This window comes from Melopsittacus undulatus, chromosome Z (assembly GCF_012275295.1).
Source record: "Melopsittacus undulatus isolate bMelUnd1 chromosome Z, bMelUnd1.mat.Z, whole genome shotgun sequence".
NCBI lineage: Eukaryota > Metazoa > Chordata > Aves > Psittaciformes > Psittaculidae > Melopsittacus > Melopsittacus undulatus.
In genome coordinates this window covers 76,069,203-76,213,381 of record NC_047557.1, presented here as the reverse complement: position 1 = coordinate 76,213,381, position 144,179 = coordinate 76,069,203, and the positions used below count along the sequence as shown (strand labels likewise).

The 144,179-nt window shown below is 39.7% G+C and overlaps 2 protein-coding genes and 1 long non-coding RNA gene across 4 annotated transcripts; 1 reads left to right on the top strand and 2 right to left on the bottom strand.

The window, feature by feature from the left end:
• The first annotated feature begins 32,413 nt into the window (after positions 1-32,413).
• On the top strand, positions 32,414-52,667 carry CCNH (cyclin H). 2 transcript variants are annotated; one of them, XM_031046193.1, is made up of 9 exons: positions 32,414-32,555; positions 32,701-32,823; positions 35,089-35,162; positions 35,430-35,640; positions 35,946-36,109; positions 38,467-38,537; positions 40,482-40,593; positions 41,177-41,237; positions 52,497-52,667. In XM_031046193.1, exons 1-9 carry the CDS (start codon positions 32,439-32,441, stop codon positions 52,554-52,556), a joined length of 993 nt encoding a protein of 330 aa, XP_030902053.1. In that variant the 5' UTR covers positions 32,414-32,438; the 3' UTR covers positions 52,557-52,667. The 2 variants fall into 2 exon arrangements, with proteins under 2 accessions (XP_030902053.1, XP_030902052.1); XM_031046192.2 differs by lacking the exon at positions 52,497-52,667 and adding an exon at positions 41,816-42,828.
• LOC115946002 (uncharacterized) lies at positions 41,687-49,452 on the bottom strand. Its single transcript, XR_004080163.2, has 2 exons — positions 48,550-49,452; positions 41,687-43,343 (listed from the first exon to the last, which is right to left on the bottom strand). It is a non-coding gene; the product is annotated as an uncharacterized lncRNA (long non-coding RNA).
• A 2,908-nt stretch (positions 52,668-55,575) lies between the features above and the next one.
• RASA1 (RAS p21 protein activator 1) lies at positions 55,576-110,347 on the bottom strand. The gene is made up of 25 exons (XM_031046197.2): positions 109,878-110,347; positions 95,002-95,151; positions 92,169-92,304; positions 91,247-91,317; positions 89,289-89,406; positions 88,268-88,299; positions 86,630-86,682; positions 85,997-86,147; positions 79,777-79,855; positions 76,231-76,351; positions 74,506-74,662; positions 72,123-72,210; positions 69,404-69,481; positions 67,958-68,115; positions 67,595-67,671; positions 66,747-66,919; positions 66,376-66,535; positions 66,058-66,200; positions 65,234-65,349; positions 65,027-65,113; positions 62,349-62,416; positions 60,312-60,400; positions 58,694-58,771; positions 57,250-57,384; positions 55,576-56,453 (listed from the first exon to the last, which is right to left on the bottom strand). The coding sequence occupies exons 1-25, from the start codon at positions 110,330-110,332 to the stop codon at positions 56,370-56,372; spliced, it is 3,057 nt and encodes a 1,018-aa protein (XP_030902057.2). The 5' UTR covers positions 110,333-110,347; the 3' UTR covers positions 55,576-56,369.
• Positions 110,348-144,179: the final 33,832 nt, after the last annotated feature.

Below are 144,179 nucleotides of genomic sequence, written 5' to 3'. Positions count from 1 at the left end.
GAATGATGCAGATTACTCAAAGTTTCACCGTGATAGGTCCTGGCCAAAGAGGGGAAATGTGCATGTTTATGAGGAAATAGTCTTCTGTAGATGAATAGATTTTTAAACCAAAAAGAACTCACTTATCATTATCTCTTTATGGGAAATTATATTCAGATCAAGTACATGTTTATGCAGTAAACCACAGGGAGCAGACAGAAAACTCACTTAGCTTGGCTGTTTCAGTCATGAAATGGGTCAAGGTAAGCTTCAGCAAATGTAGCTGGGACATAAGATCTTGAGCATTATGGATCAATATATTCCTGGATACCCCTATGTTGTGCCTTTGCTAGCATGTTTGGTTCCATTTTTGAACTTATATTAGCATAACTGAATTAGCACCGACTACAGCTTCAGCTTTGTTTTGATGCACTGCATAAATTTGAAACCAGTAAGGTCAGGCTCCACCATGAAAAGTGTTTGTCACCTCCTCATATTGGCACAAAGACAGATGAAAACTATGGGGGTGGCTGGGACAAATCTAGCTCATCCATATCAGGAGCTAAAATAGATATAAGCTTTCTCTTGTGATGAAGCCCAAAGGCTGTCAGAAGCCCACTTCAGCAGCATGCGAAACCAGATCCAAAGAAGCAGTTTGAAATATGTAACAGATATGTGCAGGCAGTCTTCATGCAGTCATCCTCCTGGTTTGTCTACTAGGACAATTAAATCCCTGTATCTCTAAATCTGATGTACAGATGTTATATAAGATTTGGAGAGTCTAAACAAAATAAACAGTTCTCCAATAAATCAACGCACATTTGCATGTTGTAGATACCCAGTCTTCTGTTGGCTCTCTGAATGGATTTATGCTTCACATACAAATGTTAACTGAGAAAAAAAGAACTAAAAAAGAGAAATAATGCAAATCTAGATTATACTTTACTGGATGTACCAGCTGTGGGATTGCTCTGTTAAGTTCAGCCTAAAAAAATGGGAGGTTTTGGATTTGAGAATCCATCCAAAACTTCATTCTAAAGCACCTGTAGCGTGTGTCAGGAAATCATTGATATTTGAATGAAAACACATCATCTCTCACTAGGAATACACATGGCAATGATGAACCAATCAAGAAATGCAGGCTCCTATATAAGGGCTCTGAAGGAATCTTCAAAGCATAGCTTGTTTACAGAGGCACATCCAGAGAAAGATCCCCAGAATGCTATTTTTTTCCACTCACTAAAATCTCCTTTACAACTAAATAAGATGTTCCAAGATGAAAATCTTCTGTGAAAAGAGGAAAAGTTGGAACCTCAGAAGGCTGAGGCAACTGGGGGTTAATTGAATTAACTTGGGAATTTTAATTGGATGTTGAAGATTAGATATTAGGAAAAAACCTCTTCCCTGTGAGGGTGCTGAGGCCCTGGCACAGGTTGCCAAGAGAAGCTGTGGCTGCCCCATTCCTGGCAGTGCTCAAGGCCAGGCTGGACAGGGCTTAAAGCAACCTGGTCTAGTGGAAGGTGTCCCTGCTTGCAGCAGGGGGTTGGAACTGGATGAGCTTTAAGGTCCCTTCCAACCCAAAACAGTCTGGGATTCCATGATACTTGAATGCAGATATTACTCATCCATTTAGGATTTGCTTAGCAAGACAAGGAGAGCAAGGAGATGCTATAAAAGGTGGGAGAGGGGAAGTTCTAGAATGTCTCATCTTTCCAGATGAACGCAACAGTGAATCAGCAGAAAATTTTTGTACCTCTTCAGTAAATCCAAGGGCATATAATCGGAATAGATAAAAACCATATAGTTCCATTAGCATCAGCTTCACGAAGCAAATTTGCAGCAGCTAAAAATCTGTCTCCCAGCATTTTGAAAAAAACCTACCAAAGTTTGATGGCTCTTACAGCACATTGTGGTATATAAAGGTGGGTGATTTTATGGGTGGCATATTTTCTTAAAGCACAGGAAAAAACATATCAGACTCAGTGTTGAAAATTACTGTGAGACCATTGCTGCAGATAGTGAGAAGACTATAATTTGAATTCATAGGAATCATTCTCAAAATATTAAAGTTGTGCTTCATTACCAGTAAGGAAAGGAATCTGATAAAGATAATAATAATAATCAAGATACCTATTCTGCCTAAGCTGCAAGAGATGAAAAGAATTCAGGGAGCAGTAGCTACTGCTCTATAACGAAATTGTGTTCTTCCCCTGCTACTTACCTCAAAACCAAGAAGTACAGGTTAAAAAATGCAGGGAAATAGATAATAGAGCATCGGGGTGGCCAAACATCTTCATCTGCTCTGACACCCCAGAATCTTTCATTAAGATTTACATCATGATGCTGACCTATATGGCAAAGCAATTTTTTCACAGCAGAAAAAAGAAGTGAGCGCTATCCAGCTGGATCAGGTAACCTTTCTTGTGCTCACAGCAAGTAATGGAGTCTTCCTTGTGTGAACAGGACTGACCAATGGACATGCTGTCTTCAGCGGTAGAGTATTTTTCATGTGATTTGCTGTGTCGCTGCTTACAGTTGAGCAAGCGGTATCTTGATTTTGCCCATTTCCTGTCATGAAACAAGCAAGGCACAAAAAACCCAACAGTTTTTCAAAACCCTGCTCATAGTGACATCAGTGTTTCAAACTGAACTTTCATTCTTCATCTCAAAAACTGTCATGTAGACTTGAGCAGCTCAGCTCCTAGTTAAAAATGGTAATGAACAATGCCTGAAGCATGACATCAAATCAGAATTTCTTGGATATTTACTTTGCTGAATTTCATCCAGGCAGCCATTTGAATTTATTTAAGGTGCATGAAAGTAATGCACATGTGCACACACACCAGTTTTCTGTAATGACAGTGGCAGTGTTTAATTATAGTGCAATTACAGTGGAATTGTCTAAGGTGAGGCTGGATGGAGCAACCTGGTCTAGTGGAAAGTGCTCCTGCCTATGGCGGGGGGTTGGAACTGAATGAGTTTTAAGGTCCCTTCTGACCCAAACCCTTCTGACCCGGTTCCTGTGATTTCATGATTCTACAGGAAGTCGAACTATCTACAAGAAAAACGAGAGAAAAACTCGTAAATTAAGAACACCACATATCCCTCATGAAGAATTATCATGACAGAAATGGCTGTATGCCAGTAGTGAACCATTAGCAAAATTTACTGAGGACGTCTTAGCACTTCCCAGATCTCTGGTACATTCATGGTAAAAACAGATTCAGGACCGTTGTGATTAGACTTTTGTTATGTGATAGTTGATAGCAGAGTTTTACGGAGTGAGATTGGACTGCTGTTCTCACCAAACCAAAAGGCCTTTCTGAGTGGTTGGTTTTGGAAAAGCATGAGCTTTCCAAGCCTCTGGAAGCTTGTTCTTCTGCACAGAAACTGCTTTCACCCTCGTCCACTGTCCTGCATCCCAACATGACACGACATGAAAAAACACAGAGCTATATTCAGGTCTGTTCCAGACTCAGCAGCCCCAGCACTGATTTTAATGGTGTGAAAACACTTTGACATCAGGTCAATATGCTAACAATGGAAATAATTGAACAGCTGCTGAAATGACATCCAGTGAATAGTCTACTCAGAAAGGAAAGGACTACAATAATCAGAATGTTTGTAATTATAGAAAAAGATGAAAACCTCAGTATCAAGTACAGCAAGAGTAAAAGTGATGAGGATGATGTTATGACCCACTTCTGATGGCAGTGAACTAGCATGCTGAGCACTCCTTAAGTCATTTGGACTAGAAAGTGTTTTGCACCCTACAGTTGCTGAATACTAGCCAAGACAAGAAAAGCTGTTTTTAAAGCAGGAATTGTTGGCTAAGATTGTTGACTGCTACTGTATCATACATTTTTTATGACAAATGAATAATTTTTATTCTCAGCAATCACTGTAAAATAAAGACAACTGCTCTTTATACTAAGGGCATGACCTAAGGACATATTGGTTTCTGCGAGTTTTTGGTGTCTCCATACTTCACCAGTTTGTTTCTTTGATTTCTTGCTGAACATTTTCATCTGCTGCCTAGTCTTCTTCAGTACACAGTACATCAAACATTCATTCCTGCATCTCACTGGTTTGTTTCAGCTCAGCTGCACATTACTATAAACCACAGCAGGTATCTCCCAGCCACACTGGATAACCTGATTGGGTGACCCTTGATAACCTTGATTTGGAAAGTGATTTGGTCAGCCATTTCCATTTCATTGCATAAATAGGATCCAGGTGCCCAAATACCTTTCAGGATTGGAGCTGTGTTTGTACTCAGTTATGCTGGTTTCCAACTTTGAGAAGCATGGCCACAGGCTTAGTGGTGTCTGGTGGCTCCAGCAGAGTTCTTCTATCTTGCACCCTCTCAGGCTTGAGAGCCTCTTAGTCATTTGATGGGCACTGTATATTCCCAAAGAAATTATTATTCAAGTAATGTCTTCAGTTAATCACATAGTATTCTTAATGGAGACAAAGAGCCATCTGCCAGGGCGTCTTGATTAGGATTCCACTGTATTAAATTTACAGTAGCTGTGGGAAGACCAGAGCCAAGCAAAACAAACCAGGTTTTCTTCTTTCTCTTTTTTTTTCCCTCAACATTATTAAATGCACAGGAATTGCCTTCCCTTGCTCCTCAGCCAAGAAAAAAAAAAAAAGACACCAAAACAACCTCAAAATCCACTCAAGTCCCCCAAATCCCACAACTTAACTTTCTATTTTTCCTCCAAGTTTAATCACAAAAAAAAAAAGACCCACCAAAAAAATCTCAAAAGCTGATTTAGTGCCAGGTTCACTAAAAAGAGGGCCTGAGTTTACAAATGCAAGAGAAAGTTATCTGAATTTTTGTTTTGTAAAATAAACAAAGCCAGCTTCACTGGCATGGGATTTCCATCCAGATGTTTGTATGTCTCTTGGAAAAAAGCTTCCCTTCTGTGGTTATCAGCAACATGGAAGGTGCTTTACATTTTAGCAGCTGGGTAAATACTTTTTATGGACTTTTGTGTGTGTGTTTATGACAACATGGGTGGCATCACAGAATCAAAACAAAACCCTGCTCTAGGCTTTTGCAGAGAAATGGAGAAAAACACATCTTTTTAAATATTTTCATGTGTTTATTGGCCATATTTTAGAAATGGTTTTCAAAACAGCAGAAAACAGGAGCACATGCAGAAAACGTACTTGTTTTAAGACAACCACTTGTATTGCAGAGGGGGAGTTCTCAGAAACCGGCCAACCCCACCAGCCTTTATATGGGTTATTTAATCACAGGAAATTGTGGTTTTTTATTTATTCATTCATTTATTTGTCTTGGTCAGGTCAGGAGTAAGAAAAATAAAGTTTGGTCTTGTAACTATCAGGAATAAGTTGTCATGGACTTGAAATACCAACTCCTTCACAAAGTTCAGCTGTCATTGTTAAGAGGAGAAAAGAAAAATATCCCAATATTTTAGCATTGTGTTTTGGTTGCTTAGGTGTGATGTGCTATTGGCAGCTAAAAAGAATTCATTTACAGAATAATTCATGCAAGCAGCAGATGGTGAAATGACAGTATGATCAGCTGTTAAAAATATTACTCTAAGCTAACTATGACAACTTGTACATGACCTAATCATCTACAGTGCCAGTTAAACACTTCTTGAATCCTTTTGCTATAGCACCCCTGGGTAAGGCTGCTAGCAACCCCATAATATTGAAAGCAATCAGAAAAATGTTTTTCAAATAATTTGCAAACACAAAAATTTCTAAACCAAACCTTTGTTTGTGTATCTGGATGAAATCAGAGGATGATTACAGATGTACAGTCAGGCTGGCACACTGACCTACATTTTATTTCAAGAAAAATAATATTTACCTTCATGAACATGCTTGAAGAACTTGGAAAATTACTGTTCAAATCAGCAGCGGCATCAGGACCCCTAACCTTTTTAGTAAACAACGGTTCTTTGGGGAGACATGATGAGAAAAAGTCGATTTTCTTTCCACATAAACATAATGACATGACTAAGATATTGCTAAAATAAAAGTACAACCTTTGTGTATCTCAGTTAATTAACACTGTGCCTTTGTCCTCTAATAAAAATAGGTGTGTATGTTTAAGGTAAGGATAAGCTATATCCTGTAACAGCATCGGCTAGCTCAGATTAAAAAGATGAAGTTATATTTTAGAAGCCACTTCATTCTCATGAAAAAAAAAAACCCTAACATACTATAAATATTATATATTCTAACTTTTGTATTTATCATGATATGTCAAATTCCTCAAGTGTTCCTTAGCATTGCCTTATAACTTTGATAAGGAAACCTTAAGAAATCTGATGGTTCTTTACTTATTTATAGCTTGTGCTCACATTTATGCAAGTAGAGAAAATATCCAGCAGTACCCTTTGAAAAAAAATCACATATGTGACTGAATCTACAAAAGAGCCATCACAGACCAGTTAATGCATTCCTCCCAGGGAGAGAAAAAAAGAAAATCAAGGAGCAACAATAGTGGGAAAAACTTTACAATACAATTGCCTTGAAAAGGCTACAAATATTTCTCACAAAATAAATATTGTCCATTTCTGTCAGCCTTTTCAACCTCTTTTGTGTTCCCAGAAATTGCCAGTAATGAAAACAGAGCAGAGCCAATCAAACTGCTGTATACACTGCTGCACTCTGGGAGCTGGAAGCCCTGAATTTAAAATAAGTCTTCTGCATTATTCATAGACAATGTATGTTTATGTAAATTACCGAAGGCAGAAGTGTATATTAAAGCAGAAAAAGAAGTAAAACAAGTGATATTAAAAACACCCCACTTAAACTACACCTTAGCAGTATATATATATACGTATGTACGTATGTATATATATGTCCCTTTTACACCTAAAAATGAGTGCAATCATGTGTTGTACCATGTATGCAAAACAAGTATACCTCCTGGCTTCTAAGACAGTCATATTTTTCTACATTTATGTTGGAGCAAGTATATAAACACAAAACTAAGTAGGTGAGCCTTTCAGACAGAAAGGCGCTGGGGAGATTTGGTAGTGCTACCTTCTGGGAAGTTATACATTTAAACTACGGGAGAGATATTTGCTGGAGCAGTTCTCACCTGAGAACTTACAAAAATAGAAAAAAAAAATCTTAAACTTACTCTTTCAAACAAACCCACAACATTTCTAGGTCAAGGCTTCTCTTTCCACCCATTTAGACTAGCTACTATAAAGGCACATATACCATCTGCTGAAAACAAGAGTTTTAGAGAAGATTTCACTCATTGCAAACACACAAGCAAGGGTTAAAATGCTAATTTCATTCTAGCATTATAAGTGACAAGAGGAGGTGGAACATTTATGTAAAAGAGTTTTCTACTTTGAGGTCAACTCTGCAGCCCTCTACAGCTGAGTAGCATGCATAGCACAAATACATTGACTATTCTCAGATTCATGTATTTGCATACAAGATTTAGTAACTTCCTTTTAATGTGTTTAAATTTGGCATTTTATTATTTTGAAAATCTCATACTAATATATGCTATGCATTATGTTATGCAATATTAATGAATATGACACAATCTATTACATGAACGTTATACTATAAGAAATCATTCCACTTTTCATTCTTTAAATAGACTGCTGCTTGACCTAAGCTTAAAGCACAACTTATTGAGTGACAATGACTGCATAATTACATATTCACTGTGAGCAGGAAACTGTTTTTCTGTTCTGTATTGCAATTTCCCCGTAATGCAATATAACAAACCCGGCATCTTTCGGAATACTGCAGACTTACAAATTGCATCTCAAATAATCCATGTTCCTTTAAAAACACAGGTATATTCCTGAGTTACCCCACACAGACAAGAGAGGCAGAAGCAGAAGAAACTTAGGTCAAAGTGTCTGATAGAAAAGAAGTGTTTTGAAAGAAATTTTTCCATTCTGCCACAGCACTGATTTTTCATCGGTTAGCACCTGGATTATAACATCAAAATGTCCCAGAAACTCCACTGTTGAGCTGGTTTTAGGGTGTAGAAAATACTGTGGGAGGCAGCTGGACCTAGCAACTACATGGATAAGCAATACTCAGTGTGTAACTGACCTCTGATTCCAAACATCTCTCTCCAGAACACTGGTCTGTACCTTATTTTTCCTACATGCACTTACACGTCAAGTACCTCTCCATCACCATGTTTCTATATGTGTAGTACGTTCATCATTTGGGAATGCTCATAATGGAACACATTGACAAGGATTTGGGTTGTTGTATCTGAGCAATGTTGTCATGAATGTCAAAAATCCCTCAGGGAAAGGAGCTGAGGACCTATACTATTATGTCAACTCTCACCTCTCAGGGCTGTAATAAGAAACACTCAATGCCATAAAGTTTGAGAATAGAGCACTGTAATTAGTTTATGCTGTTAACCCAATGACAAGCAGGATCCATTTGAAAGACTCTTCCAGAAAAGAATGTTTGCACAAAGATGTCTCTGAAAAGACTTTGTGCCTTTCAGAAATGTGTTGTATGAAACAAACTTGGCAATCTTGGACAGCAGTTTGATACAGTTTCATCAAGTGTTTGATACAGGCATCTTACAATTTTTCCGCGATATAGTACTCAATATCTCTGATACTGAGGAATGAAATGGTTGTATCTACTGGCTACATACTTCACCTAATATTTCCTCCATAGATAATATATACACATACACATCAAATCTGTGTATACCAGAATAAATGTGCATTATCAGAAAGATCAACATATTTACCTTTCTGACAATATTGTGACTGTGAAAGGACCAAGTGAGATACAATCCAAGTAAGGAGATAAAACTACCTTATGCCATTTTAGGAAGTAGCATAGATATTTTATCTGCTGAGGCTAAGTTAAGGAAAAGAAATACAGTAAGGAGTTCATTTTGACTAGAGTGTGCATGGATTTTTTGAGAAAAGTTGTCAGTGTAACCCTTAAGAGGTTTAAGAAATCCAGACTGATATCCTAGAGTCTCTCAGTGTGGTATATTTCTCACTCAGGCAATTTAGTTAATGGCCGTGTTTCTTGGAAGTTTCTGAAAATAATCTCTTGAACAGAAAACTTAGCATACTCATTAAGGTCCAAGAAGGGCAGCTCTCAGTCTTCAAACACAGCACCTGTCCTAGCTCTGAATGTCAGCACTATTAAGTACTATGATTTGCCAAATTAGAAAGAGAAGTTCTGTTCTTTCAGAAAGGTCTCAGTGATATCCAACACATAATTCGGGAAGGCTGCAATAGCTGACTAAAAAGCTGAGACAATTAAATTATTGACTTTTAGTACAGAAATACTTTAGCATATATTACGCAATGATCCTTTATGGCAAATTACAGTGAACACACTTCAGAGGCAGACATCCAAAGAATGGTTATCAGAACAAGGCAGACTCTAGGGGTGTGTGGAGCAAAACAATTCTCCAGTAAAATGACCTATACACTCACTAGGGAGTGATGCTATCTAAAAGCATTGGGGCAGGTAATACATGCACAATTTCATACCCTCATTTTCAAAGAGTTTGTAGAAGTACCAATCTTGGAGATTTTATTTTAAACTTCAGTGCAGAATGACTATGGAGTCTCCAATGCTGCTTGTTCAGGTGCTGAGATAGGGTATTTTTAAACTTGTCTGTGGCCTGGTTTCAGCCCTAAACACACAAAAAAGTACATGTACTAGATAATGGGAGAGCACTTGGCAACTGTCACCTAAGACTGGAGAACCCATCCACCTCTGACATATTCTGCATACAGACATAATACAAATTAAGAACAAACCTTGCATTATACCTTGAGCTGTGGTCAGTAAACACTTGGTGAAACAGCAGCTGAAGATCTAGGGCTCGTATTCCAAGTCCTTCCATAAGACTTGGGAGGGTTATATCCAGATGCTGTATCTTAGCCATAGTTGGATGACGCAGGTAGGTCAAACCACATGTGCAATGGTGTTACAGCCATGTATTCCATTTGCTACACAATCATTGACTGAATGAATAGTAAACCAATGGGAAGGCATTTCTTTCTAAACATGGAGAAAGACAGAAATAGCACAAAAATACTAGAAATCATCTGAGCAATTACAGAATATAGTGGGGGTTTTGTTTATGAAAACCTCTCTCTCAAAATGAATAATAAGTTATAATGTAAAAATGGAATCACTGCAAAATGCCGGCAATTATTCTGCAAATTATGCTTCTCGTTGGCATGATGCTGCAGCTGATTTACATACAGCAAAGTTAAGAAATGAAGCAATGTGACACACATGACTTCAGAAACATCAGACATTTATTCCTCCTACAAATTCTACCAGTTTCAACAAATAAATACTGCCACTTATAGATCAAAGGCAGTGTTGCAATTATTATGTTCACTGTATTCTAAACCTACTTGGCTTTCTTTAATGGAATTAGGGCTGGGAACTTCAAGATCACACAACAGTTTCTCAAATAAATCAAAGTAACACCCTTTTATGTTTATTACGGGGAAAAGTCTATATCTTCAATCAGAATGCCAGGATTTTATGGAATGAGAAATCGTGCAGTGGAAGGATAAAACTTGTCAAGAGACTTGATACTCTGGGCAAACAATGCATGCATGAAGCTTATGTTATTATCTGAACAACATTAACACAATAACAGCCTCTGCCTGCACTGAAACACTGTGAAGAAATAATTTCAATGTCTTTATAGAGAAATGCCCTGTTTGAAACTTGCTAGTATTTTTATACAGAATGCTGGCTATTCCAAATCATGTTTTGGTAAAGTGGGGAAGTAACCTTGGATACTTGATGTAACACTGATGCTGTACCAACAATAAAAAACCATAAAATTTACTTCTTAAAATATCAGCAAAACCCCATGGTAGATGCAGGTACTACCCTATGATTGCCCAAGCAGATGAACTAAACAGATGAAATGGCATAATGATTCCGTAGAATATAGAATGATTTGTGTGGAAAGGGACCTTAAAGCCCATCCAGTTCCAACCCCCTGCCACAGGCAGGGACACCTTCCAGTAGACCAGATTGCTCCAAGCCCCATCCAACTGGGCCTTCTACACTGTCAGGGCTGTGTAATGTGTTATTTTGGCACTGGATGCTAGATGATATTTCTTGTTCTGTATTTGATAGCAAATGGGTGGTATCATGACTTCTTAATATTAGACTATTACAAGATAAATTAATAAATTACTTCTAGATATTGCCAGTGCTAAATCTTCCTTATTTCCCAATTGAGCAAGGCAGGTCCCTACTAAATATTCTCACTCTCATAACTTATCAAGAGGCACAAAAGCAGTAAAGGCAGAGGAAGAAAGTGTCTTTTAAGGAGGACAGGCAAACACAGCAAGAATGGCTAAACCCTTCTGGCTGCCACCATCATTGCTGCTGATGATGAAAAAAGTAATATTTAGGCAACAGCTTTTGGCAGGAGCCCAGCAAAATTTAGGGAATACCGTAATTTTAAGCTTGAGGATCCCAAGAGCATTTCATGAGTACATGCCTTTTCTCCAGGATAAACTCAATGTAATTGTGATGACTAAAATTACCAGGTATACTACCTGTTTTGGCAATAAATCTCCCCAGCTCCACATTTCAGGGATTAATGTCAAACACAGAGGTGGAAATGTGCAGCACCTAATGCAGCTGTCTATCAAAGAATGTTATTCCTTACAGTATCTTCTGAATATTACTAATTGATTAACATACACCTAACTCTGCATGAGGAGGGGTGACCAACTACACTTAATTCCTGCCTTTCAACATGTAAAAAGGAAGCCTGTGCTTTCATTCCACATAGTATGTTCTAATCTGGGGATAAACAGTAAAACAGTAGCTACAATAAAAGTGGCATCAAATGCTATAAACACAAACCAGGCAATGTAATTTCTATTCAAAGGGAACTAAGCTTTTCCCTTTCATGTTTTATGGATTTTAAAGAGTACCTTGTTTGTTTTCAAACAGCACCTTAATATAGACGTTACACTGATTAAATATACCAATACTCCTGACTCCAACCACCCCAAATGTGGCACCAGCATGGGCTGGTGAGGGTGAAAGGAAGCCAGAGCATGTTAAATTATGCAGCTGCAAAAAAAAAAAAAAAAAAAAATATGACCACAAAGAGGGTATTTAGTCAAGCTCTGCAGCAGACTGGAGTCAAGCGCCATTAAAGATAGCTTCAGGTCATCCTGGCTGGCTTCAGCTTGATGCTCTGAAACTGTTAAAGCCTTTCATAGGCGCTGTGTCCCATCTGCTAGTCTTGTGTGGATGCGTTGTCCATCCCACACACTCCAAATGTGGCTGGAGACCAATGCAGAAGTCAGCTCAGGATGTAATGCAGCAGACAGGAACTGATGGTAGGTGCTTCTGATGCCTGTTTTCATCCTTCTTGTCTATGGATGAGATAGAGGTGTTCCTGAGATCTCCTCCAGGTGGCACAGGGATAAAATCTGGTGCTCTATAGCAAATATGTAAGGAAATCTATATACTTTGAGGAGTCTGGGATTAACTTCTGCAGTCTGTAGTGTTGTAGAAACACTCCTTTCAGGCATACCTAAACTGAGATCATTGTATTAAAAAGAAGTGTTTGTAGTGTATTTAATTACTGGAACATTCATATCAACAGTTATATCAATCACTTAAAAATACAGAATGATAATATGACAGTAGAAATCACAGCTTTGATATGAAGTAGATTAGTATCAGGTTTCTAGTTTTGTTATACAGAACTTAAATTCCAAGAACTTATGCTTTATTCACAGGACCAGTAAAATATAAATTCCATAATAAACCTCTTGCAAAACACAGCTTTTTAAAATCCTCCATGTGACAGATACCTATATGCTAAGAAACAGATCAGCTCTTTCACATTTTTCTTTTCAGAAGTTCATATAAAAAATGGAAGACAGCAGAATTTTAATCAAATGAGAAAACATGACATTTTCTGAGTATATGTGAATAGGCTCCAATCCATTTTGTAGCATAACTGCCTCCTAGCCTGTTTCTCTAATTTTCAGTAACACACAGTGCCTGGAATCTCCTCAGGTCTCTAGCAGCTCAGATTTCTGCAGCAAGTCCATTTGGGAATATAAATTGCCCCTTTGGGAAAATCTTATCTCACTGCTTTGTGGATGCACTTAAAGCATTGAAACAAGGGCAGAAGACAGAGGGATTACTCAAGGCTACAGAATCACAGAATCATTTAGGTTGGAAAAGACACCTAAGATCATCGAGTCCAATCATAGATCTAACACTGCTAAGGCCATCACTAAATCTAAAATAAAAAGTCTAAAGTGGTTTTCCAAGACAGTAAAAGCAGTACACAGTTTATGAAATTCCAGTGAAGGACAAACTCAGTCATATGCCAATATACCAATAATGGATACTCCACATAACAAATCTCTTCCTAACAGAAAATAAACAAATAATCTATATTTTGCAAGATCATAGAATCATGGAATCATAAAATAGTTAGGGTTGGAAAGGACCTTAAGATCCTCTAGTTCCAATCCCCCTGCCAAGGACAGGGACACCTCACACTAGACCACATTGCTCCGAGCCCTGTCCAACCTGGCCTTGAACACCGCCACAGATGGAGCATTCCCAGCTTTCTTGAGCAACCCATTCCAGTGTCTCACCACCCTCATAGGGAAAGACCTTCTTCCTTATATCCAATCTAAATTTCCCCTGTTTAAGTTTTAACCCATTACCCCTTGTCCTGCCACTACAGTCCCTAATGACCAGTCCCTCCCCAGCATCCCTGTAGGCCCCCTTCAGATACTAGAAGGCTGCTATGAGGTCTCCACGCAGCCTTCTCTTCTCCAGGATGAACAGACCCAACTTTCTCAGCCTGTCTTCATATAGGAGGTGCTCCAGGCCCCTGATCATCCTCGTGGCCCTCCTCTGCACTTGTTCCAACAGTTCCATGTCCTTTTTATGTTGAGGACACCAGAACTGCACACAATACTCCAAGTGAGGTCTCAGGAGAGCAGAGTAGAGGGGCAGGATCACCTCCTTCGACCTGCTGGTCACGCTCCTTTTGATGCAACCCAGGATACAGTTGGCTTTCTGGGCTGTGAGCACACACTGCTGGCTCATGCTAAGTTTCTCACTGACCAACACCCCCAAGTCCTTCTCTGCAGGCCTGCTCTGAATCTCTTCTCTGCCCAACCTGTAGCTGTGCCTGGGACTGCTCCAACCCAGGTGTAGGACCTTGCACTTGGCATGGTTAAACTTCATGAGGTTGGCATCAACCCACCTCACAAGCGTGTCAGGTCCCTCTGGATGGCATTCCTTCCCTCTAGCGTATCAACAGAACCACACAGCTTGGTGTCATCGGCAAACTTGCTGAGGGCACACTCAATCCCACTGTCCACGTCACTGACAAAGATGTTGAACAAGACCGGTCCCAACACCGATCCCTGAGGGACACCACTCGTTACTGGTCTCCAGCCAGACATTGAACCGTTGACCACAAGTCTTTGCGTGCAGCCATGCAGCCAGTTCTTTATCCACTGAGTGGTCCACCTATCAAATTGATGTCTTTCCAATTTAGAGACAAGGATGTTGTGTGGGACAGTGTCGAACACTTGGCACAAGTCCAGGTAGATGACGTCAACTGCTCCACCCCTGTCCATCACTTTTGTAGCCCCATCATAGAAGGCCACCAAATTGGTCAGGCAGGATTTCCCCTTAGTGAAGCCATGCTGGCTGTCACCAAGCACCTTGTTGTTTTTCATGTGCCTTATTGTACCTTCCGGGAGAATCTGCTACAAGATTTTGCCAGGCACAGAGATGATACTGATTGTTCTGTAATTCCCTGGGTCATCCCTTTTCTCCTTTTTGAAAATGGGGGTTATATTTCCCTTTTTCCAGTCGTAGGGAACTTCACCTGACTGCCATGATTTTTCAAATATGATGGAAGATGATATAACTTGATTAAAAGCAGAAACACTCCCCTTCCACAGTTTTAAAACTTTGGTCTCAGCTTTCTAAATTTTTTTTTTGTTTTCAGTCTTCTTTTATAATTAAGACAGATGCTAAATAACTTCCTTTCCAGCTGCCAAAAAATAGTGTGTCTGGTTTTATCATTGAATTATAGAGTGGTTTAAGTTGGACCTCAAAGTGAGGGATTTACAACCCTGGATTTTAGTGATAGTTGTTCCATTGATGCAGTGATGTAACCTTTTTAAGATGATGCCTTCTGAGCAGGGACTGCATTAATTCTGTGTGCCCAGTACCAAGTGTAACAATAGCCCTTGTTAAAAATTATTAGTAACTGTTACTATACATAGTTCAGAGCAATTCTGAATAGCTCACCACCTGTCACTGTTTTTATAGTTTGCTACACTTGAATTATCCTAGTTCAGCACATCGTGTGTGGTGGCATTACTCCAGTGAAACGTGCATTACCGCGGAATAGTAATACATGACTTAGAAACATTACAATACACATTTTTAGTTGCTTAATTCTAATTTTAATCAGCAATTCAAAATTAGCTCTGACAAACAGACAAAACCAAAAATGTAGGAAATACAAGGTTACCCTTATTATACTAAATGACTCTTCTCAGACTAGATTTTATTTGTGCCACTTTGTACGAACAATAAGAAGTAAGAATTTCTACTTTTCTATACCTCCCCTCACCAAAGGATACTTATCCCAGAATATTCATGTAGACAATCAGGGTAAAATTGCATTTAGCCATTTCTACACTTAGCCTATCTAAAGAAATACTACCATGGGTTAGTTCTTAGAAGTTTTTGTCAGATTTTGCTCTTTATCCCTAACATACACCTGTATTTTCTTGTCATTTACATCACTTTCTTTTTTTTTTTCTTATTTAGTGAACACTGACCTATCAGTGTAATTCCTTTCTGTTCTAGTTCTTTACTTATGGTATGGGTGGGCTGAGTTTAAAGTCAACTCTTGAAACATTATTTTTACATGACCTTGGATAAGCCATTCAATGACCAGTTCTTAGTGCTTTAATTCCTATCTAATACTGAAATATGTAATAGATCCGAATTTTATTGAAAAGTTCTGAGGATAATTTCATAAATACTTGTGAGTTTCTCAACTGCTGTTTGATCTCAGTGTCTATAGGGACAGCCACAGCAAATAACAAATCCAATAGCAAATGAAATAGCAAACAACCTGGTAACTTCCTTCTTGACATAATTGTTAGTGATGTCACACACTTCTAAAATAGAAAATTTGTAGAAAAGAAAATTTTAAGAAATTAAAAGGTAGAATGAAAATATTAGAAAAGAACAGAGAAAAGGACGGAAAACAAAAGAGAAAAGGGAAGTGAAGGGAAGGCAAAAAAAGGGGAAGGAAGAGAAGAGAGGGGAGGGGAGGGAAGGAAAAATGTAAGTGGAATATAGGACTAAATGCAATTTTAGATTATCAAGCATATATTACAGTCAATTAACCTTTTTCCTTACCAAATAATTCAAGAAATTTCATTGTATCTCATTTCAGTATGGATCCCAGTGAAGCAAATCTTTCTCAGTAAAGCATCTGATGTGATTTCAAAAGGGAGTTTAAAATGGATGATGATTGATACCAAGAGTCAACAAACAATAGATTAGTAACAAAAGAGTGTCAGACATTTACTAGCAGACTTTCTTAGGACTAATCTTTTCTAATCTTTCCATTAGTGACCTTGTCACAAAAAAATCAGAGTGTGTCAAGCATACTTGTTAAGGACACAGGTTTAAAGTGTGAAGAGAAATATTCACATTGTGTAAGAATCATATTGAATTAATATCCCTTTGCAGACAATGAAGGGAATCAGAAGGAATTTTTTAAAGGATGGTCCAGAGTGGGATTTCACCTTACATGTTCTTTAACACCTCTTGGAAAACACAATTTGTCTGAGAAAATGGATCTTCTTAACCTAGCACCTAAGCTGGGTGATGTGGCATCTTTGAGATTGAAGAAAGTCGGAATATCATAAAGGAATAACCAAGTGACCTAGGGGGAAAGAATAAGAGAGAAAGGATGACATTTTATACCTTGAAATACAAAGTGTTTACATATGTTTAGCTGTTAACCAGATTTCATGCTAGGAACTTTGAGTCCACATTGAAAATGACAAGAGGCAAAGGCAAGAACCAAAAACAGCACTTCAGGCATTGCTTTTCCATAGGATGACTGAGATATAATGAAGCCATGACAAAACAAACAAATAAAAACTAAACCAAAAGAAACTAAACAAAAAGACCAAAAAAAAAAATCCCAACCATCATCAACAACAACAAAAAATATATCAGGAAAACTTCTATGACAGACAGGGAAGAGTTAATGCCATTGCCCACAGCAATAGTAAGATGTTTACCAGGACATACAGTTTTGATCAAAGGAAATTTGGAGTGGACTTATTATGAGCTGAGAAACAGAACGTTTGCCTTACACAACACTAAAAATGCTAAGCCTGACAACCTGTGGTCTAAGGGTGAGGGAGAAGGTGTGATAGCTATTGAACTATGCCATTACAAATCCCAATGTGCTTAACATGGCCATGAATACATGTAAACCAAAAAGTACATTAATGACTTCTAGGACAACATATTCTATAACAACCACATACTCAGAATACTGTGTGCAAACAATGTACCAAGTTTAAGATGCAGAAACTTATGGACAAGCTTTATGAATGGCAACCATATAGTTCCCAGGTTATGGCTCAGGGCTGCAATGAAAACATAAATAAATTTTAGAGATGCATTCTGAAATCACCAGATAAAAGGTGTTGCCTAATGTGCAAAATACACTTAACAGTTAAATATATGAAGTTATAGAATCACAGAATAGTTAGGGTTGGAAAGGACCTTAAGATCATCTAGTTCCAACCCCCCTGCCAAGGGCTAGGGACACCTCACACTAAACCATATCACCCAAGGCTCTGTCCAACCTGGCCAGGAGAATCTGCTCCAAGATTTTTCCAGGCACAGAGGTGAGACTGACTGGTCTGTAATTCCCTGGATCATCCATTTTACCCTTCTTGAAAATGGGAGTTATATTTCCCTTTTTCCAGTCACCAGGAACTTCACCTGACTGCCATGATTTTTCAAATATGATGGCCAGTGGCTTAGCAACTTCATTTGCCAGCTCCTTCGGACCTGCAGATGGGTTTCATCAAGTCCTATGGACTTGTGTACATCAGGTTCTTAAGATGGTGTCAAACTACATCCTCTCTTACCGTGGGCCTAATGTCTCCATTCTCAGTCCCTGCGTTTGCCTTCCAAGACTTCAGTGGTGTGGTCAGAGCATTTCCCAGTGAAAACTGAGGCAAAGAAGTCATTGATAACCTCAGCCTTCTCCAAATCCAGCGTAGCCAGTTCTGATAGCTTCCAGAGAGGGCCCATGTTGTCCCTAGTCTGTCTTTTATTTGCTACAAACCTATAGAATCCCTTCCTGTTATCCTTAACATCCCTAGCCAAGTTTAATTCTAACTGGGCCTTAGCTTTCCTAACCTGGTCCCTAGCTTCACAGACAGCATCCCTGTATTCTTCCCAGGCCACCTGTCCTTGCTTTCACCTTTTATAAGCCTCATTTGTTTTGGTTGGTTTTTTTTTCCTCAGCAGCTCCTTATCCATCCAAGGAGGTCTCCTGACCCTCCTGCTGCACTTCCTTCTAGTTGGGATGCAACACTCTTGAACTTGTAGTAGGTGATCCTTAAATATCAACCAACAGTCTTGGGCCCCCTGCCCTCTAGGGCTATATCCCACGGAACTTTACTAAACAGATTTCTGAAAGAGGCCAAATTCTGCTCTCTTGAAGTCCAGAGCAGTGAGCTTGCTGCACGCTCTTCTCACTGTCTTGAGGATCTCAAATTTGACAATCTCATGATCGCTACAAACAAGGCTGCCCTGGAGCATCACTTTTCCAACGAGCCCTTCCCGGTGTATGAGCACGAGGTCAAGCAGGGCACCTCTCCTTGTCGGGTCCTCTATTACTTGCAGAAAGAAGTTGTCTTCCACACAATTGAGGAACCTCCTGGATTGCTTGTGCCGGGCCGTACCATCCCTCCAACAGATATCAGGGTGGCTAAAGTCTCCCATGAGAACAAGGGCCTGTGAGTTTGAGGCTGTTCCTATCTGTCCGTAGAGTGCTTCATCCACAGAGTCCTCTTGATCAGGCGGTCTGTAACAGATCCCCACAGTAATGTCTCCTGTTGCTATTCTCCCTTTAACCCTCACCCACAAACTCTCTGTTGAGTGCTCACCTGTCCCCAGACAGAGTTCCATACTCTCCAGCCTATCCCTAACATAAATAACAACTCACCCACCCTGTCTGCTGGGCCTGTCTTTTTTAAAGAGCCTGTAACCTTCCATTCCAACACTCCAGTCATAGGAGCCATCCCACCATGTTTCTGTGATACCAATGATATCATATCCCCGTAGACGTGCACCTATATCTAATTCCTCTTTTGTTCCCCATATTACAGGCATTTGTATAGAGACATCCTATTCTTTCTTTCTTTTAAAAAATGCCAGGCAACCTTTACAGCTTTGTTATAAGAGGAAAATGAACACAGGCTAACAATGTAAGAGTCAGGACTGCTGCATGGATGGATACACATGGGTAGTAGAAGTCAAATTAGTTAATGATTTTTGGTAGTCTCTATAATGATATTCCATAGGATCTACATTACAGAATTTGCATTTCTCTACCGTCTATAGCAGCACAAAAAGATGCTTGCCAGGCTACATTTAGACATTTTGTCACTGGGTGCTTTCATTATGCAGTGTACACAAACTGTACAGTACTTTGGCTAATAAAACAACTGCTCTTAATGGGATATTGTGAGCAGTAAATAACAGCTACAAACAGAGAAGATGCTCCTGGTAAGACTAAGTATTTATGTGGCATAATTTTATAGTTACCCTAGATAATGGTCACTGATCCTGTTCTGCTTTCCAATGCTGTTTTAGATCTCTGCAATGGCTGAGCAGCATTTACAAAGAAGAACTGGGGTGGACTGCCTCTCTGGTTTCTTCTCTCTATCCATCTAATCCTTGTTCACTTAGAAAATGGTCACTCAGAAAATACCAAAGTAACTAAACTACTCTAGCTTGACTAGTTTATATAGCTAACAGAAAAGTCCACATATTGCCTTGGTTCCACTTTTGTCACCACCTTGAATTTACATATTTAAAGCAGAAATATGTGAGAGAAGGAAAATAAGTTGGTTGTCATTTCTCTAATTATTGAATTCACTGTGTGATGGGAGTAAAAATAAACTGAAATATATCCCTGGCCACACCCCAGAATAGCCATGCCTTTTCCTTTCTTGAAAAGAACTTCAAGGGGGGTAACATGGAGACCTCCATCTGCTCTGTGCTTGTAATTTCCAGTGGAGTCAATGATTTACAGCTGGTTTAATTGAAGCATAGTACATAACAAGCTGAAAAGTATTTCAGAAAGATGAATCTTGAGGATAACATACAAAAGCACTCAAGAAATAATGGGTTCAGAGGGATTCTCCACTGGTCACCTCTCAAAAGTATTTATTACCTTAAAAGTAATACAGAAAAATTAATTCAACAGGGTTTTATATTTAATTCATTGAAAATAATATACCTATCAGCAGATTGAAAAGATTGTGGTATCTTATGAACGATATGGTTTGTTTTCCTTCAGGGAAAAGAGCAGCACGTTATTATGTGAGCATAAAAAAAGATCTTCAGCTGTGCAAGTTCTGTCATCACCATTTTTCTTTTACCACTTTGCACGAGTACCGCAGCAGATTACACTAGCAGCACTGAGAGTGTCATGTCACTGTAAACAGCTCTACAGAAATTTCCTGTGGTTTCTAGTCTTTGATTCTGTAACATGACTTTTTCTTACCAAAAATGAAGACTGGTTCTGAACCGTAACTGAGATGAAGAACAACCTTCTCTGCCAATTAAGCTACCTCATATAAAGAATGGGTCATATTCCCTACAGTTTTGGAGGTGGCTTCAGTATGATACCTCTAATATTTTTCACCCCAAGAATCCTTTTTATGGATCACAAATCTCTTTCAAGTTACTCTCCGATGAGTCCAGAGCACACAGAGTTTGAAACATGACCACAGTATTCTGATAAATGAGGCTCTTTAGGCACAAAATATGTGTCATGCCAGAAGTGATAAATCTTATCCAGCACTTACTAATGAGATCTGGAAGTGTTTTTGAATGAACAGAAGGAATTTGCCTTTATTGGCATGATACCTGATTTTACTGGTATAAGTTTTCATGTAAATGACACTTTTTCTCTTAAAAACAAGCAGTTACACATTGCATGCTTAGAGTGAATTTATTACTATCTCCTACTATTTCAAAAATCTGTCAGCCCATGTTGTGTAAATTGTTTTGAACCAGAAGACCACAGGCAAGAAGGTCACAGCCTGTGAATACTACCAACATCTCCCTTAGCATTTCAAAGGAATAATTGTACTCAAGTTCAGCTTGTTTATTTACAGGAAAAGATATCATGTTATAAATTTTCCACAGGTAAACTTCAAAAAAATGAAAGTCTCTTATGCCCAGAATATAGCAGAAGTTTTCTTAGATACATTCTTCCTTTTTGTCATACTCATAAAACAACTGCAATTTTACATGCTTTCACTTTAAACTTGTGCATAAGGCATATGTTGATGATGGTCCCAGACATGTCATTTCAAGACTAGTTCAGAATGTGGGGGAGATCACAGGAGTAAATCATCAGCATTGAATTACAATCTGACAGAAGCCAAGCTTTAGTTACATTAGAATATGTATTTTAGGTCTTCATTAAGCATCACAGAAAACTCAAAGCCCAATTTATTGCACAGATTTAAATGACTGACTGTCACCATTGAAAGAAAAGGAGAACAGTAGGCTACATTCTGTTGATTCTCCTCCCCATCCCTCTGGGAGGCGGGGGGAGAAAGTAGGGGAGTGAGTGAGCAGCTATGTGGTTCTGGGTTACCGGCTGGGCTTAAACCACAACACTTCTTTGGGCGCCCAGCATCGGGCACAAAGGGTTGAGATAGCAACAGTTCTGACCAAAGTGTGTGCAACTGTATTTGTGATAAGCATTCATTGTTTTGGATTAATAGTCACTTGTCACACTGCTGATTTATTGGCTCTCAAAGTTGTTGCTCTTGATCTCACAGTTTCAGCCTGTCGTACCTTACTTACAGCCAGTTTTTGCTGTGTTAGTGTTTATCAGCTGGGAGGCTTGGGCTAAGGTTCTTGTTTCGCTGTACTTTAGGGTAATAACTGACTCACTGATTGTGAAACTGATCTGGCTTGCATTCCCAGTGTGGTCATCACCTCTATACTTTGGGAGGTACATAACAGAAGCGTTTAGTAACTACAAATCTTTTTTCCCCTCCTCAGGTGGTCAACCTATGAAGGAGATATTCCCTTACAATCCCAGGCTCCCCCACCAGACTGTTTACAGCATCACTTGAGAGTTCTGAAGGTTTTGAATGGCCTTTGGGTACCCTTGAGACCTGGGTACTGATTGTGATGGGGATCACCATGTTGGCACACATACAGAGTGTGTTTTACCCATGACCATTTCATCTGATCTTGAAAGTTAAGCAGAGTCGGGTTTGGGTCTTGTCTAGGGTTAGATGATGATGAAAGCCATCCGGCTTGCCTTGGACATTGCTGAAGGAGAAAAGTGGCCAGTACTTTATCTCTATACTGACTCACGGATGGTGGCAAATGTGCTGTGGAGGTGGTTGCAGCACTGGAATCAGAGCAACTGGCAACACAGCAGGAAACCCATCTGGGATGCTACACTGTGGCAAGTTATTGCTGCCGGGGTGCAGAACCTGGTGGTGAGAGTATGCCATGTAGATGCTCGTGTACACAAGAGTCAGGCCACTGAGGAACACCAGAACAACCAACAAGTGGATAAAGCTAAGACTGAAGTGGCTCAGATAGACTTAGACTGGCAACATAAGGGTGAATTATTTTTGGCCCACCAGGCCCATGACACCTCAGGCCATCAGGGCAGAGATGCAACATACAGATGGGCTCGTGATCGAGGGGTGGACTTAACAATGAATACTATCACCCAGGTTACTCACAACTATGAAACAAGTGCTGCAATTAAGCAAGCTATACAGTCAAAGCCTCTCTGGTATGGAGGACAATGGCTGAAGTACAAATATGGGGAGGCCTGGCAGATTGATTATATCACACTCCCACCAACCCTCCAAGGCAAACACTATGTGCTTACCATGGTGGAAGCAACCACAGGATGGCTGGAAACATACACTGTGCCCCGTGCCACTGCCCGGAACACTATCCTGGGCCTTGAGAACCAGATTTTGTGGCGACATGGCACCCCAGTGAGAACTGAGTCAGACAATAGGACTCATTTCGAGAACAACCTTACAGACACTTGAGCCAAAGAGCATGGCACTGAGTGGGTATATCACATCCCCTACCATGCACCAGCCTCTGGGAAAATTGAACGGTACAATGGGCTGTTAAAATCTACACTGAGAACAATGGGTGGTGGGACTTTCAAACATTTGGATCCATATTTACCAAAAGCCACGTGGTTGGTCACCACCAGAGGATGTGCCAACAGGGCTGGCCCAGCCCAGTCAGAGCTTTTATATACTGTAGAAGGGATAAAGTTCCTGTGGTGCACATAAAGAATTTTCTGGGGGAGACAGTCTGGGTTATTCCTGCTTCAGATAAAGACAAACGCACTTGTGGGATTGCTTTTGCTCAGGGGCCCAGGCATACTTCATGGGGAATGCAGGAAGATGGGGAAATCCAATGTGTACCTCAAGGGTATTTGATTTTAGGGGAAAACAGCCAATGAACTAAATTGTATGCTGTTGCCTGCTGTGTAGTACTTTTACAGCCCACCAACTAGATGTCTTCAGGTCACCAGTGACTGGCCCTGACTTCCCTCTACCACCATTCCAACAAAGAGTGAACTTGGACGAAGCCAGACAAGCTCAGCAGTGCTCAGATGAGTTCCGCGGTGTCATCAGCAGGCAACAGTCCGACACTGCACACAGTCTCTCCTGCTCTGAAAGACTGTTACAAGAGATGGGGCCCAACATCATGGACTGGATAGACACAGCAGCTTTACAGGGATTGATCTATGGACTAAGGAATGATCTCTCTCTGTGCATGTGTAGATGTATATATATATATATATATATATATATATATATGACACAAGTGATGGTATATTGAAAAATGTGGGATCTGAGCATGACGTGAATGATATGGAATAAAGGGTGGTTACTGTCCTGGGTTCAGCAGTAGCAGTCATTTTTCTCCTCCTTAGTAGCTGGTGCAGTGCTGTGGTTTTGACTTTCAGCCTGGGAATAATGCTGATAATACCAACATTTTTAGTTGTTGCTCAATAATGTTTACTGTGACCAAGGACTTTCTGAATCTCATGCTCTGCCAGGGATGAGGGGAAGCAGAGAGGAAAAAGAGAAAGGACACCTGATCCAGACTACCCAAAGGGGTATTCCATACCACAGCATGTCATGCCCACTTGTCCTGGTTTGAGCAGTAGCAGTAATTTTTCTCCTTCTTGGTAGCTGGTGCAGTGCTGTGTTTTGACTTTCAGGCTGGGAATGGTTGCTGATAGCAAGTATGTTTTGAGTTACTGCTCAAATGTTTGGTTTGTCCAAGGCCTTTTCTGAGCCTCATGCTCTGACAGGGAAGGAGGGAGGCTGGGAGGAAGGAGAGACAGGACACCTGACCCAGGCTAGCCAAAGAGGTATTCCATACCATAGCATGTCATACCCAGGAGGTAACCGGGAGAGACCCGGAAGGGCTGGAGCTCTGGGGGGATGGAGGAGGTATTGGTCGGTGCTCAGTGGGGCAGGGTGGGGTGAATTATGGGCCGGTGGCTGGTGAGGTGTTGTATTCTCTTCACTTGTTATTTGCTTTATCATTATTATTTGTAGTAGTAGTAGCAGTAGTGATTTGTGTTATACCTTAGCTATTAAACTGTTCTTATCTCAACCCGTGGGGGATACATTCTTTGGATTCTCCTTCCTAACTCTCCAGGAGTTGGAGGAGCAAGGGGGGGAGTGAGCGAACGAGCTGTGTGTGGACTTGGTTTTAAACCATGATACCACTATATAAACTGGGGGCAGTTACCCAGAATGGCTAGATCACTGCTCAGGTTGGGCTGGGTATCGGTTGGCGGGTGGTGAGCAGTTGTGTTCTCTTCCCTTGTTATTTCCCTTATCATTACTATTATTGGTGGTAGCAGTAGTGGCTTGTGTTATACCTTAGTTACTGGACTGTTCTTATCTCAAACCATAGGAGTTACATTATTTTGATTATTCTCCACATCCCTCTGGGAGCAAGGAGAGGAAGGGGAGGAGTGAGTGAGTGGCTGTGTGGTTCTGGGTTGTCGGATGGGCTTAAACTATGACATACCTATAAATGAAATATAGGTATAAAAATATGTAAATGAAATATATAAATAAATATATAAATTAAATATGGGGAGTTGGACCTGGATGACCTTTAAGATCTCTATCAACCCAAACCATTCCATGATTCCAAATGTATCATATATTCCAATCATGTGAGATGTTTACATTTCATGATTTTCAAAAATACCAAAGAAATCAAGACTATTGCATTGAAATAACACATGCTGTTGTGCAACGTGAAAAGAAAAAGGTAATTAATCTTAGTAGAAAATTTCTTTTCTAGTGCACATACAAGCTGCTAGCATGTGATCTCAATTACATGGCAACCCGTATAACCATAGAACTGCAAGACTGAAGAAAATTTGGAGAGTGCGTCATGGTCTCCACTGGCCAAGTCAAAATCACCTCTTATTCATGGCATTTTTGACAGACATATCACAAGGTAACGTTTCTACAGCAACTCTATATTTTTGCTAACATCTGAACTATGTTCTCCTTTCTTCTGCATCAGGCCAATGTCCTGTCCTTCGAAGGCATGCAACCTTTGTGGCTCATAAAAGTATTCTTGCCATACTTCTATTTACTTCAGACAACTCCCATCTTTAGAAGACTTTCAGAATTTTTCTTTCAGACTCTTGAAGTGGACCATGACTCTTTATTGGAAGTGCCCTAAATGGGGAAGTGGTCCAGCTTACCTGTGCCAGACAAAACAAAAAAACATTATTAATAATGATGTACCCATCTGCACTTGGTTCATATTCAGCTTTTCCAAGGGACTGCTACCCACCAAGGAATGACTTATATAGATACTTTGCATCTTGATTTGTGTAGCTGATCCCACATAACTATAATTTGCACTTTCCCAAAATTTTCTCAAAATCACTTTAAACCTAATCTTCCCCAGTGCATTTGTAGAGCATCCCGGGTGTATTTTTCTGGAAAAGTAATATTTGGATATGTAGTACATTATCCAGCGGAAACTACTGAAGCATATGAGATGCAGAACAGACTGTTATGGAAGTCCACTTCATCTCACTGATAGGTTATTCCCTTTTTTGATCACAAATCAATATTGTGATAATTGAAACAATTTCATTGTTTCTGGTTTAACAATAAAACTGGACTGAACATAATCAATTCCAACTAGTAAGCTGGCTTTCCCCACATCACAAAGTATTCTTACTCCACCTGTTAGATCAGACATTCAAGAAAAATTGAGACAACTAATTTGACTCTGTCCTTTCTAAATAGATGGAATATGTTAGAAGTTTTGTGAAATAATTCTGAAACTGTTAATTATTTAATCTCAAGGAGAAGAGAAAATACTTCAGAGAATAATGCCCATGGTGATCAGAGTGCCCTCCTAGTAATTTAAGGTCATTCAGACATGTACAGTCACACCCAACTTATCTCTTTCTCCAGAGCCAAAAGAAAATTGCAAGTCCTCTTGGGAACCATTTATATTTTTAAAAACATTTCTTCTCATGAGTCTGTTGAGAAAGACAAGGACTTCTTTCTCCTGAAAAGTTTAGCTTCAGAATTTTTGAGAACAGAGTTAGGCTTGTTCAGCCTCAAGAAGAGAAGACTGCTTAAGGGGAGACCGTAGAGCAGCTCCCAGTGCCTAAAGGGGCTGCAAGAAAGCTGGAAAGGGGCTTTGGACAAGGACCTGTAGGGACAGGACAAGGGGGAATGGCTTTAACCTGACAGAGGGGAGATTGAGATGAGATCTTAGACAGAAGTTCTTCCCTGTTGAGGGTGCTGAGGCCCTGGCACAGTTTGCCCAGAGAAGCTGTGGCTGCCCCATCCCTGGCAGTGTTGAAGCCCAGGCTGGACAGGGCTTGGAGCAACCTGGTCTAGTGGAAGGTGCCCCTGCCCATGGCAGTGGGTTGGAACTGGATGAGCTTTCAGGTCCCTTCCAACCTAAACCAGTCTGGGATTCTATGATTCTATGAATGTATTCTAAAACATCCACTGTAACCTGAGGGTTCTCAAGGCACATCAGGCTCCAGGCTATTGAAACCCTCTTCCCTGCTTGCCCCCAAATCTCTACTCCTGTTCTTCCCCAAAGAGGAGCTTGGCAGCATGAAAGGTGACAGCAAACATGAGACAGCACAGTGAAATTTCAAGATCTACAGATATTTCCACAAGGCAAGTACCTCATCTCTGCAACCCAAGACCTCTTCCAGCATGGAAGTTGCTTTTGGGTATCAAGAAGGAAGATCTATGCCACTTCTTGCAACTTCCTATACTCTCAGGTCAGTGCATATCAGGTCAGGAAATATTGGATGCACAGCTAGCCCTCACAAAATTGCTCACGGATGGGCTTAATAGTGTATTTTGATTAATAGATCAGAACAGTACTTTATATGTGAGGTTTCATATAATCCAATTTCAGTGCATCTATTTCTCAAATTCCTCATTCATTTTCTTTATACCTTTACAATGAAGCTATAAAAGCATTTGCCAGCCTTCATCAGATTCTTTTATAAAACAGTTGTTTTAGGCATTATAGTTTAAGAGGGATCCAGCTCCTTCATTTCAGCATATCCTACAAACACAAAAGAAGAATACATCTTCTTGCCAAATTGAATGCAATAAAGAAGTTAAATGAAAGAAAAAAAAAAAACAGCTAAGCCCATTTATACAACTCTGAATTCTGTGAAGAGCTACTTCTGTTAAGTCCAGCAAAGAACAACTTTCAGAATGCTGAGGTATATAGGAGATGTTTGGCTTGGAACTGCAGATGACATGAAGATCCATTGCTCAGGGTGATATTCTGTCTTCTGGTACTGCAAGACAGCCAAACAGGGAGGACACCCTCAGAAAACATGCTTACGACAAAGATGGAGAACAGAAGAAATTATTTGATCCCTGGTATTTCACAGATGAGCTGCTGGGTGTGAGCAAATCTCTCAATTTCTTGTACCAAATTTTAGAAATCTATTTTTATTTTCTATTACCCTATCTTCATCTTCAGAAGAAAAAGAGACAGGTATCTGATGTCTATATTTCCAATGAAAGAGTGGTGTAGAAAGACAGTCAGCTCAAGTCTTCTCTTCCTTCCAGAAACACCTGTCCCTTAATAAGGATGTGAGAAGGGAGGAAGCAAGCCAAGTAAGCAAGTTACACAACACATTTCCAAAGTAGTAGAGAAAATGGGAATCCTTACTATCCAGTCTTTCAAGTAACTACACAGGACGGGCCAGGTTTTGTCTCTTAGTAAAGGACTGTGGATGAGATAGAAAAACACAAATACAGTAAAATATTTTAAGTTAGAAGTTTATTTTAATTCATTAACACAGCTATGTATGACTGATTAGAAATCATGTAATTCCGACACAACATACAGATGTCTTAGGTAATAAGGAACAATGTAAAAAAGGAGTAAATATCACTAACTATAAAATTCAAACTGTATAAACTGTATGCATTTAAGAAAGGAGTTTTGCTCTTCCTGGGTCACTGTCATGATCTCTGGAAGAGATAATGAATCCTCAACCTTGTTTCTCAGCCCACTGTCTCAACAACATAGTGAAAGCAGTGACTCCTTCATAGGATAAAAACCTTTTCTTATTAATATATTGTGGTCTAAGAGCCATTTGTCTGATGCTTCCAGCTCCTGTATCTTGCTGTGATTCCATCAGCTACTGAAGAATTAAAATCAGATGCATAGTATCCAACTCTGTTATCTGTACCATTTAGCCCAGAGGGCAAAACTTTACACAATGAGTGCAGAAGTAGTTTTGTCTGCTTCCACGTAGCTGTGTTGCCAGAGTAACTACACCCTCTAAAATCCTTGTGTGCAGGACATCTGTCTGGCTTAACACGACCACTGGCTCACTGAGAGACAACTTCACAGCATGGTAGAAGTGTGGGGATAAAGGATGAGGCTGGCATACCACACTTCCGTATATGAGGTACTCACATGTAAAGGCTTTTTAAACTGTCACGGCTAAAAGCATCTGAAGTAATCACATAAAGTAACCTTTATTTTCAGGGTTTTTACGCCTTAGGCAGGAAAGAGAGCTCATGGAGCTCTGCAGGATGTACCCACAGGATCAAAACAACTGACAGATTCTTTACTGAAAGCAACCTATCTTTATCTTTTCCAGTCCACAAACACATACCAATTTGAAGTAAGGCCTCAGAAAGAACTCCAGCAGCAAATAACCCTGAAATTTAGGGGAGTTCCACCAAACCTTACCTTTGCCACACACTTGTTTCTTCATATTAAAGTGAACCAAAGCCCCAGCTCTGTGCACTACATTCTGCTACAATTCAGGTTCAGATGAGGACCTCATGTTGTAGCTCACATTTATCTACTAAAGTTGTATCTGCCTGTGCTAACTGAACATAAAATGACTGACCTACATGCTATCTTGGCATTTTGTGATTGTAAGCCTTAAAGAGAGCATCTGAAATGTTGAAAAACCTAAACCAGAAGAGTTCTACACACATCTTCTAGTCTGGAAGTGGCCTGCTTGTCCTGTTTTTGTGGCCTACAACATACTGATTATTCTGCAGTGCCTAAGTGTTTTTACTTTTAAAGTACATTTCAAGTACACTTGGTTCCAAAGAAATCTTTGCAAACATGCCACAACAGCCCTTTCTAAATATGAAGATAGCTGCAGTTGGTGACTCAGGAGCCCACATCCTCAGTTTCTTCTTAATTACGGGTACTATCAGTCCAGAAATCCAATGATGACTTTTTAGCACCAGTATCAGTACCTCAGTTATATTCAGATAACATATTGGGAGTGGAGTGAGTGGGAAGAATGGAGCAGCAAAAAAAAAAATAAAAAGAAAAGAACATCAGGGCAAAGTCAGTAAGGAGAAGTAAGAAGAAGGAAAAGCAAGAAACAAGGGATGGAACAAACAGAACTTTCCCAATGAATGATTCAGGAAATGTCAGTGAAGAATGGAAAAAAAAAAACCACTTTCCTCTGTAAAAGCCAGCCTTGCCTTTTGGTCTTCAGGAACATCTTCCACTGACTTCAACAGATGATCTGCACAGTAGCAAAAGGAACATACAAATCTTATTGCTGAGAAGGAATTTAGCCCTCATCCCTGGATGAATGTGATGCCCTTAATTTAAGAATGAACAAACAGTTCTGCCTCAGCATACTAAAGTTCTGCTCCCATGAGCTGTGATTTCTTTAAGATCATACACTTAACATGCTTCTGAGTTTGTACCTTATTAAAAGCAGATAATTTTCCTTTATAATTAAAGATGTAAAAGTCAGGAATTCCAAACTGTTCTTTCTAGTCCTTAATCACTTATTTAAAATCTGTGTTTTTGCTGAGTATCCTAACTTGTATGCCCCTGTATTGCATATTCATACTTAAGTGGATTATAGGTATATATAGACACTTTTTTGTACTGGTTTGAATGACCAGAATATTTTGCTAACAGAGTAGTGCTCCTTTGACAAAAGGATCTCACTGATACCAGTGACACTAAATGAAAAATAAAGTACTACTTAGCATAAGCAACAAAAATTTTAACTAGTTAACTAGTGTTAGGACAACTGATAGGGACCTTCAAGTATATCCAGTTCCAACCGCCTGCTGCAGGCAGGGACACCTTCCACTAGACCAAGTTGCTCCAAGCCCTGTCCACCCTGGGCTTGAGCATTGCCAGGGATGGGGCAGCCACAGCTTCCCTGGGCAACCTGTGCAAGGGCTTTACCACCTTCTCAGGGAAGAACTTCTCCTGTATATCTAATCTGAACTTTCCCTGATTAAATTTGAAACCACCACCTCTTGTCCTATCACTACAGTCCCTCATGAAGAGTCCCCAGTATTGAAAGAGTCCTTAACTATTCATATGGTGACTCCACCACTTCACTAGGCAGCCTGTTCCAGTGCCTAACAACCCTTTCTGTGAAGAAATTGTTCCTAATATTCAGACTAAACTTCTCCTGGTGCAGCTTGAGGCCATTTCCTCCTGTCCTATCACTTGTTACTTGGGAGAAGAAGCCAACTCCCATCCCGTTACATATCAACCTCACTACATATCAACTCTGACATGAGGGGGCTAGAGAACTATTTCTTCTCACATACTTCTTTTTAAACTCACTAAGATGGATTTCATTTTCTAAAACTTAAAGAATTTCCTGCTTTCTTTCTTTCCTGTTGTGGTTTAAGCCTATAACTCAGAACCATGTAGTCACTTGCTCACTCCTATTTCTTTCTCCCCACTCACAGAGGGATGGGGAGTAGAATCAAAAGAATGTAACTCCCACGGGCTAAGGTAAGAACAGTCCAGTAACTAAGGTATAACACAAACCACTACCTGCTGACCAACACCCAGACCAACCCAAGCAGTGATCTAGCCATTCTGGGCAACTCCCCCCAGTTTATATAGTGGGCATGACATGCTGTGGTATGGGATACCCCTTTGGCTAGTTTGGGTCAGGTGTCCTGCCTCTTTTTCCTCCGAGCTTCCCCTCCTCCCTGGCAGAGCATGAGACTCAGAAAGTCCTTGAGCAGAGTAAACATTACTGAGCAACAACAAAAACATCGGTGTGTTATCAGCATTGTTCCCAGGCTGAAAGACAAAAACACAGCCACTGCACCAGCTACTAAGAAGGAGAAAAATGACTGCTACTGCTGAACCCAGGACAATGCCATTATGTATTTATTTCACTACACATCTTCTGTGACGTAGGGTCCCTGTGGGCAACGGTCTCTTACCTCAAGGGGTGTGAGTTTTAGCATTACAATGAATCAAGCTGCTTTGGAGATACGGGTACCCTCTGTTTTGCTGATCTTTTCAAAACAACCTATGTGGTTTTGACCCTGAGTTTGTTCTTAATCTTTCTCAAGTCAGCTGTCACCCTTTTTCTGACCCAAACGGCTTCTTTTATGCGCCTACCGTCACATTCTTACTTCCCGTTCCGGGACCGCGCTCCCCTCAGCGATCCTTAGGCCTCCCATCCCCCTCCCCACCACTGAACTACACCTCCCAGCAGGTCCCCTCCCACACCGGAAGGCGTAATACCGGAAAGCGTGGGGGGCCGGTATATCATCACCGTCGGTATGTATCACAGTAGCACGCAGCGCAGACACTGGACCTTCTGCAGCTGGCAGGAGCTGGAGAGGTGCCGGGAGGAGGCCAACCGCAACTTCCACAGCAAGGCTGCGGCGACTGGGAAGGTGTGGGAGTGGGAGCAGTGAGGGAGGAGAGGAAGAGGGCGCTCGGGAGGGGTCCCACAGCCTTGCGGCCTCCTCTGAGGGGAGGAGCCGAGGTGTGGGCAGAGGCGCAGCACATGAGGCAGGCTTATCTTTGATTACCCTCAAGGTCCAGCAGAACGACCTTCGGCTTCTGAGGCCTCATGAGGAGCTGGCGATATGCAAGCACTACGAAAAGCGGCTGCTGGACTTCTGCTCCGTCTTTAAGCCTGCCATGCCGAGATCCGTGGTGGTAAGCGGCAGAGCCTGTGTGTCTTGTTCTTTGGATATCCTTCAGATTTTTTTGTCTAACAGTGCTGCAGTCTGTGTTTAAAACCCTTTTTTCACTCTGTTTTCAGGGTAGTGTAGACATTCTAAAGACAGGATGTTATCTATAGAATCAGCGAGGTAGGAAATCAACTTCAAGGTCATTAAGGCCACCCTTTACCCAGGACGTTAGCTGTAGCTAAAGGAGGCAGTCCCAAACTTGAGCTGTCACCCAGTTGTTTCTCAAGCACTGGTGCTTGTCTGACCACAAAGCAAGCTTTACTGGCACTAAACTAACCTATATAGGTTAAAGAGTAAAAGGAAAAATACCTTTGAATGACTTACCTTGAGCATATTTCAGAAGGGAGAGAGTGGTGACTCACAGCTGTAGCAGGGAATAAAGTTGTGCTGCCTTTGTCACCCAGCCATTATGATGTATCTAATCTGTATTGTCTCCTGTCAGTTCAGTTCCAAAGGTGCAGCTGGTCTGGGTACTTGTCCATACTGTTGCACACATACTGCCACTCATGACTGTCCAGCCATGGGGAAGATCTCTTAGTGGTATTCTTAGATCATCATTTAACCATATATAAGACCTAAACCAGATGCAGCAACGTGCTGGTTCACTGCAAAAGGAGCAGGCTGGTTTCAAGGGTACTCAAAAGACATTAAAAATCCTTAAAATTCTCAAATGCTGCTGTAAATAGCTGAGGGGGGGGAGGGGGGAAGGGGGGCGGAGGGGGAGGGGCAGAAGGTGTGGGAGGATATCTCCTTCACAGGTTGGCCCTCTGAGGCAGGGAAAAAAAGAGATGTAATTGTTAACATTTCCCATTACATGCCTCCCAAAGTACAGAGGTGGTGGTCATGCTGAGAGTGCATACCAGATCAGTTTCATGATCAATAATTCTATTGTATCATGAGCCATTGTCATAAAGTACAACAAAATGAGAATCTTAGCCCAAGCCCCAGAGCTGATAAGCACTATAACAGGAAGTACAGGTTGCAAGTAAGGTGTAACATACTGAAACTCTGAGACCAAGCACAACTCCAAGAGCCAATAAATCAGCACTGTGGCAAGTGACTATTAATCTGAAAGAATTAATGCTTATCACAAATACTATTAGACACACCCTGGTCAGATCTGTTATCTCAACCCTTTGAGCCCCATGTTGGGTGCCACTAAGGACTACCGTGGTTTAAGCGCAGTAGGTAGCTCAGAACCAAGCAGCTGTTCTCTCACTCCCTCCCTTTTTCTCCCCTGCCTCCCGGTGGTGTGGAGAGTGGAATTGAAAGAATGTGACTCCCATGGGTTAAAATAAGAACAGTCCAGTTACTAAGGTACAATACAAAACCGTTACTACTATTAATAAGGAAAATAACAAGGTGAGAGAATATAAAACTAAAAGAGAAAGAAAAAACAATAAGCACAAGTGATGGCTTACCAGCTGCTGACAGATACTCGGCCTAACCAGAGCAGCGATCTGACCTTCCGGGTAACTCCCCCCAGTTTATCTACTGGGCATGACGTGGTGTGCTATGGAATACTGCTTTGGCTAGTTTGGGTCATGTGTCCTGTCTCTGCTTTGTCCTGGCTTCCCCTCCTCCCTGGTAGAGCGTGAGACTGAGAAGTCCTTGATCAGGGTAAACATTACTGAGCAGTGTTAAAAACATCGGTATGTTATCAGTGTTGTTCTCAGATTAAAGCCAAGCTACAGCACAGCACCAGCTACTTAGGAAGGAGGAAAAAATGACTATTACAGCTGAAATGAAGACACCCTTGTTAAGAGTACATGTGCTGGATCAGACCTGCCAAGTAATGTTTACGGAAAACATCTGCTTTCATGCCGATGGCATTCAGGCCAGCATAGAAATTTGTCATTCACTGCAGTACTTCCTGACACACAGAGAAATGTAATTGTTAAACACACTAGGAAACTTACTGATCTAAAAAGTCAGATGTTCTGCCTCGGACTACTCACAACTTTCAGGATCCTTTTCAGTCTTTGATTTTTAAACTTCATGTAGGTTTCACATTTTTCTCATGAAGATATTGCAGGGTTTTTGAGCATAAATATTGCAGGCATACATGTATTAGACTTTCCAATGGCCTTAATGTATCCTGTATGTCTGTAGTATATATTCAAACATGCCTCTTCTGTTTCATGATAATTTTTTTTTAGTTTATTAATCTGGTTTTGCTTCTACATTTTTCCTTCCCCCAACCCCCCCCCTTTTTTTTTTTTTAATCCAGGGAACAGCTTCCATGTATTTCAAACGTTTTTACCTCAATAACTCAGTGATGGAGTATCATCCTCGGATAATAATGTGAGTTATCAATGCACCTTGAGTTATTCTGTCAAGCAAAATATTGGAGGTTTAATCTTTGTATCTGTAAAGACCTGAAAAAATGAGAAAGGGCATCTCAGAGCTTAAATACAAGCAAAGGCAAAGTATGGTCACTTTCAGTTTCCATTTGGAAGTTTTTTGTGTTCAGAATATAGTGTTTTGAAGATAAAAATTTTCTGAACTGTACTCTTGATAAGAAGCTGCATGCTACATATGTCAATTTTTTTCCTTTTTTCCCTCCCCAAGGCTGACATGTGCATTTTTGGCCTGTAAAGTGGATGAATTTAATGTGTCCAGTGCACAGTTTGTTGGTAACCTTCGAGAAAGTCCTGCTGGACAGGAAAAAGCTCTTGAACAAATACTGGAATATGAACTACTGCTTATTCAGCAACTGAACTTTCATCTTATTGTCCATAATCCATACAGGCCATTTGAGGGATTTCTAATCGATCTAAAGGTAGTATTGTTTAATGTGCTACATACCCCATATACTGATGTAATATAAATCTGTCATGGGTTGTGTTAAAAACCTTGATTTGCTTTTGTGCCTGTGGTTGTAAAAGATTTAGTTTCTAAAGTGATAGGCAGATATCTGGGAGGAAGTTGGTTTAGTTGTGGCTATAAGCACTTTAGATTATTTTTGGAGTAAGAAGATGGTCTGCTATGTTTTCGTATTAACAAGTACTACTGAATTATGTGGTCTGAGCTCATGAACAAGAAGGCAAGGAACACCTACTTACTTTCTGAATACTTCTTTTTCAGACTCGCTATCCAGTGCTGGAGAATCCTGAAGTTCTGAGGAAAACAGCTGATGACTTCCTCAGTCGGGTGGCTCTGACAGATGCATACCTGCTCTTCAGTCCCTCACAGATAGCTCTTGCTGCCATATTATCCAGTGGTTCAAGAGCAGGAATTAATATGGAAAGGTAATCTTTTCTTTTTCATTATAGGTGTGATTTAAACATCTTATTTGTTTCCTGGATAAAATAGTTGGATTGTAGACATTCTTAAGTAGTACAAGTGTGTATTTACTGCCTCTGATGTGTTCTTTAAATATATTCCAAAACTGAAGCAGTGCTGGTTTTGGTTAGTTGGTTGGTGGGTTTTTGGTTTTGATTTTTTTTTTCTGTTGTTCGTTTTTTTTGTTTGTTTGTTTGTGTGGGTTGTTTTTTTATTATTTTTGGGTTTGGGTTTTTTTTGTGTGTATTTTTTTGTTTTGGATTTTTTTTCCTCCATTTTCAAAATGTAGGTGACAAATGCAATAGTTGGTATATGGTTTTGAATTTGGAAGAAAGGAAAAAAACTACCAAATGGATGACTTTGCCCTAAGTAGAGCAGCACAGGATTTTCAGACTCATCTTGAAGGTCAGAGTGAAGAATGTGGAAACACAGTAGAAACTGAGAGTGTTAAAACACTTAAGGAAACACCTTAATCTTAGGTTTTTTTTTTTTTATCTCAGCTTGCAGTCAAATGAAATTACACTGAAATGACAGCTGCTAGGTATGTGGAAACTGAGTGTTGTATTTGACTGGTACAGCTGTTCAGTTTCCATGGAAATGGACTAAATGGAGTCAGTCACTTTAAAACAGCATGTAAGTGCTGTTTTAAATCAGTCCCTTCTTCCTTTTTTTTTTTTTTTGTCCAGCCACTGGTGTTTTCAAAGGTACTACCAAACACTTTGATATCATTACTGAAATGCATGTTTTGTTTGGTTTCTTTCCTTTTAAGTACAAAACACACTCCTTCCAGAAAAACAGCTGAGGTAGTTGCTGTAAGTAGCTGCAGCGGGAGTGTTTTAATCACACAATGCTTTGTGTGAGTAATTTGCACCTAGAGTGTAACAACTCCAGGCAACAGGGACTGATGAAAGATGCAGACAGTGCTTAAAGATACTTCACTTCCATCTGCTCTAAATGAGTATGAAATCCCTCTTGTTCTGAAAGAGCAAGACAGCGTAGGAGTGTCCTCCACAATGTTGACTGTACTCTTTGAACAGTGTAAAAATATTCAGGTGTTTACTGTGACTTGAAACTTGTTGGATTTCATTCCTAAACATATATTTTGTACTGTTTGTGCCAAAATTCAGAAAAGCATGCCTACAAAAAGAACTAGAATAATTTGTAGATAATGTATGAATCAAGGTATGTGAACTTTTTATCTTTGCGTATTTGTGAAGAGCTCAAGTCTTTGTCACCTCTCTGTACCATACTATTGCTATAACGTCATTTATTGTTTTGAGTTTGACATGCTAGGTATGAGAGAAGCTAATGCTGCAGCTCAGGTCTTGTGGACCTGTGGGTAGGTGCACACCTGCAAGGGTGGGACAAAGCATGGAAGATTTGAAAATCTGTTGCTGCAGTGACCTTCAGTGTATAGTTGTCTTGAAAAAGTGAAGGGTTCAGGAAAACGTAGGTGCTCTGGCTAATAGGTGGCTTCAAATGAGTCTTCAGTTCTGGTATTAGCACAAGGTTAAATAACACTCTTAAATTTGAGCTCTACAAGAGCATTGGTATTAAGAGAGCAGCTGTCAGCTTTGTGGTGGCTGGTGCATCTGTCTGGGAGCTGCAACTGTTACGGCTGATAATGTCAGAAATGAAGTAAGCTTGAAGTTAAAACAGACTGAGCAGGTTGATACATTTTGGAGTCTTTGAATTTTTTTAATTTATCCGTAAGTACATTCCCTGGGAAGGGATATAACTACTTGGTTCTTGCCAGTCCTGTTGAGGGTTGTTGCTTACACGTTTTGGTGTTTTACTCAGGTGGTGTGTGTATGTGTTAATGTTCTTACTGAAAGGAAGTTGGAATCTCTGAGGGAAGAGGAAGGGATGCACAGGCTCTTACAAGACAGCTTTGAGCCTTTGCTTTCAGCTGCCAAAAGAAGTTATTCCATCTTACAAACTTTTCTGTCTCCTGGTCTGATTGAACACTTCTGTACTATTTGCTTTTCCAACAGTCATACTGTGTGATAGTGTGATGTTAACTTAACACTTGACAGAGTCTTAAATGTAAGCTGACTTTAACACAGTGAGGCTCAAATCCAGTTCCATACATGGCAGGGGAATACTTTCTTCATGTTCTTACAGAAGAATGTTGCAAATTACAAATTTGCTTTTTCATCATTTTATAGCACTTGTATAACCAGTGTGTTCTTTCTACATGTAATTATAGAGCTCTAGCAGATGTAACTAATGAATGAATACATATTTTATTAACTAATTTTAGCTGCTACAGATAATTGTAACACTTTAATGTAAGGACTTACTCTTCCATGTCTTTTTGCAGTTATTTATCAGAAAGTCTTAAGCTGAAAAATGACAGAATAACCCTAGCCAAGCTACTAGATGGCATAAAATGTAAGTAAACATTGGGAAAGTATGATAAACAGTATTCCTAAAGGAGGGAGAACAGCTTTTAGCAAAGACCAGAAACTTTAAGCAGAAGGATGTGCTTCAAAGGGTTTTCTTTACCTGGTTGCATGTGTAAGATAATTAAAACATGGGCGGTAGAATGAACTACCTAGCTTGTGGATGCAAGGGGAGACAGTGAGGCTTTCCAGTGATATGAACAAATGAAACTGAAAGGTGAAGGGCCTGGTGCTTCTGAGAATATAAGTGCCACAGACATCTATGTGCTAGCAGCGGGCTACAAAGTGAGAACTCTGTTTTGGGAACTAAGTTAAGGGTTTTGTAGATCGGGATGAAATGACTTTTTCAGTCACTGTCCCCTAAAAATTAAAAAGCCTGCACATAACTGCTTCTACCACCAGAGGGCATCTTTTCTAAGCTAAATGGTTAGTGGTAAGTGATACACCAGGATCTGTATTTTGCTTCCATTTTGCAGCAGTAAAGATGTTTCAAAAGATGTTTAGGTTTGCTAGTGTGAGAAATATATAGGTAAAAATAATAAGAATGCCAGCATGGCTTAGCTAAGATAATGGGGAATGTAGTATACTGATTATTACCATTTCTAAATTAAATAAAAAAGCTGGGTACAACATTTCCAGTAAGCAAATAATTATTTAATGCACTCACTTAAAATGGGAGGGTGATAGCATTAAAAATGCAGTCCTTTGATTAAACAGACTGTAGTAGAGAATGCACTATACAAATCACTTGGATCTGCAAATAAATTTAAATTGAATTTATAAAATTTAAGATGCTCTTCCCTGTCTCTTCCTGCTAACAAATTCAGTCTTCAGGTTTCCATTGCTGTGATGTAAAGGAAATGCTGGAATCCCTTACTCTTCACTTGCATTATTCTGGAAGGTAGCTTCAGCCCAAAGGCAGCTCTTCTTTAAACAAATGGTTGCTGGAAGGAAATTTTGTAACCTCTGTGTATGGTTAGTTTAACAGAAAAATGCTGATAGGAATAAAAAAATCTTGTTTCTTGCAGGGTATCTGTAAATTTAAGTTTAATTCTTAACAAGACTGAAAGCAGTCTTTTCTTAAGAAGGAGGTACGATGCTGAATGTAAAAAATACCTATGCTTTTCTGAGGCTTGTTAGCAGAGAAACATGAACTCTACATTACTGTAACTTACCTTGAGGAAATCCAAGATCAACGATGCTAATGACTTGTTTCAGTGTAGCTCTTGTGGTCAGCTTCTGCTGTACCTTGATGTTGTTTAAAACTAATACTCGAAATAAGATAATAGTTACATCTTTTTGATCCTGTAAAGTTTCAGTGCTGGTAGGATGGGAAGTTCTGTAAGCAAGTAGTTAGGGGGAGTTAATACTTTCAATGTCTTACACTCGCTTTGACAAATACAAGATTTTTACATTGTGAGCTTTCTGTGTCGGCTGTTTGCAATATATTGCATGTTGCTTATAGTGTCTTTTGACTGTTTTAAAAGCTACATATGATGCTTTCAAAACAGTGGTGTCCTCCATTGGTTGCAGTAGCCTATCCTGCCTCACCATGATCTGCACCACGGGCTGTAGGGGAACCTCTGCTCTGGCATCTGGAGCACTTCCTCCCTGCTTCTGCACTGACCTGGGCGTCTCCAGGGCTGCTGCTCTCACATATTCTCATGGCTCTTTCCCAGCTGCAGTTCTGCAGGTTTTTTTGCGCTGTGTATATTCTCCCAGTGGTGCTTTCACTGTTCTTGATGTGCTCAGCCATGGTCTGTCTTCTTGTTGGCTGCATTGGCTCCATCAAACGTGGGAAGCTTAGAGTAGCTTCACACAGAAGGCACTGTTGTAGTCCCCCACTGCCAAAAACTTTTTCATGCAAACCCTATACAACAAGGTAGAGCAGAAATTGTTTAATGTGCTTAGGGCTGTGTTGTTGCCATTGTAGGCATGAACAGTCTTATAAGGAAATATGAGCTGCCAAAGTCTGAAGAGGTTGTTGCCCTAAAACAGAAACTGGAGAAGTGTCACAGCTTGGATCTTTTACTTAATACAAACTCGTAAGTAAATACTTACTCTTTGATGTTAAACTTCTGCCCTTTTTATTGCTATAGAAACATTAGTTTTCTCTGTGTGAGTGATGGAGAGTGAAAACATCTAAATATGTACACCAGGATGTCTGTTCACATGCTTAGTGTGCAAGAGTGTCTGCTGGAATCTGAGAACCGAGATTCAAAAGCAGTGCTTCCAGTAATACATAAATGTCTTATTTTGTGCTGATTTGCAAAACTAATTTGCAAGTGTCGATACTGATTATTTTGTAACAGAGCATTTCAAACCCTGGTGGCTTCTAAAGTTTACCCACTTGATGTCACGCATAGTGAGCATCAAGGGCTTTAAAAACTTATGATTAAAATAAATATTGTGTAAAGGGTTAATATTTTTAAGATTTACGTTGATGGCATAGAACTTCGTGATTTTCTTTTCTGCCCTTTTCACTTTACTGCCTACTGTGGGCTTCTAGCAAGCTGCTAGTTTAAGCACTGGAGGTTTTTTATGTTACAGATAGGTGCATAATCTTAATTTTGTGGCCAAATAAGGAGACCGACTTATAAAATTGTTTTTTTTCTGCTTGGGGGTTAGGAGGAAGAGGAAAGGTTATGAAGATGATGAATATGTTGCAAAGAAATGTAAAGTGGATGAGGTCAGTAAATCTATTGTACAAGTACTTTTTTTCCACTCTAACTGCCATGACAAAAGCAACACAGCTACTGAGAAACTTCTTTACCCATTAATATTTTTATGTGTTGTTCAGGTAGAATACATATATCCTGTACTTAGGAGGGTTCTTAAATATCCCAGTCTTTCGTGGGGAGGGGAAGGAACATGCAGGCCATACTTCTTGCTGTTCCTTGAACGTTGAAAGTATTTTAACAAACCACATACCAGCATCAAGATTTGTACTTTCAGCAAGGGGAGCTTCCATGATGCCAGTGAAGGGGAATAGCTGTGAGACGGAGGTTTGGAGTGCTGTGATGGAGTTCTTGAAAAGCCAGGATCTAAACACTTGTGGGCAAATTCCAGCTTTACAGGTGGAAACTCAGAATTATGGCTGAAATTGCTAGCATCGAGACAAACACATAACCACCGGGATGGTTATATGAGGTGCTTTATTGAGGCGCTGGGAATCGGGTACGCACCCAAATTTGATTCCGAATCCCATAACATCGCGTTCACAATTTATACATTAAAAGTTTTGCAACTAATACATATTCAATATAGGTTGGTTCATCTACTAATACATATGCATCAGGGATTGCTCCATCAGTCCATTGCGACATCAGCCTCTTCTGTGCTTGCGCAGCCCCGTCTGGTGGTCGTCCTGATGAATTAAGGAGTCTTCCTCAGATGAAGTAAGGAGTCTTCCTCGTTTTGTCCTTCTCACCTTTCAGCCTCTTGGGACAGGCCCCAGTCATTTTGTGGACGTTAGCATTCTCTTATCTTCACTTGGCTGCTTCTGGTATACCTGGGTTCTACTTGGATATAGCTCCACAGCACATTCCTTCGTACACTCCCTGTTCTGTATATGGTTATGTTGGTTTCTACTACTAAAACTACGGAGTTACTAAGGTACCGGATGGTACAGCTATTGCTGAGTTTACAAAATAGCTGGGATACAGAATAACAAAGCCTCAGCCTTTTTATGAGATGTTGCATCTTTGCTGCTCTGTACCCCAACCACATATAAAGCCCACTATTGATTCATATACCTTTTGAATATAATTATTTCGACTATGCTTTCTGCTATGCTATATGTTTACTCCATCACAAAACTCCACTCTTCCTTAATATCAAAAGAGGGAAGCTTTATGATAGAGCAACCACACAGATTTATGGGGTAAAATTTTTACCGTTCTCTAACATTTCCCCCCTTTGAAAATACTTCACATTTAGCAAGTATTTTCGCTTTCGTCTACCTATTAGGAAGCAGCTACTCTCTGCTGCGTCTAGGCAGCTGTCTCCAAATAAGCGGGTGGGGGTCTTGGGTTTTTTGGATACTCTCTTGTTGCTGCTCCTATGATTTGATGAGTCCATGCATTGTTGTGGGTCATTTCCCTTCGGATACGAAGACACATCATTTGATGATACATCTGATGTATCTGTGTATCTGAAGAGAAGCAGCCATTATCAATTTTGTTTCCCCTTTGTTTGAACTCTGATCATATAGTTTGTTTTCAATCTCAACTTCTGATTCCCGTTCGTTTTGCAGTTGACTTTTGTTTTTGCTATCAAAAATCAGATCCGATTTTTGAGAAAATAAATTTATCTTTTCCCAGATTATCTTTACTGACATTAATCCTATTGGAGTGGTGTCTGTGAACTTGCAGATCAGAGTGGTATTCTGTCCAACAAGCTGTATCAAAACATCTCCCTTTTGTGGGATTTCTAAAAAGGGGACAACCATCAATGGTGTTAAAAACCAGACAATAGTCACAGTCCTACAGAAAAACCTAGACATCTTGCTTACATTTCAGTTTAAGTTTTGTAGGACTCAACATCTAGGTTTCCCAGACTTTTGGGATCTTTTTCACTCATGTATAATGTATCCAAGAGTCCACCCCTTCTACCTTTACTGCAGTAAACGTTGTTAGCAATACTTGATGAGGTCCATCCCGCCGTTCTTTTAATGGTTCCTCATTCCAATTTTGGATGTACACTTGATCTCCTGGCTGAATGTCATGCACTGGATTCTCCAAGGACAGTGACCTGTTCCACAGCAAGGTACTTCACAATCTGGTTAGGGTTTTACCTAGAGATAGCACATAATTGTAAACATCCTGATTCACTTTAATGTGGGTATTGGGATTAGGTTCTGGTGCCTCATATGGTTTTCCATAGAAGATTTCGTAGGGGCTTACTGACATTCCACTTCTAGGTTTTATTCTGATTCACAACAAGGCTATGGGCAGTGCTTGTGGCCATTTTATTTTGGCCTCTTGGCATATTTTACTGATTTGTCTTTTTATTGTCTGATTCATCTTTTCCACCTGCTCACTAGATTAAGGTCTCCAGGGGGTATGTAGATTCCATGATATTCCCAATAATTTACTTATTTCCTGTACTATTGTTGCAATAAAGTGTGGGCCTCTATCTGATGATATTCCTAAAGGAACACCACATCGTGGAATGATTTCTCTGAGCAACCACTTCACTGTCTCTCTTGCCTGATTGGTGCAACAGGGAAGGGCTTCCGGCCATCCTGAAAAGGTGTCAACCCCCACTAATAGGTATTTATACCCTTGTGTCTTTGGTAATTCCACAAGATCAATTTGCCAATAGTCTCCTGGTTCCATCTCTATTCTGATCCTTCCCATTTCAACTTGTTTCCTTACTATTGGGTTATTTTTCAAACAAATTTCACATTTTGACCCTACTGATTTTGCCATGGTTAACATCTGTGTGGAAATTATTCCTCGCCTTAAATAAGTCACCAATGCTTCTGCACTCCAATGACATTTTTGATGTTCGGTCTGTAGAATTTTTCGCATTATAGCTGGTGGCACTATTACTTGTCCAGTTATTGTTGTATACCATCCGTCAGAATTCTTCTGAGCCTTTAAAAGTCCTGCCAATTTCTCATCTTCCTTTGAATAATTTGTATCTTGTGAGAGATAGGTATGGAGTGGTCTTACCTTGAGAGGTATCAGTGCCATCATATTCCATACCTTCTGGGCCACTTATCGAGCTGTCCGGTCTGCCAATGTATTTCCTTCAGATATCTTTGAAGTTCCTCCTTGATGCACTTTACAATGCATAATGGCCACCTGTTTAGGCTTTTGCACAGCAATTATTAATTCCAAAATTTCTTTTTGATATTTTATACTGGTTCCTTGAGAACATAAAAGCCCTTATTCTTTCCATAATGCTCCGTGTATGTACACTACACCAAATGCATATTTTGAATCTGTCCACACATTTACCTTTTTTGTCATGACTCAATTCCAGTGCCCTCGTAAAAGCTATGAGCTCTGCTCGTTGTGCTGATGTTCCAAGAGGTAGCGCTTTTGCTTCAACTATCTCTTGCTGTGTTGTTACAGCATATCCTGCATATCGTGTTCCATTTTCCACAAAACTGTTGCCATTTGTGAAAAGTTCCCAGTCAGGTTGTTCAAGAAGTTCATCTTTTAAATCTGTTCTGGTTGCATATGTGTACTCGATGACCTCTATACAATTATGTTCAAGCGTCCCTTCTTCCAGGTCCGTTCCTAGAAAGGCTGCTGGATTTAACAGGTTAATAGTCTTGAAATTCACATCATCTTGTTCTGTTAAAATTGCTTGATATTTCATCATTCTGCTATGGGATAACCAGTACCCCCCTTTTTGTTCCAAGACGGTTGTCGCCATGTGTGGCACAAACACTTCCATGTGTTTTCCCAAAGTCAATTTTCTGGCCTCCTGTATCAATACAATTGTCGCTGCCACTGCCCTCAGGCATGCAGACCACCCCGCACTTACTGGGTCCAGTTGTTTCAAGAAATATTCCACTGGTCTTTCCCAGCTTCCAAGTTTCTGTGTTAACACTCCCAGTGCTAATCTCTGTCGTCCATGGACAAATAACTGAAAGTCCTTTGTCAGTTCTGGGAGTCCCAGTGCTGGAGATTTCATTAACGCCTCTTTCAGTTTCTTAAAGGCCTCTTTCTGTGGTTTATCCCAGACAAAGACAGATGACTTTGGGGCCTCATACAGGGGTTTAGCAATGAGTCCATAGTCCATTATCCATAATCTGCACCACCCTGCCATACCCAAAAATGTTCTTAACTCATGTAGGTTCCGTGGTTCTGGAATGGCACAAATTGCCTCTATGCGATTTATTCCCAGCTTTCGTTGTCCTTGTGAGATTTCACATCCTAATACAGCACAGTTGTGCATGCAGTTTGTGTCTTTTGTTTTGAGACCTTGTACCCGTTCAGGCCTATTTGGTTTAGAATTTCAATGGTTACCTTTATACACAGTGACTCCTGTTCAGTTGCAATAAAGATGTCATCAACATACTGCAATAAAAGGTACTGTGATCTCGGTACCTGTATTTTTCCTTGAGTGGTCCAGGTTTCCAGTTCCTTGGCTAGCTGGTTTCTGAAGAGTGTTTGACTGTTCTTGAATCCCTGTGGGAGTCTGGTCCATGTTAATTGTGTCTTTCCCCATTCTGTGGGTTTTCCCATTCAAATGCAAACAGTTTCCTGCTACTTTTGTCAAGAGGAATGCAGAAAAAGGCATCTTTTAAATCAATCACTGTAAACCATTTATATTTTTCCTTCACAGATGTTAACAATGTATAAGGGTTTGCAACTACTGGGTAGATATCTTTCGTTATTTCATTTATAGCTCTCAGATCCTGGACTAACCTATACTCACCATTAGGTTTCTTCACTGGAAAAATTGGGGTGTTATATTCTGATTCACATTCTTCCAAAATTTGATGTTTTAAAAATTTCTCAACTGTTCTTATAATTCCATATCTGGCTTCTAATTTTAAGGGGTATTGTTTAACTCTTAACTGGCCTACCTCCATCCTTTAATTCCACTATCACTGGTTGAGCAGTTTTTGATTTGCCTGGAATTTCTGTTTCCCAAACTGTTGGTATTACAGCCTGTTCAACCTCCTCCGGGATTCGAGTGATGGGTTTATCTTACCCTAAAGGACCAAAATTTGTCCTGCCTTAGATTCCGGGACCTGCATGGTTAATTCACCATTTTCAAAAACAATTGTTGCATCCAATTTAGCTAATAAGTCTTGTCCTAAAAGGGGAACAGGACATTCAGGCATATACAGAAATTCATATGTCAATTCCTTCCCCCCAAATCGCAGGTCTAGGGGTTGTAGGAATGGCTGTATTTCCTCCTTCCCTGTGGCCCCGACAGTTGTGGTTGTTTTCTTCCCTAACCTTCCGTGCAAATCATTTAAAACTGAATAGGTAGCCCCTGGGTCCACTAAGAATTTTACTTCTCCCAACTATTTTCACAAGGGGCTCCTTATTTCTTGTTTCGGTTAGTCAACTTTGATTATTATACTCTCCCAGCACCATTGCCTGAGCCACCTCTGATCCCACAAAAGGGTTTCTTGGAGACATAAATTGTTTTCCTCTCAACGGGCACTCATTTTTCCAGTGTCCCTCCTGCTTGCAATTTGCACATTGATTATATCCTATTCTTTCCCCATTTATCTCTGCGTTCAGATTACAAAATCCTCTTCCTCGTCCCCGCACGTTTCCCTCTTCCCCTAGGGTTAGAGAAGCCTTGCTCTCTCCCTTGGATCACTGCCAATAGATTTTGCTGCTGCCTCTGGGAACTTTCTTTTTCTCTATTGTTACACACCTTCCAAGCCACTTCCAGCAATCTGTCCAGGTTTTGCAAGTCTGCACCTTCTAACTTCTGCAATTTCTTTCTAATGTCATCCTGAGACTGCCCTAAAAAGATCAAAGCCAGCTGTGCCTTAGCCTGTTCGGTTTCCACATCCAGATCTGTGTATTTCTTTGCTGTCTCTTTAAGTCTTTCCAGGAACACAGATGGTGATTCCGTCTTTTCCTTGTCTCACATTATACAGCTTTGACCAATTTATTGTTTTAGGCATAGCATTCTGCACTCCAACAACTACCCAATCTTGATACCTTTGCAAATTCCTTATTCCCCTTCCCATGTTGTAATCCCACATCGGATCTTCCGTAGGGAAGTTCTGATCTACATTTCCATCAACCAGTCCCTGCCGTATGTCCTCCCGAACCCTTTATCTTGCAGCCCACAACACCATTTCCTTTTCTGTTGAATCCATGAGGATGTCTAAGCACCTGGATGTCATCCCAATCTGGATTCTGGGTTTTCATGATCATTTTCATTACACGGGCTACCTTATCAGGATTCTGTATGTCCATGCTGATTGTTTCCAGATAACCAAATCTCCAGGAGAAAAGGGCACTTTAATGTGTACTGGCCCTTCTGTTCCAACTCCCTGCCTTAAACGTGCAAGCACTGCACTCCTCGCCTGAGATGCCTGAGTCTGCATTCTCTTTCCCCCTCCTCCTCTCAGGCGAGTTTGGTGTAAAACCAGTAGGAGAAGTTTCAGCCTCTTTACAATCACAATCACTCTAGTCCTCAGGATCGTTATCACTTGATCTCGAAAGCGGCACATTCATTATCTTTCACCTCCCCGCTTTCCTCCTTTGCTACTAGTGGCACAAGTGGAGCTAGTGCCAAATCAAGATCTACATAATCTTTCTGGTGCTGCAAACTGTTCTCTAAAGCAAAACATCCAGCACGCTTTTTCTTACAAGTCTTACATTGTTCATTTGCACTTGCTCTAACAACCATAATTCCGCAAGACTTTTGCCATTCCTTATTGTTCCTTGAAGTAAAGAAAAGGTCTACATAAGGCGCTTCATCCCATTTTCCTTCCCTTCTACAACATTATTTGCAATATAGTATTATACTGCAGAGTTCCATTTTCAGGCCACTTTTCTTGATCTTCTAGTTCATATTGTGTCCACCAAATATTACAGTAATCAATCCATTTACTTTTCCGCATACTTTGCCCGAATCCCAATTCCTTCCAATGGCTTAACAGGCAGCCTACCAGAGAGGATCTGGGAATTGACAGCATCTTGTGAGTGCAAAAGAGTTTCCTAAGGAAAACAAGTTGCCTTTACACCACTAAGTTACATCACTTAATTACAGCACTTATTTGCACTACTATGTTACACCACTTAGTTATAACACTTATTTACACCGATGCTGTCTGCGCAGCATAAAACCAATACCAAACCGAATTTGCCGAACCTGCAGGGCTTTCGCCACTGTCTAACAGTTGGTGCCTAGTCTTGCCCCGGGAGCTCCCTAGCCCAACCAAGCACAGCTTTTGCCACGTCTGACTGGCAGGCTTTACCAGACCAGACTTTACCAGAAGCCGGTACACCATACCTTACAAAACTGGTACCATTACCAAATTAAACAAGTAAATAAAGCACCTTTCTTACTGTGTCAGAGGTCTGTCGTGAGCAGCGGAGGTCGGTTGCAGTCGATGGCTCCCTGAGAATCTCTCGGTGCCGGTGCCGGCGCCGGCTGGAGCAGGATCGAAATGTGATCCGCATCAGCAGTGCTGCGAGGTCCCACCTGGGTCGCCAAAATGCTAACGTCGAGACAAACACATAACCACGGGGATGGTTATATGAGGTGCTTTATTGAGGCGCTGGGAATTTGGTATGCACCCAAATCTGATTCCAACCCCCGTCACATCGCGTTCACAATTTATACATTAAAAGTTTTGCAACTAATACATATTCAATATAGGTTGGTTCATCTACTAATACATATGCATCAGGGATTGCTCCATCAGTCCATTGCGACATCAGCCTCTTCTGTGCTTGCGCAGCCCCCTCTGGTGGTCGTCCTGATGAATTAAGGAGTCTTCCTCAGATGAAGTAAGGAGTCTTCCTCGTTTTGTCCTTCTCACCTTTCAGCCTCTTGGGACAGGCCCCAATCGTTTTGTGGACGTTAGCATTCTCTTATCTTCACTTGGCTGCTTCTGGTATACCTGGGTTCTACTTGGATATAGCTCCACAGCACATTCCTTCGTACACTCCCTGTTCTGTATATGGTTATGTTGGTTTCTACTACTAAAACTACGGAGTTACTACCGGATGGTACAGCTATTGCTGAGTTTACAAAATAGCTGGGATACAGAATAACAAAGCCTCAGCCTTTTTATGAGATGTTGCATCTTTGCTACTCCGTACCCCAACCACATATAAAGCCCACTATTGATTCATACACCTTTTGAATATAATTATTTCGACTATGCTTTCTGCTATGCTATATGTTTACTCCATCACAAAACTCCACTCTTCCTTAATATCAAAAGAGGGAAGCCTTATGATAGAGCAACCACACATTTTTACCGTTCTCTAACAAAATAAATGAGTATATGCTGGAATAAAGTGGAAGAAGGCTTTTTGAAAGAAGTTTTAATGTGTTGATTTTTTTTTTTTTTTTTTGCTGACCAGTGTTTCTAAAATTGTTTTCAGTGCTTTATGTGGCAGCTTGCACAATGCACAAGTCAGCTGCTGGACTGACTTTCTACGTCAGCTAGTTTGCTAGCACGCTTGCATAGATTACAGCTGGGTAGGTAGTACCTCGGGTTATAAGAACAAATAGAAATAAGGTGGAGATGGACTGAGGAGAGCAGCTCAACAGATGAAAGCAGAATTAAGGTAATCCTTCAGAGCTAACCTGAATGCTTTTCAGAGCTTTTATTTATGACATTGACTGGAAGCTGTAGAGAATGCATTCTGGTGGAGCTTTGTGAAGAGCTATTTTTAACTGGACTTCTTGATACTGAAGATGGTGTGCATCTGGATGTTCTAAGGCATCTTCAGTATGGCATTTAGAAAAATTTGCTAGCAGCTGAAGAGGGCCGTCTGTTAACATAAGATACAGAATGTGTGTTTTCACTTCCCTAACTTTCCACTTTCTCACAAAATGGCTGAGAGAACAGATTCTGCTGAGCTCTGGAGACTTGCTCCTTCCCTGCCCCGGTTTAATTTAAAGGTGCTCTTATTCTAGTTATGCTGCTATGGATGGGGCACTTTGTATTTTTGTTTGTTTAGTGTGAGATATCCCTGCCCATGGCAGGGGGTTGGAACTAGATGATCTTAAGGTCCTTTCCAACCCTAACTATTCTATGGTTCTGTGATTCTATGACTGTTGGTGTGTTTTGATATTGTTGTGTTGTTTTTCTAATAAACATATATTCAGAATATTTTTTAAAGAAATAAACTGGTTTGATAAAGTCGCCTACAGCATTTCATGATAAGTACTTGCACAGTGTTAACAGATCGTGAAAGTTAGAATTTTTAAATACTGGTGTACCTGAATTGTGAAGGGTTTGAACTTGCATAATTTCATTTCTGAGTAACTGTCACATACAAGAGCAGATCTGAGCTGGCCTTTTTGAAAGCTTGTAGTGCTTGCGTACTGCTTAAGCCTTAGGACTTCACTAATGCTGTAGTTAGCTGATAATAACAATGTATGTGTTTCTTTAAATAATTAGGCTGTGGTATACAGGTGCACAATCAGTTCTAATCTATTTCTAAGATCTTTGTTTCTTGATGTAATCATTTATAGCTGAAGTTGATGTCAGTGTCAAGGCTGTAACTGTTACGGAAATTATATTAAATGATAGAAGAAACATACAGATAGTGGTTAAGTATGGCTGACTCGGGTGCAGTAAAAATGGTGAAGCCATAAAACCCGTGAGATACTAGGAAAAAGCTGAAATCTGAGCTCTTGGGGATATCTCTACATTGTTGTCGTCCATGAAGAAGCATGAGCTAAACTTCATACAGGTTCTGAAATGTGCAGTTGCTAAAGTGATTCTGTCCCTGTGACTTGAAGAGTAGGCGTGGATTTTTCTTTGTGAGGGTGATGGGGCTCTGACACAGGGTGCCCAGAGAAGCTGTGGCTGCCCCATCCCTGGTAGTGTTCAAGGCCAGGCTGCAGGGGGCTTGGAGCAACCTGGTCTAGTGGAAGGTGTCCCTGCCCGAGGCAGGGGGTTGGAACTGGATGAGCTTTAAGGTCCCTTCCAACCCAAACCAGCCTGTGATAACCAGCTTTAAGTTTAAAGGGCTTCATCACCACTAGTTGAAATATTTTAGTCCTTTTCTGTTTATGGAATACTTCTATTAGGCGTTAAATCCTGGGCATAAAGAGCATAGCAGAAAGCAAGCTTAGTTCCAGGAGGCTTTCAGTCCTGTGTTCTGGAATTAGCTGTTAATGGCTAAAATAAATATGTATATATATATATATACACACACATATATACATATATATATATATAATCTTCTGTGTGGTATATTTACATGGCTGTTATTTCTGTTTTAGTCTCTACAGAGGGCTCTGGAGCATGCTGGATAGCACTGCTTGGGAGAGGCATTCAGGAAACATTTTAAATTAACCAATGAATCAAAACTTAATTGGAATCTCATGCCAGACTAGGGCCTACCTGGAGCAATGAACTCACTTTTAGCAGTGGGAGAAAGTCTGAGCAGGAATTCAGATTGTGGGGAGTCTCAGGGAAGGAAATACCTTCAGTGTCATTCAGCAGTTCTTGGCCATGACCTTAGCTGAGGCATGTCAGGAGAATCTGAAGGGAATCTTCATAAACATGTGTTTCATCAAGTGACTTCTGTGTAGGCTCCTCGTTTCCAGTTTGAACTAGCCCTGTCAGTTAACCAAGCCTGGCAGCTGCTACCCAGGTGGCATTAGAATGGAGGCTGCAAGACAAGCAGGGCCCAGCATCCTGACAGGAACATCCTGACAGAACTTGGCAGGTCTGCCAAGTCATGCGGAGAGGTGCTATGCTTCAGATCAGTCTGACATTGCTGTTCGAGTCTGTTACTGGTGGCAGGCACAGCTCAGAGCTGTGAAATCACCCATGCTGTGTAGGGTTCTTAAACAGCCAAGGCCACGTAATTGGCCGTAAAAATGCCTCTGTAATTTTCACTGAAAACGTGCAGAGAATGATCTCTGCCAAGGTTGTAGTTTCCCACTGTATATTTAGAGTAAGGTGTTTAATCGCAATTATAACAAGTTATAAACATTAGCTGTGTAACCTCTAGACTAACCAATTAGAGCTCAGTATCCAAAGCTGTTACATAAGAAACCTAAGGGTGTAAGGGTATAAAAGGAGCACTGTATCTGAATAAACTTTGGCAATCGCTTGATCACATTGATTGTCTCCGTGTTGTCTGGGACTCCTGCGTCGACAGTGCTGCTTGAATTGTGTTTGACTTATAGTAGAGGTTTCTGTGGCAGCATAGGCTGTGCACCTACATTTACATGCTGCCTGGTGCACTGCAGTATAAAACACACTAAATTCACATGTTGCTCAAGATGCTGCTGTTTTCCCTTCCATTAGGAAGAGTGGACTGATGACGATTTTGTGGACTCTGTAATCTTGAAGAAAGATGGAATCTGACGACAGAAACTGAAGTGTCTTGTGAACCTGCCTGCCACAGGTTCCTTACTCTGTCATGAGGTATTTCTTATGTTTTTTTTAACTGCAATAAAGCATTTTAATTCACTAAAATGATTAATTCCATTACACCTTCATCTATTCAAGGTCACACATCAGTAAGAGTCATAGAATCTGCCTGGTTTGTATTGGAAGGGACCTTAAAGCTCATCAAGTTCTAACCCCCTACCATAGGCAAGGACACCTTCCACTAGAGCAGGTTGCTCCAAGCCCCATCCAACCTGGCCTTGAACACTGCCAGGGATGGGGCAGCCACAGCTTCTCTGGGCAACCTGTGCCAGGGCCTCACCACCCTCACAGTAAAAAACTTTTATCTAACCGGAACTTTCCCTGGTTAAGTTTGAACCCATCACCTCTTGTCCTGTTGTTACAGTTGCTGATGGAAGTGCCCCTCTCCAGCATCCGTATAGGCCCCCTTCAGATACTGGAAGGCTGCTGTGAAGTCTCTAATGCAGCCTTGCCTTTTCCAGGCTGAACCGCCCTAACTTTCTCAGCCTGTCTTTCTACAGGAGGTGCTTCAGGCCCTGATCATCCTCGTGGCCCTCCTCTGGACTTGTTCCAACAGCTCCATGTCTTGTGTTGAGGACACCAGAACTGCACACAGTACTCCAAGTGGCATCTCACGAGAGTAGAGTAGAGGGGCAGGATCACCTCCTTTGATCTTTTTGCTTTAAGACCTGTTTGCTTTAAGAGATCTGACACTTTGGAAGAGTTTTGGGTTCAGGACCACACCACAGAGTGGCAGTAGGTGATTTTGACTGGGCATTTATTGAGGTGAATAAACATAAGCCAGGGTCAACAGGCCCGTCTGTGCTTTAGAGCAGGGGTGCTCTCCTCTTCCCAAGCTTGTTGGAACAGCTAAACAAATACAGCTGTGGCCGTAACACTTGGTACCTCTGAAGCTGTTACATGCACTGAGAGGCTGCAGCAACATACTTTGCAGTATGAAAAGTCATCAGCACACCTCTGACTTTACAGTTGTGATCTCAGGTGGGATTGCTGTGGCTTAACTTACCTCAGGGTAACAGTATTTCTGAAGTCCTCCTAAGCAGTTAAATGGCTTCAACATCTAGAGCAAAGTTTATTTCCTTCCATTACCCCATTTTAGAACATGATACAGTTCCATAAAACACACATGTAGGTGTAGCATCAGGAATTTCTCAGTTTCGTTCTTGTTAGTCCATATGTAATGGGCACATAGCCAGCCAAATCTGTTCTCAGTTTGTATTTTTACACTGCCTACACCTCACCAGCTACATTTAGCCACTCTGGTTTTGACACATCCTTCTGTACCTGGGCCATTGGCTGACTGGTGAGGGAAGGAATGCAGCTATCACAGCTTCACTCCACGCCTGGCACCATTCACCCAACATTCATGTCATCCAGGAAAGTGTGACTGAACACAGCTGAAGTCATGTGCTGAGGTTCTGAATGGGCTGGAAGCTGGAAGCAGAGCATGCACTACTTCATCACACAGAATAAACTGCAAACTGGGAAGTGTAGAGAGGGAGAACAACGTTGTTAATTACCTTTTCCTCTGAGGTACAGTTTATTACAGGCATGACAGCCACAGGTTAAACAGCAGCTTTATGGGATGATATGAAAAACAATTCAGTAGCACCAAGATCTTGCATTACCTCTCTGGCAAGTGTGATAATCAGGAACCCTCAGCTACAGCACTGCAGGAACCTGGGCAACCCCACAAGGGTCTGCTGCAGGCTGAGGATATGCAGTGACCTTGCAGCAGAGACCCAAAGAGAAAGCCTGCATGAGTTATTAGTAGAAAAAGCAGTTCTTGTAGACAGGAGAGAGCGTGGTGGTTGTAAAGGTGCAACAACTGTGTTCATGTTGCACAATTGCCTTGTCTGTCAATCTCAGCATCCTTTTATTCCTGACTGTACCACTGCCTAGAGAAATTACAAATGTTGATGCTGAAATACCCCCAGAATCAACTCTGTATTTTACAGTTTTAACAGTTTGTGGCAGCTTGGTCCTTTCTTCTGCTTAAGCAACAGCCAGCAGCATTGGTCATGATGGCTGCACCCAGCCAGAGACAGGAAACACCACCACAGCTCAGGGCTGTACCACTGGCTAGGGAGCGATTTGAGCACACACAAGCTGGAATATGTCTGGTATGAAAACTTGATTGTGAGTCAGTTATCTCGCTGCATTTGTTATGGAGCCCATAACAGACTCTATAACATAAATGTCCATAACCTAGTGGACTGCCCAGGGCTTGTTAAGCATGCCAGGATCTCCCCTTGAGTAGGGACACCTTTTGGGGTTATTGTGCAAGGTAGAAAGGTTCCTTCCCACATCAGATGTTCAGCAAGGGAATAAGCACACTGGAACTATAAAACCTCAGGTAAAGGATAGAAGGGATTGAATGTGCATATATCCTTTAAACATAAACCCCTGACCAACTCTGGGACTAAGTCTGGGTGGAGCCACACCTTGACTCCTCTCCAAGGAAGAGTCTGGAATGCAGGGGGGTCCTTTTGCACCTCATGACTCAACAGGAGGATCTCCCCAACAGTTCCCGGTCTTCTAATTCAGTAAATACTCAAGTGCACCTTGCCACCAAAGCTTGTTAAACCACTGGCACATTTACCACTGAACTTGAACTCACTCCTTTATATCACTCTCCTACAAGTGAAGTGCATGACGCCATCCATGACACAGATCTAAAATTGCCTCTCTTGCCCTGTGAAAGGAATGCACACGTTAAGGTACATGGACAACGTAACACTGTTGGAGGATTCACGCTAAAAAGGAGATAACTTGTGAGCATTTCAAAGTGCATTGTGTGAAGACAGTAAAAAATTTCCACAGCAGCCAAACTTAGAGCCAGTTTCCATCAAGAGTTGATCTGTAGCTTGATTTATTTTTAAAAACTTGTCTTTTCACTTATAAAAATAATATTGATGCTAGACTTACAGCACAGAGAAGACTGACCAATACATATTTTATAAAATGGTTTAATGAATGCATGCATGTCTGATACAACGATCAATAAATTTACTGGATTCAAATTATTTACTGTTGTAAACATTTTACAAAAGCATTGTGATTTATCTGGATACACAGTTCCTGATGGAAGAACTATTCAGACTGAATCAGTGGCACATCAGAAAAATAAACCTGACAAGACCCATTCTGCGTATTCTCTTTCGACATGATTCCAGCCAGAGAAACAGCATGGTACGAAAAGTGTACAGTAAAGATTGTTTCTATGATAACATCAAATTCTTGTAAATACAGGTTAAAGTGGTTTGAAACCGTCAAAAGTCACAATTATTGTAACCAGTCAGAAATTACAGTAAGAAATGTTATCCAGTTATATGTGGCTGTCAAAGCAACACACTTCATATCAGTTGACAATCCTCTTCCAACAAGACGGAACTTTGGCAATCGGAGGTGCTGAAAGTGATTTTCAAAGTTCAAGACACAGTCATAGCGTTTTCTGTGCGGAAGGTGAACTGTACACCAAGGCTCAGAGGTTGTGAAAACTGTTTCCAAATGGAAAAAATAAAAAAAATACCCCCAAAAAGTGCAAATGTCCTGCACAGATAGCTTAAAAAAGCTGCTGGTACTGTCATTCACCAACAGAATCTTTGTTTTTCTTTTTGCATAGTTCACACATCACTGGGAATGTGACAGGGTGTGCTGTTTTTGGCAAGAGCAGAAAAAAGTGATACTGGTGTGAGTAGCCATGTTGGGCATGCTGGATCCATGCAGAATTCAGGTAGCGGGCTGCTACCTGATGTTGTTAGACACGCAATACTGATTCTGTTTTTGTTGAAGCAGTTCAGTAATAGCCAAAAGCTTCTTCAGCACGTGCTGCATGAGGAAAGAGTCAGCAAAACTGTATGTTAGCTACTGGAAACAAGAAGAGTCATATGCTTGAGAAGCATCTTCAGCATTAGCCTATCAGACCTACTGCTAGGAAATTTAAAATACCATAGACTTGTTCGGGTTGGAAGGGACTTTAAAGCTCACCCAGTTCCAACCCCGTGCCACAGGCAGGGGCACCTTCCACTAGATCAAGTTGCTCCAAGCCCCATCCAACCTGGCCTTGAACATTGCCAGAGATGGGGCAGCCACAGCTTCTCTGGGCAAGCAAAAACAATTAAAAAAAAGGAAACGTGATTTGACAGCATGACATTACCTTCAGAATACCAGTGTTGCCAACTCCTGTCTTTCCATTCACAGACCTATTTGCTGCTTTGTGGCTAAGAAAGTGTCCTGCTAACGCTTGTAAGAAACGCCAGGTTTGTTCACAAGTGTACTGGCAAAGGCAGGAAGCAGAAACAAGGCATCAACAGAAAGCTAACCAAAGTAAGTTTAGTTCTCAAGTGGGAAAAAAAAAAATCTGAAAACAAATGATCCAGAGAGCCTGTCAGGAGATAGTAGTTTTGTGGGTTTAGGCTTCCTCTAGAACTTAAACCAAACCCTCTTTGGTTTTGTTGCACCTAGAAACAAAACTATGGACTAAGCATCTACCTTCACAACTAACAACCTCCTAGTGAATAGCACAAGCTTAAGAGCACTTGTCAAATCAAACTGACACTATGTTTTAGCTCCAGACACGCTGTCAGTACCCACAGAGACTCATTCGTTAGCCATTGCTGCTTACCTGCATCACACCTCTCTCGTTACTGAGTGTCCGGAGCTCATCTGAGTGTGCCACGCAGATCTCGTGCAAGGCCGCCAGGTCACGAGACAGGTCAGTCCTCGAGTGCTCGGTAGTGTCTGGAAGCTCAGGAACGTTCTTCAACAGAAAAAGCAAAGAACGGGTTTAGGGTGCACACGGGTAAGTTACTGCTCCACAGCTCCACTGCCAGTGTTGTGCACCACAAACACCTACTGTGATGTTAATCCCTCCAGCTCTATCTCCATCTTTCTACTGTGAACGATGTGTACTACAATTTCTACTCCTGCAAGAAGGGCTCTTACTAGAAGATCTGGTAGTGCTACACCACCACTGAGATGACTACATACAGTGACTCACAACCTTCCCCTAAATGAGAGGGGATCATAGAATCATACAGTACACCCTTACAGTAAAGAACTTCTTCCTTATATCTAATCTGATATGAGGAATGGGTTTAAACCCATTACCCCTTGTCCTGTCTCTACAGTCCCTGATGAAGACTCTCTCCGGCATCCTTGTAGGCCCCCTTCAGATACTGGAAGCTGCTATGAGGTCTCCACTTCTCCATCCATTAGCTGCATTTTTCCCCAGTCTAAATTGAGAGAACAGCAGCAACAAAAAAACCCCAGCAAAATCTGCAACTCAGTAAATTGGTCATAAACCAATAAAGTTGTAATTAAACCAGCAGATTAATTCAACATGTGTTTTCACACATTTTTCTGAAAATCAACTATTTTTAGAGCCCTTGTACAAAACCTGTAATTTAAAGGAAACTGACCTATCATAGTACGCAGAAGTTGCAATTTAACCAGAAAAAGGTGACATATGGCAACCTACCCAAATGCCACACTCATTTTTAATGAGTTTTTTGTATTTATTTTATATCTTATCAAAATATGTACATATATAAAATATATACCCAAGATGTCTTGTAGGTGACTTTTAAGGGATCAGTTCAGTAAGATCAACTAATTTTTTTCATCTTGGTTTTCAAAATGAGGTTTTGGTTTAAAACCAGACATGTATAACATGAGGACCTAACTCCTGCTACAGCTGTCATGTACAAAACAGCAACAGTTTAAAAGAAGGCTGTAACTGGAGTTCACTTTCAAACTACAGTATCTACAACAGATGCAGTGACACATCTGGTAACGCACAACTGAAATTCAACCTGTATTTTTTTAAAGCAGAATAATAATTTCTGTCTCTGGTCAAAACCATAGGAAAAGCTATTTAGCAGAATTTTTGGTTTAAAACCTATTTTAAAAGATTAGTATTTGCATAAGAAAAGTGTATTCATTTACAAGCACTCAAAACTGGGGGGGGGGTGCTGATGCATTTCTGAGCTAGCTGATTAGAGTTGGGAAGAATGTTCATTTACAGTGCTGCTGTGTAACTTCCACTAAAGATCTTTTTGACCACTTACCCCCAGTTCATCCAAGAACATGATCATGCGATGTTTGTTGCTCTTGATGAATGGATTCACCCCTTCCATATATGGCTCCTAGTAAATTTTAGAAGTATTTATTAGAAAAAAAACCCCAACCAATGCCAAGATAATTGTCACACCTGCCATAAACAGTGCAGTCAGACAAATAACACTGCATAGAATGTGTGTAATCTGAAGTGATTTAATCTTTTCAAGTGAGTCTCAAATGCAGGTATGCAACCACTCAAAAGACTATAGAATTAAGTATTTTCTTGGAACCAGATCTCCAACTCAAATTCTTTCTTGTATATAGCTACTGATGTGAATTTGTTCTGAGGAAAATGTCTCCTGGTACCTAGCTGCAGTGAAAGCTCTGCTTTCAAGGGTATATCCTTGTTATTCCATTAATGCTTATATTTGTGTTAGAGATAACCTTGTAACACCTGCCTGAAGTCACTTTCACTATACCTAAATCAGCAAATTTATTTTTCAACCATGTTTTGGCATGGTAACAAAGACCAGTTGTTGCTGTCATTCTTAGTGTTATTACAGAAACTTTATTGAAAGCTGTGTCTTCTTGGTGCACTACATATACTTGATTTACAACATTAATTATGTTTAGCAATAGAATAGTGAAAGTGAGTGCAAGCAAAAGAGATGCTTTGAAGTGCAACAGAGCACACCAATATAAGGAAGAATTAAATGCAGGATGAAAGTGGGGGAGGAAGAAAATTCAGCTCTTCACTTGTTTCAGGACTGGATCACCTATACCAAGCTGGGAATTTAGGCCTGATTAGTCTCAGTCTGAAAATTAATTACTATATAGAGACAGAGCACAGGTGTGGAATGCATTTCAAGGTTGTGTATGGAAACACACCAGTATTACTGGAAGATGACTCCCCTTTGATGTCAAAAAATCAGAACGCAAAAAATCTCCCATAATCTATTTAAGGCAGAGTATTTATTCTTCTGATTCTCTATGCTATAGCAGTTCTTATTATGTCTTTTTGATATATAGATATTCCAAAAGAAGATGTGCCTGTTTTACCATAATGGATGCTTGTGGTGGGATGGCTGACTGCCCTTCTTCTCCCTCTGATCCCCTCTAACACAGCTTTTCTGTTGCACATGGGAAAAAGAATGCTCCGCAGACTCCCAGGGTTGTCTTTGGAACAAGTACCTGCTGAGTCTATCTGTGTTCTCATGGCATCAACATATGGTTGTATCACACTCTGTAATACCTACTGTTATGGTCATTCATTCATCAGTTATTTTAACAGACCATTGCTGATGTTCCTATCAGAGATTCAAAATCTTGGTGGAATCTACCAAGGCATTAACATGAGTTTATAAATTACTTCTTCTCAAATGATTATGACTCCTCTTCCCCATCTGACCAGACTTGATGCTACTGCTCTGGTTCAGCTCAACACCCCCTTTAGCTCTAAATGAAGAAGACAAACAAAATTGCAGTAACGAGAACTCCTTGCTGATGAGGACAAACAGACCATGTATGAGGCTTTACAGGAGATAACAGCAACATGTGTTACACAGGAACATTGAAATGTACTGGGAACTGTTCTCATCTGTGCTATGTGTGTAAAATAATACTCACCTTGGCTCCAAATTCAACCAGATTAGCTAAATTCTGCACAGACTTGGCGACCAGCGTCAGCGTTCTTGCAGCAGTGGGGGAAGGAGAATCTGGCAGAAATATAGAGCAGAAAGTTACTGGCCATTCCATTTAAAACTGACAGCAGGCACGTGAGAGTAAAGCTCTTCCCAATTCACACCTTTTCATGGAATAATATATTTTTAGTATTACAGCAGAACTGCATGTGGAAGACATCACTTGGTGAAATACAACTTATGCTGCTTTAGTAATGTGCACAAAAATACACCAAGATGAACAGCTGATCTTCTGTAATAGCTGTATACAGAACAAGTATAGATAAAGTGGTGTTGGTAAGAGGTGAAATAACCATTTTCACAAAGATGGAACAGTTCTGTTGGAAGGAGGATTAATTTGTTCTTAAAAAAAATAATAATTTGCCTTTAGAATTAAGATCAAAAAGCAAGTTTACCTTTTCCTTTATTTGTGTATTTTCCACACAAGTGGGCTCTGGCAAGTTACACAAATTATACTGTAAGTTACTGCATCAGGAAACCAAAATAAACATGACATGCAATCATGGGTTGTATTTCCATGAGATTACAGTCCTTGCTGCACTAAACATCACACTTAACGCTTCACATTTAAGTCAGTTAGTACTTCATTTCCAAGAAGTGACATTACCCAGTGTTGTCTGACACTATTATTTTTTTCCTCCAGTTAAGTGGCTGTGTTGAAAGCCAGGTTTGAAGTGCTCCAAAATGGGTGTTGTTATTATATAAGCTATAAATATTAGAATTCTTCATTATTTACCTGCATCTTTTGTTGTTTTTCTTCCCTTCCCCTACCAAAATTCATTAAAAAGTTCTAAATTTTCTGGCATAGCTGCAGCAATGCACCTTATGTCAGTTATTCATCCATCTAGTGCTTGGTACAAGCCTTAGAAGCAGCAATGCTGGAAAGAATTGGTAGCCTTGGAATCTGGAACTTCAGGTTAGAAGAACTGATCTAAGGAAGTGAATGACTTTAAGAAACCCCAAAGATGCTTGAAATAAAAGGCTTAACTTTTGAAACAAAGATTATTTTCTTTTCAGTCACAGCTGCCAAGGCAATACTGGGCTAAACCTATACATTCAGCCTTCAGAATACCTTTTTTCTTACTACAGAAGAAGGTATCTTGGAAGCTTTCCTTTTTTCTTGAACAGCCCTAAAAAGCCTTGCATGGAGTCTGTATATTCATTTTAGCAGTAGTCTTGAATATTAGCTGGATGTACATCAGCAGGACTTTTAACAGACAGATTTAAGAGATTACTTAAATTTAGAAGCAACTTTTTACACCTGTAGACACAGTGCAACTCAAGTTAGGAGGTACTTGAGAATTACCTGAATAAATAAAATCCTAAAGAAAGGAGCACTGTGTCAGGCCATATCTCTCAGTGCTTCCTCCAAAGCATGTATGCAAATGATTACTGGGTGGCAGAAAGGAGCTCTCTGTTCCATACAGCCCTTCTCTGTATAGAAATTATATACTATAATTTAGTATAGATTAAAGAGAGATGACAAAAAAAAATCTACATCATCTTAAAAACTGTCTATGCATAAAGTAAAAAGGCTTTTCTAAATCTAATTTCTGAGTTCCTCTTATTTACATTTTACTGGTAGAAATTTTACTGATAGAAATCAAAATTCAGCTAGGGAGAGCGAGGAAGAGCAATGGCTGGTGCAAACTAAATGCCCTCTAGTTTGGGGTGATCTTTGCCAAGAAATAAAACAGAAACAAAGATGAAGCATAACACAGGAAAACTTTAAACTAGGCAACTCAGACATCCAAATATTTTACCTCTAGTAACACAGTTTTCAGTGGTTAATGGCTTTTCTTTGTTTCACAGAATAAGTTAGAAATGCCCACAGACATTTCCAGGTGCTTAAGGCAAGGGCCATGGGATAATCATGCTTTTGCCCTTAAATCTTCATGACAGGAAAGCACCATGTTTCATGCCAATCATATGAAGTATGAATTAAAATCTGAAGCATACTTACCTGAGATGATATTAAACATCCTTGGGTTCAGGATAGCAGGACAAATCAGGCGAAGAAAAACAAAGCCACTGAAATGAGAAGAAATTTGTGTTTTGTTCAGCAAAATTAGAGAATTAATGTAAAAATTGTGTATTCTTTAAGGATACAAATTAGCACAGAATCTTTCTGGGACAGACACCAACCAACCAGCCTGTGCTCTCTGAATACGTTAAAATGAAAGCAAAATTATCATGCTATGATTTCCACTATGGTTAGAGGTGAACAAACAGGCATACTGATTACCCAGTTAAGGTAAACTGTTGAAACCATATGGGAAGATCCTAATTGTAAAGCCAAAGTCAGACCACACCAGCTTCAAAAGGAGGAGGTCCCAAAAGGTTTTCCATTGTTTGCTACCACAAGGTATCCATCCCACAGCAACTGCTCCCCCAGGCCAATGCAGCAAGGAGTGTAGAAGCCAGTGGGCAAAGGGAACCTTTTTTTTTGGCAGCAACACAGCCTTAAGTCAGCTTAAGTTGATCCACATCCTGATGACAATATGCTACAGTAGAGAAATAGCAAGGGATCTGCTACTTTCCTCCATTAAGTAATTGCTGCCATCTAGAAAGCTGGGAAAAAAAGCACTCTGTTTTGATGGCAGAACTAGCAACTCATTCACAGAAACCCACAACAGCCTCCAGTTGCATGAGAAAAAGATAACTTTCTGTTAGTAGCAGAAATAAAAAACATCCCTCTCTGCTTAACTTCAATTCTGGCTGCTATACAGTGAAGCAGCATGTGGACCAACTAAAGCAATTTAAATCATCTGTAATTTGATCTGGAGTGCTTGGACACTGCCAGCAGACTGGTTCTCACTACAGCAATACCAAAGTGAGACCACTTAAAAACAAGGAAGGGGACCTTGCCTGCTGATAAGTACACAGTGACGGTAATGTACCTATTACTTAAAAATGACACACATAGCAGTAAGCTTAACTTACCTTCCATATCTACAAGACATCCAATATATACTGTTTAGGTACTTCTTCCTTCAAGAACCATGATTATGGGCTACGAGTTCCCAAGACAGCAGTTTTTGGCCATATGTAAAGCTATAATATCTTCTATGGTGTAAATTTAAAGCTCTGAGGAAGTAATTAATTTTGAAGTCATGGCATATACAGCAATTTCTCTTTTAAAGTGCCCAAACTTGAATGCCAGTGAGGTATGAACGTAGTATGGACCCTGCTTATACAGAAGAAGATCTGATGCTTCTTGCCCTGGTCAACCTACCTAAATTAAGTCAATATCTGTAAGGGGGTTTATTACCAGACAGAAATCACTAGTAAGCACTTGTGAAGACTTCCATCACAAGAGCAAGGGATCTCATATTTACAGCATCCAGGGGAGAACTCTGGAAAACCCTGCATGAGAGCTGTGTCCACTAGGGAAAGCCACATAGTTCTCTCTGGAGCTGGGGAGGAACATACAGAGACACAGTACTCATGGCTGAGCCCTACAGCCTCTCAGACAGGGGCTCTCACAGCAAGAGCAGCCTCTATAACACCCCTGCATCGTATTGAGGATGACATAGGGCTTCCGGTGTCAAAATGATAAATGCAAGCCAAAGACAAGTTCTCTGAAAGACTTTCTCCATGGGAAATTAACCATGGCAAATCATATGACTGCCAGACACCACAACCCATGAAAGATGTGGCTCTGACACCCTTAAAAAAACCTGGTAGCATTTAGGAAGAGTGTCAAGACCACATCTTTGTCAAAGGTTTTTGTTTGACCTGCACTGGCAATGGACAGTGTTAGAGAACGAAATTCTGTATTACATTGGCTTATGGGTCTGCACTGGAATTTTTGTGGCTGGTATGAGTTCAGAGGAGTCAGGTTTAGTAACCTCCTGCAACATTTTTGGGGAAGCTCTGGAATGTTTCAGCATAATTGGCAGGAGCAGATAAATGAAACTAAACCATGACAGCATAAAATTAATGGTTTTGGAAATGAGTGTGGATTCAAAGTGATCAGAACCTGCAGCCCACCATCAGTGACCAGGAGCCTTCTCTGATGCAGAAAACTACATATGCCAATGCTAACAGTAAGTCGGTGAAAACTAACAGTCCAATTGTCTTTGTGAGAATGTATCTGAGTCCTTACTGTGTTGGGTCTGCATTTTAGAGTGCATGGATCTTGAACCATGCCGGATTTCTCCAGCAATTAACACACACTACATAGAAGTCTCTGGGAAGGGCACAGTCCTCCCAGACTGTATATGGCAGGAATGTGATCTTCAGAGATGACTGCTCTCTACTGGTATCAAAAAGGTCAACTACTGCTTTGAGAGAAGTTTTTTCTTTCCCAGCATGAAAAAGGAAACCACTATTCCAGATTAATTTGTAAAACTTGACAAAACACAAGTTCAAAACTGAAACCATTAAGCAGAGCTGTACTGACCTCTATTGTACATTGTCTTATTGTGGCAAGGCTGTAAGTACAAAATTAAGAATCTAGCAAGCTCATAATCCTTAATTGGGATATCATGTCTCAGCACTAGAACTATCTTAAAGACTGATGTACCCTAAGTAAGTAAGGTACAGTTTTGTCACCGAAAAGAAGCATAGATGAGCACACTGAAGTATGTCTTTAACAAGACTTGAAAATATTATTTTCAGGGTAAAGTGACAACTTACCTAACAACTCTGGTTCTCATGGTGGTGTTAGCTGGCCACTTGTTTTGAACAGACTTCTGTAGGCACCCGTAAATATACCTCAGTGTCCTGCAAAAATAAAACTTACTTACTCATTCCATTAAACTCACAGGAGCAGAAGGTAAACCAGTAAGACATCATTTTAGGATGCAGCATAATTCACAGCAACAGGAGTTTTCAAATACTTACGGAGGCAGAATCTCTGCAGCCATGAATATTTTCTCCACCAATTCTGAAAGTATACTGAGTAGATGTGCCAAATTAGTGTTTACATCTTCATTTTTTTCTAACTTTGATGGATTTAACTACAACAAAGAAAAGAAAAAGATGACGTTTCTCTAACTAGAACTACATATACACGTTTTCAATATACACACTGACTGCTACTTCCAAGTAAGTTAATTATTCTGCTGCTGTACAAGTCTCTTACAGAACTCACAAATCTCTTTCAATGTCTAGTCAGGTAATATGAAGAGGCAATTGTTTTAAGTTCTAATACACTAGGTTTTCAACAGCTCATATATTCACTGCTATCGATTGGCATGACCACCCATCATTTCCATAAGTAAGTTCAAGTGAAACAGAAATTAGCAGGGTTATTTTAAAAACAACTTCAGACCCAACATCAAACATTTAATATAAGGAAATTTTAAATTAAAACTAAAGTTTAGACATTGAATTCTACGATATCTTTAGTTTCCTAGATATTACTTACGTCAGACCATTCAGTAACTGCTACAGAACAGCCTAAAATTGCTGAAGATAAATAAGTAATTAAAAGTAATTTTAATTAAAAAACTTAAAGTTTTACTGTGAATATTGTTTAAAGCCAAAATCTAGGAAAAAATAAATCTCTTAATGAACTAATTTCCTGTATTTCTCATGTGAATAAATTTCAGTTCTGAAACAATAATAAATGTCTCTGAACCGTAATTTAATGCAAACACCAAACATAACCAGTAGATAGTGTGTCAACAAACCAAAAAGTTTTAAAACTTAGCTCAGAGTATCACCTCACAGGACTGCTTGCTCTCCATTATCTTTAATATAGAGTCTTTCAGTGCATGGTGAACAAAACTTGTTGCTGTGGCTTTCATGTACTGCTCCATAAGTGTACTTGCTAAAGTGGTGGCACGAAACAAGGTAGTAGCTTCATCTGGATGAAAAGATTGAGGAGCAGACAATAAAAAGCAGAGGAAAAATGAGCTATGTTTACACTTTGATATATGTTGTAACTAAAGGAGTAAGAAAAAAAAAAGGTGGGTGCTGGAGCCCTTCCCTCCCCACCTGCCCAGAGTTCCACTAAACAGTAGTGTAATTTAGTTCAGTACCTTCCATGCTTATCTCCCTGTCATTCAGTGTCCGTAACAACAAGGACTCAAGCTTTTCATGAAGAAAAATCTTCAATAAAATGCCAGCCAACAGTGTTCTATCCTGTCCACAAACGTGTGATAAGGCATAGACTACATAAAGTTCTTTCTGGAGTATAAGCTGAAAGAAAAACAGAATTTCAAAATATTCAGAAGCTTCTCCTAACATATAACAGCTTTGGAAAGACTAGTACCATACATCTGTAAGTGATGTATAGATGTCACTATAAATATCATTTAGTGATGTCAACCAGTCTCACTGATAGGTGTCTCAAATGACCAACAAGCTGAGTTTTGGCAGATAAAACAAGGGAAGTTGAACAACTTCATACCTCTTTAAACTCGTTGTACTCCTCTTCTGGCATGATCTTCTCCATAGAGTATCGTGCTCGAACACGCAAAGATCCTGGCTCAATACCCTTTAATGGCACATGGGAACTGAGTTGAAACCACTCGTCTGTTGCATGTCCTTTTTGTAATCGGCTTAATTGGCAACGCATAAACACTTAAGGGAAGAAAACATTGTTCAAGTACGTTATCTCCAACAAAACAATCCCACTATTGAATAAAGAACCATTTTATTTTCAGCACATATCATCTTGTTTCAGCAAAAGACTGTTAATAAGAGTAACCAAAATTTTTGCCATCAATATATTGACAGATTCTCTTTTCAGCCATTTAACAGCCTCCTGTAAATTGCTGAAATGCAAAGCATTCTGTAAAGAATGTATACATACACATTCAAAAATGTCACATGGGTACTGACAGGGTTTTCTTTGTAACACACCCAAGCAGTGACTGAAAAAGTGCTACCCTGCAAATCCAGGTAGCAGTGAGAAACTAAAACCAGATAATGTGTTCATAATTCTCTGTCCTCTTTCCAGCCTCAGGCTGATACCACCAATTAGGTCTGCTCCTTGACCACTTAGTTATTCCTTATTATATTTATTATAATGATTAAAGACAACTCAAGATTGTAAACCTGAGTTTATTATTAAAAACCATGCAAGTTCTCACTGTAAAAATCATTAATGGAATGCCAGTACCAGAGAGACAAAACATACAAATGCAGCAGTATGGTGATCATGAAAATGACAGTGTTTGACCAGAATAATGAAAACCACACAAAGTATCCACTTCTTCAATACACATGCATCTTTTACAGAAAAAAAATACTTACATATATCCGGATCTTTACTTTTCTTTGTTTTGTTACTAAGACTTATCTCAAATCTATTAATATCAGCTGAGAGATCACTAGGAGAAAAGACAGAAAGCCTCAATTAATATTATACTTGACTGTCATTTAATCTTACTCTAGACTCATTTCAATCCTGCCAAAGACACTTGTATTAACAAAATATTTAGGTGCCTACAGAAAATTCTGCCTATGCAGATTTGGCTGAAACATTGCTGTTGTACAAACAAATACAGACACAGTGTTTTTAAAAAGCATATGTAAAACCAGTACACGCTGTTAAAAATCTTGAATGCAATGCAACTAACAAGTGAAATTCAGTAATTAAAGATGATTAAAACTTACTCAAAGACAAATTCTTCTGACCACACAGGGTTCTGCCCTTCCCTGATGTGTGTTTTCGCTACTTGCACACTGTTCAGGTAGATGTTACAGTATGGATAAGTAAAATGCTTTACTGGGAGCGTGTGAGCTTCTTCTACATGCAGAATAAGACTGCTGACCTAAAAAAAAAAAAAAAGGAAATACACACAAAATCTACTTCTGTGGCTAAACCAGAAATATGAAACACATGAACGACTCTCTACCCTCTACACAGAGGATTAACGTTAATATATGAACACTGAATATAAACTAAAATTTCCTACTAAGAGCAAGTAACATAAGGAATGGAACAACATTTAAGAGACACCAGTAACAAAATAAAAGTAACTCAAATAATTAGTAAAGACAAATCTCCAGCCCCATGTTTTTGAGCATCTTGTTTTCTTTTTTGTTTTTTTTTTTTTTAATTATCTTTGAGGCATTAAGACTTGCACCTTCTTTGCACAGAAGACTTTACTGAAATCAAAGACAGGTACCTTAAATAAAAGCCAAGGATGATTCCAAACACAATGGCTTATTTGCTGCTTTCCTAAGAGATTACATAGAATTACATTGTGTAACACATTATATTCTATTCTTTTACATAGCTGACCATTTTCTTAACTTTTTGAATTAAAGGATTATTTCAGATTTTCATTCTTTCTGCTTTGCTTTTTCAGCTTGAACCCCTGAATTTCACCTTCCACTTTATCTGTGAATTGACCTAATTTAGTTCATTTATACAGAAATATCCAAACATCTCTAATACTAACTACAAAATAGTTGTGTGTTCTGAAAAATATCCTATTTCTTTCTCTGGTGTCTGTTAAAACAACTACATTCAATGCTCCTAACATTCAAAAATATCAGGAATTCTTGAGTTAGTTTCCTGTTATTCTCCTGTCATCACAGATTTAACTGTTTATGACTGACTGTTCTCTACCTCTGAGGAACTCCTGGCAAACACAGCATTTTCAAGACTACAAGAAAAATTAAGCCATAAGCATGGTTCACCATGTATTTGTTACTGAAAATTAATATTAGTTACATGTCACATATTTTGTCAATTTTTTTAAGTTTTCCCTAAGTGGAAATAATTTTTAATATTTGAAAATAAGAAAATATTTTAAAAGTTTAGGTGATACAGATGCTGACCTCTTTACACTTTTATACCAATTTAGTTAGAAAATAATACCTAGCAAAGCACATCAGACTGGCTAACGTACTGAGAATAACAAAGTGGAAGTCATTCTGTTTGTTTTCACAAGGGCATTGCATAGGTCCAAAAAGTACATGCAGGATTTACTACTGCTGAAAGGAAAATTCGGAGATCTCTCTCTCCCTATACATATATATATATAACATAATTTTGCAACAAGGAGACAGAACGCTCCTTCACATGGATGACCAGCCCCGTATCAGCTTCACCTGACGAAGACGTTTATTTGATGTTCCTGGGCTGGTTTTTCTTAAACTGCAAAACATCTGCAGAGCTTTCATCCAGTCCTAAGAGAGAAGGATACAGAACAGTGTAATGAAACAAAGTCAGAGACAGCTTCTTTCAATGGAACAGACATACCAAAAAAGAATACCTTAAATTTTCCCTTTAGCTTGGCAAAACATAAGTTTTCTGTAATTCCAAATTTTGGAACAGTGAATATTAAAGCAAAATTCTTATCTTTACTTAGCAAACCTAATAAGAGATTTGCAAGCCTGAACCATTTCCTCTTTCAGAATCATCGAGCATTACTAATAAACATACAGTGTGACCTTTACCAATTTTCCACTCTAGTAACATTACACAAAATTACAAATGGTATAAAAAAAATGAAGCAAAACTTATTTGCTCCTGAGAAAATTAAGGTTAGCAAGGCAAACTGTTCTGATTATTCTCCACAGTATTTCTATAAGGCTAATAATACTGTGTATACTTCAAACTAAAACAACACTAACAGAGAAACACAGAGCATGTATCCAACATTCCCCACTTCATTTGCTTGTGTACAGCAGAGTGGCTGGATGGATTCCATTTGGATCAAGGAACAGGTTTACTAACACCAAAGTGATTGTAGAACCTTTATGTGTGTTTTTTTTTATACAATAAGCTGCTAAGAGGCACTGCCAACTCATCAGGCTACCAATGAAAAGTCACTGCAGCATGAGAAAGCTGCTAACAGAGGAGCTTTGCAACGGGCTTTTGGAAGGTGGAAGATATGAAGATATGTTATAGCCTTGTGCTCTATTTTTTGTCTGCTGAATTTTGTATAGCTCTTGCAAAGCACATGATTTAGGTATTGACCGATAGCCTTATGTCTGTGTCTCGGAGATCCGCCATGTATTCTCAAAGTAAAAATTAACAATGGTATTAAAAAAACCCACAATGCATTTTCAATTTTACTCATCACATTTTAAAGACTCAGGAAGATGTGCTGCAGTTATTTTCAGCTAGGCCACTTTGCGAGTCAGGTTTCAGCTTCCAAATTCTTCCACAGAAGGAAAAGCTTCCAACTTGTTTCCTTATTCTCAGGAGTAGAAATTGAAGAAACAAATGCCTCCTAAATACTCTAACATAAATATTTCCTGGATGCACAGTACGCCCCTCTATTCACTCATAGCAGGAAAACCTTTCTCCTTTAATGCCAGAGCTTATAGCAGTGAGAATGAACAATGTGCCACATTGTAAGCACAGTGACACTCGCATGTAAGGCTGCATTTTATATTCTCTTTTACTTCATACAAACCATAAAGATGCAGTTCTCAGAATGGCGCTGCTCTGATATTTATTTAATGCACTACAAGAGCCTTAATACACAAATAAAATTATTCTATGAAATGTTGCAGAGTAAAGAAAGATGAACTTTCTCAGAAGAGAAATACCTATAAACTTTTCTGGATAAAAGCCAAATTGTAAAAAAAAAACAAAACAAAAAACAAACAACAAACAAAAAAACCCCAAATAACAGTATTCTGTATAAATGCAGTGAACAGCCTGTTAAGCAGATCAAAACCAAAAGCGGATCATGCCAAATGGTCACACAACAAGACAGGACAGTCCATCTTCTACGCATTAATTCTTTGGATTTGTAGAACACCAAAGACATTATGGATGTGACAAAAAAATGAGTGTACAGAGATGTGTGTGGTAATTGATGTACACTAAATTTCTATACAGTGCCCTGCTTCTTAAAGACAGTACATTAAGATTTGTGCAACAAATGCCACCACATCATTCTGATGTCGTCTCAGCAAGTTTCATAAATTTGTATTCATTTAGCAGGAAAATTTGTAGTTTCATTTTACATAAAGCACAAGAAGAAAACTAGATTTATATAACCTCTATGCTCTGGTGGATAGCAAGCTCTTATGAGTGCTCTAAACAGCTTTAAATCCATTCTAACAAAATTAAATGCATATCTTAACTTCTGATGCAACAGGTGTATTTCAGAACTGTGGACATTCAGAGATGTACACTTGATAAATAAGGATATTGTCTCATCTGAGGCATATGCTCCTGCTGGTGCCTGAATTTCAGATAATTAGGCTTCTATGCTACAATCCTGAGTAAGCAAACGTATCTCTAGAGTTAGTCACTGAATTAAACCAGAAAACCTTATGTTTTCATGCATCATCAGGGCCCACGACTACGAACAACTACCAATTTTTGGACAGAGCAAATAACTGGAAAAAACAGCTGATCAACATTCTTTGGTCTCTGAGTACAACATGAGTGCATTAGCATTTTGGTGCATATCAAGAATATGCACTTTGAAGAAAAACTCCCACTTACCATACTCCAGCTTATAACATGCAAAAATCCTGGAGAGTAAATTATTCTATCTGAACTATGTCAAAAAAACATGTTCTCCAGAAACATTTAATGGAAAATAATGGCAGTTTTGTCCATGAGACCCAACTGGAACTTCTCCACAGTAAAACCCACAAGTGCATGTAATTTAACTGCTGGATTCTCAGCATCAATCCTTGCCCTTACAGATCCACTATTACTCCATTATAAGACCTGCTAACATAGACATACGCACTATTTGTTTTACACTTGCTTCCTGTTTTCAAAGTGCAATATCATTAAACGCCGGAAGACAAAAGAAAATTTACTTCTTAAATTATATTTACCAACAAAAGCTCTCACCTGTGCTTGTTCTGGAGTTTCGCCTGCAAAGTAAAAGATGTAATGCTCTTCACTAAAGTGCTGAACTACTATCTGAAAACAGTTTGGCCTTAAAAATAAACAAAACAAAAAATTAAGTTTTATTAATCTTCATAATATTAACTGACACCTTGACTTGTTGATCTATGCAATAAAGTTTACACAGAACTAATGCATTTCTGATGTTTGGCTGTAAGAAGCACTGAACATCACATTAATCTCTGTTTATATACATGCAGCATAACCACACGTAGAAAGAGGAAGAACTCCAGGTAAAAATAAATCTTAGGTCCTTTGAAACTGCATTTTGGTTTGAATGTATTATGTCATTTTAAGAATACCACATTTCAGTGCAGCTAGTTTGTTTCAAAATACTGAGAAACTTTCAGCATGGTCTGTACTGAATAGAGGTGTACTGACTTTCAGTTAAGGCAAAAAACAGCTGACTGGTAATGGAAAAGACTTGCTGACAAGGACTGTTCCTAGCGGCTTTAAAAGCAGATGTTCAGCATTAGTTCCCAACCAATTAATCATAAATTAAGGATGTGTTCTTTCAGGAGTTCAGGAAATATATTAACATAAGGAATCCTCTACCTGAATGTGTCTCTCAGCTCTCACAATCACATACCAGTCACCAAATGCACATGACAAACCTCTACAACTTCAAATGCTACATTAGCACCTTTGCCATTTTGCATACCTCCACCCATCTGCCAAAAAGTTAATAAAATATTTTGCTTTGTTAAACTATGAGGTATTTAAAGTGTGCACTTTGCTTGACACCTTTCACACTGCTCTCAAGGAAATTTAGTTCTCCCAAAAACAGTGTTACATGGAGGATCCTACTTATCTCCAAGGGAGTTTCAGTCTTCTGTTGCCCCATCCATTTCACCGCCTGGCAAAATGCTGACACAACACTCTGCAGCCATGTCTGGGGCTACTTAAATCACTGCCACCTAAGAAACATGCAGAGCTGCATACTCAACTCTACTTTGGAGAAAATAGCAAAGGTAGTTTCTACCAGCTGCTTAAAATGCAGGGGTAACTTTGTCTCAGCTACATTTCCTCACTAAAGCTTTCCAAGCTACTCCAGCCATGCACCTCCTCTGACCCATATTTAGTGTCACTTACTGTCCAACTACACTATAACCTGCAGCACAGTGTTTCTTAAAAGCTGTTTAGAGTCAATGTTACTTGTATACAACATACACCAAAGCCCCCTGCATAACTGTCACCTTACACAAGTATTAGTATTTTTTTCCTTACTGTTCTTGTACTCTTTATCTAGGCTCCTCATTCCATTAGTTCAACTGATTTTTTCAAAGTTATTAGAAAAGATTAAGAAACATCAGACAATATCAAACAAAAGCACCAGTCTTTGCAGCGTACGAAATGCCACTGATTTGAAACATTTGCCTTGAAGTCTGCTCACAAAAATAACTAGAAGTTGATTATGTACCACTTTAAAATAAATGTCGATATCTGTGAGATAACCAGACCAACCATCTAATACTTGTAGGAGTAAGTATACTTATTTTTTCAGTAAGACATTATAATAACAGGATGGTAGAGGATTTTTTATAACTACCAATGAACACACATGTATACTCTAGTTAAAAATTATATTCAAAAGACTTTTGATTCTCAACTTCTTTGCTGATAATCACATCCCTTGTAGTTGGTATATTTTGAATATAAAAATATTACAGTCAATAAGCCTTGATGTGAAAATTATCTCAGCATATAGTAATTGTGCAAAAACAACTTCTAAGGATGTTGACCTATAAGAACTAGTTTACTATTGAGCTAGTCTCATCTAACAAAAGTACTTGTTCTTAAATAGAAAAGCCCTTACAGACTCCATCTAACCAAGTTAGCTTTCAAATAACTATCAAAAGAATGTAGCTTTTTCTGAATTGACAAAACTCTTTATCTTGTCAAATCCTGGTTCAAAAGGACTAAAACTCTCAGTTCATAACCTTTAATGCCTGTAAAATGAAACATGGAACAATTAATGCGTTCAATATCCAAAAATGACAATGCAAAAAGCTCAAATCATCATCACATTTTATTTCACAATAAAACTTTAAGACTAAATTCTAAAATTTATAACTATATGTAGTTGTGTTTATATATAGTGATTAGCAACTGAGTTACCAGGCTAAACAAGTTACTGTTCTTCAGCTACATCTGCCTACGTATGTTCTGGCAACCCACATCAACTACAGACTGTTGGTGTGAACCAAGAGCCACAATGCTAGCCAGGGCCATGGGCCTGCTCACAACATACTGCCCATGTCTTGCACATGCTTCAAACTATCAGCCAACTCTCCCACTGCACATAGGAGAATTAGAAGTGTCCTACCTGCCAAACAAACTGTCATGTACTCCATAGACGGAACACACGCTAAGGTCTATTAGTCCTTTGGGTTTTGTGGCTCGTTTTTCACTTTCAAAATAAATAAGCTGGGCATCATTTCCCTCTAATATAAAGTACAAGTTTTTCCATCTCTTTCCTTTACCTGTAGAAGACAGAGTCAAATAAAGTAAGTTATTATATTGTTTAGAAGAATGTGTATATTTTATAAATGAAAGAAGAGGGCAGCAAAGCTTTTGTCAAATTGTTAACAGAAGAACAATGTACAGGTAATCACGCTTAAGTTACAGTATCATTATACATACACAATTTTATGCAACACGTGGCTAAGACTAGACCTTCTTCACAGATGCAGGTAGAGTTGCAAAAGGTTCTCTAAACATTTTTACTGATTTCAACAAGATTAAGCAAGTGCATATGAGCTGCTCTGAACAGTGAGTTACTGAGTGTTAAGACTGCATCTACACTGTTAAGATACAGACTCCTGACAAAAGTTACTCCTAAACTCTGACCAGTGTTTAACAGACTGCATCACAGTACCTTAAAACAGCATGTCTGAAGAACAGGAATGGGAATATGTTATATACAAACTTAAATCAGAACCACTGCCCAGACAAAACCACACATAATTTGTATGGTTGCACTAGTTTCAGAGAAAATGGTTTCTGAACTGCAATGGACTAGGTTACCTTCTGAAACTAACATGCTAAGTCACAGTCCCATTTAGAAAAAACTTTTAGCCTTAATTTTATACTTTGGTCATCATAAATCCACATTGTGCCTCAAGAAATGAGTACTGGTGCTGTTTGGAAAAGACAAATCTGACATCCACCTATTACCCTGTCTCCCAGAGGCCAGAGTGATTTTATTGAATTTGTTCCGTATGCAGTTCTATGTGCATGTACCTACGCCTACTCTACAATCCAGTTTGCACACTTAAAGTATCTCATTACCACTTCTAGCTAAAGCTTTTCAATTAATTCTTATTTGATTCCTTACTTTATTGACATCCCTCTGCACCTTCTCTCAGAATCAGCCTTCTCAATAAAAGAGATGCTCTCCTTGTCCTGTTCAGAGAGTTTACAGTTTGGAGTGTTTTGTTTTTTTTTAATATCTCATTTATATTTGCCTATATTTTAGTTTACATTTTATTTACTTTATATTTGGCTATTTGGTTCTATGATTGTGTATGTAAAATCGTACCTTCTTTCTCACTCTTGGTCACTATCCAGATTACTATCTGTAACTTATCCTTCTTGTTACAGTCTCTGTCATTTGCAGAAATCTTATTACTGATAGGTTTTGTGCTTTCATTAATGTTAATTTTTAAAAAGGTAGAAATATAGCACTTGGTAAGCGATTAGCCTTCTAAGAACATCAAAGACTTGCTCAGTGGCAGATCTTCAGGGTTATATTGAGATAAGCCAAGCAGTCAGCTTTTCACCTGTCAGATGTTATGTTGACTGTGTCAACATTAGAATCCTAAAAAAGTCACTATGTATCTTGTACAGCAGAATATACATTTTAAAGTTAAGATTTAAAACGTAACTTGGAATAACAAAATTTAACCAGCTGCACTCTCCAACAAATGTACAGATTTATAATATTTTAGCTAATGATCCTTATGGGTCCCTTCCAACTTGAGATATTCTATGACCTATATTTGCATTTTAGAAAAGAATAAAAAGATCTGTAGAAGTAAATATAACTCACTTTTTTTCAGAAGATAACCTTTTTTGACAATATTTTTATAAAAGGCATCCTTTGTTTTCCGACGAATTGTATTATAGATTTCTTTTCCATCCACTGTATCATTAAGCACTTGTTCTTGGTGCTGGTAAATATGTAAGAAAAACATATTTTAAACTCAGAAAAAATCACAAACTATGTAGCTACAACCAGGATCATCTTCTTGAATGCTACTAACTCACTACTATTGTTCTCGCATGCATTTTAATAAAGCAATATATTTTTTCATGCTAGAAATGTAACTATTTCCATATTCCCACAATTATGATAGAAGAACAAAGTTTTGAATAAAGATCAACTTCTACAAAGGAACAATGTGTCTTTTTCGTATTAAATAAAAAGCAGCATCTTTCACTGCCATTTCTCTCACATTTATGCCAGTCTTTAAGGCTCTCTGTCTTCTACCAAAAATTTTGGGACTGAGTAATCATGGATAAACTCTGAAGCAATAAGAATGGTGTAGATCACAATTAAAAGTGACTCAACATTGCTCAGTCCCTCATTAATCTCATTAGAACTTCTAATGTCCTAATTGAGTAGAACCCAAGACAAAAGAAAACAGAAACAGGAAACTGAAAAAGGATAAACTCACACCAAAAATTACAGGATCTGAAAATTCAAGTAGTAGATAAGAATGGCCAAAAGCCAAATTTGATTTCACTGAGTAAGCTGATCAGCAAAAGTTCTTTAGCCATAAGAAAACATGAGAAGCAAGACTGTCAAGCAGTGAGAACAGCATCAAGATGAACAGGCTCATACTAAATATTCTACTTTTCTTCCTGTCTTTGCACCTACAGAAATTATGATTTTGGACAACATGACAAATGTAAGACAAAAAATACATTGGTAATGCTACCACAAATTACAGGACCTACAATACAAGCAACATCCAGATATTTGAGCTCGAGATCATCTCCATAACATAACTACACAAGGAACAGTGCACAGAACAACAGATCTAGTGGCAAATATTTATAAGTAAATTCCATATTAGACAGACGTCAACCAGACTGATCCTAAGGGTATAGCAAAACTTTTGCATGTTTTTTTTTTTCCCTCAAAAACATAGATCATGGTAGTATGTGGAAGTGAGATAACACAAAGCTGAACATAAGTTGCACTGCCTACCACTGATTTTTTTTTATAAAAAAAAGGTCACAAATATATCTGAATAGGTTAAAAGAATCTGAAGTAATTTTACACAGTAAACTAGCTAATGCAGGTATCAATAATACAGGAATTGTAAGGGCATATGCAAAAAGCTAAAATGAAAAAAATCACTGCCATGATTCAAGAGGAATGATGGAGCATAGGAAAAGTTAGTAGTGAAGATTTTGAAGGAGCAGTCTCAGGATACATGTTTGCCCAACCACCTTACCAAGTGCAAGTTAACAGCAGTAAAATAGTGGGAAGTACTGATGACACAACACAATTAGCAGTTCAGGGAAAGATAAGAATAACAAGACGCTGGGAATAGACAGAACCAGGACAGCTGATGCTAACTGATCCAAGGGATATTCCCTGTCATAAAACATCACAATAAGCAATAAAACTCTGTGTGGTTGTCTTCCTCAGAGACTGGCTGAGCATCAGCCTGATTGTAGGAAGTGGTGAATGATCACCTTTGCATCACTTCCATCACCTCTTCCTTCCTTGGCTTATCAAACTGTATTAATTTCAACCCAGGAGTTTTTTGCTTTTGCCTGCAGGAGAAGGGAAGGCATAGGTAAAGGTGTGGGTCCTTAGCTACTTGCCAGGGTCAACCCACCACAGAAGTGACAGCTATTCTAGGATATTTTTGTTAAGCACCTTCCAGAGAAAAAGGGGATTACCTGTAGTAATGGTACTCTAAACTGTTCTTGTCTACCACATTCAAGAAAGGAAAACTAGCACCAAAACTCATGGTAGCAGGACAACTATGAGAACATTACAAAGACAGGATCAGCCTTGATACGCTTAGCTTAGTGAGCTGACTAAGAGAAAATACAATATCCTTGTATTAATATGACAGATCTCACAAAGGACTATGAACTAATTGTAACTCTATTTAGGGAGGAAATCAAAAGTAATTCTAACCTCTCCTGTTTCTAACCACTGAAAGTCTGTGAAGAGAACAAAATACACAGGTATACTTTGCATGTTTGATTGATGGCTTGACTTCGCAAAGATTTGGGAAGGGCTTTAGCCACGCTTACTACAAACACAATGACCAAGGACATGTGGGATAGGCAAATCTGGTTTGAAAAGGGTGCTTTAGGCAATCAATCAGGAAGTGTTCGACCAGGACTGTCATCTCCAGAGAAATCTTGAGCTACCCATGTGCTGGTCTGCCCGCATGCAAGGTTGGATCTGCAGCTTCCCATGCACCTTGTCACCTACCAATTCGACCCCCACATGTCCATATCGACAAGTGAGAGCAAGCCCTTCCAGCCTGTGCAGGGGAGTTTTTAGGTGAGGTGCAGCATGCTCAGAACTGGCCCCACCCTTTACACCTGAGGTTTAACTGCTAGAGCCTAGCTAGCTAGGATGGTGACAGCAAAGTCCACAGGTCGTCGGTTTTATAAGAGTGTCCTTCTCTTAGATGAAAGATCATACAGGCTAGACGACCTCCATCAGCCCGGGTTTGAAGATGAAAATTTTTCTTCTCCCATGAAGAAGGCCTGTCTTCGCTGATGAAGATTCAGGAAGGGCTTTAACCCGCACATTCTGAGCAAGACTGTCATTTCCTGGGTCAATCTCAAGCATCTAGGTGGAATTCTGACTTAGAGGCGTTCAGTCATAAGCCCACAGATGGTAGCCTCGCACCAGTAGTTCCTCAGCCAAGCACATGGACCAAGGGTCTGAACCTGCAGTTCCTCTCATGCTGAGCAGGACTGCTATTGCAACAACACATCATCAGTAGGGTAAAACTAACCTGTCTCATGATGGTCTAAGCCCAGCTCACATTCCCTATTAGTGCATGAACAATCCAACGCTTGGTGAATTCTGCTTCACAATGATAGGAAGAGCCAACATAGCTTTACAGCCATAAGCTTATTAAAACTAGATGATGTGGTGTGCTTATCACTGGTGGCCTCTCCTAGGATGAACTTCTGCTCTGGGGTAAGAGCACTCCAGAACAAGCCTCGCCATCGTCCCTGAAGCTTTTGTGTGCATACAAGTTTCCTCTGGCAGAAGAAAAATCCCGGACACAGAAGACAGGAGGGCAGCCTGTTTCCCCCTAACACAGGACTCAGGCACTGCATGTCTGAGCCAGGGACCAGAGCTAGAGGCACACACTGCAAATGATGAGCATCTCAGAGGACAGGCAAAGCCTACCATCTCTTCTGTTGACAAGACAATCATTGGTAATCGAATACAGCCGAGAATAAATCAGAAGAAACACACAAGCTGAAAACATTAAACCTGGAGATGATGCTATTTAACTACGATTACTGTAATTCAGGTCATAAACTGCCCTGAAGATTGATCTGTGTCTTCAACAACAAATGCCCAGAGAGGAAATCTTACCTGCATTGGAACAGGATCTTTAAGGTAATATCCTTCAACAATCTGTTCTTTTCTATAGTGCTCAATGATGTCACCAATACTGTTTCAATATGAAAAAGAGGATTCAAATGTTAAACAGGTTAGTTTTCCTTCTATTTAAGAATTCGCTTTTCCATACAACCACCAAAAACTTTTCCATGAGATTTTAATAAAATTAAGTGTTAAACATTGTAATCTCATTTTTAGTAATGAGAATTTACTCATATACTGAAGTCAAGAAAGTTCACAAAAATGTATTCAGAATGTACTAAATCTAAACTCTGCAGAACATTTCAATTAGTTGTTTAAAATGCCAAATGAGGACACTGCTTTTTCCACATTCAAGTAGCATACGTGCATTATTATTTGTTAGTGTTATTTCATTGGCAATAATTTCCAAACTCCTAGAGCAGCTAGGGAAGTGGAACATGAGATACCATATGTGCAGACCAATTCTTTCTAGGAGGATGGAAATATAAACAGAAAAAGAAAATATAAATTATACTTGGAAATCATTGAACTACCCTGTTAAACACCCAATCAGTAGCACTCTGCTACCAGGAAGCATTCATTCTAAACACCAGACTCAGACTGCAATTGCCTTTGAAAGGCTCATGAGAGAAGTGACAGGTATAGGCTGAAATTCAAGGCTTCTGAATTGCTCTAACTTATTTTCGCAGTTACTGGAATTTATACTGTAATAAGGAACAGCAGCATGAATATCTATAGAAATTAATCATTTGTATGCAAAACAGCAACAAAAGAACAAGCAGAAAACAAAAACATGCTGAATGTGTCATCTCACTTCATGCATCCTTACCTGTGTGTGCAAAGATAATAAGGCATGCATCGATGTTATGCATGTTACAACTGGATGTAGTTGTATCTAGCACAGGAACAATATCTGATACTGTAATCTCAAACTTTAAATAAAGCTTTAGCAAGACATTTATGCTCACTTTTCTCTCTCATTATGGAGCTATAAATTAACACAAGCTTGACAAAATAATGCATTTTCCTACAAAGAGCTTTGGTTTTCAGTATGCAGAATGACATATTTCTTTTTCAGTATTACTGAAAACAAGTAAGTAATTTCAGCCTTTACTGAGATTCAATTTGCACGTCATTTTCTGCGTAAAAATTTAAACTTTACCACACTACAAAAAATATTGACTCAGTCATTATATTTTGCATGTTGCATAGCTACTGCCAGCATCTTGTAATAAATAAACCAGCATTTTATTAGTTATCACTCATCAAATCAAGCATACCTTGACTGTCAACGCCTCCTCTCCCTCCTTGATTGAAAATACCATCAGGAGTTCCTTAATATAAGGAGCAGGTGCCTTAATTTCTTCAAATTTTGTAAAATAGGCTGAGGAATGTATTTGAAAACTCTTTTTTAGGTAAGAGTATCATATACACAAGGGCTTTATGCCTTGATGGAGTGACTAAGGGCTTGGCTCTGCAGGGCTCCTCTCCCACAAGTGAACTTGATTCAGAGGTTCACTTATATACTGCCTTACACTATGACAGATGAAATGCCTGAACCAACTCAATGCTGCAAACACAAAGATTCCAGGTATCTCACTTGCAGACTCACATTCTCTAGTGTACCTGGAGGCAGACAAGGTACACTACAGAATGTGAATCTCTAAGTGATTCAGAGATATCCAACATGTAAAACGTCAAGCATGAAATCAGACTGACCAAAATCTTATCTAGGTGACAGGAATGAATCACAGTCTTCTTCAACATCTCACAACAACAAAAATGCACAAAAATCCAACGAAGAGAAGGATAAACAAGCATGCATAAAAAAAAAAATGTTAAACTTGGTTTAATACAGAAATAAAGATGGATCTCAACAGAAATAAAGATGGATCTCAATACCACATTATTGTTACTTTAATAACTTTAGAATGCTCAGCACACTATTAGATTTGGCTTCTTAGGTTCCCTGGGTCTTGGCTACTTGAATGATTTAAAAAGTATCTCACCATCATGAGCAAGATCAGGTTTTTTTAACACTTAGAGTGAATTGAGAATTATTCCAGCAGCTCACATTTCAAATAATAAAGAATCCAGGAAGCAGAACTAAGCAACACATTCTGATTGTCTATTAAATTTTCAAATTCAGCTGTCTCTTAAATCCAAGATAACATGAAAGCTTGTTCACTGTATAAACTATTGGGCCAATGTAAATCATCACCTTTGACAGAATCACTAGAAATAAAGAACCAGCCCTAATTTTACATTTTTTGTGAATGCTACCTGTTGAATTTGGCAAGACAGAAAGAGAGAAGAAAATGACAGAGAAATGACCTGGTATGCTTTTCCTACCATATGCTCTAAAATCATGATTGAAACATTAATAAATGCTATCTTACAAGAAATCTACTGTGAAACACATATGGAAGTTACTGTCAGGACAGCTGAACAGGCCCAAGCCCTCAGTTCAAAGCAGGGTCAACAATGGCAAGTTGCTGTGGCCCTTCCTCAGCCACATCCTGAGCATCTCCAAGGACAGAGTCTCCCATACCTTTCAGATAACTTTTTCTAGTGCTCCATCAACCTCACAGTAAAAGCCATACACTAGCAGTTGCCCATCTTTGGATTGACATCTCATTATACAGGCACTAAAATACAACTGTACAAGATCTGCCTGGGATGGAGTTTTCTTCACAGTGGCAAATGAAGTGCTGCATTTTAGATGTGTGACTGAAACACCTTGTGGATAGCACATCAGTGTTTTGACTGTTGCTGAGCCACACAGTAGATGGGGTGGGCAAGGAGCTGAGAGTGGACAAAGCAGGACAGCTGGCCCAAACCAGTCGAAAGGATATTCCCCTCCACATAATGTCAGGCTCTGCAATTTAAGCTCAAGAAAAGGAGGAGGATGTGAAGAAGCCTGTGGAGGGGTGGCCCCTGCCACCAGCTGAACATCCTGCAGTGCTTGCTCATTCCTTGCCCTCAGGACCCAGAAGAAACACAGAGAAAGCAAATGTGACAAAACCTGTGTGCCAAGATAAAGACAGTTTAGTAAGTGAAGGGTGGGGAAGGACATCAGTGATTGAAAAGCAATCATTCACCACCCCTCACAAGCAGATTGATGCCCACACAATCTGAGAAGCACCCACCTTGGAAGATGAAACATCCCCTCATTTTTTTGTTGCTGAGCACTATCTCTTTGGTCAATTAGGTTCTCTGAAAAACAGAGAAAGCCTCAACACTGTGCAAGCTCTGCTCACCAAGAACCAAAACACTGGTCTGTTACCAACAGTTTTAGCCACAAATGTGAATCAGGGCACATGCTAGCAGATAGAAAATTAAATCCATCCCATCCAGAATCAGCACAAACAACAAGAAATGCCTTTGGCAATTTTTCTGTAAAACTGTAGATGATCAATGGACTGATTTGTTATCTGTGAAATAAATACAGAAAGATCATGGAAGCTAAATGCTTTACTAAATTCCATGGGAAAATACTTCTTTGTTACATAGTCAAGACAATTCCCCCAGTACGTATGCAGCATAGGTGCTGTACATTCAGACCTTCAGGTGGGCTGCCCTGCAGAGCTGATACAAGAGAACAAAATAATAAAAGCAGACCTCTGGTATGACAGACTGCAAACACAGACTGCTGGTCACACAGAAATTCTAACACAGATTTACATGGAGAGTGGTGGGAGCACATGCAAAAGGCACAGGTTGGTGGAAAAAATAAGTCTTCCTAGTCAGCACAGAATATAAAACCCTGAGATATACCCAAGACCTCTTTCCCCATGGTCATCCAGAATAATTCTGGAATACAAGCAGATACACCATTGCTTATATAAGTTATCATGATTCCAGTCCCACCTCCAGATATCCCAGATACTCCAAAAATAAAACAAATTTCTTTCATTTTGTGCTTCCTTCCTAGTCTTCAGCTTCCTACTTTTGTATGGAAAATCTTGGTCTACAATTTATTGAGACCAATACCCTCTGCAAAATAAAGAGCAGACTGCTTTCATTTTACCTTTTGTCTCAATTACAGTCACAAAAAACTGTAGAAGAATATTAAAAATACTCTATTACTAGGGATGATTTAGTCTAACGGTAGTATCAGATTTTAAAGGAGATACTTTGAGAGCGGTTATGGAAGCAGCTTAACATAAAAAAAGCTTACAGTTGATGGAAATTGTTAAAAGATGCATTTAAACAAGCAGCAGCATTCCTTAAATCTGAATTTTTCACCTTAGAGGCAAATACTGCATTTTCAGATAAGAAACAGAACCCAACCTCTTATAAGCACCAAGAAATGCTTATAGTTTCATTAGCCTGCATAAATTCATGCTTTGTATGTCTCTGTTCTGGATTCAATGTCGTGTTTGTTGTTCTTCAGCCATGACTTCCGTTTATTCCACACAACTAAACCACATTAGTCATCACATAGTTAAAGATTTCCTTCTTACAGTGTCCCTCTTAATGAGCTAATACAACTGAAAAGTCCACAAAGTTATTTGCTCTTTTTCTGCTTCTAATTTATTGCCATCTACAGGAGATCTCACATTACAGAATTTGGGCAGTTAGCATCTTCATTTTGAGGCCTTATTATCTTGCAATTAATTATCTTGCATACTTCACTACATGTTTGAGCTTTCGGGAAGTTTACTAAGCTGCAGCATATACTAAGTTGGAATAAATTTGAGTCTATGAGTAGTAATTTTCCAGGACACACAACAAAAATGAAGCCTTTTAAAGCTACACAGATTCTGCTTCACACTGAGGAAGATCTCTGCAAACTAGATACCAAAATATAAGCAAAACATAAAAATATAAAAGACTTTGTAATAACTTAGTGCTACTTTACAATCTTGTTTTCCATACAATAGAAAGAATCTTCTTTAGATAAATGTAAAAATATATACATGCCTCAAGTGAATAAAGCACTGTACTCTAAAGTAATAACTTACTTTATGTAATAACTCTGTGAAGGTATACTATTCAATGCTGCCAAACCGTTTGAAACTAATAAGAGTTCCACTGATTTGCTAATTAGTTTGACATCACCTCAGGTGGGGTCTCCTACCCTATCAGCTTCCTGAAAAGCCACTTTGCTAGAGAACGGGCAAAAGAGCATTTACCTTTATGTAAGAATGACACTGCAGCTAGCTTGGTTTTCAATGAGGATGTCTGGAGACCAGACTGATTAATGTAGAAGGTATTCAAGCAGCATGGGTGTGGGGTATGCAAAGGTTCATAAGGGTCCAATTGTTTAGCCTCACACCATCGTCCATTTGAAGTCATATGAAAAAGTCCACTGAACTTCTTAGTTAGGAGACCTCGACATTTCCTCAGACACACCAGCTGCTGGATCTCTACCCACTCAGAAGCCAAGCTGGAAGTGAGAGAAATTCTCTATTGGGATGATGAATACCCTGGTTCTAGGTGAGCAAGTCTGGAAAAGTGGTGATTTTGTGAGGCAAGGTAATGGCCTCTTTTAAAAGAGGAAGGCAAGTTTTCACCACTGAGAAGTCATGCATCTGCAACTCCTCTAAGAACAAGATCAAGGATTGATCTGTACTGATAGCTTCTCCCACAAAAGGGGAAATGTATCTCGTTATTTTTCTTTTTGTACAAATTTCTGTATTTTTGTACCAATGGCAAAACAAATGTATCCCAAGTTTGCTCACTCTAAACAAAGTGATTTGTACTTCTGACCCAAGTAAAACACATATATTACAATGCAATTTAATGACTTTTCCAAACAACTATGGTAATTTTTCCCCTTTCTTGTAAATACCCATTTTTGTTATTTGAAAACCTTACTGAATGTCTCAGATAAAGATGTTAATTTTATTTTCCCTTTTCAAAAAATCAATACAAACAGTAGTTTCCAAGACAACACAGCACTCTCTTACAGATCCACAATTACTGGATTCACATGATCCATACAATCCACGATCTATAGCGTGAAGAAAATGGTTTGCAGAAGAAGAATACTTCAAAATAAACAAACTACAATCAGGCTTCTGCAAGCTTCAAGAACTTGCTCAGTTACAAGTAACTACAAAGAAAGTTGGAGAAAATGGTTAGTATACTATTAAGAAAACTACAGTCTTAAGATCATAGCAGAAAATAATTACCAAGAGCAAATTAGAGAAGTTCTTTACACAAGTATAAAATACACACAAGTTATTTTACTACTAAAACTTACCTATTGTAGTATCTGCCTCCCATCATAAACTGATTGTTTGATGTTGGACATATTTTAAAACGCTGAATATTTTCACTGGTCCGAAAATAAAGTGAATAATCCCCAGGTGTATTATCTGAAGGCCTCACAAGAAAACTGCACACTTGACCAACTGAAAAGATATCATAATAGTGTTACTTTCCTTAATGAAGTTACAGATGAACCCTTATCAAATCTATTTCCATATAAATTAGCAAGAATTGCACGCTTGAAGAAATGCAAAGTCTGTAAGTTAAGTCCCAATAATAATCTCAAACTCAATGAACTAGCACTAAACTGGCGAAATGAATGCCAACTGGTTTATTTGTGGTAGTCTAGCCACACCTTTGCCATCTCTTTACAAAAGCATACAAAAAAGTTTTACAATAGTTTTCAAAAATTAATAACTCATGTTCTAATATTTAAAGTATGTTATTTAACAATGTGGGTTAGAAATCTTGGTGTTTTCATTTGAAGAAATTGTTCCTCTGTGAACGGGCTAAAAAAGGTTTTTAAGTATATAAAATTATATACTCTCCACAGCATTCTGATGAAGTCACCAATAAGTGAAATAATCCATTACTACCACAGTATTTCAATCAAAAATACAAGTACCTGTCATCAGCAAATTGTAAGCCTCTTGTTTGGAGATCTTCCCATGGTACCATCTTAACAAAGATCAAGAGAAAAGTTAGAAAGCAAGACTACCAGCTCTCTTTTTTTTCTTTTTTTTTTTTGGCTCTGGTGACATCCAAGGTTCTGGCACCTATGAATTAATCTTTATTTAAAAAGACCTAATACATACAGATGAGATAATTATTATGCTACTTGTAATTCTGTTCTACCAACAGCATGAAAAAAACTAAAGTAAGAGGTATGTAAATAAATTAATTTCAATCAAAATGGCCAACACTTGGAGTTGACATTCAAATCCATCTGTGTTTAGAGATTAAAATGAACTGTCTAACCAGCAGACTATTTAACAGGCATTATTTGAAGTCAGTCACATACAGCAATTTACTTGAACCATAACTCAAACAAGGTTAAAGACCATATAGAAAAAAATCCAAGAGAATTTTGCCAGAAGATGTGGAAGTAGAACCTAGCTTTGTTAGACTGTTAAATACAGATTTCTTTGATCTCACACCTTATACCTTCCCAGAGTCCTGTATCAGAACACTGTCTTAGAAAGGTTCAGCAGCCTCTGCCCAGTTTCAGCCTGAGACAACTATACATCACAACTTGACTTAATAGCTTGTTCTGTCCTCTGAAGGAAAGCTAAAATATGGCCTTTTTGTGACAATCAGAAAACAGATTCAGATTTTTCTATACTACCATTAGAGGATAACTTCTGGCTACTGGAATGCTTGAAAGAATTATGGTCTCCCTGAGATTCCTCTGAGCAGCACAAATAACTGTGAACAGACAATATCAAAGCTTCTAGCATCTGTAACCAAACTTGTTTGCAAATAAATAAAAACATCTAAATTTGAAAGCATCCCTGCTGCCAAACTGACTAGCAGATCAATAGCAAACAGTAAACAAACAACAAATACACCAGTGATTTTCTTTCTCCTATTAAGATAGTGAGAAATGCCTTTTTCGGCCATCAGCCTCTTGGATACTGCAAATATGGCAACAGAGAAAAAGCAGCAGGTGAAAACACTGCAAACAAATAGGAGGACAGATGAAATAATAAAGCCACTGGAAGTTTTTTGAACCTTCTTTTGCCACTCACAATTACTACTGAAAATAATCTATCATCAGCTTGACATAACAGTACACTGTTGAGTCTTAAATTGTATTCCATATAAAAAAATATTTATTTCATTTAGTCGATTTTTTTAAATTGTATTCAATATTAAAAAAATAGCTGTAAATATCCACTATAATTTTTTTCATTGGAACTCTGCTCTCTCTCCAGCATTTAGAGCTGTGCAGATCTCAGGAAAGGCTATCTCTAAGGCAAACACTATATTCAACAAATACTCCATTGAGCATATCTTAGCTGAAAGTGACCACACAGGGACTCATCTAGAATCTCAACACTGCAAAACACACTAGCAATAGGCATACCTATTACAGGACTCTTTAATGTTAATTATCCACGCATCTTCAGCAGCTAGTATAGAAAAGAGTCTCAAGATGAAAAAACAAATGTCTTTGGCTGACCTTCCCAAAAGCTGGGAAATTTCATAGCTGAAGTTTACAAACAGTTATGATTGCTTTTAATAACAAAACCAAAATCCTTACATTTTGCCTTCATGTGGATCTTCTTCTCTTCCCTAATGAGAAAATTAACAATATTAAGTGCATGACAACAGTACAGCTCAGTTAAGAGAAAAAAAAAACACCCAAAAAACCCCCCCCAAAAAAACAAACTTTATAGGTTCAGACCTTATGCAGAAAAAAACATCAGAAGCCCAAGACATTTTTGAACTAAAGGGCTTACTGAAGTTCTACGAAAAGAAGATTTCCTCTTCATTCACTAAGTGGAAATTCAGCCAAAATATGCTATTTCAGACAACTGCTTTTGTCATATTTCAAGTCCTTCTTTAGAAGTGGTAACTTTTAAAAATCTCAGCTTTCTTAAGATTAACTTCTGATACATTGGTCTACAGTTCAATAGTCTAGAATTGAAACATCAATTTAGCCTTTCACAGCTTGACACAGATCTGTGATCAGCTTCAGGTAACACTGCTTTAACACTGCAAAACACAGGTATTATGCAGGAAAATATTACCAAAAATACCTGACTCTAAAGCAATGCTGTTTTCTCCTTCTGAAGTATATTAAACCACTTGTTCCCCTACAGCAGCCTAATTATCTTCAGGTCACCTGGTTAGCTTCCTAAGACCCCACAAGACCAAATACATTTTTAACCCACAATTAATCTTTAAGAAAAAAAGAGAAAAACCTACCATAACCATAATGCAGAATTACATTCTGGCAAATATGAAGAAATGAAATTAAACAAGTAACAGATCCTTCACGAGGACAGTAAAGCTTAGTAAGCTGCCTAGCGGATTTACTGTATTCAGTGTTTCATTTGTGCTTCTCTGGGGACAATACGTGAATAAGTTTTTTTGATACTGCATTAAGTTTACAGGTTTGTAATACTATTTTAAACAAAGCAGATCCAATTACTAGGCTTAGAAAAGCACATAACTAAAAAACTAGCAAATAACTGTCACTAGTTTGGGTTTATTTAAATATCATTTTGCCAAAAAAAAAAATCATTCACCTAAGAAATCTGAACATAAAAATTACTTACCACTTCTTCTACCAGGTCTTCCACAATAAGACCTTGCTCATCTGTCCGTAGGTTTGTAACCCACATCCAGCCATCTTCCAGTTCGTTATGGACAATAAACATGTCTCCTTTAAGGAAACTGAAGAGGGTTACAGCAAGATTTTAAATCAGAGATACAATCATAGAAAATTTAAAGAACGTAATGAATTCTTGACTGCAATTTACTCAAAATATATGAGAAAATCTGTTTGTGAAAAGGCACGAATTAATACCCCCAGCTTACAATGTGTATTTTTCCTCACAGTTAAGCTGTTACTATATAGGAACTTATATTTTTTATTTATGTTTAGTACTAATATATACTTCAATTCCATCAAATTCAAAGTGTGCTGAGGATACATAAAACAAAAATAATGCAACAATATTAAAAAACAGTGATACTGTTTTTTTATCAGGAGGGATCAATTAATAAACACAAGCAAAATAACCAGAGATATCCTTAACAGTCTATAAGAAAATAATACTCCTTTCATGAAAATCAGTATCATATAATAAGTTTGCAAAATATCTTAGAGCATAGTATTCTTTATATTCTCACACATGAAAAATAGTGCTACAAAGGGAGTACAGAACAGCTTCCAGTGAAGCCACATGATTAGCTGCAAGAAAAGCAGAAATAGGAAGCATTAACATGTCTCAGCTATGCCACGAACAGAACTGTAACTGTTTTACCCATGTGGATCTCAAAACCCAAGCACAGCACTTTGCATTTTGGTTTCATCCTAAACAAGAGAGAGAAGGTATAATTTTCTACAATTTCTGTTATGACAGCACTGTAATAAAATGTTTTTTCCTCTCAAGTTGGTAGGCACTTAATGGTCTCAATCTATGTTTTTGTTCTTACAGATAGTAGGAAGCCTTACTTGCAATATGCAATTGAGAGTCCTTTGTCTTACCATCTTCTTATGTGGAAAACAATCTCAAAGACAAATATCCTCACAGCATCCTTTAAAGAGGTTAAACAGGCTTGGACAGTGAGCCTTGAAATCATTTCCATCCCAATAAGGATATAAAGCTCTCATATACCTTTCTCTGTATCTTAGGCTAATATTGCCAAAACCAAGCCCATTCCCAATTTAATTGGTATGTTTAATCAAACTGAGTCTGTCTCATTAGAGAGATTAGAAATCACAACAGTGTAACAATCAACAGAAAGTGTAAGAATATGAGAGATAAATCTGCAATTCTGTAATTTTTTAATATCTTAAAATTATGGGAGATTACACACTTAAAATTATCATTTTATTCAACACAGAATTTTCCCAAAAGGAGGGAAGGATGTGAAGGCAAGGGAAGAGAGAATCATTCTTGCTCCATTTTATGGACAGAGAACTTAGAAAGAATAGTCATCAGGTTTCTAAGCACAGGTAAGAAAATTAATACTATAACATTGAACAAGGCAAAGCTTCTTTAACATTACTCTTCTTTTTTTTCAAAGAAGGCATTAATTACTCTATTATTCCATTTACAAGCAGTCAATACTCACGTTCTCTGACCACTCTGTCTAGTGGTCAGAACTTGTTTGGCTTGAACTATTTATCTGCTATTAGTGCTGTGGCAGTCTGAACAGAAGCCTTGCTCACTTATTTCACACTGTCACACAAGGCATTTCTGAACATGACTCTTTCATACACAAATACTCTCTTGGAAAAAAAAATGCCAGGCTTTATGAAGTGTACTTCAAAATGAGAACATTAGTAATTTTACTTCAATAAACATAATGTAATTTCCTGATAATAAATATAAACAAATGCCCTGAAAGTATTATTGCTGTTTCCAACAGGAAAAAGCTATCATTCTTTAACCTAACTGTGTTAAGATGCAACTGGACAGTATTTGTATATGGACATATATTTAAATCGTTAATATTTATAAATACTCTTAAGAATTTCACAACTGTTACTATCATTAAAACATACCTTATTTCATCAGTTTCTGGTACTTTGGTGTAAGGTAAAATTGCTCGAACTCTCCTTCTGTCCTCAACAGGCTACAATTTAAGAGAAGACAGCAAAGATAGTACTTTTCCCTCTTTCTAGTGTAAAACCCTTCTCCCAAGTCTTACACTATTCTGAGTCAAAAGACTGGGAGAACAGTCACTTATATCCCCCCTTGCCCATTTTAGGTATTCAAAGCTCAAGATCCCTGAGAGCTAGAAAAGTATAATTCATACAGCTAGCTACAAGAGTTCACATTTTGATCTCTAGCATGATAGATAATGTATGCTTATCATCCTCAAAATCAACTATCAGTATGATAATCCCCATAAAAGTATACTTTCAAACTTTCTTCCATTTAAAGGATGGAAATTTCTGTAAGTTTAACATTCAGAAACATGTTTGTTTAGGTTCTATTTGGCAGGCGGGCTTTATTTTAATTACTTCTATTGTTTCAGATGGGCATGTGGAAGAAGCCCCATTTTCATAAAATTTAATTACTTTCAGGACGTGTATTTTGAAATCCTGTTAGAAAAATATCACAAACGAGTAAAGATTACATTACATGGTGTTCTTTACTAACCAAGAACTGCACATTTTCTTGTTTACTTCTCTTTACTCCCAAAGCTATTACTACATTTGGAGATAAACACAACACCTGATACCTAGTTCTCTTATTACACATTTCCATTAAATAGTAGTTTGTGGGGTTTTAATCGTTACTTTGTATGAGTAAGAATGTATTTTTATATTCCTTATACTTCAACATATGCTGAGCCTAAGCAGAACTATAGTAAACATTCTGTCATGATTTTTCCAAAGAAAACTGTGAATGGTGATTAAAGTTGCTAACAATGAAGTAAATGACATTTAGAAATTTTATGATAGAAGCTTTGGTACTTGCCTCTGGAGGTGCTACTGGAAATAAGAGCTTTTCCCCTTTCAGCAAACAGGACACATGACTGTAATAACCGATTAGGTCAGAAAGTGAAGCAAAACGACGTCCACCAATGTAATAGTCTCCACACATGGCGATAATCCTGTTAATGAAAAAAAACTGCTTGACATATGATAATATTTCATTACACTGCAGGGCATATACCTTTCTTAGCAAGCCTATAGACATTCAGCAAAGTATTAAAATATTCTAACAGCAAGTAATAGCACATGATTATACAATGCAGGAAACAATCACCTTCAAAAATCAGTCACTTTCTTACAGTTAGTTTAGCACCCATATTAAAAGTTAAGAAATTACACTGGAATAATCAAAATATCTCCTGGACCCAACTACTAGTGGAAAAAAAAACCCAACAAAAAAAACCCAAATTTACAAAACCATTTCAGTAATTTAACACAACACCTGATTCTTGAAAAACCATACATTTTATTCTTAAAGGGTTGTTTTTTTCTTAAAAATACAGACTTGTTAATGCACTGACATACCAAAACCATGAACTACCAAGTCTGTTCACATTGCTAGTCAATACAAATTCTTAAAGCAGTTAAGAATTATTTATTTAGGTGAAAGAGTTAACAGTATTTAAAATATTCCTGTTAAACTGAAGAGTCATTCGTAAAAGTGAAGAAGTACTTAATCTGAAACAATTTTAATATCTTTGACCAGACAGTCCAAAGAAATAATCACATTGTGTAAACTGGTGGCATCAAGCAGACCCAGATTTTTCCAGAACACAAAGATCAGACAGGAGTCCTTCCTTACAAAAATATAAGAAATTAAGAAACAAATTACTACCAAGCTAAGCTAATTTTGGTATTAGAAAATAGCAAAAAAAAAAAAACCAAAAACAAATCCAAGCCAAAATCTAAAAGCTGATGTTAATCGTCTCTGCAGTTTCTAGAAGAGATGCTAATTATCTTAAGGATATTTCAAAATACACTACCAAAAAACCCCATATTTGAATCTTCTTAGTATTTGACCTTTTTAGAATGCTTGTGAACAACTCAAAAACAAAAGGGGGATGGGAAATTCCAAACGTTAAACTACTAAGAAACTTATTCTTCATCCCAAATGACTACACTATTCAAATCTTCCTTCTCAATTCTTTGTACTTAATTATTTTTTCCAAACAGTCATGTAAGATCTTTACAAAGATGAATCTTCAGAGACCAAATCTAAAGCTTTTAGGCATATAGCACTGCAAGGGGAGTCAGAAAACAACGTAACTTTAAGTGCACAGGCTAGATCTTTTGACATTTTCTGAGATTTCCTGCTAAATTATTCAATACATTAGGTTCTAAATTAAATTTAGTGTTTCAGATTATTTTCTCATCAATCTTAGGTGAAACCACTCTTCAGAACACTGAGCTAGCAAATACAGAAAGACTTCCATAATCACAGAAAATTCTGAAAGGAAAAGATTAAAAGATAATTATTTTCCTTCAAAATCCTTTCTATTACTGACTCACTGAAAAGGTAACACTTCAGTGAATAGAAGATTTAGTTTTGAAGGTTCATAAACTGTAAATCAATCATGTGCTGCATGAGCATGTATGTCTGTATGCAACTTTTGAGAGGCACCAAAACTGTTAAAATAGATTAAGATACTTTCACCTAAAATGTTGGGGTTTCAGTTGCATAGAAATCTAGTAAGAGTTTCATGTGAAAAATAAGAATTTTAGGGAACAAAATATGAGGGGCATTTTTTAGCAATGGAAGTTATTAAAATTAATTCAAGACTCTAAAACAGCACTAGGAAGTAAGTATTAGCAGTTTACTTTTCTGCTACTGCTACATAGTAACCAGCTACCCAAGGCTGAGAAGCTGAAACTGTATCTCAGATCGCAAGATGCAAACAAGATATTATTTGTTTGCACTTAAGAGGATTATGCCTTTCATATCAATGGTACATCAGGACCTCCAACCACATTTCTTCATGCAGCAGATGCAACCAAAACCTCCCTACATTTGCAAATCATGAACATAGTGGCTCATATGTTGGCATTCTGTGTAATTCCAACATTCAGAAGTTGAAGAGATTGCTTTGAATTTGTTTGTTGTTATCAAGGCAACATTTGCTTTCAAAAAACATTTGCTTTCTGATTTGTTGTCTGTTTTGTAAAGATGAACATACTTCATTTGCTGACTAACTTTCAAGCTCTTCTCAGAATACACCTCATTTACACTAAAAATAAATTAATTTACTAATGTACACAGTTTGGAAATGATAAAATAATCCTAGTTAGAACACTGGATAAAGAGTTACTTGTATTTAGAACAACTAATTCTGGCATACACTGAGGTTGTTTCCAGCAAACCTTCAGATGAATAAATACATAATTCTCCTTATCTCTTCCTGGGTTTTGAGGGCTTTGGTTTCTGGCAGGGTTTTCCCTCAAAATTAAGGAAACAACCACATGTGCCAGCACTTAAGTAAGTCTTGTGAGATACAATGGCTACTATGGAAGAGACTAAAAACAATCACCTTGACTAACTAATGAAACCTACAACTTGTTATAAGCGTATTCACAACCTCTATGAATAAACTTCAACAGCCAGATGTTGGGATTTTCTCACATTTTTATTCTTTAACCTCTAAAATAATTTTTAAACAGCATATCTTGAAACAACTAAACAGTAGTAAAGAGTCGTACCATGCAAGAAAAAGTTAAACATATTCAGTTATAATACAATGATTATTTTCTGTTTGTATTCTATTGTGCTCTAAACCCAAAAGTAGGTAACAGTATTTTAAAAGAAAACATTTAAGTCTCACCTAAAATGATTGACATTTGTTTTACTAAGGAATGAAAGCACAAATGAACCTGGTCTCCGATCACTCTCTCGAATAAGGTAACTTCCAGGTTTCCCAGCTTGCCGAAGACGTTCTTCTGCAATTGTTCTGTCAAGTTTTCCATGATACCACCTGAAAAAAAAGAGTAACAATGGATGTCCTTAGAAATCCAGGTGTTTGTATATTATGACAGAATAGACCTATAAAACTAGCAAAAGCTTTCAGTCAGAACTGATGTAACTCTAAAGTTCTGATTCAAAGTATCATCTTTACATGCTCAGCCTCCTAGTTTACTTATTTCGAATAAACAGTATTTTTAAGGCAGCATAGTTTTTCCAGCATTGCTTCTCCCCATGAACCACCACAAGGGTGGATTCTCAATCCACACACCATGCGCTTTTCTCTCCTCCCTAATTTGCTTATTTTAAATAAAGAGAACCAGAAGTGAGTGATCTGACTTGGAAGACTTGATTTTAAACCTACACAGGCTGGACTTTATAAAATCATAAACTGAGAAATTAGTTGTAACAACCTGTTTCTAGGCTGACACAGATGCTGTAGCAAAACCTGTGCTGAACTCAAGTGACAGCAGTCACCAGACTACCATCCAGGCCCAAAACAGTCTTTCCTAATCACAGTGTCAATTAAAAGCAAGTCCAGATGTGTGGCAAATCACAGACTGTAAAATATGACAAAGACACACTTCAGTCTGAAATAAAGGTTAGGCTGTTACCATTTAAGCATTCATTTGTCTTACCTCAGCTTATATACACACTTTTTATCAGGACACTCATTCTACCCCAAATGATGAAGTACAAGGTTTATTAAAAAAAAAAAAAAGACCAAAACAACAGCAATGTGAGCACCATTCAAATATAAAGTCAAGCATTGGTCTCATCACCCTCATAGTGATCGGTCTCATCACCACAGCATGTTTCAGAACTACATACTGTAGTAACTTATTGGCTCTGCATCCATGAACTAGCTATGCTTAATTCAATCTTTAATTTCTACACTCAAGAGAACATCAGCTTCCATAGAGCCACTGTTTTAGACAATTTAAATCCATCAGCACTTCACACCATTTGCTTTTTAGTTCTGACAGTTCACATAAGTCTTGCAAGAGTCACAAAAAACGCATTTTGGAAGAGAGATGCAGATGGCCTTTTGAACTAATATACACGATAATACCAAAAACTGCACAAGATTACAGTTTCAAAAAAATGAATAGCTGGGCTGTTGATAAAATCTAACCGGAAGCATTTATTTATTTATGAAATGGAAACAAAAGCTTTGAGAGCTTTTGTCAGAATGAAAACCAGGTAGACCAAACTGATAAATACTATTCATACCAGCAAAAGCAGCACCAACACAGATACTGTTTACCCTGGCAAAGCTCTGTGCTTGCTAGTATGGCTCTGCTTCTCTTCCTCATCTTCAAAAGAAGTTAAGCCAGAAAAAGTGCTGCTGTGTCTGTACACCATACAACTCAAGGCTGCTGCAGGCCCCGTCACATGCCCAGTTACATTGGTGAGATCCTGCCTCATAACATTCCAGGAACTTTCCTGATCATGAAATTCGTTGAAGCCAACATTCCACGAAGCCTATTTTAAACTAACAATAGTTTCACTAAGCACTGATCTATTCCTATTTATCACACATTTGAGAGAAATAATCCTAACTCTATGAGCAGACTCATTGCATTACACTGACAAAGGCATGCTTTCAAAATGGGAAGGAGGGACTGTTATTAAGAATGCAAATTACTAATAATGAATATACTAGGAGAACAGGCACAGATTGCTTGCAAAAAAACATTCACATTTTCTGTAAGGGATTTCCTACAAATATAGCACAAACTTGGGTGCTCCAATTTTAAGACTGGAAGCTTGGAAAAAAAAGGACACCCTCCTTGCTAGTGACAATACATACTGGAATATCCCACATATTGGAGATCACTTGCCCTAACAGTGAACAGGAGATAGATAGGTAGCTGGATAGATAGATAGACAGACAGATGGGATGCTCCCCCACTCAACAGTTTTATATCAAGTCTAATAGAAGACACTGTCTGGTAAAACTGAAGCAGGGTTAAAAATTATTTGCTCCTCCACTTCATAAAAGGTTTATTTTCTGAAATAAAAAATTCATAGTTAACTACTGAGTGCAGTTAAATTCAGTATCACTGAGCACATTTGAAAAAAAGCTGTCAGGAAATGAACTGTATTTTACAGGCTGCACACATTAATGTAATGCCCAAATTACTCTGTACCACTACAGAAATAAGTATTAGTGCTGAATTTAACAACCAACTCATGTAAAGATACACACGGCAGTGAAGACATCAATATTGAGCAATGACAGCAGAAAACAGAGGAAGTGATATCCTCAGGAAGCCTTTAAGGTAGAATACATCTTTAATAAACTGTATACACCCTTAAATACAAACTTTTAAGACACCATTTCAGTATGCAAAATGCTTGTTGATGAAAAAAAACCTGCACTTTCCCAGAGAGCAGAATTACACTACTAGACAGAACCACTTTATTCAAGCAATACACAGCCTAAGGGTATTGAAAGACTTCATTTTTAGGAGCACAAGTCTTATATTACATCCAGCTATCCTCACCTGTTTTCCACATTATATGAAAAAGCATTGTGCAAATTTGTATCATTAACTAATTTGATAGCAAAGACTCTTTTACAGTACTCAACCTGATTCAAGGAAATCGAGTGTTCAATTAAGGACTGGCTTTTTTATTTTTTAACACTTCTGCTCAAAGGTTGTGAGATTTTATTGCTTTGAAATACATCCATAGATCAATCTTCCTGTGAATACTGGCTAATGTACTGAGCACAAATTCATAGTAGTGAAAAAAAATTAGTATCACTTAAGTTGTATTATCAGCATTAAAGGAAGCACAAGAGAAATAACTGAACTACAGGACCTGGCCCAGTTGTAATTTAATCAGAGAACAGAGAGCAGAAAACTAAGAGGGATAGGACCAGGCTATCATAAATTCTGAAATAAAATGAATCCAGATCATCTGGCTTTATTCCTCAATCAGGATCTCAATGAAGATCAAGTTTAGTGTTTTTGTGAAAATACACCACAAGAAACTACCCTTCCTTCTTCAAGTTTTATAGGTCAGGATCAACAATTTTGGCATTTTGTAGCCATGACAGCTTCCAGTTTAACGTGCTCACAGTCAGAAGCAATGCTGATCCAGATCTCTTGATTTACACTGAATATAGTTTTTTTGACATCAAAGGGAGTTCTAAGTACTACCTACAGTACATTACAAGTCCCATGTATGGAATCAAGGTTTGTATATTAAGGTAGCAGTAAAAAGCTGCCTAGCTGTTTGTGAATATGAAGTTGCCCCTGTGGCTGTGACCAAATGTGTACACTCAAAACCATTATGTGTGCATTAGCATCCAGGTGTATAACCTCCATCACTGCCAAAGACAATCCCTATCATTTCTACTCAGTCACCTCTGCTTGCTTGCTTAGTCCTACCTAGGAACACTTCTGTATTTCTAATGTCAACTTTGCAAATTTTTAAATGCTAACAACCCACTATCCTCACAGTGTTTTCAGCACACATAATTAAATGACATTCTGAATCACAGCTAGTGCCCTGACAATACAATAGCTATTATGAGGCACATTAAAAGAGAAAACCAAGTAGCTTTACAACATAATGTTATGGAATGATTCAATTATAAAATGTATTACCAACTATATATCACAATTTAGGTGTTACTGCTGTAACCACAAATTTAACTACTGTAGCAAACTTATAGAATTGTTCCGTATTTTGCTTCTAAGAAAATACCAATAATAGGCTCTCATGCTTCACAAACCAGTCAAAAGCTGTGCAAGAATGCACTCCCATGTGCCAATTTAAATCAAAAGCAGCATGTTCAGAACTCCAACCCAGTGTATCACAATGTTAATCATAGCAAACATACAGAAGCAGGCACAACAGTGTCAGAAACAGCTTACATATCCATACAAGCAACACAGAGCTGCACTGGAGTGGTCCTCAGGCTACAACCACAAGCCATTAACCTCACAAAATGAGCTGCACTGCTGTTAGAGCTGTTAACTCCAGCCTACAAACAAGAGCTCCTTAATTTTCCACCAGTGCATTGAAGGTGCTGGCTACCAGACACCCAGTCACACCAAGAAGCACCTTCTACTGTGGGCAGGAATGCAACTACACTGCAACCCTTCTGCAAAGTCATGGTACAACAGGACTTCTGTCCCCCAACATGGATGCCCCACAAGGTCCATGCAAGGCAAAGGCTCTTCACAAAGAGGTAGCAGATGATGAATATATCATCTGAAAGGACGCAGCTGTTATTATGTGCAGAAGCATGTCACACTGTTCAACCAAATCCTTTTATTTACATATTTCTTTTTTACACATGGGAAAAGCAAATATTATGAAGCTTTGTTGTTCCACTGAAAGATTCTGCTGTCACAGCATGCTGAAATTTTTCTTAGGAATGCACCAGGTAAGGGAAGAGGAAATGCAGGAGAGAGTGCTGAAGGGGTGCAGAAGTGCTTTTCAGTGACATAGTACAAATGTAGGTGTTGGTAACAGCTGCAGTGCAGACCTCTATTACCGTCTAGAAAAGGTTACGGCGCACAGGAAAAAGAGTCATCAAATGCCATATCCACTTCACTCAAAGCTCTGCTGAGCCACACCTTGGTGCTTCAACAAAACCCACAGGAGAAATGAAAAACTTTTACAAGTCATGCTCAGCACTCCCCTCCTACCAATTCAATCACTGTCTTAGTACCCTGCACATGGTACCAACTCTTGCTACCACCTCCTGAGAACACATGAGCTCTGTTCCCATTTTACCCTTGAGTGTGGTGAGACACTGGAATGGACTGCCCAAGGACATTGTGAATGGTCTGCCCCTGGCAGCCTTCAAGGCCAGCCTGGACAGAGCATTGAGCAACATGGTCTAGGTTGAGGCATACCTGCCCATGGCAGGGGGGTTGGAATGGGATGATCTTAAGGTCCTTTCTAACCCAAACCATTCTATGATTCTATAAAAGACAGCAAAGAACGACTACCCTAAACTGGGAAAATCCTCAATTTCAAATGGCACACAGAAATCTCAAGCAGGGTTTCTTGAAGACAAAGGTGTCCTGGGTTCAGCAGTAGCAGTCACGTTTTCTCCTTGATAGCTGGTGCAGTGCTGTGTTTTGACTTTCGGGCTGGGAACAGTGCTGATAGCACCCATGTTTTGAGTTACTGCTCAAATGTTTACTTTGGCCAAGGACCTTCTGAGTTTCATGCTCTGCCAGGGAGGAGGAGAGGCCAGAAGGAAGGAGAGACAGGACACCTGACCCAGGCTAGCCAAAGAAGTATTCCATACCACAGCAGATCATGCCCAGGATGTAACCGGGAGTTACCCGGAAGGGCTGGAGCTCTGGGGGGATAGAGGAGGTATCGGTCGGTGCTCTGTTGGGCAGGTTGGGGTGAGTTATGGGTCGGTGGCTGGTGAGGTGTCATATTCTCTTCACTTGTTATTTCCTTTATCATTATAATTATTATTGGTAGTAGCAGTATTGATTTCTGTTATACCTTAGTTATTAAACTGTTCCTATCTCAACCCATGGGAGCTACATTCTTTTGATTCTCCTCCCCAACTCTCTAGGAGTTGGGGGAGAAGGGGGGGGAGTGAGTGAACAAGCTGTGCAGCTTGGGATTAAACCATGACAAAAGGTTAAAAAACAAAAACAAAAAAGCCCCAAAACAAACAAACAAACAAAAAAAAACCACAACAAAAAACACAAGGTAAAATAACCCATATTCTTATTTGTTTCTTCTTATTCTGTTGACACCAACCAACACCCCCTCAAGTGTTCCATCTAAGAGGCAGCAGAAGGCATCTTAGCACAGAATCATAGTATCAGCTTGGTTGGAAAAGACCTTTAAGATCATTAAGTCCAACATTTACCCCAGCACTGCACTGCCACGGCCAACATTAAACCATGTCACTGAGGCCCTCATCTAAAGTTTGTGAACACTTCTAGGGATGGTGATTCCACCATTGCCCTGGGCAGCCTGTTCCAATGCCTGACTAACATTTTGTGGATGAAATTGTTCCTAATATCCAGGAACGTATGTACCCTAAACCTCCCCTGGCACAGCTTGAAGCTGTTTCCTCTTGTATCCCTTGTTCCTTGGGAAAAAAGACCAGCCACCTCCTGGCTCCATCCTCCTTTCACGTAGTTGTAGAGAGCAATAAGGTCCCCCAGAGCTTTCTCTTCTCCAAACTAAACCCCCGGCTCCCCCTCAGCCATCCCTCATCACACCTGTGCTGCAGGTCCTTCACCAGCTCCACTGCCCTTCTCTGGACCCACTCCAGCAACCCAGTGTCTCTCATGTAGTGAGGGGCCCAGAACTGAACGCAAGAGTAGAGATGCAGCCTCATCAGTGTTGCACATACCCATGCAAGCCTAATGAAGAATAACTGTGCTTTTCTTGTTCAGCTGTTCCAAAATCCCTTAGAAATAGCAAATGAAAAACTGAACCATGCCACACTTCAAGGCTAGGAACCAGGCAATTAATTACCACAGGCATGCCTTGGTATACAATCTGATAACTGTGATTTACAAACACCTCCAAAAGCAGCCACTAAAACATTTTCAGCAGTGTTTACATCAACTCTGGGCTAGAACAAAAGAGATCAACGAACAACCCTGGTACATCTTGGCAAAAAGACTATGCAAAGATGAAAGAACAAGATAAACATACAGCCAAAAAGCAATACACTTAAGTAACTTCACTAATGAAGAAAGGTTCTATGTTTCAACTGCTGTAACAATGCTATAGGCTTTAATAAACAGAGGTGAGACAACAGCATAATATCCAACACAGCCAAAAGATTTCTTCCAATCCTACCTGATACATATTTATTGACAAGAATGATTGCCTATCTCACTTTTGCAAAGTCACAAATAAGCAGGTGAAATACAGCTAACCTGGCTAGAAAAACAGCTCTTGAAACAGCTTGCATTTTCTTACTGAAGGATCAGCTTAGGAAGTGAATTCTGGAACACATTAAAGCTTTCAGCAAGAAACTTCCCATTTCCACATGCTTCCTACTTGTGCCCTTAGGTCAAAACCACACCTTTTTCTGTTTGAACTAAGAGTAACTACTACAGAAACAATGTTAGTACTGCTACACAAACTAGCAGATACTCTGTGGCAACAATCAATGAATTTCTGAGACCATGGTTCTTGTCTGCTATTCGACTCATGAAATGTACCACAGGCTCCTTCACCCTCCTCCTCCTTTCAACCCACCACCTCTAACCAAGCACAGGTCTTTGTGCTGTGCTCCACTCTCAGCTCCTATCACAACCTGGAATGTCTCTTCAGAGAGGAACATCACACCCATGTATAGGTAACTGCTTCTATAATGAGGAATCCGACACTTGTAAACTAGGTATCAAAGACAGGGATAGTGCCTGAATTAACAGATGTCCAACACTTCCCACATGCAAAATGAATATTAGGGAATATAACCTAGAAAGTGCAATCCATACAAGAAATCCAACAGTGTGACATAAAAGAATTGTGTGTACAACTAAGAAAAGGAAAAAACAAAACAAAACCTGTTATAGATTTGAATACAGAACGAGAAGATTAATATTAGAGACTTGATAAAATTTTGCTTTTTAGAATAAGGACATTTCTCTAATAATTACTGCCAAAGAGTGCAAATAAACAATAAAAAAAAAAACAAACAACAAAAAACCTCTCACCAATGCTTAGACAGGACAAAATCATGGAATCAGACTGGTTTGGGGTGGAAGAGACTTGAAGTTCATCCAGTTCCAGCCCCCTGCATCATCAGCAAGTCTGCTGATGACACCAAATTGGGTGGTGAGGTGGACACTTCAGAAGGCAGAGCCATCTTGCAGAGACCTGGGCAGCTGGAAGGGCAGGCTGATAACGCTATGGAGTTTAACCCAGCCAAGTGCAAGGTCCTGCTCCTGGGATGACACAGTCAAAGAGCCCTGTCCAGACTAGGATCTGTGGGGTTCAGAGCAACCTGGCTGCCAGGGACCTGGGCATCCTAGTGGACAATTAAATGAACACAAGTCAGCAGTGTGCTGCTGCAGCAAGGAAGGCAACTTGGATAATTGGGCTGCATCCAGAGGGTCATTGCCAGAAGAGATAGAGAAGTGATCATCCATCCCACTCTACCCAGCTGCCACACTGCACATGAAGTACTGCACCTGGTTCTCATCCCCATGATACAAGAAAAATGCAGACAGACTGGAGAGGGTGCATAGGAGAGTCAGGAGATAATAAAAGGGCTGGAGAACCTGCCCTATGAGGAAGGGACATGGAGTTAGGTCTCTTTTCCCTGGCAAAAAGAAGGCTCAGAGGGACCTCACCATAGTACTTCTTGTTCTACAGTGAGAATAGTCATTCATTCACTGCAACAACCTTCCCAGGGAGGATGGAAAGCCTCACTGGAGGTTCTCAAGATGCAGCTAGACAGGGTGCTAGATAATACCAGTTGTGTTTCCTTTCCCAACATCTTTCAAGGTCCCTCCAAATCTGGGTTGTTTTACAGTTCTTTAACTAGTATAATTCCAACCACAACAAAAGCATATACTTGCAAACAACTCTCTCCCCCCCCCCCCCCTCCTTCCAACAATTAGGGCTTGAGGATGAACAACTATTACTATTTAACAAAAAAAGAAATCCTTATAAGAAGAACTCATTTAGTGTGAGGCTGGCTTGAGAAGCAGGTGAAAAGACTGAAATTTTAAGATTAAAATTACTGTTTCAGAGCCTGATCACCACAATGATCAGTCTGCTAGCTTACCAGAACTTTTCTGTACCAGTATTAGAACTGAGTATCCTGAAGACCTTGATAATTCATTCCTGAAATATGACTGGAGCTTTCAAGTTAATATAGCAACACTGATTTTTATACTGTAATTTGTATACATTAATACTTGCAATAAAATCATACCTTAGAAGGAGAAGGTAGATATTTCAAGCAAATCACACATCGTGTTTCAGCCACTTCTCTCCATTTTGTATTGTCTGTGCACTTGCTAAGGCTGTACTCTATCCCAGTATCCAGGCCATCCATCAAACTGTTAAATAGTGCTGGCCTCTGTGTACACCCTGGGTGTCCACCTGGATTTTGTACTGCTGATCACCACCCTCTGGGACCAACTTCAATCCACCTCATTGTTCATTTGTCTAACCTGTACACTGGCAGCTTGTCTACAGGCAGTCTATTGGACATGGTGTCAAAAGCTTTACTGAAGTGGAGGTAAACTCTCCCCTCTTTCTTCCTGAGCCAGTGACCTCACTGTAGAAGGCTGTTACATTGGTTAAGCATGTCTGTCTCCTTATAAATCCATGCTGACTACTCATCACTACCTTCCACACAAAACAGACTTGTGTAAGAACAGAAGTGTTTTTCTGCTCCAGCACAACAGAGCAGATATTTTACATAAAACCAAAAAAATACTAAAGACTGCCTGTGGCCTTTATATTGTATTTAAAAGTATATAAAACAGTATGAGTATATAAAACTTGCCAAGCACTAGTTAAGATTTTACTGGTGCTGACCATATTCTGGAGGGACACATCATCATTTCACTGTAACACTTCTATGAAGCACAAAGATAATGATATAGGAGATGCATTTCCCTCTCTTCTACTGTGCCTACAAGTAAGACAAATACCAAGGTGGGTTTTCTTGTTTGTTTTGCTAAAGAAAGATGTGTGAGAAACTGGAAAACTACCACAAAAATTCCTAAGAATTTACAGCTGAACCAACAGATGGGGTCCTACACTGAAGAGACCCATGATCCCCAGAAAAATCTGTGTTCTTCCCCCTCTGCAGCCACAAAACATTAAGACGATAAATGGTGAAGAAATAGGACACAATATTATGCTTCTCAATAGGACAGACCAGTAGATGAAGTGCCTAAGTCCTACAGTGAAGTTCTGCAAGTCAATATACGACACAAAGCAAAAACTAGATGGAAGTGCAGGTCAAGAGACTATTCACTGTTTAGACAAAATGACAATATCTGATGTTAACTTGAAATACTGACTAAATTACTGAAAAATCATCCTCAAACTTTTTCTGGCATCAAATACTGTTCCACTTCCAGTTTTCTTTATCTGCAGTGTTCATTTATGTATGTGTCTAACATACTCAGTTTACTTACTGCTTCACTTCCTATATATGGTTAGGTATGATTCTGCTCTGCTGCTTTTAACCATCCATTTTAAGACAGCACTTCTCACATCACACATTCAGCCAGACCTAAAACCAGATTTATATTCAGGTCTATTTTGTAAATGGCTAAATCAATATGCTGACCATCAACTTTAGAAAAGTAAGGTGTTTCCCTTCCGTGAAGAATAGGAATAAAGAAATTACCTAAAAAAGAAAAGTTGATCTGCCAACCACATTAATTGTTAAAGAGAAAAGAAACCTCATACATTAAATCAAGTTACATCATACTGCATTTTTTGTTTATACACTACCTAACTGAATATGCCAATATTACCTCCCCTCAGCTTTCAGTGCAACAGATTCATTCACTGGTATGGAAAAGGTCCTTTAGCCATTATTCAGGAAAAAAAAAAAAGCAAACGTCCTTTTCATGAGTTACTAGAATAAACTAACAATGCAAAACTCTGGACTTGCCACCTTTGACACTTACGTGAAGAAACTAGAACTTCACACTATGTTCAGGTTGATCTAGTTTAATGCAATCCATGCTGATTTAATGTTTATCCATTTCTACCTTCAGCTCTTTTTCTCACCATTGTGTTGCCTCAACAGGCACTAAGGGCTGTAAGAACACATCTCCTTTGGGTAATATTTGTTTTAACCAGACAGCCTATTTCATTTTGTATGGTTGATAGCTTTCAACTTCAACTGATACCCATTTCAAGCTGATAACCACTGTTCATAAAGCACCATACGAATATGCTAGTGTTGCTGAAATATACTGGATCTGCTTCTGCCACATGAATGCACACTAATATCTAAAATAAATGTGTTAGCTAAGATTTTTCATCAAATACATAAATAACAACAATTCCACATACCACTGTTTTACCACCAAATTAAACAGCATTCATTATTAAATCCAAAGGCATTCACGCCATTTCAGCCGCTGTCAGTGAGTTTTGCAAATGGGGTAGAAAGCACAGGGGGTAAAAAATCGACCAAAACAAACACAGAGTTGATCACTTATCCCCTAACATCCTGTGCCTCCCACCTAGCATTAAGCTAGGGCATCAACACACTGCTGCTGTGCTCCAGAAAAATGAAACCCCACACATGCACTGAACAGACAAGCCTTCAGTCAGTTTCACACCGGATCAAAGAAGATAAATATCAACCCTGCTTGGCGATTTTGCATTTGTGAACAAAGAGAACCTACTGCATACCATCTCCTCCCACTGCCAGAAAATTAAAGAAAACACATTTAGAGAAGGCAGACTCCCCTTTTCCTTAGGTACATGGAAAAGAGAAGAGGAAATTGATAATATTAGGTGCTTGCTAGCAAAGACGAACACATCCTGACTACTCTGAACAAACTATATTTACATCATCCTGATGGGAAGTGCAGAACTTGCATCTGCTTCACTTCCCATCACTTCAGGTTAGTTACTGTGAAAGCCAGAATGTTGACTATACAGTATTAAAAAATTTATTCATGTTTAGAGAAAATGTTTGTAGCACCTTCATGGCCTAACACCTGCAAACTGGGAACTCACTCACATTTTGTTTGGTTTGTGTTTGTTGGTTTTTCAAATTCACAAAACAAGTTAGGAGATGAAAAACTGATAAAAGTTGTGTCTAAGTTTGTGCCAAAAATTTCAGTGTATTTTATACTTATCCAAGATTGGAGTATGAACACCAGCAGCATTTACCAGGTATTCTTGTTTGGAGTCAGTAACCAAACGTTCTGTAAATCCTGGAATGCATATCCATGGGAAGGCAAAGAAGCCTAGTGAGTTATCAGTGTTATGAAAGAAATAATGCCTTTTCATTCTTCAACACAGTAGCAATTTTGTATCACAAAGCAAGGCCAGGAGTTGAAAAGCACTCTCAGTTTTCTGATGTACACATTATATTGTCAGGAATTAAGACATAGAAACAAAACCTTTTGACAGACTTGTGGAATTATCCATCAAGCCAACCCTGCATGCTTCCTATAAAAACTGAATGAATTAGGAGGAAGTGGGAAAGGGTGGAGCTGGCAGTCATATTCAAACAAATGGAACTGCAGTTTTGTAATCACATTCAACTGGAGAAATTGAATCCAAGTTTAAATCACAATATCAACTACTGCTTTTAAAGACTTACATTGGGCTTTTCCTTATGTAAGATGATAGATAATATTGATCTTTGTTTCTGGTAACAAATCAAGAGTTCAACTCAGTAGAAGCAGATGGTATGACTACAAAGAAAGGGCACTTCCAAAATAAAACAGCAGGAAAGAATACAATTTACTACCAACATATGGCAAATTTAAATGACTTCACTGAGAACAGTAAAACCTGATGCTGTATAAATTAATTAAGGAATGAATGAAAGGGAAAAAGGCTTCTAATTATTTTAGTCAGCCAACTTCAGTTTTTGTTATAGAAACACCACATAAAAATTACACAGAAAATTACAAAGAAAAATGTTAAGTATATGGAGTTACAAACTTCTGATTTTTTTTATTATTAAATGTATTTTATTTCTTGGATGTTTCTGTACTAAAGGTTCCTCAAGAGAAAATCATTTAACTATAGAGCTACATCTTTGGTCCAGCAAAAATTACAATGTCCCTTTGTCTGAATAAGGTAAGTAGCCTTGCAAATCAAAATAAAATCAGGGCCTCTCCAGTCTTCCCCTAGCATGCACTCCCTCTCAGAAATCCAACAACCTCTTTTACTGAAAGCTCACTATCATGCTTGCACATGACTTAGAAGACAATATCCTGACTGCAAAATCCACTCAGAATTTTAGATGTGGTAACAATCACTTTAATATCAAGCAGGTGACTATTCACAAATAATTACCCCACTTCCTAAAAGCATTTCAAAAACCTTGCTTTTTGGCTTTTGCTTCAGTTCTTTGAGGAACTTAGCTGGGTTTAACAGAAGAAGCAGTGTGACCTTTCAGAGAGAAAACCAGACAAGCAGAATTGTGTATCTCGCTGCCTTGGCACATCCTAATGAAGAAGTAACTTTGTTTTTATGTACTTCTATTTCCCTCCTGATCCTTTGTCAAACCTGCCTAATCCTATTGCTAGCTCATTACAAGATTCTACAAGTTTAAGACTATTCAAACACTGTCTTCACAAAACAAGGCCTTAATGTTTACAAACTTCCACAAGAAGTCCAGAAATTAAAAGAATAAAGGACTACTAAGAAGGCTGTCAGAGTTTGAGAGATTAAGCTAAAAGAAATACTGTAATGTTACATGTTATGTTCTCCTTACTACAGCAACGGCTCCTGAAATCCTGAAAGGATGTTAAACAGTGCAGAGGTTAATACTCTGCCAGTGAGAGAATGCAAAAACTAAAAAAACACAACCCAAATTCAGATGGCTTTTCAGACTAACTTTGTAACCAGTAACTTGGATACATTCTGCCACCCTGGATCTCAAAACCCAGAATTATCAACTATACTCACTGTAACTTCGGGAACAATAGATGTCTAGATACTGATGAAAGCAATTAAAGCCTTTCAAGCAGTTTCACTTTGAGGAGAACATGGTACCTGCTCCAGAGCTACCTCCTGCTCTAACAGAAGCCTTGCAAGCACTCTGCTTGAAACATAGACCTTCTAGTTAAATTCAAAGATGGTGTTTAGGTATTTACTAATTGCATTAATCCTACATAACATTATCTGACCTTACATTTCAATATAAACACAAAACTAACCTGCCCCTTCTGCAGGATTTTTTGTATTACCAGCACTGCAGGAATATCCTAAGTGCAGGTTTACAGCGTTGGGTGTTGTTTTTTCCAGCTACCTCATCTCTCCAAACATAACCAATGTAAAAATAACTTTATTCTAAATGGGTTGAGCGGCAGAACAGTTAAGACGTTATTTATGAAAAAAAGTATTTCTGCTGATGCTTTGGAATACAGGATTAGTTTTAATTCACTTTAAATCCATGATTCAAGACTGCCTGTATTCAAGAAAAAAAAAAGACCAAGCACGTGTGCATATTTGTATGTGGAATGGAAATGCCAAGTGTTACTTTAAAAAAAAACAACAAAGTAATAGAAGATGATGACACGGTATATGAGTTATTTTATACCTTGGATAGTACTTTTGTGCGCTTTTATTTCAAAAAAAGAGAGATTTACGGCTCTTCTGAGAAAGACCAGGGCGCTACCAGAGGCTGGAAAAATCTCCCCAACAGGTAGTTAAACCACAACCGGTATAGCTCACTCTTACTGGCAGCCTGCTATGAAAACTTGCAGAACCCAAACCCGGCTACACGGCAGCGCCTGTTACTCCCAGCGCTGACCACGGCCGCTCCACCTCCGGGAGCAGGGGAGCCCCACGCCGCCGCGCTCGCCCTTCCCCTGTGCAATGGGGCGGCGGGACTCCGATCCCCGAGCACCCCAGCGGCGGGGGCAGCCTTCCTGCTGGAGAGGAACCGGTGGAAGGGGTGGCCAAACTTCTGCAGGAGTTCCAAGAGAACGAGACACACGCTTCCCGCCTGGAAGGCCCCGCTGCTCAGAGGCCGGGATGGGGTTCAGGGGAGTGGGGGGCCAGGAACGAGACAGGCCGAGGGGAGGAGGGACGGCTACTCACTGGTTGGTGGGGGGCGCGTTGAGCGGGATAGCCACCTCCTCCTCTTCGTACTCCGGCCCGTCCAGAGAGTCGCCTTCGTCCACAGTCCCCAGGCCCCCCGCTAAGGGTGGCGGCGGTGGCGGCGGCGGCAACGGAGGGAAAGTGGCGGTGCCGGGATCTGCCACCCGGGCCGCCTCCACTGCCTGCCCCGGACCGCCCGCCTGAGCGGCAGGCCCTGTGCCCAGATCCAGGATCCCCAGTACCGAGCACAAAGCCGGGCCACCCGGGGGGCCGGCTCCAGGGCTGCCGCCGCCATCATCATCACCACCACCGGGGCCGGGAGGGAAGGGGCCCTGCGGCCCCGGCCCCTTGCCCCGGCACACGGCCGGGTAATGTCCCGGCTCCGCGGCAGCTCCCACAGTCCCGACTGAGGTAACCGAGCCGCCCTCCTCACCCCCGGCCTCGGCCGCCATCATGTTGAGCCTCGCCCCCCCCTCCGACCCCCCTCCACCGGCCGCCGCACGCCGGAGAGGTGGCGACAAAGGGGCCCCGGCTCCCACCCCCCGCCCCGCCCTGGCGGGGAGCGGAGCCGGGACGAGGGCAAAACTTCCCCGGAGGAGACGGGCCACAAACAATACCCGGCTGGGTGGGGGCGCGGCAGCTCCGCAGGGCCCCGGAGCGGCTGCCGGGGAGCGGCTCCCGCGGCCCCACGCACCCTCCCCACCACCCGGCCGCGGAGCCAGCGAGAGATCACCAACACAGCGCGCCTGCGCAACGCGAACCCCGGCACGCCTGCGCGGGAGAGCGGGATGGGGATCTGCTCCCGCAGGAGTCGGCCTAAGGGGAAGCTTCCGCCCGGCGCTGGGACGACAGCAGTAAGGGACGTGGAGCTGTCGGAATGAGCCCGGAGGAAGCCAGTGAGATGCTGCGAGGGCTGGAGCAGCTCTGCTTTTGGTGACAGGCTGAGAGAGCTGGGCTGGTTCAGCCTGGAGAAGGCTTCTTAAGGGGAGACCTTAGAGCAGCAGCCAGTGCCTAAAGGGGCTACAAGAAAGCTGGAGAGGGACTTTGGACAAGGGCCTGTAGGGACCGGACATGGGGAATGTCTTTAACCTGACAGAGGGGAGATTGAGATGAGCTGTTAGGCTGAAGTTCTCCCCTGTGAGGGTGCTGAGGCCCTGGCACAGGTTGCCCAGAGAAGCTGTGGCTGCCCCATCCTTGGCTGTATTCAAGGCCAGGGTGGGCGGGGTTTGGAGCAACCTGGCTTACTGGAAGGTGTCCCTGCCCGTGGCTGGGGATTGAAACTGAATGAGTTTTGAAGGTCCTTTCCAACCCAAAGCAGCCTGGGATAAAATAGGACCCTTCCCTTTGCTTTTTATTGCACAGACATGGTGTTCTGTCAGTAAGACTAAGAAGAGTATTCTGGCGTCTACACCATGCTTCTTACTTTGTAAGAGTTGGGACTCCATTGCTGCTTAAACCTGTGTTCTTCACACTCGCAAGCCTATCTTCATCATTAATAATTGTGCTAATTTAAGTGGGTTACTTGACACATCAGCTTCACCTCACCCATAACTTCCTCTGTGTTCAACAAAACATCGTGTGACATTACCAGGCAACAGAACATGTCGGTATCTTAGGACTTATTTTTTTTTATTCCACTCCCACCCCCCACTGTTAAAAGAGCTGACAAATAGCGGCACGTTGACACTTGCATGTCTCGAGTGTTCTCAGAAGGCATCTAAACATTCAGGTTTTCAAAGCTTTGCTTTACCCAAAAGTATTAAATGAATTTTTCCTGAGGCCACTAAAACAAACTACTGCTCCCACTTTCACAGCTCCCCAGCCAACCTCTTTTTATCTCCTGAAATTAAGTTTTCATATCTTGCCTTCTAAAGGCAAAATCTGCTTCTAGTTACACCACTAAGATCTGTGGAATTATGCTGGGTTTGTGCCCAGTGTGAGTGAAAGAAGAGGCTGGCTCCACCAGCCCTATTTTCACAGCATTTTCGCATGTTCATCTGCAGCTGTTTGTCTGTTTAAGACTTTGCAGTTTCAACAGCGATCTCTTAAAACTGATTTTGCATTACCACTTTTCATTGTTACAAATGTAATGTCAAACAATGCTCTATCCTGCTGCTTCTGCGGGTTTCTCTTTGCTGCTGTTTGCTTTCCCTCACAGATGTTTAAACAAAATTATTTTAACACAGCCTTATAGCTGTTTTGGTAGTGATATGCCCAAATATAGAAATGTAGTGTAAATATGTATAAGAGTCCCTTGATGAGGCTGTCTTTTCTTAGTGCCTACCAGGGCAGTAGCATGTGTATGGGCACACAGTGTGTATGAAGGCTAAAGCTATGCTAAGGATTTCATAGAATCACCTGGGTTGGAAAGGACCTTTAAGATCAGCAACCTTTCCCCCAGCATTGCCAAGACCACCATTAAACCGTGTTACTGAGGGCCTCATCTACACAGTTTGTGAACACTTCTAGGAACAGTGAGTCTACCACTGCCCTGGGCAGCCTGTTCCGATGCCTGACTAATGTTTCACTGTGAAGAAACTTTTCCTAATCTCAGCTCTAAACCTCCTGTAGTGCAGCTTGAGGCTGTTACCTCTTGAGTGGGGCAGTGTGGCTACAGCAGTCCTTCAGTAGGCACTTTTAAATTTGTCAAGGATTCCGCAGAAAGAGGGCTTCTAGTGAGATCAGATAACCTGCTGTACCTCTGCGCCTGACATTTTCTCTTCACTTTGCAGGCAAATTGCCTGGATCGCTCTGTGCTGCAGGTAAGACAAATCATCCTGCATTTCCTCCTTCTTAAATTGACTCCAGTTACCCAAGCCTTCATGGGACTTTATTTACATGAGTGTATTTGGGTGAAGGAACAAATACATTTTTTCTGGATACTTCTCTTTTTCTGAAATCCCCAGTGTAAGTGATGCTAGGCTAGTTAGTCTTTCATTCCTGCTGTATGCATGCCGTCAGTCTAGATTCTCTGGAAAGCCTATTTGCATGTTCCACAAAGTCAGTTTGCAGGACAGTGAATCTGGGATTATACATGATTTCTTCTCTGCCAGCTGTTGGGTGTGATGTCTCTTACACTTGGACTCGAACTGAAATGTCAGAGCATAGGTAGATTACAATTTTTCTGACCTAATTTAAAGACCAATCTGTAGAAAGACCAAAACTGAGTCTGACAGGTAGAAGTACATTGTTGCATGTATGTTAATGCTGCCAATAAAACTACCTGTTCATTTGTTCATTTGTGGTAAATAAAATCCTTATCTCAGGATTCTGTCCATAGAAGACTTACAGCATGTGCTGTTCATGTAAATAAAACTAAGTGGTCCCAGGCACTTGAATAACTGTTGTCTGCGGAGCCCAGGGTGTAATAACCTTTTCTGCTCTTCCTGTGAGCATATAACAGGCTGACAGTCAGTGTACCAGTTGGCTTGAGACCCCCTGCATACTCATAGGGAAGCTTCATCCACTAGAGTGGAGTACATGCAGCCATAATTGCCATTATTTTATTGATAGTGACAGCTGTCCTTCACACATCGAAGAGTTTGGGATCCAAACCTAACTCTTCCAGTGTAGTTGCAGGTGAATTTCAGTGGCATTGAGGCCTTTTAACAACACTCTTATATCAGAGACCCTTTTTATATAGGATACATGTGCTGTACCACTCATAACGCTGTTGGGATTGGTCTAATTGTATGTACAGTAATGATGGCAGTAGTGAGATGTTCCAGACAGTGGTTAAGAGCTCAAGTTTTCAGGCTGGGTTTGTCACTGATTTGCATGGCCTTGGGCAAGTCATTTGAACAAGGTTACACTTTCTCCATCAGTAAAGTAAGAAGCTATTTCACAGATGTGTCAGAGGATTAATTGGGTTTTTTACCACATTTGGAAGCTGTTAAACATAATGCTTATTAGAATGAAAAGCCACCTGAAGTGAATGATGCAGTATTTCAGTCATTTACAGAGAAAGCATTACTTGGACCATGGATACAAACACAGTTGTATCCTTCACTTTCACTCCTTATTTCAGCACAAAACTTCTTCTCGTCTCCTCCTTTTCTACTTTTCTCCTCTCTTCCTTTCATCCTATCCTCCTCTCCTCTCTGTGCAGTTTATTTCCACTTTTCCAAAGTGTTCTCCTATCTCAGAAATAAACGGCAGCAGGGAAATTGTCAATCTTTCTGTTGCAAGGTGGAGTGGTAAGAAAGCAGCCTTGCTGTAATGAAGAACCTGGAATGCTCCAACTATCCAGTTCTTCCCCTTGTACTCCCCAGCTATATAAGGAGCAGGTACAGACTCAGTGCTAATTCTTCCTACGTGAATAGCTGTTACAACCTGACAGAGGCCACATGTATTGCTGGAAAGGTGAAAATATGGGCAGAGTCTGGGCAGGAACTTGAATACTAATAATTTTATTTCCTGTAACTTTAATTCTTTGCTTCCTTCTCATTTATTTTTGTTGGATAAAGCTGAGTGTGTTCCCAGGCTGATTATCATAAAGTAATCATTGAGCAGTCATCATCACTGTCTGTATTTAATTTTGGGTCTGTGCTTTCAATTCTCCCGTGTTCATGGTACAAATTAGAAGCCTTTGTTTGTACTGAATATTTTGTTTGTATTGAATCTCTGAGTAGATCATTGATGATAAGCTATTTTTATGTTTCCCTTAATTTTAGATCAGTGGTTTTCAAATGTTATTTTAGTTTAATGACTTCCTTATTATTATTGATTTTCAAGAACATCTTTGTCACCTAAGAAACAATCTCTCTAAGATTCCAAATTCTTCCACAACCTTTTGTCCCTGCTCATTTTGTGTAGTTTGCTTTCCTTTCAAATAAATGTTTAAGCTGGAGATGAATGAAGCCCCCATAAAAGACTACAGTCTCCATGTGTACAGAATTTGTATCCCATCTTTAAGAGTCAGTATATATATGACTTTAAAACTAATTAAGAAATTACTGTTGGATCAGTATACCTTATTTTTTTTTTCTCTTAAGCAGATGCAAAAATATTTGTGAACAGCTACCTTGAGGTAATAATTTTAATATTAAGCGATACTGTTCTTTTCATTTATTTTGTGCTTTCCAAAATGGCTAAAAAGCTTTTGTGTAGTTGCCTATAATTGCTCACTTCCTCTTTTCAGTTTTAGAACAGCACCGTTACATAGAGGCATAAGTTTTTTTGCTTGCTTTACTTCAGGCTGCATCTAGAAAAGAAATCTTTAGTTCTTCCCCTCTAATTTTGCGTATTTAATGGGTGTAAGTAGATGTGGTATTTCAGTCCCTTTTCATGAGCCCTCAGTGCACACAGCAAATCTTCCTTTCAGAAATAAATTGATGTGACACTGTGATACTCATCCTCTCCACAACACGTCTTTGAGTCTGAAGCATTATGTTAGTTAGAACATTGAGGATGAAAGTCTTTTCTTCCTGGCAAATCTTGTTCCTTGCTGACAGCAGTCTGGCCACACTTCAACCCAGTCATTCTAGTTGTGAACTTTGATGGAAATACTTTTCCTACCTTTATTATTTGTACATCCTGACAGAGTTTCTCAGAAACGGTTGCATTAGTTTTCTCGAGAATTAGAAAGCATACAGTTTCTATGCCATACCATTTAAATGCTGTGCAGAGCTTGCTAGTTTAATCAAAGGGTAATTGTCTTTCTGTTGACTTTTAAAAAACCTGTTTCTTTGTTTTGAGTGTAGGACACCAATGCAAGTACAGATTTTACTATGATTATTACCACAGTACCAATGAATTTTCAGAAAGCTTGTGTATTTTCTACTGCATTTTTCAATTTGATACATTTCTAGTTTAGATCATTTTGCCCTCTTCCTGAAATTTAACATGGTGTTTTGTGACATGATGATGGAAACATACTATATTTGCCTGAATGAATGTTCATCTTGGGTTATATATTGTATCAGCAAGTGAATTATTCAGAAACGACCATTTTAAGCAACAGTAATGGCATTCACATAGTGTAAGAGTATGAAAAAATGAAGTTGTGTAGAGGAAGACCAATGGAGTAGTACATCAGAACACTCAAATTGTTCTGCTTATTGTATTTTCTTGCAGACGAATACTTTTCTATCATATCTGCATGTGTGCAAGAAAATGCATATTCATCAATACCCCTTTTTATGATGTTGCAGGGTTTTGCTTTTTAGAAAAGCCATTGTGGTTTGGCTTTTGGATCCATTTCACCAGTAGAGTTTAGGGTGATATCCTAGCACTTAACATAAACCTCCTGCAGCAGTTGTTTTAAAACCAGGCACAGATAATGAAAATCTTACTGCTTCTTAGATGCAGATTTTCTAGTAGTAGTTGTTACTTCTCAGTAACTATCAGCTCATATCTGGCAAAATATAATGACAAAGCAGCACGTTTCAGAGATAGGCTGCTTTTTCAGGCAAAGCAAATTCAAATCTAGGTGTACCTGTTCCAGCTTTTTTTCAGAGCAAGGTCTTACACAGCCCTGGGTTGGTACTAACTTGGAATGGTCAGTGTGGTGTTTTCATTAGCAGGAAAACCTGAACATACAAGAACCAGCCTAGAGACTGGAAGAAACTGATCGGTAAGTGGAACCCAAACTCCAAGTTACGTATCTGGCATTCCTGAGGAAGACTCTTGTTAGATAGTTGCCATCTATAACCTCAAGTGTGCTGTAGATGAAAAAAGAGGTAAGTTCCGGTCACAGAAGTGGTATTATCTTAGCACACAGAAGGCAAGTGGGAGTGCGTTTTTCATATAATACTGCATGGCAGCTGTAGCTGCCATGGTGTGTGCTCTATCTGAAATAAAACAGCAACTGCAAGGGCAAAGTGGACACAGAGCCCAGAAAATAGACCAGCCATACAAATGGTGTGTTTTTCCAAAGGAAATGTTGCAAGAGTCAAATCAAAATAAGAGACTGAGGGGAAAAAAAGTACACTTTAGCACATTTACTTTATTTGCTTTGAAAAACTGCTTGTGATTTTTTCATACATGTTTTTGTCCTTACCAGTATCCTCTCTGACAAATTAGCTGTCTTAATTAATTAAGCAGCACCAACATTTTTCCACTTTTCTGAGAGCTTGTTTGTGTCCCTGAATGGCTTGCGGCAGAACACCCCTTTAAATAAGGTAGCATAGGAACAAGTACCATGTGAATGCTCTATCAGCCTTTCATAAATACTGTGGTCTTCTAATTTAAATTCCATCTTATTACCTATATTTAAATGTGAGAGAAACCTGTCTGTGCTTATCTATATGTGTAATTAATGCCTTCACATAAAAAGTGCATGGATTCTCTCCTGAGCCTCTGAGTGTCTCCACTTACAGGTATCTGAACAGTTACTTTTTAAAGCATTGCTAAAGGCATCCTCATTTTTGGAAGCTGATTTGTTAGTTGTTAAGTTTTTTTTTCTGTATGAAGAGAAGAAAAACTGAGTTACAAAGGACAAACAATACTTTTTCCATTTTTAATTTGAAAATATTTTTCATATAAATAATTTTTCCCTGCTTAGTTAATTACAACTAACTTCCAAAAGAGTTCTCAGTAATTACTGAGCTAAGGTTTGTGCAGTGTATATCTGTTGATGGACAAAAAAAATCACACTTTGATAAACATCTTTGTATTTTTACAGCTGCTTAGGTATCCTTTGGATGTTTGTATAGGTGCTTTTACAGGAGCTAGGGAAAGGAAAAAAGTCTGATAAGAATGAACAAACAGGAAAATGTGATTACACTCGTAACACCTACAGAACTTCCTTTGAGACCCATGAGGTAAGCTATGCAGGATGATCCCAGCTATTGCATGGGGCACTGTCTTTAATTTCAGGCTTGGGTTGTTTTTCATGAGGTTTACCCTGGTTCTTTTAAGCAAATAGTTAATCACACCACTGAGGAACATATCATTTGCATTAGTTTCAATCAAATAATTTCTCAGTTTGTGGTTATTGGTTACAGTGACTTGATATAAGCTATCTACCTATATTTTGTATTTAAATAAAGGATATGTATGTCAGACATAGCTAACAGGTGTTCCTGTAAATGAAATTACATGCATAACATATAAAAATCAGTAGAAGACTATAGTGCATATATTACTCAGCAGGCTCTTACTCTGCATCAATAGTAGAAATCAATATCCTTGCTTACTAGAACAAGAGTAAAATTTAAATAGAATAGTGCTAGGTGTAGCTGGGATATAGGCAAAAATGGCTATATATTGATCTTTTCAAGGAATATTTATATAGTGGAGCTCATAAAACAGTAACAGTGGAAATTTTTAATTTTTTAATTTAAAGATTCTGGTTACCAGAAAATAATAATAAACTTTCTGACCTATATTTTTTAATTAACATCTAAATGAACAGTGGCATCAAAAACTGAAAAATTGGTAAAGGAAATACTGTTTTGAGTAGCAGATGTGAGTTTAGCTAAGATCTGTCTACTTTCATGGACATCAGATCTATGTAAAGCAAATAATTGTTAAAATGGCTGCTCACACAGTGCCCACAAGATTTGTGTGAACACTTCTGTCTGTACAGAAACATGTACATATGAGACATAAAAATATATTTGCAAAATTGGTAACTGTGTCTGAGGTCATATTTGCACATCTAAAGTATCCATTCTGTATATGAAGACTACTATTTCCTTATGTACATAATCTCATGGAACAAGTTCCTTCAAGTATTACATTGGGATAATTTAGGTGTCCTGTTCTTCTACTTTACACTTAGTTCCTATAGATCCTCCATCCTAGGATTTTTCAGTTAAGTGTTTCTCAAAAAAATGAAACAAAATGTTAAAATCCAGTATCCTAAAACCAATTCTTAGCTGTCTTTGTTGTGGAATATAAGGGCTTAATTGAGACAAGAGTGTATTAACCTGATGTAGAAATTAATAGGTGAAGTCTTGTGGTATGTATTGTGTAATTTCCCAGACTCCTGAATTTTTTTAACTTATATTAATCCAAGTGTATACTTTAAAATAGTCCACTTACTACTCTTTCCATTATTATTATTCTGTTTATTTCTTATGATAATATTTACTTGTATGAAAGGAATTTGTTTAAGCTAGTTGTATTTCTGTTGTTGATTTTAAAATCAGTTCCATGGTAAGGAAACCACTAGCAACAGAAGGATAAGTAATCCATAGAATTCAGGTATGGTTTAACTTGTTATAGAGTAACCTAAACATAATCACACAGTGATTACTTGATTTTAACATTGTGGATAAAATGCTTAGAGGTATTAAACAAGAATTCACTATCTGATATCCCACTGTTCTGATTGATTTCATGTTGGATCTGATGTGATAGTGAAATCACTGCTGAACCTAACCACTTTAAAAGTCTAATATATGTGCTTTATTATGACATTCTTGAGGAGGAGGAAGATAGGAAATGTTGCATCTGATCTATGACATTTGCTACAATAGGACAATTACTGTAGTAGCAGTTATCAGTTATAAATAGTATTATTTACAGTTGACATTTAAATTATAACCTATACACAGTGTTTATATTTAATCTATTTTTTTTTCAAGATGTGCTGGTGTGTAATTAGTTCATTTGGTGCTTTTGCAGCTTACATGAATGTCTTTCCCACCTTCACTGATACAGTGCAGTTTGCAAGGATATCCATTTCGTCATATAATCAGCAATGACACATTGATTTTTCTATTTATATATAGAGAAATGAAAGGTGCAACTGTTTAGAGAATTCTGTCAACCACAGAATAGTAGAATTAGAATACACAAAGCCTTGGCTGTATTCTGAATATTTTATGATGTGAACAGCAGTATATGCTTAGGTTTTGTATCGGGGTAGGGTCTAGCACAGGGAATAGAAAATTAGGGAATGCTACACACTGGTAGCTTTCTAACTAATGAGAAATTGCAGTGTACATGGTTAGAAGGAATTTGTGAAACAAAGATCTGCCTTGGCATACACAAGGAATAAGCACATCTGATTCCTGCACCAGGGGAACACAGAGGTGATGTGATGGAAGGTTCCACTGTCAATAACATCAAGAAAGGTAGCAGTTTAGTAATACTTCAAAAAGAAGAGGAAGCAGATGATCTCGATATAGTGTAGTTGTTTTCCTGAGAGGTTTTGCTTTCTGAGAAACGCAGCTTGCAACTAAAAGTGCTGCAAGCTAAAGGTACTTCTGCATTTGGTGGTTAGTGGTGGTTGGTAGAGCTTGCAGTGGAACTCACTGTCCCTCTAACATGAAAGGTTAGGGATGGGAAATTTTCCTCTAGGTCTTGTAAGACAAGCTCCAGCCTATTTTCAACAGAGCTGCAGCAAATCAGGAGCCATTTTCTCTTCAGGAAACAAGGTTTTCTGGCTTCTGGCTGAATTAATATATGGTGGTGGTCAGCAGTTCCACAGGGAATGGAGTGAGGCTGCCAGATTTCAGACAAGGTTAATTTCTGATGGAATTAGAGCTGGCAGTGGGAGTGCGTCTTCACAGGAGCATATCTATGTAGGATTTTGAGCCTGCTGCTCCGCCATTTAAAATCTGTTTTTCCCTGTGGGAAGACCTCTCTCCTCAGTGACAGATTAGCTCATGTGTCTGCACAAGAAAAAAAAGTGTCCCTTCTCCCTGACAGAGGATACTTCTTGACATTTGTGCTTCTGAGCTTCTGTGTATGAGCAGGGGAATTGCGGACTGACAGATCACCTCCTATGATCACCTTCCACCCTTAATTGGCTTTAAATGTCTGGCAATTCTATGCCTCAAGTTAAAGCAGTTTCTAATTGAAAAAGCTACAGGCTGGTGTATGTATGTCAGAGGTTTACAGCAGTGTACATGGTACAGTTTCAGTCTACAATTCAAGTATAACTCACATTTCTGTAACTCGAATTTTCTCTGGAGAATTTATTCTTGTGGGAATGAAAAGTAATTTGCATGGACATACATTTATTTAGTTACATCTGTGCCAAACTTTCTAGCAATTCTGCATTTGCCTTCCAGCTCTTCTTTCTCCACCACATTACTGTTCTAACCAGCCAATCCAGCTACTGGTATCACCTCTGTTTCCCAGGAAATAGAGTACCTGGACAACAGGAATGCCTGACATGACCAACAAGAAAGCTGGAGAGGGGTTTTTGACAAGGACCTGTAGGGACAGATAACAGGAATGGCTTTAACCTGACAGAGGGGAGACTGAGATGAGCTCTTAGGCAGAAGTTCTTCCCTGTGAGGGTGATGAAGCCCTGGCACAGGCTGCCCAGAGAAGCTGTGGCTGCCCCATCCTTGTCTGTATTCAAGGTCAGGTTGGATGGGGCTTGGAGCAACCTGGTCTAGTGCAAGGTGTCCCTGCCCATGGCAGGGGGTTGGAACCAGACGAGCTTTAAGGTCCCTTCCAACCCAAACCAGTCTGTGATTCTGTGATTCTATGACCTTCTTGTCTGAATCACAGGGTTTGGCCATATTCTGCCTTTGTCCGTCCTATGTGTTTGATATCAGCATAGCTAGAAAACACACTTTTAGTAGACCTTTACCATATCTCTTCACCTGAGCTAAGATCATGGATTGTGTCATAGCCTAAGAAGAAATTAAAGCAAATCCTACCTATGTGGCATATTTCAGAGTATTACCATGACAGTGAAGAAGCAAGGCCTCAGATGAATTGCTATGCAGTGCTATAGTGAATGTAGGGTGCCAGCAACTCCATAAGCTGCAATTTCTAATGAATTTGTACTGCACATTTCTATGCATCTGTGCCTCTTCCACCTTCCTGCATCATCACCATTTCTTGTCTTCTCTAAATACTGCCTGAGGAGGAGAAACCATAAGATGTATCAGGTTCTGAATCACTTGTAGACCATTTGATTGAAAGACAAATGCAGACTTGAACCCTTTCTCTCAGTGGGGAGGGAGGAGAAGGAGTCTTTTAACCTTACCTATGTTTCCTGAAACTTCTGGAAAAGTAATTACTTCTGAGTCCTGGTAAAGACTGGGTCGACATTGGGCCATTAGGTTCAAAGGCTGTTGGAGGACTCAGTCATTTTCACACCCATGGAGCAAGATCACATATTCTTAGAAAGGAAGGCTAAAAAAGATTGCTTTAGAAATTATGTTTGTTGAATGTTATAGATACTGCTATGTGCCAATGTGCTACATGCATAGAGATAGGTGGTTCCACAGCATGTTTTTAAAGTACACAGAAAAGAGTTAGAAAGGGGTATGACTCCAGTATTTAAAAAAGAATCAACCAATCAGAAAAAACAAATAGTCCAGAAGAGGTCCTGGGAAGACAGAAATTGTACTAATATTATCCTGAGTCTTTGTAATGGAAATTTAATACTGCAGACCAATGCCTGAAGTGTCCGGGTTCTGAAAATCATTGATGTTAACTGCTGCTTGCTGTCTTACTTTGTTCTAAAAAGGCAATTGCGTAAGACAAAAGGCTAGTACAACTATGGAAAAACTCATAAGAATGTGAAAAGTTGGCTCAGCAATTCAATATATTTTTGAAGAGAAGGAATAAACCAAAAGGAGAAAGAAATGGACAGAAAGATAGTGAAGGAGAGCATCTCAGTAGCCACAGTTTGGCAGACATGTTATCCACAGTGATGAAGTGGAGTTTTGTAGCCAAGAAAATCAAACACAGAGGCAGCCGAAGGAGATACTGAGTAGGTGTCTGTCGTGGTTTAAACCAAATCCTCACAGTACTCTCACTCACTCCCCCCCTTGCTCCCCCAACTCCCAGAGAGTTAGGAAGGAGAATCCAAAGAATGTAGCCCCCCACGGGTTGAGATAAGAATGGTTTAATTGCTAAGGCACAACACAAATCACTACTGCCATTAGTACTACAAATAATAATGATAAAGCCAATAACAAGCGAAAAGAATACAACACCCCACCAGCCACCGACCCATAACTCACTCCACCCTGCCCAGCCGAGCACCGTGTGCTCCCTCCTCCATTTTCCTCCTGAGCTCCACCCTTCCCGCTCTCTCTCTCCCAGTTACCTCCTGGGTATGACGTGCTATGGTATGGAATACCTCTTTGCCTAGCCTGGGTCGGGTGTCCTGTCTCTCCTTCCTCCCGGCCTCCCCTCCTCCCCGGCAGAGCACGTGCTCAGAAAAGGCCTTGAACAAAAACACCCTCAAAACATGCTCGTTATCAAGCAACTGTTCCCAGCCCAGAAGTCAAAACACAGCACCGCACCAGCTACAAGAAGGAGAAAAAATGAATGCTACTGCTCAACCCATGACAGTTTCACCCTGCGCTGAGGGGACAGACGAGTTCTTTTAGAGATGCTTGATGAAGTGATGGCTACATGAAATTGTAGTTACAATTAAAACTTTATTTTTCTTAGCAGAGAATTATGATTAACACAGAATTTGTGCTTAGAACAGCACAGGACTTCTGCAAGCAGAATCAATGTAGTATGATTTGTACGCAGTAGAATACAGAATTTATATTACAACTTAGCTGATGATTTCCAGTCATGAAGACCCTCTGCAGACTGGGTCAGATCTTAATATATGGTTTGCTGTATCAGTAAAGCAATTGCAATCTCAACTTCAAAATCATGTAACAGCAGCCAAGCTGCTCTCTCAGTCCCCAGAGGCTACAGAGGACAGTGGGAGGGTCCCTAGCTATGGGGGTCCTGGGTCTCACTGTCCAGCAGCAGTTTGGATCCAAGTTCACCTCTGGGACTTGTAGCAGTTTGATTTCATGTACTGTTGTCCATTGTTGTCCAATTTTGCTTTGTACTGTTACTTTTTCCTCTCCTGTGCTGAATGCCTGTGACCTTCAAGGCCAGTGAGGGTGAGTAGTTTGTCTCTGATGGTCCTGATAATGCGGAAAAGGGAACTCATATATAATTTGCTTAGTCACAGAGAATGGCTGCTTGCCCCATAGAATGGCATTAGTTATGCTAACCACATTACTGGGGTTGGGAACAAGAGATACTGATGACTGTAGTTGGTGCTTGTGGTCCAGATGATCACTTTCCACCATTTTTCTCACTGGAATTTTGTCACAGCATTCTGTTAGGCACACTAACTCTACAGCAGAACTTCATAGAAAATACATGCTGTAAATGCCTATCACAGTGTAACTCTGAAAACATACAAAACAACATGCTCATTTTTCAAAGCAGGTACACAGACATACCCCTGGCAGGTCAGGAGAGAGCTGCTATATAGAGTATCTTCTCAGCTCTGCAAACTTTCTCCTTTGCTTCTCGGATGTGTGGGACTGAGTATGCACATGCTTGTAATTGAAGGCAGGTATTGCCTGCTGCTGCGAGACTCACTGATTACACTGTTTACCTGTCTGTTTCCCAAGAGCATACTCCTCCATCATCTTGCATCACTTTTTGTGGCAGTTAATTCTTCCTTAATCAGATGAAAGGTTTCATCAGCTGCTAGAGAACAGGCAGTCTTTTGGAATAGTGGAGGGTGCCAACACCATTCATTTCCAAAGTACAACTCCATCTAACAGGCCAGTCTTTCTATATTACAATGAACAGATAAAAATATCTGGGAATTTCAAATTACAGGGGGTTTAGACTAGCCTGCAATAATGCTAATGGAACTTATAGACATGATCAGACTTAGATTGCATTGAAGAAATGCACTTTAGTGTATAATAAGCTACCATATAAACTCCTAAAAGAACTCCTAGTATGTATGTACTCTATTTAAATCCACCCTAGTGTATATATATATACTATATATACTATATAGATGTATACTTTTATATATAATATGTACATCTACACTATATATAGTATAGATGTATACTATTTATACTATATATGTATACACACATATATACTAGTGTATCTATAGATATACCCTAGTATATATAAGGATTTGGATAGATTACAAATAGAGTGAGGGTTCTATTCATGCCATTAATAGGACTGGAGAACTGCATATTTGCAAATTATTTGTGACAACTAGAGGTTGTGGAAACCCTTGCAACAGAAAATGGCCACATTAGTGGCTACACACTACAATAGTGACAGATGTGGAACTGTCTGCATCAAATCAGCACCTGTTGATAGCAGCAGTGATCTCGGACTGAGCACTGTTTTGAATCAATAAATGACTTGCAGTGGCTTCTGGTCTGGCCTAAAATTTATGCACGTGTTCAGAAAGATGTTTTTAATAATGATTGTAGAATTTGGCATGTCGTTATAGAATAAGTTTACTGTTGGCTACATTGTGCCAGATATTCCTGCATGTGTAGTAAAAGAAATTATATCCACCCATGACAATTATGTGTACTTAGGGGGAAAACCCTGCATGTGGAAGCAATGACTCTTTGCAGCTGTTTGCTTGGGCTGGGCCAGCTTAGATTAAATGCTGACATTAATACTCACATTTTAAATACTTCTCCAAGTATAGTAAGATCATCAGTTGAAGAAAGATGGGAGAGAAAAAAGGAAGAAAAGGAATAAGAAAGATTTTTACTGCATAGAAATACTGTAAAAGTTTTGCTTCAGTTAATAGTGCAATTGAATATAAAGACATATCTGATACACATTTGTAATCTCTCTCCAGTTGTTAGACTACTCAGCCTGTAGTGCAGTTGGATACAGAATGAAGATCTCTGATAGAATGCTGAACATGTAAGCAGACTTCATTCAGTTGCTTAAGAATCAGTGCAGTGCTTCAGCTTTACTCACAATGCATTCAGTATAGCTAGTTCTGTGAATCTATGATTCTATTAGTTCAGTGTGCAAAGGAACCAGCTCAAATAATGCTCAACTGTTCCTTCAAGTTCTCAGAAGTACAGGAAACATGTTCAAAAAACAATATTCAGTTATCCTACCAGGTAATTCTAGGCAACTCTTACTGCAACAGGAGAAACAGTCCCTGTCAGAGAACTACAGTGCAGTTCTTAGAATAACTTGGTTCCTCTAATTTAGAATTTAGTGTATTAATTACTTTATGATCAAAAGATAACTCCTCATGAAGTTCAACAAAGCAAAGTGCAGGGTTCTACACCTGTGTTGGGGCAGTGCCAGGCACAGCTACAGGTTGTGTAGAGAAGTGATTGAGAGCAGCCCTGTGGAGAAGGACTTGAGGGTACTGGTTGATGAGAAATTGGATATGACCCAGCTTCGGTGTGCTCTTGAGCCCAAAAACCTCTCCATGTGCTGGGCTGCATCACCAGAGCATGAGCAGCAGGTCAAGGAAGAGGATTCTCGCCCTCTGCTGTGCTCTGGGGAGATCCCCCAGCAGTCCTGTGTTCAGCTCTGGGGCAACAATACAAGAGGGACATGGAGCTGTTGGAGTGAGTCCAGAGGAGACCATGGAGATGCTGTGAGGGCTGCAGCAGCTCTGCTCTGGAGACAGGCTGAGAGAGCTGGGCTGGTTCAGCCTGGGGAAGAGAAGGCTTCTTAAGGGGAGATCTCTGAGCAGCTGTCAGTGTCTAAACAGGCTACAAGAAAGCTGGAGAGGGAATTTGGACAAGGGCCTGTAGGGACAGGACAAGGGGAATGGCTTTAACCTGACAGAGGGGAGATTGAGATGAGCTCTTAGGCAGAAGTTCTTCCCTGTGAGGGTGGTGAGGCCCTGGCACAAGGTGCCCAGAGAAGCTGTGGCTGCCCCATCCCTGGCAGTTTTCAAGGCCAGGTTGGACAGGGCTTGGAGCAACCTGGTCTATTAAAAATTGGCCCTGCCTGTGGCTGGGGGTTGGAACTGGATGAACATTGAGGTCCCTTCCAACCCAAACTGTTCTATGATTCTGTGAGTTCTGTCATAATTCTTATAATGCTGTAGATATGTTAATACCCAGCAAATTGGATACATGAATTTTAAACATGTACTAATGCAAAGTGATATAAGTATAATAATATCTTTTAAAAACTACTTGTAGTTTTCAAAACTTATTTTTTCAAATACCGTTTGTTTTTTCACTGATACAAGTGGGAGTTTATTTGCACATACACAAACCAGAAAAGAGTATACAGTGTTGCCTTACTAATTTCTATAATTTTTAAATGTCACCACATTTTGTATATATGCCATTCAGTGTTTAAGATAAAATTTATGGTAACATGTGTGGGCTAATGCCAAATCTACTATGAGAAAACAACTCACCCCAATCGTATATTTGATGTGGGATTAAACAATAGATGTTTCCATTTAAACAAGTTTCTAGGCTGTCTCACTTGGCGTTTTTAAGATGTAAGTTTTCTTTTCCTGTTTTAGGCAATCTTTTTTAGAATCTCTTTCTACGTGTCTAAGAGATATATATGTTGCTCTTTAACACTTGTCAAGATAAGATAAAGAACAAAGCCTTCTAATAGTGTTCCAGCTCAGAGTGATTTAAAAAAGAGTAATTTCAGTGAACATCAGAGTTACCCACAATGGTCAATACTAAACCATTTTAAAAGCTTTTTGGAGCCCTTTCACATCTTTATGCTCTGTAACTTGGGAAGGATACTGAATTTGACTGCTTGAAATTCTGCTGCTTTTGGGAAGAAATGTTTGTATTCATTTGAAATAGCTTGGTTCTGGTTTGATTTTCATATTGCATAGCAAATGTACTATGCTGTGAGAACAAAATGTTTTGATCAGTCGCTTGAATTTTCTTTCTCAGATCATTTGCAAAAGCCAGGTTTTCATTCTGACTCAAGAGTGAAGCAAAATGTCAGAGCCTTTCTGTATTTTAGGAACCATTTGCAACCCTTGCAGACTTCCACTAAGTGTACACAAAAATGGTATTATAGCTCCACCCTTACACAAGCTGGTTTCAGAACTGTGTGTTCAATGGGATCTGATCCACTATGTGCTTTTCTCTCTGCCATAGTGAAAACCACACGTAACTTGGCTCATAATCATTAAGAGTCTGTGTTACACAATTGTTCATGCCCTCTGAATGTATAAATATTCAGTTGAGGGTTGGTTTTGTTTTTTTTGGAAATGAAGATCAGTGTCTCATTCAAAGAATACAACCTGCTTGGTAATATGTCACGAAAATTTCTTCACACATGTCAAATTGGCTGACATTTATGTAGAAACAAAAAAAGAGAAGGTTGTGAGAGCAGGGACTGAAACAACCCAAAATACCCTCTGAACATAGAAGGTTATAAATTCTCCATCTCTCCTTCAAAAAACTGAATTCCTTGAATGCAAGGACCTATACCTCTGTAGTCACTTACTGGACAGGGGTAAAGCTGAACTACAAAAAAGTAGCAAACCAACTTAGGTGAAAACACTCAAATCCATGAAACAACACAAAATGTTCATCTAAAGGTAGGTTAGATTCCCAAAAATCAGTGTCAGAAGGCTTTGAATAATGATGGTTTTAGATCTGTCAGAAAAGGAAATAAACCCAAGTGACCTTGAGTTTTGGAGAAGCTACTTTGAAGAATATTAAGATCTTTTTTAATCCAGCTCTGAGAAAAGAATTAAGCATCCATTAATCAGGTATCTCTTATAATGATTCCAGGAATACCAACAGTTGCCTACAAAAGTAAAGTATTCTGTATTTTGTGATTCCAGATTAGCTGAGGGAAATTTGGAAAGAATAAATTATGAGTACATTTTGAGCACAGGGCATGAGAAGATACATAAAAAGGAGATAAAAGGAGGACAAAGAGGAGACTGGTTAAACTCCTTTAAAGCCATATGCTAGTCTCAGCAAAAAAAAAAAAAAAAAAAAAAATCTGATAATATCTTGGCTAATTAATGTAAAAAAAAAATCAGGTTTTGGCAATTAGAACTTAATTCTGGTTTTATAAAAGAAATAATATTTTGTGCTTAGACAACATGAAAAATGGGAATAATTTAATTTAAAAGTATTGCTGAATTTATTTAATATGTGTTATAAAAGCCACTTGAAATGTATTTGAAGCATGATTACTTAGGGAATCATGCTATACCAAAGTAAGAGGAACAATCTGTTTCTCTTGGCTATACTATGAATAGGTTTCAATACAGCCACCCTACTGACTGCAGAGTATTTTATGTTCACTGGAGTGAAACTCTGCTGAGGAAACTAGCTGCCATGCAAAGCAAAGGTGCCACATTGAGAGACCTGTGTTAGTCCTGAGTAACCTGCTTCTGCTTATGTGGGACAGACAGCTCAGCACAGTCTGAAAACAGAAGGTCAAGTCCTGGTGCCTACTTAGCCCAATCCTACCTCTGTCCCAGTACGTAGAATTACCCAGAGGGACTGAATCATAAATAAGATGGGTGAGGAACATGAAGTTTTCTTATTCAAAAGCTGAGTTGGCCGATACTAAAAAATGTCAGAGACTCATGTAAAGGTACTTGGAATCATAGAAGAATCATAGAATAGTTAGGGTTGGAAAGGACCTCAAGATCATCTACTTCCAACCCTCCCGCCATGGGCAGGGACACCTCACACTAAACCATGTCACCCAAGGCTCTGTCTAACCTGGCCTTGAACACTGCCACAAATGGAGCATTTGCAACTTCTCTGGGCAACCCATTCCAGTGCCTCACCCCCCTAACAGGAAAGAACTTCCTTATCTCCAATCTAAACTTCCCCTGTTTAAGTTTTAACCTGTTACCCCTTGTCCTATCACTACAGTCCCTAATGAGGAGTACCTCCCCAGCATCTCTGTAGGCCCCCTTCAGATACTGGAAGGCTGCTGTGAGGTCTCCACGCAGCCTTCTCTTCTCCAGGATGAACAGACCCAACTTTCTCAGCCTGTCTTCATATGGGAGGTGCTCCAGTCCCCTGATCATCCTTGTGTCCTCCTCTGGACTTGTTCCAACAGTTCCATGTACTTTTGATGTTGAGGACACCAGAACTGCACACAATACTCCAAGTGAGGTCTTACAAGAGCAGAGTAGAGGGGCAGGATCACCTCCTTTGACCTGCTGGTCACGCTCCTTTTGATGCAGCCGAGAATACGGTTGGCTTTCTGGGCTGTGAGCGCACACTGAAGCTGGCTCATGTTCATTTTCTCATCAACCAACACCCCCAAGTCCTTCTCCGCAGGGCTGCACTGAATTTCCTTCTTGCCCAACCTGTAGCTGTGCCTAGGACTGCTCCAACCCAGGTGTAGGACCTTGCACTTGACATGGTTAAATTTCATAAGGGTGGCATCAGCCCACTTCACAAGTGTGTCAAGGTCCCTCTGAATGGCATTCCTTCCCTTCAGCATATCAACCGAACCACACAGCCTGGTGTTATTGACAAATTTGCTGAGGGCACACTCAATCCCACTGTCCATGTCACCGACAAAGATGTTGAACAAGACCGGTCCCAACACCGACCCCTGAGGGACACCACTCGTTACTAGTCTCCTTCGGACATTGAACTGTTGACCACAACTGTTTGCATACTGCCATCCAGCCAGTTATTTATCCACCGAGTGCTCCACCTATCAAATTGATGTCTCTCTGATTTAGGGACAAGGATGTCGTGTGGGACAGTGTTGAACGCTTTACACAAGTCCAGGTAGATGACATCAACTGCTCTGCCCCTGTCCATCAGTTCTGTAGCCCCATCATAGAAGGCCACCAAATTGGTCAGGCAGGATTTCCCCTTAGTGAAGCCATGCTGGCTGTCACCAAGCACCTTGTTGTTTTTCATGTGTCTTAGCATGCCTTCCAGGAGAATCTGCTCCAAGATTTTGCCAGGCACAGAGGTGAGACTGACTGGTCTGTAATTCCCTGAGTCATCGATTTTCTCCTTCTTGAAAATGGGGTTATATTTTTCTTTTTCCAGTCATGGGGAACTTCACCTGTCTGCCATGATTTTTCATATATGATGGACAGTGTCTTAGCAACTTCATTTGCCAGCTCCTTCAGGACCTGTGGATGGATTTCATGAGGTCACATTGATTTGCGTACGTTCAGGTTCTTAAGATGGTCTTGAAGGAGATCCTCTCCTACAGTGGGCCTAAGGTCTTCATTCTCACAGTCCCTGCGTCTGCCTTCCAAGACTTCGGTGGTGTGGTCAGAGCATTTGCCAGTGAAGACTGAGGCAGAGAACTGATTGAGAACCTCAGCTTTCTCCAAATCCAGCGTAGCCAGTTCTCCTGATAGCTTCTGGAGAGGGACCCCATTGTCTTTAGTCTGTCTTTTATTTGCTACAAACCTATAGATTCCCTTCCTGTTATCCTTAACATCCCTAGCCAAGTTTAATTCTAACTGGGCCTTAGCTTTCCTAACCTGGTCCCTAGATTCCTGGACAGTATCCCTGTATTCTTCCCAGGCTGCCTGACCTTGCTTCCACCTTTTATAAGCCTCATTTGTTTTATTTTTTTTTCCTCAGCAGCTCCTTATCCATCCAAGGAGGTCTCCTGACCCTCCTGCTGCACTTCCTTCTAGTTGGGATGCAACACTCTTGAACTTGTAGTAGGTGATCCTTAAATATCAACCAACAGTCTTGGGCCCCCTGCCCTCTAGGGCTATATCCCACAGAACCTTACTAAACAGATTTCTGAAAGAGGCCAAATTCTGCTCTCTTGAAGTCCAGAGCAGTGAGCTTGCTGCACGCTCTTCTCACTGTCCTATGGATCTCGAATTTGACTGCCTCGTGTTCGCTGCAACCAAACTGCCCTGGAGCGTCACATTTCCAATGAGCCTTTCCCTGTTGGTGAGCATGAGGTCAAGCATGGCACCTCTCTTTGTTGGCTCCTCTATTACTTGCAGAAGGAAGTTGTCTTCCACACAGTCAAGCAACCTCCTGGATTGCTTGTGCCAGGCCGTACCATCTCTCCAACAGATATCAGGGTGGCTAATGTGTCCCATGAGAACAAGGGCCTGTGAGTGTGAGCCTGTTCCTATCTGTCTGTAGAGTGCTTCATCCACAGAGTCCCCCTGATCAGTCCCCCTGATCTGTAACAGATCCCCACAATAATTTTCCCCATCACTATTGTCCTTTTAACCCTCACCCACAAACTCTCTGTTGAGTGCTCACCTGTCCCCAGACAGATTTCCATACTCTCCAGCCTATCCCTAACATAAATAGCAACTTGCCTTCCCCACCTGCCGGGCCTGTCCTTTCTTAAAGAGCCTGTAACCTTCCATTCCAACACACCAGTCATAGGAGCCATCCCACATTGTTCCTGTGATGCCTATTATATCCCCATAGACATGCACACATCTCCAGTTCCTCTTGTTTGTTCCTCATGCTATGGGCGTTTGTATAGAGGCATCTGAGCTGAGGTCCAAATGAAGCTGCCTTATTGGCTGGAGCAGCTGGAAAATCTCTACATTGGTCCAAGCATTTATTATAGGTGCTGGCAGCCAATTGGGTGTGTTGGGATGGAATGATGCCCCACTCCCCCAACACATCTAGTTTAAAGCATCATTAATCAGCCTGGCAAGCCTCCTACCAAAACCGCTTTTCCCCTTTGTCAGACCAGCTCCACCAGCCCCCAGTAGACCTGGCCTACTAACGTGGGTCCTGTGTTCAAGGTACCCAAACCCCTGACTATAGCATCACCCTTTTAACTATATATTAACCTGGCCAATCCTCCTAGCTTTTTTAAGGGTTCACCCCAATATCCTGGAGAATTGACAAAAAGACTGTCTGAGCTCCAGATCCCCTAACCAACTCTCCCAGGGCTCTGTAGTCCTTCTTTATGTTCTCTAGGCTACTGCTATCTATATTCCGAGCACCCACATGGATCTCAGAAGTGAGTAATAGCCAGTGGGACTTACCAGAACAGGCAGCCTCTCTGCAGGTTTCCTGATCCATGCCCCTGGTAGGCAACACACCTCCCTTGAGACTGGCTCAGGCCAACAGATGGTTGCCTCTGTGCCTTTCAATGTAGAGTCCCTGTCGTGGTTTAAACCAAGTCCACACACAGCTCATTCACTCACTCCCCCCCTCGCTCCCCCAAATCCCAGAGAGTTAGGAAGAAGAATCCAAAGAACGTAGCCCCCACGGGTTGAGATAAGCACAGTTTAATAGCTAAGGCACAACACAAATCACTACTGCCATTACTACTACAAATAATGATGATAAAGCAAACAAGTGAAGAGAATACAACATCTCACCAGCCACCAACCCATAACTCACCCCACCCTGCCCGACCGAGCACCGACCGATACCTCCTCCATCCCACCAGAGCTCCAGCCCTTCCGGGTCTCTCCCCGTTACATCCTGGGTATGACGTGCTATGGTATGGAATACCTCTTTGGCTAACCTGGGTCAGGTGTCCTGTCTCTCCTTCCTCCCGGCCTCCCCTCCTCCCTGGCAGAGCATGAGCTCAGAAAAAGACCTTGAACAAACCAAACATTTGAGCAGTAACTCAAAACATACTTGCTATCAGCAGTTGTTCTCAGCCCGAAAGTCAAAACACAGCACTGCACCAGCTACCAAGAAGGAGAAAAAATGACTGCTACTGCTCAAACCAGGACAGTCCCCTACTATTATGACCTGCTGCTTTTTCCCCGCAGCATCAGTAGAGACCTTATTCAGCAGTATATCAGCTGGTTGTTTCTAGTGCGAGTGTGTTTCCTCATCAGCCCCATGCAGGGCAGTAAAGCGGTTCTGGGTGAGGACAACACATTTAGGAGGAAGACCCTTGTTTTTAATTGTCCTCTTCCTCCTTTTTTTGCTTTGTTTTTTTTTTTTTTTTTTTTTTTTTTGTTGCTGTTTCCCAGCTTCCTGGGTTAACAGCCTCCTTCTTTACTCCATGAACTACAGGGGACACTTGAGCCTCCTGCACATTTTGGTCCTGGAGCAAGCAGTCCTGCTTCCTCCCTGCTTCCCTGACATCTTGCAGCTTCCTGACAGCATCCCGCAGGTCAGCCCCTGCTGCAGGAGGACCTCCATTAGGGAGCACCGAGTTGCAGCCCTGCCTGTCCTGCACCCTCCCCTCACCAGACCAGTGCAGGCACTCTCTACACTCTGAGCTCTGCACTGCAGCCTCCCCTCTCATCGGCTCTGTCTGAATGCCTATGCTGGCCATCTCCAGGGCAGCCAGAGCAGGGCTCCCAGTCTGGGATCTGGTCATAAGGAGAGTGCTCGCCATCCTGCTTGCCTGCCCGCGCAATCTGCCTCAATGCCTTGATGCCTCGACCCCCACATTCCCCTCCCCTGTCCTGTTCACCATGCTCCCGGTCACTCACGCTCCCTAGGGCAGGTTTTTACCCAGTCAGGGCTGGTGCCGCTCCTCCTGGCTCCGTCCCCCGTGAGTCCCTGCTCGCGTCTGCTGAGCTGCCGGCTCCGGGACAAGTCCTGTCGAGGACTTGAGGCGCCCTCGGTGGCTCTCGCCGCTCCGAGTTGAGGCTCCTGCCGGCTGAGCTTCCACCTGCACAGGCGCTGAAGGCGTCCTGTCTTGAGCTACTCACCTCAGCAATGTTTTAAGATGTTTAAAACTTGTTTTAAGATTTTTTTTGCTTCGGCTGACCTTCTGACATTAGTCAGACAGAAACTTATCCCAGACCAGTCTTCTGTAGTTTCAGAGGAAGCTGTCACTGAAATTGCTGTATTAGCTCATTCCTTTATTTGAAGTGTTCTTAAATCAGCTTTGTAATTCTCAGTAAAAACTCAAAACCTCAATGGTGTTATACAAAGCCTTAATTTATTGGCTATTATGCCATTAAACAAAACTGCTATTTTTCATCAAAACCCTCAGTAATTTATTATTTTGTTATGATCTTCCAGAAGGCAGACTCAGGGACTGTGAGAATGAAGACCTTAGGCCTACTGTAAGAGAGGATCTTATTTGAGACCATCTTAAGAACCTGAATGTACACAAGTCCATAGAGACCTCATAGCAGCCTTCCATGGGGGGCTACAAGGATGCTGGACTCTTCATTAGGGACTGTAATGATAGGATAATGGGTAATGGGTTAAGACTTCTACAGGGGAAGTTTAGATTGGAGATAAGAAGTTCTTTACTGTAAGGCTGGTGAGGCACTGGAATGCATTGCCTGTGGATGTTGTGAATGCTCCATTTGTGGCAGTGTTTGAGGCCAGGTTGGACATGGTTTAATGTGAGTTGTTCCTGCCCCTGCTGGGGGGGTTGGAACTAGATGATCTTCAGGCCCTTTCCAACCCCAACAATTCTATGATTCTATGATGCTAATAATGCCAGAATGTGTCTGGCTGACGAGAGAATTGTTGGGGGTTGTACTCAGTGTTTGCCAGAAGTTTTCTCTCCAGCTTTTGCCGGAGTTGTGCTCTCCAGCTTGTGCTGTGGTGTTATTCACATGGTCTAAAAGAGTAGCAATTTTGAACACTGTAGCTTTTACACTGTCTTAGAATCACAGAATCCCATTTCTCTGGTGTTTTGGGAGATGAAGCTGAAATCAAAAAAGCTGACAAGGTAATTTAAAATTAACAAGAGCTGTAGAATTTAAGAAGCTTATGTCTGTTCTGTTTACAGGACTCAATTCTACAATTCCTAGTGTTCTGAGCTATGTATTTATACTTGTTCATTGAAACATTTCCTTGTTTCAGGTTTTACAATCAGGAGCAAAATAGTCCAATGTAATTTTCATATATAAAGTCCCAGTAGGAGCTAGAAGAAACTGTATGGTTTATTTTATAATTGGCCTCATAATGCATATACCTATGCACACAGAAGTTTGGATCATTAATCCTAACTCTGACATTTTATGACCCTTGAGTGCTTACTTTAACAACCTTACTGTCCTTTTACTGTACATTTCAAATGTGATACAAAGAGTTGAATAGTAGTCAGGTTTTTGTGGGTTTTCATCTACATCAGTGAAGATCCTCCATCCTCTTTGTGTGATATTTATATCATACAGAATTCAATGTTAACTTACCATGGTCTTTCTTAAGAGCCCAGTACATTACTTCCTTTCTCCAAATCTTTGTGCAAGAGAATCTGCATCAAGTCCTACATCCCTACCAAAGCTATGAGCTCTAACACTTGAAACCCTCATGGCTGGAGGTTCAGCTAAAGAAGGCAACTCTGTCTATTGCTATTTCCACTGATCCTGTTTCTATTTAAGTTAATGAGTAGTTACAGGGAAGAATCATCCCTCATTGTAGGAGCCTGTCACTTCCTCTTTAAGTCAGACCTTTCTCAATTTAAAGGCTAATTCTAGACAAACAAGGGAAGATATAACCTTTTATTACAGGAGAACTTAGATGAGGGGATTTAAGTTTAGGATTAGGAGGATTTGAGTAGGAATAAGAAGTCCTCAGTTTTGTCATGTTCCTGTCTGTAGTAGCTGCTGAGGTTAACAAAGACACTAAATGCTAGACAACCAAACTAGTTACCAGCATGTCTTGACTTAGGCTGAATACAGCAGTTCATGTCTATTGGCAGTGTGCATCTCATTTCCATTCGCATGCTTGGGCAGCTCTCTCTTTTGTCCACCTATATGCTGTCAGTCCCACTTCAGGAAGGAAACACTGTAAACCAGATTCTGCCCCCATGACAGGGGGCAGAATCATAGGATCTCATCTCCCACCCCTGTGATGGCAATTTTGAGAAATATGTAAACTAGTTTATGCATTTTTACTTGTTTTTGCAATAATAGGTGACTGCAGTACAGCCTTGAGTGCAAATACAATGAAACGCAATGTAACAGCTGATATTCTTCATACAAAAATAACCACTTCCTTTTGAAAAGTAATTCAGAATATCTGAGTCATTCAGGGTCTGTCTCAGAATATTATTTCCATCACGTTTCTGTTTTTGTGGTCTGCTTACCATATGAGTTACCTACACCAGCCTTATTTTTTATTTCAGATTCATGCACTTGCTATCTCTAAGGGTGAAAAAAAAGGATAAAATTTTGAAGTAAAATGGTTATTTTGTGAATTATTGTAGATATTTGTTCTTTTTTTTCTTTCTTTTTTTTTTCCCCAGTGTTGTTATCTGACTTACTGGAGTTATGCCAGTGATGGAATTGGTACGTCCTGTCTAATGGTTTGACAGGGAGACGCTGTTGCTTATAACAGTAGTAAAGTTAATCTTAAATAAGACAAGAAATCAGTTGAATACATCAGAAAAGGTAATTTCAAAAAAAATATTTTCAGGTTAAATAAATTTAACTGGCCCTACTAGTTAAACTTCTTTAATACTAATACTGTTGCTGATACTACTACTACTGCTACTACTACTACTGCTACTACAACTACTACTACTACTACCACAATCACTACTACAAACTAAAAATGGTGGGAGTGATAGTGATGCCAAACATTTTTTCAGTTCTTCCAGTGTCCCTTTTGTCCCTTCTTTTGCAGTTTTGTCATGTCTTAGCTGTCTTTTTATATCAAAGGCCAAATACAATTAAACAAACGAGTAGTGCAATCTTTGAATCCTCTCTATAACTTCCTGACCAACCTTCCATTTAGATATATAATTTCCTCTTCTAGGAAAGTGTTTAATGCTTTTTTAGCTACCCCAACTGCTTAACATCTGATCCTTATCTCGTGTTTTACTTAAACATTTGCCTGTATTGCAGTTAAAAGGTGTTAAAGTTTCTTCCTTTCCCTTTGTTATTTCAGAGCTCGTGTAACTGTAATTATATTGCCATAGTTTCTATGCAAGATAATATTACAATAGCAGGGGTTTTAAAGGATAAAAAAGCAGGTAGCTATAGCACGATTTTAAATACTGTAGCGCACAGGTATAGGAAGTATGAGTAGAGACTCAGCTGTCATTGGGGGACATATCCCATGAGCATTCACTCAGTTTACAGATCTGGGACAGGTATTCTGCAGCTAAACAAAGAAACTTGAGTCGGGATCTGGAGAGTGGATTGATACTGTCTTTCAGATGTAAAAATAATTTCCCATATTTCTGAGGTTTTCAGGTCCATTGCTCTTACTTAGGCATAACTGGTCTTGTAACTTTTGTTTTACATATGAAAAAGTTTATTTTTTTTAGGCAGATTTAAACCAATATTCTACTTCACTATGCATCTGCTCTTAGGTAACTGAACTATAAGGAGGAAGAAAGAAAGTGGACACAGCATTCAGTTTCTGAGGTCACTGTCTCTTAAAAGGCTCCGTGGTCAATGGCTCATTGTTCAGCTGGAGACCAGTAACGAGTGGTGTTCCTCAGGGATCGGTGCTGGGACCTGTCTTGTTCAACATCTTTGTCAGTGACATGGAGAGTGGGAGAGTGAGTGTGACCTCAACAAGTTTGCTGATGACACCAAGCTGTGTGGTTCTGTTGATATGCTAGAGGGAAGGAATGCCATCTAGAGGGACCTTGACACACTTGTGAGGTGGGCTGATGCCAACCTCATGAATTTTAACCATGCCAAGTGCAAGGTCCTACAACTGGGTTGGAGCAATCCTAGGCACAGCTACAGGTTGGGCAAGAAGGAAATTCAGTGCAGCCCTGCGGAGAAGGACTTGGGGGTGTTGGTTGATGAGAAAATGAACATGAGCCAGCTTCAGTGTGCGCTCACAGCCCAGAAAGCCAACCGTATTCTCGGCTGCATCAAAAGGAGCGTGACCAGCAGGTCAAAGGAGGTGATCCTGCCCCTCTACTCTGCTCTCCTGAGACCTCACATGGAGTATTGTGTGCAGTTCTGGTGTCCTCAACATAAAAAGGACGCGGAACTGTTGGAACAAGGGCCATGAGGATGATCAGGTGGCACCTCCCATATGAAGACAGGCTGAGAAAGTTGGGTCTGTTCATCCTGGAGAAGAGAAGGCTGCGTGGAGACCTCACAGCAGCCTTCCAGTATCTGAAGGGGGTCTACAGGGATGCTGGGGAGGTACTCCTCATTAGGGACTGTAGTGATAGGACAAGGGGTAACGGGTTAAAACTTAAACAGGGGAAGTTTAGATTGGATATAAGGAAGAAATTCTTTACTGTTAGGGTGGTGAGGCACTGGAATGGGTTGCCAGGGAAGTTGCAAATGCTCCGTTTGTGGCAGTGTTCAAGGCTAGGTTGCATGAAGCCTTGGGTGATACGGTTTAGTGTGAGGTGACCCTGCCCTTGGCAGGAGGGTTGGAAGTAGATGATCTTAAGGTCCTTTCCAACCCTAACTATTCTATGATTTTATGATTCTATGAGCCTGTGGTACACTAAGTTAAACAGCAAAATTAATATTTCATTGTGAAACAAGCAAGGTATTAGATCTTCATTTAGGGAAAACCTAATCAATAAATGCAGGAGCATTCACTGCTTCTCATCTCACTTTCTACACAGGTAGTAGGGTAACCCTTAACTCAAGGAGTTAAGATTACGGTCTGTGTGGTTTTACATATCTCAAAATGTGCAGAATTCTGAAATGGAAGGACTGAATATTTCCTATCAGCCTTTATTTATTTATTTATTTTTTTTTTAGTATGCTATTTATTTCACTGTTAATCTCACTTCTGTTTTGTTTGGATCACAGAAAGGATCATTAAACCACTTAACAAGGATATGGTCTCTCTTCTGAAAATCCATGGAAGCAATTGTCAGATTCCAAGAACAGATGCCCCCAGAACAGATTCCAGGAAAAATCCAGAAGAATTAAACAGAGCAGCTCCTTTCTTTGGGAGTGATACTCATTTATGAGGACTGCACCCTATTTACTTCTTCATCTATGCTTTGCTTACAATCCACAAATGTAGAAACAGTAGACCAAAAGAAGCCATGGAAGCACAAGTCAAAGAGCTGACACAGCCGCTGCACAATGGAAGCACATTTGAATTTCTATGCATGCCATTCAGAGACAAGAAAAGCTTGCATATAGCTCAATTAAATTTGGTAAAACTAACCTCTGAAGTAACTTCCCAAAATTAATAAGGTACTTTGGTTTTGGGTTGTTTTGTTTTTTTTTTAGCCAACGGAAGATTATTTTTAAATTTCAGTATGAGATTTTATGTCAGTGTAAGGTACAGCATGCATATTTAGCCTTCACTATAAAGCTACTTTACTAATTGGACCAAATATACCACACAAACAAAAAAAATTACTTGTGTAGTGTCTTCAATTTACATTTGTTTAATTGTTCCCCTTCTTGTCACTCTCAGGTCAAGGTTTGTAACAGTATCATGTACCTGGCTGTATTTATTTTGTTTTCTGATTTTCCATTAATCTGAGATTTTTTTTTTATGCAGCTGATGGATTAGAGCTTAAAGCCTGAAGATCTAGATCCCAGTTTAATTTGTGTTTATGCTACTGAGCAAATAGAAGATAAAGAAAGAACAAAGAAAATAAAGTTCTTCCTGGCTCTTATGCTGAAGTGAAAGTACTGTTTATTCTTTACTTTTGCATTTAATAATCTGTTCTTTTTCAGATTTAGTTATTCCAGGGCTGTATTAGCATCACATTGCTTAACATGACCACGCCTCCCAATCCCCCCTCACCCCTTTTTCTCATCTACTTCAATGATGATATCTCTCTCTTTGTTCCAGATAAAAGGAAGTTTTGCTGCTGTCATTCAAGTCCTAGTGAGCTGGGGAGCCACCTGAGTTTCCACCAGATGCCTTCAGCTCTTTACCAACTCGCCTCATTTTATTTGGATCTTCAGTTCAGATTAGACATATGGAACAAAAATATTTTACTAACTCAAACCTTTTATAATTCATTACATCAGTAGTCATTAGCATCTCCTGGTCAATAGTTCATGTATTTTGAGTCCATATCTAAAAACAGTAAAGTCATTAGGTATGTCCCTAGGAGAGAAGTACAATTGGTGCTTTTACTATTCTCCTTTTTACAGACATGCTATTTTGCAAAAGCCTTGTATTCAGATACAGCAGTGCTCCAGAAAGGCTGATACATGTCAAAAGAACAGCTGTTAGAACAGCTTAATACTTAAAAATGCACTGAGGGCATAGAATGTAGTTCTTACCAATGTTACTTGTCAATTTAATTTTTAGGTCTTCAAAAAGATACTCAGGAAAAATACAGGGGAAAAAAAAGTAACTGCAGCTACATGGAAAAAAAAAGTGTGGTTTCTCACCTAAGCCTAACAATGAATTTAGCAATTTAACCCTGTCACATACCATTAGATACCATAATTGCTGCATAAGGATTAAGGTTGATCTGAAGGAAATGGACGTTCATAACTAAGAATATTGGCTGGAAGAGGAAAAATATTATGTCAGTCCTGTACTTGAAGGTACTGTTTTATTTAAAGAGATTTCACTAGCAAAAGGACCCAAAAAGATTTTCCCCCGCCCTGGAATATCAGAGCTGTTGCTCTGTATTTTGCTTGCTTGCTTTTTCACAGCCATTATGGGATGTTGTCGTGGTTTAAAACAAGTCCACACACAGCTCGTTCACTCACTCCCCCCCTTGCTCCCCCAACTCCCAGAGAGTTAGGAAGGAGAATCCAAAGAATGTGGCCCACATGGATTGAGATAAGAACGGTTTAATTGCTAAGGTATAACATCAATCACTACTACTACTACAAATAATAATGATAAAGCAAACAACAAGTGAAGAGAATACAACACCTCACCAGCCACCGACCCATAACTCACTCCCCCCTGCCCGACCGAGCACTGACCGATACCTTCTCCCTTCCCCCCAGAGCTCCAGCCCTTCCGGGTCTCTCTCAGTTACATCCTGGGTATGACGTGCTATGGTATGGAATACCTCTTTGGCTAGCCCGGGTCAGGTGTCCTGTCTCTCCTTCCTCCCGGCCTCCCCTCCTCCCTGTCAGAGCATGAGCTCAGAAAAAGCCTTGAACAAAAAACACCCGAGCAGTAACTCAAAACATGCTCGCTACCAAGCAACTGTTCCTAGCCCGAAAGTCAAAACACAGCACTGCACCAGCTACAAGAAGGAGAAAAAATGACTGCTACTGCTCAAACCAGGACAGATGTGCAGTGCATTGTACCTAAAGGTATATTTCTCTGCTTTCTTCCTTCCCTTCGTTCTGTCTTTTTAGTATAAATCCATGTAAAAGGAGTGCACTGTCATTTGAAGTCAAATGAGTCATGTGCTCAACAAAAAGGCTTTAACTCTGTAGATGGGAAAGGGACCTTTGTTCTTGCTTATCTGCTTTGTAGTCTTCATTCAGTCACTTCATCTGCTGGAACTCTTTGAAGTCAAGACTAATTCTTCTTCCATCTTTTGGTTATTTGGACTGAATGTCTTCTGGGTGGGGCTGTCCCTCTCTGCTATCTTTTTGCAGTACCTCAAACAATGCAGATCAACCTTGGTTTGTCACAATATAATATTCAAGTAATGCCTCTTTCTCTGTCCTCTGAAGGTGATTCATCCTTGTGGAGAATTGTTTGCTATGCAAGCATCCTTCATTGTTTAGCGTGGATATGGCAAGCACAATCAAACTCTGTTTATCTGTACTGGTCCTTTTCTACTTTGTAACAGTCTTTTCTTATGTCTCATCCAAGTAGGCTGCATTAGTGTCTGTAGTCTTACAATTCCTAGATATATATAAGAGAGTAAAACAATCACAGAATCCCAGACTTGTTTGGGTTAGAAGGGACCTTAAATCTCATCCAGTTTCAACCCCTTGCCATGGGCATGGACACCTTCCACTAGACCAGGTTGCTCCAAGCTCTGTCTAGCCTGGCCTTGAACACTGCCAGGGATGGGGCAGCCACAGCTTCTTTGGGCAATTGTGCCAGGGCCTCAGCACCCTCACAAGGGAGAACTTCTTCCGAAGATCTCACCTTAATCTCCCCTCTGTCAGGTTGAAACCATTCCCCCTTGTCCTGACACTGTCCCTTTGGTATCCCTTTGGTCAATTTGTGTCAGCAGTCCTAGCTGTCTCCTGTCTCACCTTTCTTGCTTGTGTGGGCAGTCTTTCACTTATGTCAAAGGGAGAAGAGGAAAGCCTATGCAGAGCCAGACAATGTCTTTCTTAATGATGTGCAATTTAAACATTTAATTCTTTTTTTTTTTTTTAATAACCAGAATGTTTTGATCAACCTTGTGTTGTACAACAGTCAGCAATATTCCTTTGTGGAAGATGTCTCAACAAATCTGTATTTCTTCAAATATGAAGAAATTTTCTTAATACTGTTTGAGTGGAAAAAAATTACAAAGCAAGTTCATTAATTTTGCAAGAAAGTACTTGCAAAACTCCTTGTCTTAGATTTGTGGTGAGCTAGAAGCAATGTATTCTTTTACAGAGAATAGCTTTAAGCAAAAATGTATCTCAAGTGCTATACAGGTAGCATAGAGGGGGAAAGTTTAGGTTAAGGGCCAATTTATTCAGTGTCCCATTAAATCATAGATTTATGATATAATTAAATTAAAATTTTGTGCAAGGTCAGCACGTGGCTGAAGTCAACAGTTAGAGGATATTATAACAATAACATCATCCAACCTGATTGGTGACCAAGGGACAATTTGTAATTTAAAATCTTAAGCTTTTGTCAAAACCCCTCTGATTTGGCTTTACTAAGGTTACATATACTTAACATTTATTCCAACTAGCAGTATTGTGGCTGCTTAGTGAAAGGTGAGTGTGTGTGAGTGCTGAATGTAATTTGAAGAATTTGGTTAACCTTGAACCAAATACACCAGCACCAGGTTAATACATTCATATAAAAATTCTGAAAATATCTGTTTACTAAAGTGGGTTTGCTTTTCCCTTTGCACAAATGTTGGAGGAAATCCAAACATATAAGATACTAATGTGAAAAATCCATGTGAATGCTAGAGTTGATACTAAACGTATTTTCAAATCAGGAGAAGGAAATATTAATGTGGAATAATCTGAACAATTTACTGCAGAATAGTGCTGCTCAAACACTAGGTACTGTTAATTACTGTTAATTCAGCCTGTAGATTTTACAATCTGAACCTACAGTTTCCCTTGCTTGAAGAAGCTGGATATTCTAAATTTGTACTTCTTTTTTTTTTTTTTTTTTTTTTTTTTTTTTTTATGTCTGGAGCCCTGTGAAAATCTTCAGAGAAAAAAAAGAGATATTTTTCTGTCCTGCTTGTTTTGTCATCCTACTGTTCTGCTGATAATAAGGACGAGGCCAATATGGCCTTCAAGAGAAGGAAAATTATAATTGCTTTTTGTTTACTCTGGGAACTGACAAAGCTATCACCTATGAAATATTGTTACAGCATTGTATATCTATGTTTGTTACCCCAATAAAGCATAACTGTTTTCTCTACTATTAAATTGCAAATAAAATGGAATTTTCAAGTTATATACATTCACATGCCTATGTAAATATTTATAACCTTGTAATTATTGAGAAAGAAATTTATTTTCTTTTAAATATATGCTTGGAAAGAGCTTAACTTTTTCCGGTTTACAAAGCTGTCTTTATGAGGGATGAAGAATTGAAATGTGAATTCAATATAAAGAACTCTGATCTTTTTGGAAATATTTGTATTTAGATTCCCTCAGAGGATACAAAAAAAAGAAAAAAAAGAAAGTTTGTTTTGTTCATGTCTTTAGATAAGAGATAGAAATACTGTGGTTTCTGCTGCTATACTGACTGTTACAATTCAGAGTTACATGAA

Coding starts and splice junctions, on each gene's coding strand:
- CCNH (XM_031046192.2), top strand. CDS start 32,439: ATGTATCACAGTAGCACGCAGCGCAGACACTGGACCTTCTGCAGCTGG. Junction 35,641..35,945: donor GATTTCTAATCGATCTAAAG/GTAGTATTGTTT, acceptor CTTCTTTTTCAG/ACTCGCTATCCAGTGCTGGA. Junction 36,110..38,466: donor GCAGGAATTAATATGGAAAG/GTAATCTTTTCT, acceptor GTCTTTTTGCAG/TTATTTATCAGAAAGTCTTA.
- RASA1 (XM_031046197.2), bottom strand. CDS start 110,332: ATGATGGCGGCCGAGGCCGGGGGTGAGGAGGGCGGCTCGGTTACCTCA. Junction 65,114..65,233: donor GCTGCAGAGATTCTGCCTCC/GTAAGTATTTGA, acceptor TTATTTTTGCAG/GACACTGAGGTATATTTACG. Junction 57,385..58,693: donor TGTTCTTGGATGAACTGGGG/GTAAGTGGTCAA, acceptor TTTCTGTTGAAG/AACGTTCCTGAGCTTCCAGA.